Source organism: Epinephelus fuscoguttatus, linkage group LG8 (genome assembly GCF_011397635.1).
Source record: "Epinephelus fuscoguttatus linkage group LG8, E.fuscoguttatus.final_Chr_v1".
NCBI lineage: Eukaryota > Metazoa > Chordata > Actinopteri > Perciformes > Serranidae > Epinephelus > Epinephelus fuscoguttatus.
Window position 1 is genome coordinate 11492522 of NC_064759.1, and position 121896 is coordinate 11614417.

At 42.4% G+C, this 121896-nt stretch overlaps 2 protein-coding genes across 2 annotated transcripts; one reads left to right on the forward strand and one right to left on the reverse strand.

Moving 5' to 3' along the window:
• Positions 1–23727: 23727 nt before the first annotated feature.
• ino80c (INO80 complex subunit C) lies at positions 23728–28164 on the reverse strand. The gene is made up of 5 exons (XM_049584324.1): positions 27871–28164; positions 25890–26006; positions 25686–25797; positions 25128–25195; positions 23728–25034 (listed from the first exon to the last, which is right to left on the reverse strand). Exons 1-5 carry the CDS (start codon positions 28048–28050, stop codon positions 24903–24905), a joined length of 609 nt encoding a protein of 202 aa, XP_049440281.1. The 5' UTR covers positions 28051–28164; the 3' UTR covers positions 23728–24902.
• A 17059-nt stretch (positions 28165–45223) lies between these two features.
• galnt1 (UDP-N-acetyl-alpha-D-galactosamine:polypeptide N-acetylgalactosaminyltransferase 1) lies at positions 45224–121239 on the forward strand. The gene is made up of 14 exons (XM_049584315.1): positions 45224–45679; positions 71428–71540; positions 85884–86023; positions 86117–86285; positions 103392–103558; positions 104187–104314; positions 104427–104506; positions 106228–106398; positions 111396–111513; positions 111818–111998; positions 115003–115142; positions 115415–115513; positions 118092–118226; positions 120322–121239. Exons 3-14 carry the CDS (start codon positions 85885–85887, stop codon positions 120466–120468), a joined length of 1674 nt encoding a protein of 557 aa, XP_049440272.1. The 5' UTR covers positions 45224–45679; positions 71428–71540; position 85884; the 3' UTR covers positions 120469–121239.
• Positions 121240–121896: the final 657 nt, after the last annotated feature.

The window sequence follows — 121896 nt, forward strand, 5'->3', positions numbered from 1 at the left end:
GGGGGTTTAAGGACAACTTCGGTATTTTTCAACCTGGGCTCTATTTCCCCGTGTGTATGTGTGCATATGATTCATGGGTACCACTCGTTCTAAAATTGGTTCAGTATTGAGCCACGAAACAAGCTAAAATGGTAATGGGGCCAAATGCGTCCCGTATAAAAGTGCTTTTTTTCGCCACTGACCGGTTCAGATCGCCAGTGCTATCTCTGTAAATAGCATATTGTAGCGGCCCTGGGGCAGTGGTGAGTGTGAATGAGTGGAGTCAGCTGTCAGTCAGTGTTGGAGCAGAGAGGGGGATGGCGTCCCTGCTCGATACTGTAAGTGAGTATGTGTGTGTGAAGTGTGTGTTTTTTCGCCACTGACCAGTTCAGATCACCAGTGCTATCTCTGTAAATAGCATGCTAACTTAGCCTTTCCCTTACCTCTGGGCTGTGTGATGTCACGAGCTTTGCTCCACTGTGTCTGTAGCTCTCTCTACTCGTGGGACAGCCGTTTTCTTGAGGAAGAGGTGTTTCGGGATTGGATGTCTTCTCTTCTTCGGCTGGCAGTAGTCATCTTGGGAGAAGTGAGCACTGCAGACCCGATGGCCTGCAAGGCGCAGTGTTTGGACAGGAGTGTTAGCATCCATTTGTAGCACAACTAGCCACAACTTCAGCATCTCGCCATCCGACAAAGGCAGCCTGTGAAAGCTGTACGGAGTGTTGCGCGACATGCTCTTCTTGCGTTTGGGAAAAAGGCCCATTTATATGAGCACTCCAAAAACTCCGGTAACACTCCAGGGGGTAGCACGTAAAAGACTCCGTCCTCTGACTCTTCTAGCGTAACACACACATCATACACACATACTCATTTACATTGCCAAGCGGGGCCGCCTTTCGCCTCTCTGCTCCAACACTGACTGACAGCTGACTCCACTCATTCACACTCACCACTGCCCCAGGGCCGCTGCAATATGCTATCTACAGAGATAGCACTGGAGATCTGAACCGGTCAGTGGCGAAAAAAAGCACTTTTATACGGGACGCATTTGCCCCCATTACCGTTTTAGCTCGTTTTGCGGCTCAATACTGAACCAATTTTAGAACAAGTGGTACCCATGAATCATATGCACACATACACATGGGGAAATAGAGCCCAGGTTGAAAAATACCGAAGTTGTCCTTTAAATTCCGAGTCCATGACAAAATGGAAGACTATTTTGAAAACAGACAATGCATGTAACAGGCTGAAGTTGACACGGCGTCCCAAAATGTCACCGTCATACCTCGATGTACAACGTCCATGACCAAACGGAGATATGTGACGAGGTTGGAGAATGTGTTGATGTATACATCGCCATGACCACATGGCCTGTCCAAACAAATTAAGGTAGACTGATTAAACAGAGAACTGATGAATGTCAGGCTCAGGCTTAGATAAAATAACATTGTGGACATCACTGTCCATGCAGGCGATTATATGTCAACTAGGAACGCTACCATGGCTTTCACCCTGCAGGCTGACGCTGATGTTTGTTTTGTCAGCTGACAATTACGTGGCTGCTGCTGCTGGCTGGCAGCTTATACTCCATTTGAACAGTTCTCCCAGCCCTGACCGTTACATGTTAAGCAGAGGATCAGCGCACTGAAATGAAAACCGACCCAATCTTGGAAAACCTGTTAAGTATAAGACAGTTGTTTTGTCAGTGAACCTTGTGAGTTGCAATGGGAGCCGAATTTTTTAAATGTTAGCTTTGTTAAATGTTGCTGTTGTGCCTGGTTTCATATAAACAAAGGAAAAGTCCACTGCTGCCATGTAACAGTCAGGGCCGGGAGATCTAAAACAAACTACGATGTCTGGCGGTATTGGGAGGACGTCAGTAGCAGCGTCTGTCTTGTTATTATGACTCTTGATTGGTTCTGGCACGCCGCTTGACAGCAGCATTAGTCCTGCCCATGGCGCTGATTGGCTAATTGAGTCTCAGCACGTTGCTCGTTGGTTGTTTTTTATTTTAACCGAGAAAGCACTGTTTCATGTCACGATCCAGACGAATCAACTCGGACTTTGTGGCGTTTGAGGATTCAGAGGTCTAGACCCAGACAATACAGACGGCAGGACATCGTGCAGATGCCTGATAAATGATTATGTTTTGTAGTGAGTGATTTGTTCGCATCATCGTTCTACAGTAAATATTGTTGATCTGTATTCCCTGCAGATACGTGTGTGCGCGTGTTTGGGTGTGTGTGTGGGAGTGTGTATTTGCTGGTGGAAGGTGGTTGTCTTTATTTGGACACCTGTGTGACCAACACCAGTCACTGCCCCTGGAGATGGAAATGGATAGAGTGTGTGTGTGTGTGTGTGTGTGTGTGTGTTTAGGTGTGTGTGTTGGGGTCGGGTATGTGTGGTGGTTTTGTATGTGTCCATGTGTGTTAATGTGGTAGTTTGTGTTTCTATTGGTCCATTAAAGTGAACAACACAGGATGTCTGTCAGTTTGAAACATCGCAGGGGACAGAGTGTGTTATCCTGAGGCCCCAAAGGTATTTCCGTGTGTGTGTGTTTGTGGTGTGTGTGTGTGTGTGTGTATGTGTGTGAGTGGTGCACAGAGGCGTGACTGAGCCAGAGGCAAAGGAAGGTCACCTCACGTGCACGGCTCAGTGGAACAGCGCCTGGTGACTGTGCACGAGGAGCCAAGCACCAGCAGTCTCCCAAGGACAACAAAGTGCTTATCCAGGAGAAAAAAAAGAAGAAGGCTGTAGAGCTCTCTGATCACACACACACACACACACACACACACACACACACACACACACACACACACACACACACACCTCAGTACTCAGTATATGCTCATATGCATTAATATAAACAGAAAGAAGCCTCTTTACTCTTTATGTCTCACAGTATCTGTCACTGTGTCTCTGCCACTCACACATCTACAGCCACGTATCTGTCTTCATCCTGCTATTGAGACAAGTCATCTATCTGGGCTCTGTGTCCCTGCTGCAATGTCAACAACACGTTTGCTTTGCACATTTAATACAGTGAAATGATTTTAATGGAGCTTCATTACAGACTGTCGGAGGAATCTGTTGCACAGGCCCTTTTTCACAGAAGACCTTTTGACACGTCGCAGTCGTAGAAGCACAGGTGTGAATAATAAAATTAATGATGGCTGAATTCCATTTAGCGGCTTCAGTTTGAGGGTCCTGGTATTGTGCATGCTGGCTCACTGTCACTGTCATGGCTCGCTGGGACTCGAATGGGACTTGAATAGAACGGAGCCATTGTTAATGTTATTAGTAACACCTGTGCTTTTTCCTCCTATAGGTGCTGTGATGAAAGGTCTGTTGACTCGAGGCTACCAACTGTGAGCAGTGCGAGCTGAGGGGTCTTTGCTGTATCACATACGTCTTTCTTTCACTCTTTGTGTGAATAAGGGCAAAAAAAATCCCCAGTACAGGAAGCTTACCCATAATAAAGTTCAGAGCCACTAGGTCAGAAGGTTTGAAGTTATAAAGCAGGTTTTGATGACCTGAGCAGTGCTGGGATCATGAGTCCAGGTCCCCTCAAACACTCTCCCACCTCAGCCCAGTCACCAGAAGAAAATGTTGGCATTGTATATTTCTGCAGCTATAAATAAGTTAAATTTGTACATATCATATCACTGTTTTTAAAGTCATGGTGAGATGGAGGGGATTTTGGATGGTTGGACACTGGCGAGACGCCTGCCAAGATGCAGACCACTGCGGACTACTGTTCGAGACCAACAAATAACAAAACCGCTAGTCATTTAGCGATTACAGTTTTTCAGCGCCCACATGTGGGTATTTTTAGGGGCAGGTCATTGTGTTTCCTGCGGCTTTCCAGCGCCCACACACGGGTGTTTTAGGGGCCCCTCATTGTGTTCCCTACGGCCTTTTAGTGCCCACACATGGGCATTTTTTGGGGGCTCGTCACTGTGTTTCCTGCGGCTTTTGAGCAACCACACATAAATATTTTTTGGCGCCTGTCACTGTGTTTCCTACGGCTTTTCAGCAACTACACATAAATATTTTTAGGGGCCTGTCACTGTGTTTTCGATGGTTTTTCAGCAACCACACAAATATTTCTAGGTGCCCGTCACTGTGTTTCCTACAGCTTTTCAGCATCAGACATGAATATTTTTAGGGGCCCGTCACTGTGTTTCCTACGGCTTTTCAGCAACTACACATGAATATTTTTAGGGGTCTGTCACTGTGTTTCCTGCGGCTTTTGAGCAACCACACATGAATATTTTTAGGGGCCCGTCACTGTGTTTCCTACGGCTTTTCAGCAACTACACATGAATATTTTTAGGGGCCCGTCACTGTGTTTCCTACAGCTTTTCAGCAACTGCACATGAATATTTTTAGGGGTCTGTCACTGTGTTTCCGACGGTTTTTCAGCATCAGACATGAATATTTTTAGGGGCCCGTCACTGTGTTTCCTACGGCTTTTCAGCAACTACACATGAATATTTTTAGGGGCCTGTCACTGTGTTTTCGATGGTTTTTCAGCAACCACACAAATATTTCTAGGTGCCCGTCACTGTGTTTCCTACAGCTTTTCAGTGCCCACACATGGGTATTTTTTAGTGACCTGTCGCTTCCAGCGGGGATAGTTCCACAAAACGTTGTTTTTTACCAAGACCGCTGCTTTTCCAGCTAGGATTGTGCTCCCAAAGCCAGGTATTTTAAACCAAAACATGACTTTTTCTAACCATAACCAATTGGTTTTTTGTGCCTAAACTTAACCACACATTAATCACATCATTGTTGAAATGTAAAATTTTAAGATATCCGCTACATAATAATTTGCAAATGTATGCAGAATGTAGAAATGTACAATGCCAACATTTTTTTCTGGCAATTGGGTTTTGGCGTTTGTAGCATCAGCTCTCTCTTAACTTCAAATCCCGCTTCAAAACTCACCTCTTTCAAATAGCCAGTTCAGTTTGACTCCCGTCTGTCTTGCCACACACACCCAATATTTACACAGAATTTTTTCACTATAAACTTGTTTTGCTGAATATTTATAATCTACTGACGCTTGGTGACCTTGAGTGTCATGAAAGGCGCCTATAAATAAAATGTATTATTATAATCAGCCTGTAAAATATCCAACGTTGGTTAGCTTTTTCTCTTTTCCAAAGTTTGTGCAGGTACCTATAGCCAATGTTTGGATAAAATGACCTCAGTGTTGTCAGTGATAACAGGTCTTAAGACTCTAAATATATCTTGTTCATAATTGGACAGGAGGTCCAGCAAGTGCTCACAGTAAATGACAAAGATGTAACTGATTTCCCTTGTCTCACAATAATTCTATATCTTGTTAGCGTTGCCACCAGGCACCATAGTTTGTTTAAAAAAACAAAACGTATGCATTAGTAAAAGTCTCAGTCATGCCACCCATGAAACATAGACCAAGGCTTTTAGGGATGCATTAAACATCTCCACCTCCATACTCTTTTTCAGTAAGTATAGGTGTCATATAACAACTTTCTATTTCCGTGCGGAACCTTGTTTTGTACAGTAAGTGGAGCTGTCCATTGCCTGCAACCCTCTTCACTCTCCTCTCTGCCATCGGTGGTTCAGCTGTTGTTTCTCATTATAAAAACCACCTTATTGTGTTTCTTATTATCCCAAGCTGCTCCAAGCAACCAGTATACTGTGTGCATCAGTGTGTGTGTGTGTGTGTGTGTGTGTGTGTGTGTGTATGTCTGTACAGTAGCTGCCAAATGGAGTCTTTATTTGCCTCCAACCTTCTCCCTCTCTCTACTCAGGTGTTTGTCTCTTCTGTCCCCTCATTATAAAAACCACTTTACCCCCTTCTCCCCTCTCTCTTCTTCCCATCACTCTCTTTCTTCCCCCCCTTACTCCCCTTCGCCTCTTCTCTCAACCTCGTCTTCATCACTACCCTTCCCCCTCCTCCCCCTTTCTCTTTACCTTTCTCTCACTCATTATCCAACAGCTTGAAGCAACCAGTCAGCCATATGTGAGTGAAAACTGCCACCTCACACTGTTAGCTTGTATTATATCGAGGCTGCTCTGTGCCTTAAACTTTGCCCTAAACCTTTGGCTATTTCTGTTCTTTTAAACAGTAAAACTAATTAAGCGAGCAGCTCGCAGCCAGCGTTCAACCATATGTGAATCTATCTCGTAACTCTACCTAAATTCCTGTTTGCCTTGAAATCTTTTCTATTGTGTTTTTTTTTTTTTTTTAATCTCAGTGTTACTAATTAGTGAAGGAGCTCGCCATCAGCCATGTGTGAAGCTTGTTTGGTAGCCTTGTTTGTACTGAAACTGAGTTGGCCACGAGCTATCTCTGGCCTGTCCCTCATTAAGGGATACCATTTTAAGTTGGGCATTTTTACATGTGATTTTTTTTTTTACTTTTACTTTTACTACGTCTTTCAATTTGTTGTTTTGGTTTTACAGCACAAAACTTGGTTCACGCTGACCACTTTCATCACTTCTAATAAGCCCATTATACTGTATGCACTTGTATATTGCTTTTCTTGTCTTCCAACCACTCAAAGCTCTTTTACACTACAACTCACATTCATCCATTCACAAACACACACACTCATACACTGGTGGCCGAGGCTACCATACATGGTGCCACCTGCTCCTCAGTAACCATTCACACGCACTCACACTCCAATGAAACAGCCATCAGGAGCAATTTGGGGTTCAGTATCTTGCCCAAGGATACTGAAACATGCGGACTGGACTGAAGGAGCCGTGGATCAAACCGCCAATCTTATGATTAGTGGACGACCTGCTCTACCCCCTGAGCCACAGCCATTCACACATAAACACAATTAGCAACTAGCTGGTGAACAAAGGTTTAGCGATTAATGCGGCACATATGATGACAAAATATGCTTATATACAGTGTCACTTCACAAACAAATGAAATGTACAGATTTAATGTATCCATGGTTTGCCAAAATGTACAAAGCCAACATTTTCTGTTGGTGATGGATAATGGTCCTTTATGTACTTCAAAACACAATTGTGGCTGCTCTCAGTCGATCACTTAGAACGTGTAGAAGACAACAGGCTTCTATCATTGATTGATCTTTAATTCAGATTTGACAGTTTGTCCTCTGACAGAGTCACTCAAGTGAAACTGTCATTCAGTTCACTTCGACGCAGGTTAACAAGATGATTCTATTTCTTAAACAAGCAAGTCAGCAGTCTTTGTAAAAGTCCTCTCCACAACGATGACAACGCTATAATTCACTTCCTGTGTCCCAGAGGGTCAAGCGTGACTCGATCCAATCAGAAACCATGCCAATTAGACGCCTCAACTGGCACTTAATTACCACTCTGAAGAGGCTGATGGGCCATTAATTAGCAGGACATTAACGGGACTGATTGTTCATTAACAGCAGAGCATATTAGAGGAGATAAGACCCGATTGTAATGGACTCTAGTGGAGGAGAGAAAGGCTGAAGCTGTCTCCAATAGAATTAGATGACCTGGTACAGCAGTCAAGTCTGGGATAATAATGTTAACAATGGCCATTAAAGGGGAATACCACTTTTAATGTTGGAGTATGTCACTCATATGGCCGAGGTCTGTATTAGCGCGTGTTACCCCCTTGTAGTTAGGAGAGACACATCATCTCAACAAGCAGTTGCAGGGTGTTGAAGGTAGCTAATTACCTCAGCATAGCAGAGTGATGTTGCAAACACAACAGATCCATTGTCACTATACTGGAGTTAGGAGAAGGTCATCTGGGCCATTTTGCTTTGAGAAGCATAACAAGAATATTTCAACTTGTTTCTGGTGGCAAAAACACTCAAAAATCAGTGTCTTTATCCTAAAACAGGAGAGAGTAAGGTAGGTGCTGCACTGGAATAAAAAGAGCCTCTTCTTGGTGGGCATTTTGACAGGTCATGGTAAGAAACAAACAGCTGGATTTAATAACATTAAAGGTGGCTGCGTTCCATTTAGGGGAGGCCCTGACACTGTGCATGCTGGCTCACTGGAGTAGCCAGTATCATCCCACTGCAGAGCCAGAGAGTTTTTTGCAGAGCTGTTTAAGACATTTAAGTTTCAGAGCCACCGTTTTGGACGTGTATGCATGAAAATCAGAGCCACCATTTTAGACATGCAACGTTCAACTAGCTAGCTAGCTATACCAGCACTAACAGAATATAGTAACTTCAAATACTGCTCATTTTAGAAGGACTACCGCAAGAAAACGTCAGTGACAATTAACAGACAATAAATCGTTTGTTTCTGGCTGACAGCATTAGCTAGTGGAGCTAGCACGCTAGCTAAGTTAGCTGACAGATTGTCTATTTTCATTTCAAAATGTAGATTAAAAATATTCCCAACTGTTGATGTCGAGGGTTAATGTTAGAATTGATGGTCAGGAGGGTAGGGGCATGAAACCCCTGCAATTAAAAATGGCTCCACATCCAGGGTGGACAGTGTGTGGACACTGGAGGAAAGTACACAGAACTCGCCAACATCCCGCCCTTCCTCTGGTTCTTCTAGTGGCGGAGTATATCTATATATATGGATATAAATGTTATATTTCAAGTTGTGGTGTACACATGTAGAACCAAAAAGGGCGACAGTTGGGAGCATCACACTCACACCCACCAGGGGGCGGGTCGACACTGAGATTAAAGGTTTGGTTTTGGCCGTCCTGATCTATCTTGGCCCGGTCTGTGTCAGTCCGCTGTAGAGGTTCCCTGGGGAAGGAATGTTCTAACATCTCTGACTCTTCATTTCACGCTTCATTTACCATCACACTCTCCCAAAACACTAACTGTGCATCTGAGTGTGTGTGCGTGTGAGTGTGTGCTTGAGGTCGTTTTTTCTCTCCATATATATGTATATGCTTTGTCTCACTCTTCCTCTTACAAAAGCAAAAACATATATACATATGCAGACACAAAGTACACACAGACACACACGTGCTAAAAAGGTAAATGATAGTGAACGGGAGACCAGCTCATATCTGCTGGAGTCAATAGGTACTGTGCTGTTCTCCAAGGGCAAGCAGAGCGTAAGGCAGAATGGACCAGAGCTCTTATGCGCAGTGATATGGATGGATGAAAGGCTTTAACACACACACACACACACACACACACACACACACACACATTTACTGCATGTCTCCTAGCTATATTCATACATTGGATACACCGCAGAGAGAGGAAAGAGGTAATTGCATTGACTTTAGAAGTAAAACAACAGTTACAGGCTTAGTGTTGTGTGTGTGTGTGTGTGTGTGTGTGTGTGTGTGAAGGGGGAGTAGTTATTGGACACACTGTAGCTCATAAAGCCTTTGCAGTATCAATATAAACTTTCTCTACAGCTACAGAGGTAGGGGATTTTACAGCAAGTCGGCACTTTTTATTTTCATTTTGCAAAAAATAAAAAGCTTTTATTTTTGCAATATACAAAAAAGAAAAATGGTCGTGATACTCCCGTTTATGTGCCAATGTATAGATTTATGTACAATACAATGGTCTAAAAATCAGTGTTATACACTCCCAGGGGAAACAGAACATTTACAAGTTCATTCAAAGTCATCCAAGATTATTTTTCCACTCGGCGGTTGAAATTCACACAACAGCCATCAGACAGTTAATTGGATTTTGGAGCTGAGGTGGTGATAAAATTTCAAGTCTGAGTCACAGGTTCAAAGATACACACAAACACACACACACATACTCACACCCTTAAGCACAGTGAGGCATTGAGTTGCATCACCAGCAGCAGTGTGAATGGATGGGTGCAATCATTACACTCACACAAACACACCATGGGTAGGTAGGTATGAATAGATGGTCTGTCTCGTATTGGTGAGATTGGTTCCATCTGTCGTGGAGAGGGTTGCAGGGTCACATCCCTCCTATTACATCTCTCTCTGTCCAGTGACACTTCATTCACCTGAATGTAGCACTGCAATGGATGGAGCTAATCTGAGCAACAGAGAGATAGGAAGGCAAGTAAAAGTAGATAGATAGATAGATAGATAGATAGATAGATAGATAGATAGATAGATAGATAGATACACTGAACAAAAATATAAACGCAACACTTTTGTTTTTGCTCCCATTTTTCATGAGCTGATCTAAAACATTTTCTATATACACAAAAGACCATTTCTCACAAAAATTGTTCACAAATCTGTCTAAATCTGTGTTAGTGAGCACTTCTCCTTTGCCGAGATAATCCATCCCACCTCACAGGTGTGGCATATCAAGATGTTGATTAGACAGCATGATTATTGCACAGGTGTGCCTTAGGCTGGCCACAATAAAAGGGGGGGGGGTCAGAAAACCAGTCAGTATCTGGTGTGACCACCATTTGCCTCACGCAGTGCAACACATCTCCTTCGCATAGAGTTGATCAGGTTGTTGATTGTGGCCTGTGGAATGTTGGTCCACTCCTCTTCAATGGCTGTGCCAAGTTGCTGGATATTGGCAGGAACTGGAACACGCTGTCGTATACGCCGATCCAGAGCATCCCAAACATGCTCAATGGGTGACATGTCCGGTGAGTATGCTGGCCATGCAAGAACTGGGATGTTTTCAGCTTCCAGGAATTGTGTACAGATCCCTGCAACATGAGGCTGTGCATTATCATGCTGCAACATGAGGTGATGGTCGTGGATGAATGGCACAACAATGGGCCTCAGGATCTCATCACGGTATCTCTGTGCATTCAAAATGCCATCAATAAAATGCACCTGTGTTCGTTGTCCATAACATGCACCTGCCCATACCATGACCCCACCACCACCATGGGCCACTCGATCCACAACGTTGACATCAGCAAACCGCTCACCCACACGACGCCACACACGCTGTCTGCCATCTGCCCTGAACAGTGAAAACCAGGATTCATCCGTGAAGAGAACACCTCTCCAACGTGCCAGACGCCATCGAATGTGAGCATTTGCCCACTCAAGTCAGTTAAGATGATGAACTGCAATCAGGTCGAGACCCCGATGAGGACGACAAGCATGCAGATGAGCTTCCCTGAGACGGTTTCTGACAGTTTGTGCAGAAATTCTTTGGTTATGCAAACCGATTGTTGCAGCAGTTGTCTGGGTGGCTGGTCTCAGACGATCTTGGAGGTGAACATGCTGGATGTGGAGGTCCTGGGCTGGTGTGGTTACACATGGTCTGCGGTTGTGAGGCTGGTGGGATGTACTGCCAAACATTCCATGCCATGCCAATATTCAATTCACGGGCAACAGCTCTGGTGGACATTCCTGCAGTCAGCCTGCCAATTGCACGCTCCCTCAAAACTTTCATTTTGCCACATCTGTGGCATTGTGCTGTGTGATAAAACTGAACATTTTAGAGTGTCCTTTTATTGTGGCCAGCCTAAGGCACACCTGTGCAATAATCATGCTGTCCAATCAGCATCTTGACATGCCACACCTGTGAGGTGGGATGGATTATCTCAGTAAAGGAGAAGTGCTCACTAACACAGATTTAGACAGATTTGTGAACAGTATTTGAGGGAAATGGTCTTTTGTGTGTATAGAAAATGTTTTAGATCTTTGAGTTCAGCTCATGAAAAATGGGAGCAAAAACGAAAGTGTTGTGTTTATATTTTTGTTCAGTGTAGATAGATAGATAGATAGATAGATAGATAGATAGTTTATATTGTGATGATGCTGTGGTTAATGTGTGGATACGTTCAGGCACAAAAAACACTTGGTTCAGGTTAGAAAAACATGTTTTCGGCTTTGGTAGCTAAAAACACGGCCAGAAATGTCTCGACCTTTTGTTAAAAAAAACACCCGCATTTGTTGCAACATGCACAGCTGTTTTGACTTTAAAACAAAACAGGTTTGCTCAGTACAATCATGGAAACTGGAAACGTCGCGAACTGTCATTAAAAAATACCTGCTTTTGTCACTACAAACATGGCTGGAAATGTCCCAACCTCTCATCAGAAAATACCTGCTTTTGTTGCTACAAACATGGATGGAAATGTCCCGAACTCTTATCAAAAAATACCAGCTTTTGTCTTTACAAACATGCCTGGAAAGGTCCCTATCTCTCGTCAAAAAATACCCACTTTCGTCACTACAAATAAGTCTGGAAATGTCCTGACCTCTCATCAGAAAATACCAGCTTTTGTCATTACAAACATGGCTGGAAATGTCCCAACCTTTCATTAAATTATACCCATTTTGTGGCTATAATTTTTATTAGGATAAATACCCTGTCTAGTTGATATAAACATAACTGGAAATGTCCTGACTTTTCATTAAGAAATACCTGCTTTTTTTCACCAAGCCCATATACATGTTGCCTAAATCATCTTAGAAATGTTTATCTTTGCAGAAACATGAAATGCCAACATTTTATTCTGGCAGGTGAGCTGCACATACTGTACATTTCACTCTGTTATATAGGGAGAGAGTTTCAGGCCAGATCCCATTTATAAACCTGGCAGTTTAATGTTGCCTTGCTACAGTCGGTGGCAAGATTACTATTCTGAAAGATGTAGCTTATAAATTTGTAATCATTTAATACAATCAATAAAACTGTTTGTAAAAGCATTTAAACTGGCCATTTACTGTAGTCATTGTACAAATCTAAAGTGAATGTAATCTCCTGTTGCTAGACATGAGGGTATTAGCCCCAGGCTATATGTGGTTTCAGAATAACAACATTAAAGTGCCAGAAGCCCCACTTCCTGGACCTCAAACAGGCTTAGATGAAAGTCAACAGATAATGTAATAGCCATTGTGTTTTTTTCTACAGGCACAGCATGCAGCTTCTACACATACAAACAGGCCTGAAACAGTACCTCCATGTCAACTCTCTAAAGAAACAGTAGGCTCAGCAAATGGATGAGGGCGGGGGATGACACAGACATACAAGGAGAGAGACGGATAGACAGAGTAAGATGGACTGACAGAAGTGTTATCAATCAAAGACCGAAGCAGAGTGCTAATCCTACAGCCAACAGAGATAGAGCAGGAGCCAGGTGAGGAGACAGAAGACAGGATAGGTGAGGAGGGGAGATAGGAACAGGACAGGAAAATGGAGAGAGGGAGAAAGACGGAGAGGAGACGGTGAATGTGGCCCACTGAAGGACAATCATTGTCTATCAACATGAAGAATTACCTTTCTCGCTGTCCCTTATGCCCACACGTGAGTGCACATACACACACGGGGGAACAAGCTGACCTGTGAGGGAACACTGATTGAATCTTCAGTGGGATTAACAGGGATTTAGCCCAGTGTAATGATATCTGAATGAGTTGATTAGCTATCTGATGACACTTTGCTGTTTGACCTCTACAGCCCAATAACAACTGGCAACTCCTTCGCTGAGGCTGCATTCAAACGGCGAGAGACAGAAAACTCATATGGAACTCCTTGAGGCGGCGAAATGAACCATGAAACTGTGTCACTGTGTGTGCAGCCGTGGCATGATCAGTTATGGTTATAGATCAGTTTTCATGTGGTTTGTCCCTGTTAAGACAGGGACAAATCACACAAGCAGTGACAGAGTACGACCATGAAGGTGGCGAAGGGCAAAAGCTTCCCAAGAAGGCAAAAGTACAAAAACAAATATAGCTACGAGGCGTGATTTAAGACGGCCACACACATGAGGAAATTGTGATGATGTTAAAGGGGGAAACAGCTGCTTCAAAATCACTCGTGCTCCACCTCTTAATACAGTTCAGCGATTGGACTATTTCTTGACAAGGCACAGTAAAATCCAGTAGCCTCTGCTGGTTGCCTGGAAGATTCACAGTGACAGTCCAAAGTAAGCGTATTTTTCAAAATAGGAAAATATTTCCTTTAATGGAAGAAGAAAACACCGTCTTCATGATAGTAAAAAAAAACATGCTGTATTAATAATAAACCAACTGTGAGACCATAAAGATGGTGAAAATGGTAGTGTACTGCATGCAATACATTTCGAGTAGACTGTCAAGCAAAAGTTTAAAGCTGGAGTAGGAGACTTTTACAAATGCCATAGGGAAAGCTTTCTTTATTTTGCATAATACTGAAGTTGTGATGTCTGTGGCAACTTTCCCGCGCTGGCGCAATGGAAGTGATGCATTTTATGTCAACCAGCCAGAGCTTAAGAAGGCAGGAAGAGAGGAGAGACCATCAGGAAGGAGCAGCAGCGTAGAGTTTGACCACAGCTATAGTGGAAAATCCTAACTGTTTGTTCAAACCAACAGCGACCAGAGCTTCCAAAACAGTGGAAGTCATTCATTTTCAATCAGGCGACCTGGTCGTCAGCCGCGCGTCTTGGGCGACCAAAGCGACCGGAGCGGATCCGGAGGGGAGTTAAAACTCGTTTAACTTTATGAGTTCTGATGCGGTTCAGCGACAACCAATCGGAATGCTGACATGCTTTGATGAAGCGGGTCCCAGAGAACAGGCCATGTAACTTTGGTTCCTACAGCACACTTGTTCCGCCAATGGATACTGAGAAGTTTATTACTTGCGTTCGCGCCCACTCCATCCTTTATAATGTGTCGCTGTTCGGTTACAGAGACCAAAATAAAAAGAATGAGGCTTGGGACCGTGTTGCAGACGTAGTTGGTTGGCCTGGTGAGTTTTAAAGTGTGTAATGTTCGTAATAGAGGAGAGAATTGAAGGCTAATATTGCGACATAGCATGCAAGTCTTCCTTGCTTGGTTTGAATGGGATGACATACATTTTCTGTTTTCATTGACCAAACATATTTTTCTGTTGGCCAACTATGAGCTTTTTGACTCGACAACAGCAAGCAGCAACTACATTGCTTTCAAGCCAGTAGTCCGCTTTGCGACTCCTTTAAATTGACAAGCACGATTGTACGGATGATTCATGTGATGAGCGACTAGAGCAACCAGCTGCCAGAAGTATTTTTGACAGTCGTGCTTCTTGGGCGTCTGCGAGAAACTTTATCTCTTTGGAAGCTTCTGGTTTGAACGTACAGTAAGAAATGTCCTAGAAATTTTTCTGGGGTGGATGCTCCTACAGTTGGTAACTTTTATAAAAATGTCAATCAGGAGGAAACTCGTTTCGGCTGCTTGTATCCACAACCTCATTCTTTCAGTCATTCTTTCAGACTATATATAGTCTGAACAAGTTAAAACAAAGTGAATTATGAAGTGTAAGCAGTCCTTGCTGTAAGACATCCATAAAGTGAATCCAGAAATTAAAGAGATGTTCATTACCTGGTGTGTGTTTAATATCAGCTGTGATCTAAAGACATAGCGTGGCGGTGCGGGAAGAGTCCTTCTGTCGTCTCCAGGCAGAGCTGTTGTTCAGAACTTGATTTAGATTTCAGCTGCTCTCCTCCCATCTCTAACACAGGGGTTATGTGAGGATTGTGGAGAGCAGAATTTGAGAGCACTTGGAGCTTTGCCCCTTTGTTCACATCTACCTGCACATTGCCATTTGCTGCAAAAAGTGGATGTGACTGCTGTGACAGTTGGTTTCAGGAAGGAAGTTACAAAGTAGATTTTTTTTCCTTCACTTTTAAACCATCTGAACAACATTTCAGTGGAAGTATTCTTTAATTCTCACAGATGTCTGTGTCTGGAGATCAACTTCTGCTGCTTGTTTGTGCACAGTTATGTTGGAAGATGATTGTTAAATGAATGTGATCAGTCCACATGTGCCTAAAGCTGATCACAGTCTTTAGCGAGGTGCTCAGTGTCATGTTGTTGACGCTACCGAAACCACACACTGGAGCAAAATAGTTTAAATGGTGAAGCAGCATCCAACAATTTCAGTCTGTTGTGTCTTTGTTAACAGGGAGTAAAGTTCGCTGTGCGACTTCTGCTGTGCCAATAGGTCAAAAACATAAATATGAAAGTTCCCCTGCTGGCTCAGCAGGCACCAGAGTTGGTCTATCGATCAGCTCACCAGAGCTGGTGGTGCAGTCCATTTCTCTGACTTGACATTTGAGGGTAGTTCTCATGAATTTTTCTCATATATTTTGAGAGTTAAGACACGTCAGATGAGTAATGCATCACGTCGTCTATCAACTTTTACCCAACTTGTTGTAAAATCCTCGTCCTCATGTCCGTACAGTCGTGACAGCTTCTCCCTGGATGTGACGGTGCGCTGAGTCATGTTGGACAATGACGTCATGGATCTGATCTGCTCATTTAATTTCAGCTAAATCAAATGTGCTTCATATATCCTTGTCCACCAAATACCAGACGTTAGATATGTTGATGATGGTGCTTTGGTTGCTCTGTGTGTGTGTGTATAGTCAATACGTTCGATGTGAGAGGAGAAAATCAGTCCTGTAAAAACTGCATGTACTGGGAAGTGAAATAAACGGTATAATTAGTGTGTGTAGGCATTATATAGCACAGATGCCATCTCCATCATCACTAAAATGTGTCAGTGACAAAAACCCGAGGGCAGACAGGACCTAAATGAGCACCAAGATGACATTAGTTCACAGAGTGCATCTCCCCAGTGTCGGAGAAACTTGCCTGCAGAAGTTCAGCAAAGTATACATGGGAAAAGAAAATCTACGGAGGAGTAACTCGTCGCAAAGTGCGTGTGTGTGTGTGTGTGTGTGTGTGTATGCGGTCTCTGAGAACACACATCCTGTGTAATGCAGCAGGTGCCAAATCCTCCATCAAGGGAAGATGAGACATTTTATGCACACCACAATCAATTTCTTAATGATGGTTATTATAGGATTGAACTGTAGTCCTAAATTGCTTACATCCATTTCCGTTTCCGTGCTAAAATTAGTAACGATCATAATGATTCAGTCATCAGCCTGTTTAAATTAGTGTGCTCGTGTTTTTATTATCGTTTATCATGGATGCTATATATCACCTTTATGAAGGGGGGGGGGGGGGGGTCAGCTAAACTACAACAGTATGTGTATTAATTACATCATCACTTGCTGACCCAGTTCACTTGATTTATGATGTCTTTTAGAAGTTGTTAGTATTTATCAGTCACCTGCTGATGTGTGGCGGGTAGTCAGAGCTCTGACTGAATATATTTGTATTCTCCTGCATCATTACAGGTGGATAAATCCCAGACTTTGCTCAGATATTGGACACACTAATGTGACCTGGGTGACTCACTCTGGGACTGGGACATTGAAGCCACTCAGCAAGGTTGGATGGGAGAACAAGCGAGCTGTGGCGCACCCTGGTGGTGACAGAGTGTGACTGAAAAGACAGGTGCACCTGCAGGATTTTTTGTCTGCCTAATGAGTGGAAATGGCTCATATACTGCAGGTTAGTCTGTATTTATCATTTTGGAGTTGATAGACTCAGTTAAATCTACAGTGGGTATCTTTTATGAAAATAACTTACTGTCATATTTGCTGCTTCATCCACAAAGTAGAACATGAGACTGGTTTTGCATTTGAATCCACCGCAGCTGTTTGAAAACAACCGATCAGACCTGAGGCGTCTCTAACACAGCTGTTATGTCAATCACTGTTTGTGAACTGCAGTCAAACTGATCAAATATGAATCAAGATTCTGTTACTGCATTGCCTATTTCTCCCCTCAAATGTTTTCAGAAACATTTTTTAGTGTACTGTTTAGCTGTGAAATGAGTCAGTTTGCTCCGGCCAGTGGATGGTGCTGTGTTTTGGCTCGACTGTTTTCAACATGGCAGTCCGATCACAAAGTTTTCATTTTACAGAGCACTTTACATGGAGCCAAAATGAATACAGAATTACGTAAAGTGTTTGCGTCTGTTTATGAGTTGTAAGAAATCATAAATCATCTTTTAAAGCCTTGACACACCAAGCCAACGGTCGGCGTCTGCAGCCCTCGTCGGTGCAGTGTGTCCCTCGTGTTTTTTTCTGCCAGTTCATTCAGTTAAATCGGCGTCCGTTCCGTGCAGTGTGTCCTGCACCATGTCAGCTTTTTTTCTGCCAATTCACCATGTTGAATCAGTAACTGCCACTCCAAATCCCGTCACTGAATGAAATCACTCTGATTGGCAACTCAGCTCACACGAGAACAGGAGTGAGGATTGTAAACAAAGAGCTAAAGTCAAGAGGCAGTGAGACCAAAACAAACTTGTTACGTAAGATGAGACTGTTTTTCTTTAGCATTAAGATCTTTAGCAGAAACACTTTGTGATGGTTTGTGTTATTGTTCACTCGTGTACGGTAAATATGCTCTGTTCTTTCAGAATTGGATTGTGTTGTTAATGTGCTAACTGGCTAACGAGCGTCAAGATGGTCTTTCTGCGTCCCTTTTTCTTTGACAAATACAGCCTGCTGGTGTGGAGAGTTATTTCCTCTGACGCAGGTGCAGAACGTATGTGCTGGTTGGCTGTTGGCTGTAGTCTTTGCAATGTATTCATGTGCCACTTTTTTTTGGCTGAGACATGGCAACGTGAGGTGACAGAGCAGGGGCCGTCATGGCAGCTAGTTCACTGAAATCAGTGTGGAGTAGATGTTACACAGTGTAAGCTAGCTTTGCCTTTGTAAAGTAGCAAGGCCAGCCAATCGCTAACTAACACACAAAACTTAGATGGCTGTCAGAGATGTCAGAGATATGATCAAATCACTTCACTACAAGACAGCCCTCTACACATCTTTCCTAACCCTTACCACAGTGTGTCTGCAGCTACTTGCGTTATCCCATGTGTGTAACAGGTGTTCCACATGTTTTATTTCTCAATTGCTTGCTTGCTAGTAAAGAGGATTAGTGTATCATTACAGATGGAAAACGCCAATTTAGTTTCAGCGTACAAAGTCACACCCATAATTTACCCAAGTCACCATGGGGGTTAGGAATAAGGTGGATAAAAGTTAACAACTGCAGCTTTATTGTGATAAATATTCATATAGACACTCGTACAAGGCAACAAAGCACAGGTTTATATCACCACACTTTAGGGGACTTGTCATAATAACGTTCAAATCCTAACCCTCAGCCCTAAACACAAACAGACTTTGTTGGACACACAGCGAAGATGCCCCAAAACACACACACACACACACACACACATGCAGACACACTCTAGCAGGTCGTGTGCTTAGGTAGCAGAAAGCCCTGGCACCGTTCATTAATCACTGTGTTGAGGTTTTGATGCCACAGCAGGAATGGAAATGCTGGTCCAACTCTCATAGATATACTATACTGCCTTCATCAGCTTCAACAAAGTCCAGAGCTGGGAGAGGTAACACTCTGGCATGAGGCAAGACTGGTCATCTTCAGAAATACTGATATGTTTGTATTTCTGGAACATGTCACCCACTGAGACAGCGTCACTCATTTATGTGATTTTAATAGCTTTTAGGCAACACTGGTATCTTATGGCACAGCATTTTTATTGGTAACATATACATTTATCAGACTAATATTTCCTGTTTACAACTAGTTTAAAATGCTGCTGCCCTGACCCGTTAAAGGCGCTGTATGTAAGAATGTGGCCAAAATGGTTACTGCACTCAAATTCAAAATACTGCCGCAAGTCGTGTCCGCCCCCCCTCCCCTATAGTTTCGAGGTTGCTGGACAGTGGCACTCTGGAGACTGATTTGTTTGCCCATGGGCGGCTGCTGTGGCAGGGCCGCGTCGCTGCGTCTTTGATCTTCAGTTTTCCAGCGGACCGTTTGAGCAAGTCCAGCTTCTCTGCTGCTAACGCTGCTGCCGGGATACAGCTGAGGAGACTGCCAATGCTATGTACTGGGACACTGCTAATGCTGCTTGCTGTGCTGCTGTAACTCAGTCGTAACTGTAACTGATGCTGAGACTCTACTGACTGTGTGACTGGTAGACGGCGGTGGGTGGTGCAACAGGTCAAAACACAAATTCAAAACATAAACATGATTTGCGGACTGTAAAAATGTTTTTTAAATGCAAATATTCTGGCTGTACTATTGTTGTCGGTGAGATCAGTATGTTATATGAACATTATTCCTTAGTCTCTGTGACATGTTAGGAGGATTTTATGACTATTTGCTTTAGATTTCTTACATATAGCTCCTTTAACAAGGTCCAAGAAACTTCGAAATCCATATAATTGTCTATGGCCACCATCCCTGCCGCCTGCCCCACTCGGACTTTCGCCACCTTAACAGTTGTTCTTGTCACACTACGTTCCCCCTAATGCCACCGATCGCCATTAAACTACAGCGGCCCCCTGCTGTGTATCATGTCAACATTAAAGGACAGCTTTCTTTTTTTGTCACTGTCTGATGCTGTAAGTCACTGCCAAAGCACCGGATTTTGACCACTTTGTGAGACCGGGCTCAGTTTGTCCATTTTAGACTACCATAGAAACATGGCGGTGCAACATGGCAACGTCTAATGAATGAGGACCCGCTCACATGTTTTTTTTTTTTCCTAGGATGGTGAAGGCAAGACCCGACCTACTCTGCCTTACTCTGCCTCCGACTGACTTACCCTGACATTCTTACACTAACCCTAACCAAACTCATTCCTCATGCCTAAACCTAACCAATCCAGCCAAAAAAGGCAATGACTGCCAGCCAATCAGAGGGAGAGTAGGGTGAGTCATGCCTTCACCATCCTAGGAAAAAAAAATTGCGACCCGCTCCCTATGTAGATATAAACGGCTCACTCTAAGGCAGGAGTAGGCAGCCTGTGACTCCGGCGCCACATGTGCCTCTTTATCCCCTCTACAGTGGTTCCCATATCATTGTTCTGGGCCGAAAGTGATTTTACATTCTCCAATTGTAAATATTTGTAGCCTACACACTGATTAAAAAAAGTGTGGTAACATTTCATAAGACAGCCCGCATTTTAGAGTGTACCTCTCGCCCACATGTACTTCCCCGGGAGTTAGAATATAACTCGCAGTCACTTAGCATATACTTGACCGCGTTGTTATACTCTAACTCCTGGGAAAGTATGTGGTAAGTGACCGGGAGGAATTATGCTCTAACTCCCGGGAAAGTACATGTAAGTTCCCGGGAGTTATACGCTAACTCCCGGAATGGAAAACAGAGAATTTATTAGTATGCAGACAGACTTGTTTGCTCACACCGCCATCGCTGCAAAGTTCAAGTGGCAAATAATCATGGATAGCCCACTGCAGAGGAGCAACCTTGTGGTAAAAGATATTAATGGATGCTCGTTTGGAGCCACTGGTAATGTTGATAGACTAATTCAGATATCTTCATCGTAAGGCTCAAATCAGCTTTTTTTCTCCTTTTTTTGGCCAAAAATGGCTCTTCTAATAGTAAATGTTGGTGACCCCAGTTCTTCAGTTTATTACAAACTCAAGAAAACATACTTATTATATCATATTCCATTCCTGCCAATATATCCCCTAAACTCTACACACTGGACCTTTAAAGTGCTGAATAAATGAAATACACAGCTGACTGGTTTTGAACAAAGACTTGTGGCGATGTCTGTTCACAGGGTTTGTGTAAACAAAGCATCAAGGAAGGATTGCAGAAGCTGAAGAATTATCATTTCGATTGGCAAATGTACCTCCCCATCTCCGTCTCATCAGGTAAGGACTCGCAGCTCAGTGCGTAGAGCGGAGGGCTCACAGAGGTTGCAGGTTTCATTTTTATTCTGCTTTTTTTTTGTACTTTTCAAAAGACCGTGCCGCTGCCTTTATTCTTAGTTTCTGCATAATAGGGATCATTCACATGAGAAATACGCTGGGCCTTATTCATCAGGTTTGTGAAAAATAGCGTAAAATATACCATGGAAATGATCCAGGATGCCTGCCATGTGTGATTAATGAGACATCCTCACTCTACCAGTCGAAGAGCAAATCATTCATCAAATGCAGCTGTGGAATTAGAACCATGTGGAACCAATTCTACATTTACATATGGCACATGTGAAATTAGGCCTGCTTGGTGGCTCTTGGCTTATTAAGAGGCAGACTTGGCTCAGCTGTATTTGCATAGCTTACATACATGCAGACTGCTGCATATAACAGAGGGTCCAAGAAACAGCTGCAGCAGAGGTGGATGTTTCAGTGAAGGCACAGGGGAGTGTTTTCTATCAATGTCCAACAAGTGTGATTAAGGTTTTCATTAGGATTGGACAATATATCGATATTATACCGATATCATGATATGGGATTAGAAACCATCTTAAATTTGGATATCATAATATCATAAGTGTTTTCCGAAGTCGTCAAAATCCGGTGCTTGGGCAGTGACTTGCGGCATCAGAAACTAACGAAAAAAGGCGTCCTTTTACGTCGGCATAATATGAGGTGGTTTCCATTATAGTTTAACGAGTGGGGTGGACAGGAGGGATGGTGGATGTGTCCAACAAACACCAACTTTCACCCAAGCGAGCAGTGTTCATGTCCCGTAAGATTCTAAAGCCAAACCCTGTTTTTTTTTCCTAAACCCAACCACAAGTTCGTTGTCGAAAGAAAAAAAAAACATCAAATTGCAGGGATGTACTGACGTAATGCATTTATTTTGAAGGAGACTGTATGGAAATGGTTAATTTCCTGTGAAAACAGAGGTGTATTTTGAAACTTGACACAGTGTCCCAGAAGGTCAACAACCAAAGCACCCAGGGTACCTTGCACGTCAAGAGTCCATGACCAAAACGTCAATATGTGACGAGGTTAGAGTGAGAATGTGTTGGTTTTCCTGGTTTTAAATTCTGCATTACAGTGAAGTGATGTCATTTTCTGAACTTACCAGACTGTTCCCCACTTCGCAATTATATCCACATTGTGTAAATAGTTTTTAAAAGCCACAGTAGTCAATCAATATCGAGGTATTTGTTCAAAAATATTGTTATATCTCATTGTCTTCATATTGCCCAGCGCTAGTTTAGTTTATTTTATTTGATAGAGACATCACAGCGACATTAAAATTGTAGTGTTAGTAGTAATCTCCTGTAAACACCTGTCCTCAGGAGGCTTTTTAAAAGTTAAAATAGTAAAAAGAAAATACATCCACGTATACCAGTTCTCATTCAAGCACACTGGAGGCTGAAACAAATATTAGCCAGCAATTTTGTCTCTATGTTCAACTTGGAAAAGGTGCATTTTTATACAAAGAAGCTTAAAAGAAAGAGCAGATGAAAAGTGGAACGACGAAGTAACAAATCATCTGAAAATGACAAAAAAAATGTGTTCAACCTCTCCCTATGTCAATCTGACTTAATTTACACCACTGGAGACAGATGTTTTTAAATACTTTTAATACTTTACTGCTTTTTAAATACTCGAATGACCATGCTGATATGTCTGCTGCTCCTGTCATTTTTGTATTGAGCATTAGTAGGGTTGTTGTTAACAGCAAGTTTTTTTGATACATATAGATGTTTTTTTTAACATATACATATATTCTTCTTTTCTACTGCACTGCTGCGGGCTGGGATAATAGTATTTCATCTTTATTATATATGCAGAAACATAAGAAAAATGACAAACTGAATCTTGATCTTTTGCCACAAGGGGACACACAGCAGCATAGCCAGTAATGCATGTATTCAGTACTTGAGAAACAACTGTGTTCCCAGGGATTAAGGAGGAGTAATCCACACCAAACTCTCAAATGTATGCGAAGGTTTATAGCAACACTTCATGGGAAAATACTGAGGATACGGAGACACGTATTTGAACAAATGAGCAAAATTAAAATTCTACTGCTGACTTTTGAATTAACTTAAAAACTCTTTCTGTCCCCTGACAGAGTCACGTGTTTTGTCCAGAAAGGATGACATTATAATATCCAGCTATGGAAGACAAAAATATCTCACAAGTAAAAGAAGAAATCACTGATTTTATTTAATGAGGAAAAAAACACAGAAATTTCACATTTGTTGCATTTATTTTGTCGCACAGTAACAAGGCTGGGTGTCAGTAATGAATACCTTTAAAGTACAGACCAAGCAGCAACTTTAGGGACTGAAAAATGAAGCCAACACACAAGTGCCAAACAAAAACCGCAGGACAGGCAGGCTGTCTGCCAGTAGTGTCCTCGGCTCTCAGTCAGATCCACCCCTCGCTCCTCCACAGCTCCAGCCTCTCGCCCAAATATGGTCACTTCTGGCTTTGAAAAACCAAGATGGGAACAACCGAATTGCCGAACTCAAGGCTTCAAAATGGGATTCCACAAACTAATGAGTGATGTCTCATTAGCTTTGTCCATTATTTTTAGTCTCTATCTATAGTATCGAAACATATCCAGTAAAATAGCTGCACTTGATCCTCTTTGCGTCGGGAGTCTGATTCCGTACCATCCCGACTCCCCTCCAGATCAGCAAACTTTCTGTTGCTGCCGTCTCCTGAGCCGCTCTTCTTCTTCCAGTTCAACATCTGTCCAATTAGCATGACCTAGCACAGCAGCAGTGTCTAGCATCCAACAGCAAGCTGTAAAACTGTCCCAACAAACTCACACTGACACCAAGCTCGACTCTGTCATTAACTGTTAATAAGCGTGAGGTAATATTAGCTGTGTGATGCCAACAGTTAGCCCCTTCACTGTGTATGTGCATCTGGGCGGACTCTCACAACTGTCCCTGGCGTGGAGCTTACAGTCCCATGACAGCAGCTCACGTTACAACACATAGGGTCTGTGGTGTGATGAAGTTGAGCACGGTGTATTTGATGGGGTTGGCAGTTCAGCATACCGAGATGCCACCAAAACATTTGAAAGTATCGCTACACTACACGCCACTGTATTCATGTTATGGTTATCGAATTAAGTACTCTACTGGTATCTGTACCCCTTTAAGGGCACTGGTATTGGTACTAGAATCGTAATATTTTAAACAACACCCAGCCCTACACATTAACAATTATGACTCAGGTTGCCTTCTTTGAAATCAGTTGTGCGGATGTTTAGCGGTGGCCAGTCTGAGAGTTCAGCGATCTTCACTTTGTGTCCTCACTAATCGCAGCCTGTCCTCTCCAACAGCCTCCTACACTGACAGAGGTTCAGTTCTGGTTTGAACCTGTTTCAGGGTTCAAGCCTCGCTCGGCCGTCAGGGTACAATGCAAGTTGCCTTCCGGAGCGCCAGGTAGCCGGTAACAACATCAGCGGGGAGGAGACGGATGTAGGAGAACTCCTCCCTGGACGTGAAGCGTAGCTTTGTCTGAGGGTCTGTGTAGTTTGCCTGAGGAAAGACGAGAGAGGGTATTCAGTGTGTCCTTTATTCTGCCCAAGAAAGTTATTTCGTTCATTGTACAATGGAAATGTAGCAACTCACAGGGAGTCCAGAGATGTCAGAGTATTTCTTGGTTGGCTTTAGAGAAGGAGGGGTGTCAATGTTGTAGTCTGTGAACACAGGAAGGAAATTGAGCTCCTGATTAAAGCTGTACTATAATGGCCATTTGTTCTATAAGTGACAAGAACTTATCACTGCAGTCTTATATTTAATGCAATATTACACAGCTTTGAAATACAGTGTACTGCAAAGAACTTTCAAAGCCTACTTTTGCCCCAAACATTAAACCACATTAACAAAAAATAATTTTGAATGCATTTTGGTAAGATATATAGGAGATAATAGTGTTTTGACACAACATATTAGTGAGATTCAGTTTCATATTAAACTCTGGCAGAATAGGTCACTTTATAAAATAGTAATATGTACTTTTGCTTCAAACTTTAAAACATTTAAACCAAAGATTTGTTGCACACCTTAAAAATTATTCATAAAACAAAATAATTTATGTCTTGGACACTGGGGTTAGACAGAGCCGACTTGTTTTGATATAAAAAATGTAGCATGTGTACCAGGTTAAAGTAAGATACAAAAACTCACAGCTGGGATCAGTAAGCTTCCAGGGTAGAGTCCGCTCCAGGGCCAGAATCTGTTTGAGATTCTTCCAGGTCCTGTTCTTTTTACCTGCTGCTGCTCCACCAATCCCCGAGTGCTGCCCCGAGATTAAGAGGAGGAGTAGAAGAGGGAGAAGTTGAGTGAAAAGCCAAAGACGGAGATAAACTTAAAACCCACGTGGTTGCTCACCATAAACGTGGGGTCTTTGAACGGCGGAGGCTTTGCTGTGGGCTCTGCGATGGCGGCTTGACCGCAGTCAGCTGTTCCCACTGGCTTCACCTCAGCCACTGACTCCACGGCTGTTATCTGATGAGACATGAAAGACGAACAGCAATCGCATTTGATTTTAAGCTACTTGTTATACAAGTGTTTTGAATGTAAACAAAATCTACACTTGGCTGAACACAGTGTGAAGTGAACCTTTAAGATACAACTTAATCGACTGTCTCAGTAGCTGTTGTGACGCTGATACTGGTACAGCTTTGTGCACTGTGTTTCTGTGATGCAATGTTTGCTTCTGCCCTTAGATATGACACATCTACTCAGTGTTTAGATGATTGATTGATAGTTTAAAGGTTCAGTTTGTAGGATTTAGGGGGATATATTAGTAGTAATGGAATAAATAAAATTAGTGGGTCTTTTTTGTGTAAAATCACCTGAAAATAACAACCGTCATGTTTTGTTGTGTTAAAATGAGCTGCTTATCTCTACATAGGGAGCAGGTCCTCGTCCATGGAGATCACCATGTTGCACCGCCATGTTTCTCAAATAGCCCAGAGCCAAAACTGGCTCTTAATAGGACCATTCGCATCAGCCACCATAGTTAGCAGCCCCTCCAGAGCAAGACAAATGGCATCTGAAGACACTGATTTTTGACGTGGAGCTGCTTTATTCAGTGTTTTTACCACTTTAAATCATCATGTCTGTTTGTTTTGGAGAGGAAGAGAACTCTGTGGGTAATTTAGCTCCTGGTAAGAACCTTCTGAACATCTAGGGTCATACTCACGAATCTTCTTGGTACAAAAAGTTGCTCCTTGTGTAAAAATTCTACGAAAAGTCTTAGGATTATGACGTTATTTGAGAATTACCCCTTAAAGTTTAGACTAGGTCCTGGTAAATATAAAAGTTCCTGAGGTGAAAAACTGCTAGGAGCAGTGAGAAGGTCTTTCAAGATGCTTAAGAGGAGAAAATGGTGGAAACACAAAGAGGTCGGAGAAATATTCTCAAAATGCTAGATGTGAGTAAATGGAATGCTACAGATAAGGTCATGCAGGAGTAATGTTTGTGGTTGATCTCACTAGGGATACACACACATTTCCCGCCCAATGCAATAACGCTGTAATGCCACAAACAAAGACAGGTGGGTTCAACAATGAATCGCATTGCTGATTTATCGCATCACGTGATCTGGATATTGTAATGTGGACCCAGAATAGACTCCACAGATATAAAGTTTGGTGTAACCATAGCAACGCCCTTTATAAATAAAAAGCCTGTCAATACAAACAAATGCTAGCGGATAGTGGGTTAGTTTCCTACCATTCGTTTCTAACCGAGGGGGGTCATCAACACGAACTGGCTCGTTCACTCTAAAGAGCTAGTTCAAAGACTCGGCTCATTCACAAACATCACATCACTTGCTCAGAGCTGCTCTAAGAACTTTCCTAAATCACGCCTATGCTAAGACTCCTTACCTAAAGATATTAGGCTAAATTAGGAGCTCTCAGAATATTATCAGAATGTTTGTAAAATACAGCTGCTGGATCTTCAGTTACCAGAGGAAAAAAAGCATCACAGAAACTGCTCCTGGTTAAAACTTATAAAACAATGAACACTGACGAAATTCTAACCAGGAGAAGTTTCAGCTGGTTGTAATCCTCACAGCTAGATGGCACTTTTTCCCACAAACTGCTCCTTTAATTCAGTTTTCAGGCAACAATGCCCAACATTCTCTGGGTTCAAGCGTCTCAAATGTGAAGATTTGCTGCTTCTCTTTGTCTGTGAATAATCAAAAAACGTTTCTGCAGTTTAATTAATAACGAAAATAATGTTTGTAAGCTGAGACTGAGTAGCATCACATCTTGGTTGCTGTGCATTCTCCTTGCAGCTGAACAAACCTAACCCCTACACTGTTCACTCCATTACAGTCTGATGAGCTTCAACGTGTCACCTGTGTTGCTGGTGTCACTGTCAGCAGCCCTTTCTTCTTCTTGATGCTGCAGCTCCCGGTCCCGGTGACCTGCTGCGCGGCAGACACCGCCGGACTTGCGGGACGTTTCTTCCCCCGGAGAGCGGCAGAGGTGGCGGCTGCCGGCGGGGCCCTGACGGTTATGGAGATCTGAGATGCCATTTGTGGTGAGCAAAGTGGTTTTAATATACGATGTGAGGACAGCTTTAGCTCTGGATACTTATCATTAGCCGTCACTCATTCAGATTGTAAATATCGCTTCACCCGGATGTGGAAATGTTTCACTTCCGGGATCAAATTTAGAAATCGCTGTAATAAAAATGTAATTATTATTATTATTATTATTATTATTATTATTAACGAGTAATAATGTGTCAATATGACTGCATATTATTATATATATTGATATATATTATCTTAATTGAAAATGTGTAACAAAATAACAAAAATGTATAAATTCGTTTTAGTGTATGTAGCATATACAGCATCTATGGCAGCGGTGTCAAACTCATTTTAGCCCAATTTGATCGCAGGTGGGCCGGACCAGTACAACCACAGCATGATATCATATAAATAACAAACACCTTCAAATGTTTCCCTTTTTTGGTTAAAAAAAGTACATTTTAAAACCCCTAATCATTTACAAAACAGATGACAATCCACCTGTGATGTCTTCAGAAAAATAAATGCAATGTCAACAATATTCCTGCTGTGATAGACCCCTGCTTCTATTGATCTTGTGCTAAGTACCATATTTATGTGTGTGTGTGTGTGTGTGTGTGTGTGTGTGTGTGTGTGTATACCAAGCAGAATAGCTCTGTTAGCCAGGTTACTTTTAAAATAGCATGCAACAACTTCCTTGAACATTTCAACAAATAGCAATAATCAATAATACCGTAGTTTAGTTTCACAAATTGTGCCTGGTGGTCGTGCATTCACAGTGGTCAGGATGAAAGTAATAGATATGAAAATAACAGCATAAAACAGGAACAATATAGAGGAATCTGCAGCAAAAACAAGGCATATAAAACATGTCAAATTAAAAAAACTAAGCAATTGTAGAAGCTCAAGGAGACGAAGAGCACTTCAGTGCCAGCCTCGTTAACACCAAACAGCCAAATGAATGCCTTCACTCTTGATATTTGTATTCAGCAGAGCATAATACATTAAGGCCCATTGAAACACAATGAATTTAATAAAATGAAGTAGAGCAGATTTTAAGAATAAAGACATGAATGAATAAGGGGAAACAACAGACTCAGTTTTACTAAAAGCTCTACTAATGGTATTACAGTGAGGCTCAGCAGCTGACTGACTCCTGTCAGTGGAGCGCTGTTGCCACCCTGTGTTTAACTGAAGGTCCTGCATGCAGGAAGCTGAGGGCTGATCCGTGCAAACACACTCTTACTGACAACAGTGAAGTTACTTTTTAAATGAGATCATGAATAAATAATAATAATTAACCTTGTTTATATAGCACCTTTCAAAATACAGTTACAAAGTTCTTTACAATAAACTAAACACATTTAAAAGACAAAGACTATAAAATAAAGTCATAAAATGTCATCTCGTAAAAGATAAAATAAGGCAGGCCCAAACTAGAATCAAAGTAATAAATGAGAAATAAAAGACAGCTCAGATAAAGTCAGGATATGCTTTCTGATAGAAGCCAGTGACTCAGACAGCCTTATAACCTTGGGCAGGTGGGTTCAGAGCCTCAAGGCCCTGATTGCCAAAGCTCTGTCCCCTTTGGTCTTCAGTCTGGACTCTTGGACAAGCAGAAGACCTCTGCCCGAATATCTCAAACTATGTGAAGGTTCAGAAGGGATTAAGAGGTCTGAAATGTAGTCTGGAGCCATGAAGAGCCTTGAAAGTAATCAATAAGATTTTAAAGTCAATCATAAAACAAACAGGGAGCCAATGTCCACCCATCCATCCATCCATCCATCCATTTTCATCCACTTATCTGGGACCGGGTCGCGAGGGCAGCAGGCCAAGGAAAGCACCCCAGACGTCCCTCTCCCCAGTAATGCTTTCCAGCTCCTCCTGGGGGACCCCAAGGTGTTCCCAGGCCAGATGAGATATGTAATCCCTCCAGCGTGTTCTGGGTCTGCCCTGGGGCCTCCTACCAGTGGGATGTGCCCGGAACACCTCTAACAGGAGGCGCCCAGGAGGCATCCTGATCAGGTGCCCGAATCACCTCAACTGACCTCTTTCGACGCAAAGAAGCAACAGCTCTACTCCAAGCTCCCTCCTGATTTCCCAACTCCTTACACTATCTCTAGATGGACCAGCCAACACCCCCTGAGAATGTGTTTGACTTTACGCCGAGTATGTGGACACAGCTCTCACTTCGGTCATACAGGGACCAGATGACTCATTGCAGCGAGCCTGGTACCCCACACTCCCGCAGAACCCCATGCAAGACCCTTCAAGGGACACGGTCGTAAGCCTTCTCCAATCCCACAAAACACATATAGACTGGATGGGCAAACTCCGGCAACCCCTCCAGCAGCCTCATGAGAGAAAAGAGCTGGTCCACTGTTCCGTGGCCAGGACTGAATCCGCATTGCCCCTCCTGATTTTGAGGTTCGACAATCGGACGGAGTCCTTTCCAGCGCCCTGGAGCCTTTTTACATTGGAAGCCAATGTAAGGAGGCTAAAACGTGTGATGTGGTAGTACTTCCTGGTTTTGCTTAAAAGCCTTGTGGCTGAGTTCTGAACAATCTGAAGTCGTTTTTTTACTGAGACAGGAATAAAGGCTGTTACAATAATCAAGACATGAAGAAATAAAAGCATGTACAACAGTTTCTGTATCTCTAAAAGTTAAAGTAGATCTTATTTTATCAATGTTTCTGAGGTGATAAAAACATGATTGGACAAGCTTAGTGACATGATGTTAAAGATATAAATTACTATAAAACATGACACCAAGATTTCTTGCAAAAGGCTTTATGTGTTGAGACAGGTGACCAGTAGATGGCAGCATTTGTTTCGTGATATGCTGTGACCCAATTACAAGGGTTCCTATTTTATTAGAATTGAGCTGAAGGAAATTTAATGACCTTTTTTCTAACAAATGTTTTAAATTGGTTGTGGAGAGCTTTGTAAGTGATGATGAGGAGCTTGAAGTGGATTCTCTGGGAGATGGGGAGCCAGTGGAGGTTATGAAGGACGGGGTGATGTGGTCACAGGTGCGGGAGTGTGTGAGAAGACGAGCTGCTGATGAACTGTAGTTGTTCTGTAGTTTCTTGAGAGTTTTATATGATGAACCATAAAGGAGACTGTTGCAGTGGTCTAGTCTGGAAGTGATGAATGCACGGATGAGAGTCTGTGCAGCTGAAGAGCAGAGGGATTGACGGAGGCGGGTGATGTTCCTGAGATGGAAGAAGGCTGTTTTGGTGATGTGTTTGATGTGTTGGTCAAAGGAGAGGGTTTGATCAAAGATGACACCAAGGTTACAGACATGCGGGGAGGAGAGCACAGTGCAACCGTTGATGGAGAGGGAGAAGTTGTGGGTGGATTTGGTCAGAGATTTGGGGCTGATGATGATGACTTCTGATTTGTCACAGTTAAGTTTGAGGAATCACTGTTTCGGTGATGCAGCTGGTGAGGGGTAGAGTGAGAGGCAGGAGTGATGGCTTTGGTGGAGATGTGGAGCTGAATGTCGTCGGCGAAGCAGTGAAACTGAAGTCCATGATGGTTAACTTTGTTTATAGTGTCCATCAGACACCTGCTTTCAGAAACTAGAGTCCAGGTAGGGAAACTGCACCAAGCAGGATTACTTGGCTTGCCAGCTGACTTCTAAAATAGCATGATAGCAGTCAAATAACAAGCAACTTCTCTGAAGTAAGGTAAATTTAATGTCCCAGAGATACAGACAGTAGTTGTGAGTACCACAAAACAGTCAATACAATACAAACACACAGAGTCCAGTATCACACACTGTCTGGGGTAAATCATGGACATTATCGGTCTCTGCTGGTTAAGATAAGTGATGGCAGACGGGACGAAGGATGATCTGTAACGCTTAGCGCTACATTTAAGGAGGCAAACCTCTACCCTGATGGAAGCACCTGAAACATGGAGGGGGTGCTAAGAGTCTGAGACAATAGACGGAGCTTTAGAGGTGACCTGCTCCTCATACAGATTGGTTATTTAAAGTAACACAGTGATCTTACAGCACAACTTGACCGCTTTTTCCAACTTGTTCACTAGTTTAATGACTTGTGGTTCATGACTCCCCAACACTGACAGCGTATTTGTGATACGTATTTAGTGACCTAACCATGAGTGACCAGTTGGCATGAAACAATGTGTCCCAACCTTTTTTTGTTGATAACCCCTAAAATGCGAGGACATACTTCTCATTACCCCTCTTCACATGTCTGTGAGTTGTGAGCAGTTTTAATTAAAGCGATCTTCCCCTCCTCTTTTATTGTTTCATCTGAATCTGAAATTATATCACTTATTTTGTTGCAATTCTATGCTCTTAAATTAATAATAGAGTATTTTTAACTAATTTTTTATATTGTCAAGAGTATCATTATCGCAAAAATACCCTGAACTATCATGACATATCTCCCAACCCTGATTTACGGGTTTAGTTTAAATGCAGGACAACCTGTTAAAAATAAGTGATAGACTTCCCTCCAGTTGTGCACACAGCCCTGCAGTAGATGAGTATGCCTTTATGTTTTTTGGGTTTTTTTAACGGTGTGTAGAGCTGGATATTGTTTAATACAAGTACCCTTAAAGTGAACCCAATAGAGTACTTCATTTTATGCATGTATTTTCATCAGATCACACAGGCATGTATTATAGCCATTCTTTCTAATGTTTTGGTGGCATTTCGGCACACTGAACTGCAAACTCAAACATATACACGGTGCTCATCTTCACCACGCCGCAGACTCAGTGGGTTGTATCTGCTGTGGTAGTGGGCCAATCATGTGTCGCATTGAATTGAGGAATGCTCACAGTGATTGGCTGCAAGCTAGATATGGATAGAAAAAAAGATTAAATGCGTGTATCATTTGACTGGAGACGTTCCAATACCACTTGGTACTGGGTTATTTCAATCAATGCCTTAAAGGTATTGAGTTCTGATACCCAGCCCTACTGGTGTGTCACATTCAAAGTCATTGATGGGCCAGAAAAAAATGGTTAGTAAACAGTTGAAAGCAATTTGGAGTCCAGTGGGAAGATTACAGTGGCTACTTCAGCCCCCTTTTCCACTGAGCAGTACAGTTCAGCTCAGTTTGGTTCCCTTTTTTTCCGTTTCCACTGTGAAAAGTTGTGGATGGCACCAATGCATCTGTTCAGTACCATCCCCATTTATGGTCCCCCATCTACTCAGGTACCTAGCACACAGATCTGGTCCTAAGAAGCCTGAGGTGTCAAACTATCGCTTTACAAGAAAAAGAAAAAAAGAGAAATGTCAGAAAAAAGGATCTAAAATTGAGTAGCTTTTTTTTTTGTTTGTTTGTACATTAATCCTTTTGCAACTCCTCACATTCGTCTTGCAACACCTTGCAGGGTTGGAGTCTCCTGGGGTCTCATTTGTAAAACAGTGCATAGGGTCCATACTAAAACTGTACGTACAGACAAAAGCCAAAAAATGGCGTGCACCATAAAATATTCAACACTTCCTACAATCAGGCTTCCACCTCACCATCTGCGTCGTCAGTTTCCTGTTTCCAAAATGTTCGGAAGCATGGGTCAAAGTTTCTCACATCAAGTCTGTTTTTATTGATCACAGCTTTTCCGTGAGAAGTGGCGTACGCCTCGTTCAGGCCTCGTTTTGTGGACGCAATGTTTATAAATCAGACCCCTGGTTTAGAAGCACTGCAGTAGAATACTGTGTTGTCTATATACGGACGACCAAATAGTTATGAAAGTCTTTTTTGAATATAGCTTTAAAAGCAACCACAGACACTGTTAAAGAGAGGAAGTGAGAAAAACTTTTCCTCTCATGGATCTATAAAGTACTGTAGTTAAGGTAAAATTAAACAAGCTTAGCTGTCAGCATTACTCAGCAGGCTGAGGTGGCCTCCGGTAATCTGCTGGTTGATTAGAGCAGGATGCTACACCTTGGGAGGTACATGGTTATTCTCTTGTCGTTCAGTCACAGTGTTTCGCACAAACACCTTTGAGGGGAAACTGCCTCCAGCATATCCATCAGTCTGTGCTGGCCCACCAGGGAAGGACCTGTCAGCATCCAGACATCTTCACACGCACACAAAATAAAAAGATCTACCACATCGAGATTCAACACAGTGCCCTCTGAGCTGCTGCGGAGACCTTGATGAACTGAGGGATGCTGGTGTAATGCTGCGTGTGTGGATGTGTATTTGACACACACACACAGAAACCTTAACGGCTTCTTTTCCGTCCTTGTCCCATCTTATAGCGCGCACAGGACCACACTCCCAGGGGAAATGCTGATTCAGAGGAAGGTCTCTCCAAATGTCTCATTCATTTTTCAGCGCTGGCACACTGCTGCTGCCAGCCACATGAATAAAGTATATCTAGAGACTCTGCTCAAGCTCAATTGCAAACAGATATGAATGTTTTATGGGTGAAGTTAAACTATGAGCTGTAACTGAGGGGCATTGGACCCACACACACACACACACACACACACACACACACACACACACACACACACACACACACACACACTTTCTTTATGAACACATCACTTACTGTATCAGGCAGACAGCAGGCTGAAACCAGCGACATCAAAGTCAAAGATTTTGCACCAGCTGCACTCTAGTTTAAAGTCTAAACACACCTGGGCACCACGCAGAGCTCTTCTGTCAAACAAGGGAAGCTGTTTAGTATTGCTCACAGCTGTCTGTGATGCTCTCCATACCGTTCTGTTGCCACAAATAGCCATAAAAAAGCATTTTCACGCTGAAGTTGATTTTTTTTTTTGACACGCACACATATGCACACATGCTGCTGGGGATGTGATTTAAAACGAGATTATGTAAGCGGGTTGGTGGAGCTTTCTGCTCTAGTGACTCTGGGTGGTATGCAAGCCAAACATGTAAACCACAGCCTGAAGCACATCTTATTGATCTGTGTCAGCAGGCCATTGACTGGTGCTGGATATGTGTCAGTGTTTGTAATGGGGAGGGATAGCTCTCACGTGCATGCAGTCGTGCTTGTGTGTGTGGGCAGACCCTGCATGGTTTGAGGACATTTGTATGCATGGATAGAAAAGGTGAATATGGAGCTTGTGTGGTGAATAAGAGGACATTTAGATGAGGAAGAAGTGCGCTTTGAACTTCTCTTGAATTGTTGTGTGTTTGTGAGCATTGAATGGACAGCTGAAAACTGTCTGCAAACTTCACAACAGATACGGTTAGCATGTGTTCACGGTTGCAACGGTGTCAGATTTTTACGGTACAAGAAAATATCGTGGTTTCACGGTATCATGGCCTCCGTCACTCGGGCTTTAGTGGCTTGCAGGTCGCCTGTAGCTTCTTTAGTTTCTGGTTGATTTCTGCCCCAAACTCATTCAGCTCATTCTTCGTGTCTTCACAAAAAGAAAGTCGGAGATCACTCCTGTCGCTTTTAAAATCTGATCTTAGTGCCCGAATCTCATTATAGATGGCCTGCATGCTTGAGTTAGCCAAAACTTCATTAGCTTTTCCCGTCTCGCCATTGTTCGCGTAACTTTCTTCGCTGCCACTGCTTTCCTTGGTTGTTTCTCCTCCGTCTGGCCCAGGACCTGCCTTAGTTCTGATTTTTCTCTGCTTTGACCCCTCCATGTTGCTCTTAAGTCTAGTTTCCATGTTGTAAAATTGCTCCTCCACGGGGGTTAAAACTGATCGGTTAGGACAGCTGCCTGCCTCAGCGCCATACCGGAAGTCGACAATATTTATTTCTAAAGACCAGGGTTCCCACGGTCATGTAATTCCTGGAAAAGTTTTGAAGTTAGAAAAACTGTTTTCCAGGACAGGAATGGTTTGGAATTAACAGTTTTTTGGAAAAGTTTTAAACATACATTTTTTTGGCTGTTGTTTAAAATATGTTCATAAAATCCCAAAACATGTCTAACATTAGGGATGCATGATACTGGATTTTTTGCTGATATCTGATATGCCGATATGTAACAACTCATTTGGCCAATAGCCGATACAGATATTGATAAATCCTCTTTTTTTCGTACTTAAATCTAGTGCTTGCTGTGCTTGTGACCATTGAAACATCACTAGTATCATGTGATAAACATAGACCAGACCAGCACCGAGTCATCACCAAGGTGTGCGCCCTTTTGGGTCACTGATCCACTTGGACAGTGGAAGTCTGAAGGGACATGATAACAGGGACAAATTACCTCAATTGATTAAGGTAGTAGTAGTAGTTTATTCGATCATACATGCATGTGTACAATCGGACACCCAAAGAACCACACACTAACAACAATTATAAGAGATGTCTATAAAACAAATGTTTGTTTAACAAGAAATAAATGCATGTCAAAATTATAATCCAAACATGTCAAATTGCATGCCATGTGGTCTGGTCTTTCGGCACGCAGCTGGTTGATGGCAAGAATGTCAAACGATCAAGTAAAGGTAGCAGCTAGCTGTTGCTTAGCCTCAGATGCCTGGGAAATGGGTGTTTCATAATGTATGGCTGTACTGCAATATAAGCCCACCCATTTTAAACTCCTCAAATCAGACAAGTCCAGCCCAGGGGCCAGCTGTGGCCCTTGGAATTATTTTAAACGGCTCGCAGCTTGTCTTTCAAAATAAAAATAATTTTAATAATAATAGTAATAATAATAATAACAGTTAACAACAATTATATTTGTGTAGCACTTATCTGAGGTTACGCTTCACAGAGTGCATGAAAATAAGACAACATAATTTAAAAAAAATGTTAAGAAAAACAGTGTGCGCAGAGTCAAAAACAGAACAGAAGGAAATAAAACACAAATTTTACAAATAAAAAAATACAAATCAGGCATCAAAAGGGAAAGCTTTTCTGTAAAGATATGTTTAAAGCTACAATTTAAAAATGGGTGATGTGCTAGCCAGCCTGATCTCCTCAGGCAGAGAATTCCAGAGCTTCTTGATAGCAAAAGCCCGGTCACCTTTAGTTACCGACCTCAATCTAGAGACGACTAGTGAGGGTAGGCTTGAGGATCTTAGGTCAAGATATGAAGCACTGGTATTCAGAAGCTCGAGCTTTACACTATATATACCTGTGTGTTGAAATATGTACACATAAATGACAAATCACTGCTGGGACTGGTGGGAAGTTCTAACAGGTCGATACGGCAGAGGGCTATAACTTTCAGCTGTTTTATTGGCCACCACTTGCAAACATACCATCAATCCAATGAGACCTCCAATGCAGCTAAGAGTCTGTCATATATTGTTACATGTTGAGGATAGAAACTGGACTGAACAGGGGAGAGAAAGTGTGCAAAAGAAAATTGGCTCCTGTTTTCCACCTCAAGGAAGAGGAGAACTGTTTACGGCAAATGCTCTCAGTTACAAGGCGCTATAAATAAGATGTCAACGGTATTGCTCACTATTACCTGTTCCATCAGGGGAGTGTTTAAATGTCTTGACTGCAGGCATAACCTTTTTTTCGTCACAATTTATTACCAGAACAAGAGAAGCACTTGGGAGTGCTCAGACTGTTGCTGGTGCCAGGCAGTGCTATAGCTGCCTGACTCAGTGAGTTCATTTTCTACAGCTGATACCAATTTATTGACCGTTCATTCACAGGGATTGTCAATTCTTTTCTTTTTTTCTGATTGGCAATACGTTCTCGGGTGTAATTCTGCGAAAGATTCAGGGTGGCTGACATATGATGTGCAAGACTCAGTGTCAATCTGCTTTTTTAAGAGTTACATATGCAAATTGGTTTGTGTCAGCATGACTGCCAAACTCCTGTTGCACATAATGAAGTCAGAGAGGAGCCGTGTCTCATTTTTATGACTCAGCGTTCAACCTGCACAGGCAGGAAACACTCTGCCTCAACTCGATGAGATGCGAATAACAATACGGCTGCACTTCTGGGTCAGGTCATGCAGAATGTATTCGGGAAGCGAGATTCAGCGCAGTCAGTGATTAAATATGTGATACACACAACCTATTTGCATTCTCCTCTGACAAGCTCGCCATCTTGTATTAGTCATTATACATCTGCAAAAGCCTCTCACAGCCTTGGGTTTTTTCTTGTCTGTGATTATATCTTTCTTTTGGATGAGAAAACCTACTGTCAGCTACTTTTGGGATAAAACCAATCCACTTTAAAGGTGTGAGTGCTTTAATTTGATAATCCAGTTTGATTTCTGTTATTCTTTCAGGGTTCCCACATATTTTTACCAAAGAATTTTCAAAACTTTCTATATTATTTCAACCCATTTCCATGACTTTATTTAAGTCAGGGGTGTCTGAACTTTTTTGAATGTGGGCCAGATAGAATAATGTGAAAATTACTGGGGGCCAGCTGCTTCTTGCATCATATAAAATCACATACAATTAAAGCTGCAAGCAGCAGTGAACAGGCCCTCGCACTTCTGTGCAACTTGGGGGTGCTGGCAGGACGCCGACTGACGTGGCTGTCCTTTTCACATAACACATGTAAAGTTTGGGGCAGATTGGACCATGTATTCTGGAGTTACAAACCACTTCCTGTTTGGCATTTGACACCTCACCATGGTCACACGGCGTTTGTCGAAAACCTAAGCCTTAAACAACTTTTGATGTCCAAGGTCTTAAGATGGTATGGACAAAATTTGAAGTCAGTCGGAACAAATCTGTAGGACCACTTTGTTAAAGTATGGCCCCTGGAAATGGCCAAAAAAATGCACAAAAGTAACAGACGAAATTCAAAATGGCTGACTTCCTGTTGGGTTTAGCACATGGCTCCAAGACGGTTTTTTGTACGTCTTGGGATGTTACGTATGCCTACCAATTTTTATACCTATAAGTGAAACATAGAGCGGGGGCTCCTTCATAAAAATCGTATCAGATAACAATTTTTAGGACTCCTGATGTGTGCCAAGTTTTGTGAGTTTTCAAGCATCTCTTGCCCCTTAAAAACAAGTTCCTGTTTTATGGCGAAGGAACCATCTGCTGTTAGGGAACTGTTCATTTGCTTGGTTACCATCAGCTTATAAAAATATATTAGTTCCACCTGCATAGTTCCTGTGGTGCATGTCGAAAAACTGTCTGATAGTCCTGCCATTGTGAGGTCAACAGAAAAAAAAATGCAAAGTGATATTCTGCAGCTAAACTCAGACAAGACGGATGTAATAACCTTTGACCCTGATCACCAAGCAAGGAAATTACAACCATTTATTGGTCCTCTGGCAACTAATACAAAATCTACAGCAGGAATTTTAGACACCACTTTTGATTCTCAATTGAATTTTGAACCATTTTTCTGGTAATTTTTGAACCACTACTTCCACCTCCGAAATTGTATCAAAATTAAATCAGCTGTCTTATAAAAGCCTGTTCATGCTGTTGTATTCTTGCATCTTGACTACTGTAATGCACTGCTTACATGCTTCAGTAAATCTCCAGTAGCTCGGCTTCAACTAGTGCAAAACGCTGCAGCTCGCATTTTAACTGGGACCATCCCTAGGTCACATGTCACCCCATTTCTCGTATCCTTCCATTGGCTGCCAGTTAACTTCTGAATTGATTTTAAGATTCCTTATCATCTCATTTGAGGACATTTGGACTTTATTGTCGTCTTGTTTGAAGACATTTGGACTTTATTATCGTCTTGTTTAAGGACACTGGGACTTTATTATCATCTCGTTTGAGGACATCGGGACTTTACTGTCGTCTTGTTTGAGGACATTGAGATTTTATTATCGTCTCGTTTTAGGACATTGGGACTTTATTATCATGTCTTCGAGGACATTGGGACTTTATTAACATCTCATTTTAGGACATTGGGGCTTTATTGTCGTCTTGTTTGAGGACATTGGGACTTTAATATCGTGCCTTCGAGGACATTGGGACTTCATTATCGTCTCATTTGAGGACATTAGGACTTTATTATCGTCTTGTTTGAGGACACTGAGATATTATCATCGTCTTGGTTGAGGACATTGGGACTTCATTGTCATCTTGTTCGAGGACATTGGGACTTTATCGGAGAACACAGGGTCTCAGGGGGATAAACTGAAACAAAATGGCTTCCAGGAACATGTATGTGCCTTCCTGATGGACAGATAATGTAACAGTGAAATTTCTTTTTTAATCAGTGTTGAAGTTTCCCAGTTAATTCAGATATGACACTTCCTGTACTATCACGATCGGAACATCCAATGACCTGATAAGACTTTGGGAACGTGAAGCAGCTTTGACTAACAAAGACTGATAAGATCAGCAGATAAATAGATGGATCACCAAAAATAGAAGAACATTGGCAAGGACATTAAATACAGGAGCTTCTTTTCATATCCTGTGTTTTAACAGGCAGTGGAATATTTCAGAATTCTAAAAAGGAGAGGTAGCAGCTGCAGTTGAGTTTCCTGTTTGTTTTACTCAGAGTGTTGCTTGTTTTGAATTTGTTTTTTCTGTCAATGAGGTGTTGCACCGCCCTAATTTGCATGGCTTGTTCAAAAGTAAATAATATATAAAATGTTTAACACATACAGGAGAAGACTGAGGTGCTTGTATTTCACACAGGCTGGTGTGCCAGCACTTGATAAAGGCTACAACAAGATCATAGATATTATTCTAATCATGTTTAGTCTCAGTATTTTGTCTTTTTTTACTTGCAAATAAAGAGATGACATGGACCTTTAATTTTACTTGGATGATTTATTAAAGAATTTGTCTTAAATTATTTCATTGCTCTGTTTCCCACGTGGTTTATTTTACTCTGTAACATGGGCAGATTAAGAGATAATGGGCCCCTGGGTACAGATATGCAAACGGCCCCATAACCTCTCCTACACAGGAGCACGACACAGACTTTGTGGTGGTTTGTGTCTCTTAGTGGTCATTTTGTGTCTCCTTGTGGTTGTTTTATGTGTTTTTGTAGTTTTTTGGGTCTTTTTAAGAAATTGTTGTGTCTTTTTGAGGTAATTCTGTCTGTTTTTGGATGTTTTGTGTCCCTGTGTGGTTGTTTTGTGTCTTTATTGATTGTTTCATGTTGCGGTTTTTGTTTTTTGTTTTTTTTGGTTGATTTGCCCATTTTTGTGGTAATTTTGTGTCTTTCTGCAGTTCATTTGAGTCTCTCTGCAGCCATTTTGTCCCTTTGTTATTGTTTTCTGTGTTTTTATAGCTGTTTGGTCTCTTTAAGGTAATTTTGTGTCTGTTTTGGCTGTCTCATGTCTTTTCGTAGTCCTTTGGGATCTCTTTAAGGTAGTTTTGTGTCCCCTTGTGATGGTTTGTGTCTTTTTGTAGTCATTTGGGTCTCTTTGTGGTTGTTTTGTGTCTTTTGAGGTCCTATAGGTCTCTTTAAGGTAATTTTTGTCGCTCTGCAGTTCCTTTGACTCTTGTTTTTGTCATTTTGTGTCTCCTTGTGGTATTTTTGTAGTTGTTTGGGTCTATTAAAGGTAATGTTATGTCTTATTGAGGTAATTTTGTCTCTGTTTTGTTTGTTTCATGTCACGCCGTGGTCCTTTTGGGTCTCTTCAAGGTAATTTTGTGTCTTTTTTGGTTGTTTTGTGTGTGTTTATAGTTGTTTGGGTCTCTTTAAGGTAATTTTGTGTCTTTCGCAGGATTGAAATGATAGTCTAGCCCCAGGACTACTACAGAGAGCATCCCAGAGAGAGAAAGCTTTTGATTCACTCTCTGACCACACTAAAATGCAACATCTGCTTGGAGAAAATAGATGCAGCAAGACATGTCAATGCATGTCACAGCCTAAGAGACGACCTACACAACAACATATAGTTAATCTCATCACAGATCACTCTCTGCCTTTTTATTTACTCCTTCACTTAAGTTTTTTTTCTCGTTTAAAATTGATGTCTATGCATTTGTAATAATACATTGTTGTTAGTTGTTTTTTTTAAATTTTCACTGTCTTAAATTGTAATTGTGTTTTGGCAACACGTAAGAAATGCCATGCCAATAACGCTTATTGAACTGAATTGAATTGAATTGAATTTAGAGCGTTATTATGACCAGTCACACCTGTGTAGAAATGTTGTTTTTTAATCAGCATCTTGATATGCCACAGCTGTCAGGTGGATGGATTATTTTGGTAAATTAGAAGTGCTCACTAACATGGATTTTAAGACGTTAGTGACCAAAATTTGACAGAATCTTTAACTTAAACTGTGAAAAATGGGAGTTAAAACAATTGTGGTGTGTTTAAATGTCTGTTCAGTGTACTGTCTGACAGTTTGCTGTTTGACTTTTAAATTCTGACTTGGTCATTGGTGTAATTTATGTTAAATTATTATTATTCCCTCTGATAGGCTGCTTGTGCAGGTCAGCTTTCTCTTAAACCGAACTCAGGCCACATCATTCTCATTTTTCTGTCAAATGTTCTGTCAAGTCTTTAAACAAGTGGCTTTTTAATATACTACAAATGTTACACTTAAAAAACAACAACAGAAAACAAGTAAGGTACGAAACAGAACATTTACAGTAAGGCATCATCTTAATAACAAGTGCTACGGCAGGCAATCCAGTGACTAATTTTCCAAGGTTCAAAATAAATAATCAGAAATGCTTCCTAAACAAATATTGACAGTCTAAAGGAAGGAAAGAGGAAAAAATGCACACAACTATGTTGCCTTCAAGAGATTAAGACAGGTAGACTTCTGTAGCCTCCTCCTCTTCTAGAAATGTCATAAAACGTCCCCTTATCTTATCAAAAGTAGAATATTTACCCTTAATTGTAAAGGTAAGTCTTTCTAGGGCAACAGAGTGTGACAGTCCAGTAAGCCAGGTTGTAAACTTGGTGTCATAGTGGATATCCAGAATCTGGCTATGGTGTGTTTTCCTTGTAGTAAGCAATAGAGTCATATTCTTATCTGCCTCACTTAGTTTACAGTTTACAGGAAAATCCAAATCCTTTATCCAGAATACCTGGATATTTGGGCAGTCCCATAAGCAATAAAAAATAGCATGCCCTTTATTCCACATTTATTACATATTTCAGGAGGTATAGCCTCCTGAGACCCTGTGTCCTCATATGAGGACATCATATTTTGGGTCTACTTGACCTCATACTTCATTCTGCATAACTCAGGCCTGTTGTCCTCATTCGTGGACACTTTTTTGTGCCATCTAGTTGTAGCAAGAGCACAGTTTGAGTTGTAACACATCTGGGGAAAACTGCATTTTTGTACTATGCACCTTGGACATTAAACAATCTCCAAAAAGATATAAATTTAGAAACACTTATATCCATCAGTGACTTTAAGGGCATCACAAAGAATGTGGTGACAGATACATGTGCTTGTTTTTCTTGAGAGACCACTATGTTTGAATAGTTGTTTAATTGTGGATTTTTGTATTACATGTTGTATTTGTTGCATTTTAAAGGGGTTTTGATTGGCTGCTACCTCGGCCAGGACTCGCTTGTAAAAGAGATTTTCAATCTCAATGGGACTTCCTGGTTAAATAAAGATTGAATAAAAATAAATACTACACTAATCCATGTAAAAACAAGATGCCAGCCATCTCTGCCAAGTAAGTCTGCAGACTGACACAAAATTGGACAAGGTCCAAAATCTGACCACACTTTATGGTTGGAAGTTGTTTATTTATGATTAGTAATGTTTGTGGTTTGATACGCTAAGAGATTTGGCACTGTGAGAATCACATTCTTTGATTTCTCCAGTGCATTTAACCCTATCCAGCTGCTGCTACTGAGGGAGAAGTTGCAGGCGATGAGGGTCGACTCTGGGTCATGCCACCTGCAGAAGTTCTCTGACGACTCTGCAGTGGTTGGGTGTGTAATTGATGGATGGGAGGAGGAGTACAGAGCACTGGTGGAGGATTTTGTGGAGTGGAAGAAATCACCCGTTGCTGAACATGGCCAAGACCACGGAGATGGTGATCGACTTCAGAAGGAAGAGGACGGCTTCTCCACCCCTGTGCATACGGGGAGAGGACATCAGCATAGTTGAGGACCACAAGTACCTCGGCATTCGCACAGACAACAGGCTGAACTGGACAGCCAACACCAATGATGTGTACAAGAAGGGGATGAGCAGACTGTATTTCCTGAGGAAGCTGAGATCTGTCAGTGTGTGCAGCAAGATGTTGGAGATCTTCTGTGAGTCTGATGTGGTCAGTGAATTACTTTGCTGTAGTCTGTTACATTCCAACCAATTTGTCACAACTAACTGCACACTTGTTAGTTATTTTGCACATTTTTCAACCTCTATCTCAATTCTTACTGTGTTGTGTATATAACTGATAATTAATTATTTAATTTAATTTTCTTTTCACTCCTGCAATTTATATATTTTTATTTCATCTATCTATCTATCTATCTATCTATCTATCTGAGGCGAGCCAGTAAACCATAAAATATCTCAGAATTGAGCTTCAGGTCATTTTTGATCAAAAGAGCAAAAGACTGAACACAAATGAGGATTTCCCCATATCAGAAGTACAAACATTGGCCCAAACGACTACAAAATCACACAGGACAACCACAAGGAGACAATTTTACTTCAATAAGACAATATTTTCTTAAAAAGACCCCAAATTAGTACAAAGAGACACAAAACAACGACAAGGAGATCCAAAATTAGTACAAAGAGACAACTAAAAAGACACAAAATTACCTTAAAGAGACCTAAAATTAGTACAAAGAGACACAAAACAAACAAAAAAGACACAAAATTACCTTTAAGAGACCCAAACAACAACAAAAACACAAAAACAATCACAAGGAGACCCAAAAGGACTACAAAGTGACAACCAAAAAAGAGATCATTTTTAGCAACAGTAACAAGCTAAGACACTGTTAATTAGGAAGTATTTGTTTGAGGGCACTGGGACTCAATTATCAATGACAGTATTTCATATTTTTTATACTTACCAGGTCCTACTGATCCTAAATAGCCAGGAGAAATTAAAAATACACACCAAACAAAAGCTGATGTCTCAGGAGGATAGGGATTGAATTTATTTAACATGGTTGGAGTTACATATATTCTTATTATCCCCTAATTATGTCAGTTTTAATGAATGTTGTTGAATCTACATTTGAGTGGCCATGTATGGCTGACAGAGACTAACATCCACCTTGATGGATGGTTCAGTATTTGGATGTAATATTTTGGGGGATGTGTTTTTTTACATGTTAAAGAGGATGGGATCAGATGTAGTATTTCTTCCGGGTTGAGGTAGTGAAGGGAGGGATGAGCAGTGATGCTGCCTCTGTTTGCTCCGCACATCAGCAGCGGAGCTCCTCTCCCCCTCTCAGTCAGACGGACTCAGGCTAGGCAGCGGCAGCGCGTCCGCCCGGAGACACCGAGACCACACACCGCATAGCGTTACTCCCGGCTCAGCCCGAAACACAATCACGGTCCTTCCTAATGGATGTCTCCTCTTATACCGTCTTTTGACACTGGACGGTGCTCTCGTAGCCGCGTTCAACGTGATCAACACCTCACCCCCGGCTTGGTTTTCTGAGGTTTGTCTCGACGACACACGGAGAGGACCACACTCCCCCCATCGTTAGCTCGCTAAGCTAGCTGCTAGCCCGCTAACTTAGCTGTGACACTTTGAACCGTATCGGCGTCAGTTTTCCTCCTCGTAGCTAGCCTGCGGTGTCTTGCGCCACAGCGGTGGATTGAGGTGCCCTGTCACTCAAGGTAAGCAAACAATATACGTGAAAAACACTGCATTATGTTTGTTTTTTCAGTCACACAGTCAAACGCAGGCTTGTTTCTGGGCAGTGAACCTCTAACGTTATCTGGTAGCAGCAGCCTGGCGCTATGGCAGAGTGCTTCTTGTTGACAGAAGCAGCCAAGCAACGGGGATGTGATGCGACTCACCGTTAAACACACATTTTCACTTTACTTCGCAGCTAAATTAGTCGCCAGTGACTGCTCCTCAACCAGCCTCGAGTATGCTAAATGAACACATGTGTGGTTTGGTGATAATATTGACGCCCGTTAATACTTTGGCATTTACTCTTGACTGTCGATTTGTCGTGAATGGGCCACCGTCAGGTTAACATTATCTCACACTTGCCGCATTTGACTGCAGCGAGTTTTCCTAACGGTGTATTCAAATGACTGTTGAGACAGTTATCACACAGCCTGCCGTAAGGACCAAAGTGAGACCCATACAAAGCAGAGAGAAAAAGCAGTCCACGTTTAAAATTGAGGAAATGGTCTCTATATGGACTAAATGTGTCCCCTTCCTGCTGGACGTCAAAGAAACTGTAAAAGGTTTCCTTGGTGGACGTTTCCTCATTTCTCTCGAAACATTTCTGAGCCTTAGTGTTGCATCACAACCTGGAAAGATGAGCTGTGCACCCGGAATTTAACCCCTGCCTGGTGCTTGTTGTGTCTCCTGTGTCCTTATAGAGGTCAGATGATTTAGCTTAGCCTGATGCATATAGGAGGAGAATAACCAGTGGCCACACTGAACTGCTTTCCTTCCTTGATGGGCTGCAGATTCTGAGGGCCCTCCCCCTCTGGTGAACAGAGGTTAATCACATTTCTTGTAATTCAATCACTCAGAGACCTTTTATAGGGGTTTGGTTGAAGCACGTGTGAAAGAGCGACTCATTGAGTGAATGAAAGAGGACAGAATGAGTGCGTTGACAGTGCTGTAATTGTCTCATGAGATTTAAAAAAGAATGGAATGACTATCAATCCTATGAGAGTCTGCAGTTGCGGAGCAGATGAAGATGTAGAATTGACAGTGAACCAATTGAATTAATCTGTCATGTTCCTCAAAGGAAGGGAAATGAGGGACATGTATTATTTATACACCGTGTTTGTGAAGCGTTGCCTGTACCTGTGCAGTAGGACATTATGCTGTGTAGCTGGAGGGAAGCTGCTGTAGCTTTGTGCTACCTGTGGCAGTGCTCCCACGGTCCCAGAACATGAGGTGGTTGCTTTGATCGCGAGTGAGGTTCAGCACTGACTTGACCATGTAGGTCGACATCACAAAATAAAGCTGTTGTTGCCTTGAAATGTATACACTACCTGTGACTTGCAAGTTCTCAGCTCAGGCATTTCTCCTGATTTTAGCCGTATTTATATGTGTCATGTTCAGGGACCTTACCTCGGAGCTGTATATCTGAACTGTGTTAAGGCATGACTGTCCAGCATTGAAAGGAAATGAATCATGTTCCTCATTTCAAGGCCGTGGAGTCGGCATGATGCGTTTCCTGCCCTGTGTGTGTTGACTGTGTATTCAGGCCTCAGCAGATGTGCCTGCTTTTGTATGTGTCCCACTCTCCCATACTTGGAAAGGCTGATTTAAGTGTTTTGCAAATTGGGAACATTCTGCCAGTCATCAGGACCAAAATTTACTGGAGGCATGTATTTCGATTACAATAAAATTAGCTGTCTAAGACATTAATGACATCAATGAGAGCCCTTGACATGTTTAAGCGTAAAAATGCGTGGGTACGTCATTGTGGTTTTAGCTCTCATAGAGGGCATGTGTAAGTATCAGGCTGTGTGTGTTTCCATTGTGTAATGGTAATACAGGTGGTAATAATCATCATAATGGTATCCTTTGGAATGCAATTAGTTTAATCCGTACAAAACTAAATTATAAAGCATGTGCACAAATGCAACCAAGATGTTTTACCTTTTTTCTGCCTTTAATGAGGCTACGATCAGAACTTTCTAGACTTTTGTTTCCTTTTCGTTGGTTTTGCTCTTCATTGTATTAAATTGAAAGTGAAAGATGTGAAGGTGAAAATCTCTGATGTCCACTCTGTTTGTGTGTGTTGGTATTTGTGAGTGTATGTGCATGTCATAGAGGGTGGCTCTGGTGCATTTATTGCTCCGAGCTGGTCTGGAACAATAGCTCTATTCTGGCCCATGTCTCCGGAGGGAGGCAGCAGCATTCGGCGTTCCCGGCACTCTGTGTGCCAGCAAGGCTTGGTTTGGGATTGGGTTTCCACAGCCACCTGGAGCTCAGAGCACAGGAATGCCATTGTTCCTCCTTCCAGACTATGGCCGGATCAGACACACATGCAAACACACGCATACACATAAACAGACTCACGCATGTACACGCACTCGATACACAGTAGGCGAGAGGAGCTCACACCAGCCTGCATGTCCCCCAAAACTTAGGTCACCCTGCTTTGTTATGTTGTCACTGCTTACATAAATAGACAGTGAAACATCAAGCCTCTGTCTGCGCAGCCACAGAGACCTGCCATTAGCAGCAGAGCAGTATGCTTGTCTGGATGGTTAGTATTTTTAGCTGCAAAGAACAAAAAATGTCACTGAGCTGGATTTATTGTAGTTCTGCTTTTTGTTCTGTTGATAATCTGCAACCTAGGTGAAGCTGTAGTTGGTGACTTAAACCTTTTTGTCATATTTGCTGAAACTGTCACTATCAACACAGCAGTGCGTGAGTCAGATATGTGAAAAAATCATGTTCCTCTGCCTCCTCGTAGGGCTTCTAATATGGCATTACTGCATGTGAATGAAAACAGCCAATTACAGCCGAGAAGTCTTTAACGCAGCTGTCAGTTAAGTCCATCACTGCTCGTAAACTGTGGTTAAACTATCAAATTAGGCAGCGCTGATTAAATATGAATCAAGATTTTGTTATTGCATTGCCTATTAAGGTTGGGCCAGTGTAACAATGTTCAAACCAGATTAAAATCAAGCCAAACAGCATACCAAATTTTACCAGGTGTGGCACTTGACTCAGCATCCGCTCCCGTATGGAACATAATGACACCATGTCCCAACAGCAAATGAGGGCCAGATATCGCTTTGCATCCCGTAAGATCCGAGCTCTCTGTCCACACTGAATCCATTCAATATGCACTTCAGTTTGGCCTCCTTCATGTTTTTTTAAAAAGAAAAAAATATGTTTTACATTCTGATATTTATTGAAAATGATAGACAATGTAGCCAACACTAAGTAGCCTAGCTTGTTATTAGCAAGAGTCATATAGCTCACCTGAAATTTTCAGCTCCCTGGTGATATTTCTGCACCCAGCTACCACCTTATTTAGGTTTTTGTTGTGAAATAAGAATGTATCATGTAGATAATTCCATATTTCAACTTCAACTTTCAACACAATGGTTTGAGTTGAAGGTGTGAGAAAGAATAGTATCAGTAACATTGTTAACACTGTGCTACATTACAGAGAAATACAAAACCTTACTAATGAACCTTCATTAATATAGGCCTATATTTTATCTACAAGTGCACGTCACACACTGAGTGAGCCGCCTGTTAATGACGCTGTGGGCTAATGGGCATGTAGCTACTTCCATGTTTCAGATGATACGTCATGTTAGTAGTCGACCAATGAAGATGAGTTTACATATCACCTTGGGTTCGTCCTTCACCCTCTCAAAATGATCCCGCACTTTGGATTTCCTGCCTGATACGTTATTAACTAGCCTGTGGAATAACCGCAGGTACCAGCCCTGGAAATTAGAGACTGCACACATGCTGCTTCACATGTTGCATCTGAGGTTGCTAAGCAACCTTAACAAGCACATATTATAACCTATTTCAATGTTTCCCACAGGACAGGAATCTATTCGTGGTGGTGTGGTCCTGGTTGGGGCGGGGGGGGGGGTGTTAAAAATATTTTTCAATACTCATCTGTGTGAAGAAGTGAACATCCAACGTCAGAGTTAATTACTAACGAGCAGAACCACACGGCCAGGCTCCACCGGCTGCAAACCTACGTCACGTCAGTGTAGCGTATTCATTTGGGCTCCACTGACTGCGTACGGAAGCGACACGTAGAGACGCCAGCGGGGTTGTTTACTGTTTGCCAAGCCGAGAGGCTGCATGTAGGCTGCATGAAATGTTAAGGCATTTTCCACCTAAGTTATTACATATATTTGAGTTATCTACAAGTTTACTGTACTGTTTGTCATCTACTCGCTTTCAAATGTCCGCCACGGACATTTACTCAATGTCACGGATAAACATGGGTAAATGCATGGAAAAAATGATCACATATCACCTCTGATAATGGTTTATTCATTTAAAAACACATTGTGCTCGTTTAGCACACTATTTCATATAGTTTTTATCTGCTGGAGGGTCGCGTAGGCGTAGCGCGACAAAAAATAGAAGAGCCGCGTAAAATAGAGAGTTGTCGCGCGACAGACGGGGTTGTCATGCCGCTCCTGTTGCCAGTGGAGCGCTGTAATTGATTAACAGGGTGGCGAGCTGCTACGGGACTCGCGCTGCAGTTAACACTACTAACAGCGTGAGTTAATGTCTCTGCACATGTTGAGCTTCCACCTATGTTAATACAGACACAGGCTAATAAAACAGCTAATATAACATGATGAGTTAGAGTTGTTCGGACCACTTTTGGACTTGTTTGCCCACGTATTTGTACCGAGAGGTCTTTGGGTCCGTTCTGCTACTATGTCTGCTTCTTCTTCTTCTGGTGGACCAGGTGCGTTAAGTGCGTCTTTACGATGCATACCGCCACCTATTGCACCGGAATTGTAACGACAAGCTACATTCACAGACACTGAGTCCCATTATAATGTGTTTATGAGCGAGGTCGAACAGGTAGCGCCAAAAGCAGAAAAATCTATATGTGGCGGAGATAATTTATTCGTGGCGCACCGCCACAGATAAATGAATGTATGGGAAACACTGCTATTTACCTGAAATGCTGAGTGCAGAGCTGATCCTCTTCCAGATGCTGTTTATAAGTGTGTAGGCCTGCGACTAAGCGACCAATGAAATCTTGCCAACTAATGACCTTTCTGGTCAACTAATGTTTGGGCGACTATCAGAGGGCAGCTCCTAATCGTTCAGCTGTAAAAGGAGAATGTTTGTGATCCAGAAACAGTCACAGGTTTTTTTTGGTTATTCAGTGTGCAGTGTACTTCTGGGCATGTTTTGGTTGCAACATTTAGCTGCAGATTGAGCACTTCCTTGGAGGGTAACTTGTCTTGTTTACTATAATAAGTGGATGTCAATGTCACCATGAACGCCCTGCTGAACCCCGCTCAAACTCTTAAACTTTATATGGAAAAAAAGGAGCAGCAGTAGAATATTTCAACTGAACCACCACATCCGATTCAACTGTCATAATTCTGGGTGCAGCCCCACGTGATTAATAGCTGTGTCAGAGACTCCTCAGCTCTGATTGGTTTTCCCTCAGCAGAAGTAGATTCTAGCAAAAGCCATAAGAGCAATACGAGGAGGCAGGATTTTTTTTAACATGTGGATTCAGCCACAGTTAAAGCAAACATGACAAAAAGTTATTTTTCTAAAAAGTTACCAACTGTAGCTTTAAGACTTTAGACTGGCACATAAAGCGAATGAGAAGTGGTTGGAAATGCAGGTAGTCCTGAAACAGTTGCTCAATTAATCAATGAGTTGACTGATAAAAGAGAAGCAGTTAATTGCCAAGTCATTTATCAAGCAGTAATGGTACACTCAGGTACCAGTTTGTCCAGCATGAGAGCCAGTTTTCAGCCGTTCTGTCTCTCTTTTTGTTTATTATTTCAAATTAAATACTAATGACTATTTGTGTTGTCAGTGTGAAGACATGACCTTGTGTTTGGGGGGAAATTGAGCAATTTTCACTATTGTCAGTCATTTTCCAGACCAAACAATTAATCGATTTATCAAATGATTGACAGATTAATTTGCAGACAAAAATTAAACCAGACTTGAAAAGCCATGACCTTGAAATTAAATTTAAGTTCATTAATATGGATACACACAGAGAGAGACAAGAGCAAGCGACACCTCTTCTGGTGTCTATTCCAGCTGGCGAAATGTCAGTTTACTTCAAAGCTGTCTTTTTAATCAAATCCTCCTTTCACAAGAAAACGTTGCACAAACATCAGCTGTCAGGAAGACATTTGATTGCGGAGTTTTGTTTACTGGGTTTTGTTTTTAATAATGTTGTCTGATCACAGCATGCGTCAGACTTCAAACTTATCTCTGCACTCTGCCTCGGTTGGTTTTGTGTGGCAGTGTGGTAAAAATCTGATTTGCTTCTTCCATATATCACCTACTTTATGTGTACCTTGTCATAATTCTAGGTATTTGTGGGTGTTTTTGAGCCTTTATTAGAGAGGAGAGAGTTGAAAGTGAGAGGAAGTGTATGGATAGACATAGGAGGTGACATGCAAGAAAGGTGCTATGATTTCCTGTATTTAAAGGCCACATTTATATATTTTTTAAATTGAAAAAGCAAGCTTGAATGTGCTGTTTAATCTGCTCCTAGCATGATTAGATTGACTCTTCTACTTGAAACTTGCAGCCTAGATTAAGTGTGGACCTTCCAGAAACTCACTCCGGATGTTGATAGCTAGTTTAGCTGGATCTGATAGCTGAGCCCTAAATGGTTGATCTTCAGACAAAGTGAGAGAAACAGAAAACGGAGAGGGATGAGAAGGAAAGAGAGATAGCCATCAGCAGCATTTAGTAGTTCCGTCTCTCTGTCCTCTAGGGTTTGTAGGCAGGCAGTTTCAGTTGTGTGTGTGTGTGTGTGTGTGTGTGTGCTTGTGTTTGCCGATGCATGTGTGTCCTCTGGCTTTCCAGCGGGTCACATTAGGGATAGAGTTGCACAGAAGTGGGTCAGCCAGTGCCACCAGGGAGTCTTGCCAGCTCCCTGCTCCCTCTCAGCCTGGAACCAACCAAGGGCCAACACAAACACATGAACCTCAGCCGTGTGCATGTGTGTTCAGTGTAGGTGTATGCATTGTTTGTTGGTGTGTGTGTGTGTGTGTGTGTGTTTAGGTACAGACACAGAGTGTGATCTTTGCTGGTCTGTCATTCACTGAGATGACAGGCCCCCGCCTTGCTCACTGTACTTTGACTCCTTGTTAACTGCTTTGCTGGAAACTGAAATGCTGTATAGCCGCGAAGGCGAAAAGAGCAGCAAGCCTAAGCTATGGCGCAGTATGTTTAGACTGCATATAGGGTCTCTACAGATGATTCAGAGCCTGTCACACTCAGTGTGTCTCAGCTGGATGGACACACTGTTTCTGCTGGCTTAATGATAAGGAAATAGGATTTGGCCCAGTATTCAGTCGAGGTTTATTTCATCTCCTAGCTGCAGTCTCTTGGTCTCGGCATCGGTTCTCCTCTGACAAGGAATTAATGATCTATTTCTGTTTTTTACATCCCTGCATTGTTGAATTGAGATGACATCATGAGGTAATAAGTAGACAGAAATATAGGCGCAACACAAGACTGAATTATTGCACAATATGGCAGAGATCACACTTCACTTCCATCCAGTACAAATAAATGCTGCTGCTCCAAATGAAGTCATTCTCGGACGTTTGGGTGACGTCAAAAGGCACTTTTCTTCTGGGCATAGTCTGTACCCACTTTCTGCTGCCGCTGGCCACATGTGCTTAGGTGTGAAAATGGGCAGGGTTTCTAGTGGTCAGCAGCAAATACTGCTCTGTTTATTATTTACACGGCCTCTTCCTCCACAGTGTTGACTGTGCGGCCATTCACAAGAAATAGCTTTCTGGGAAGAACTCAAATCTGTGAGACACGATTGTGGATTTGAATACATAAATATTTTGAGGAAGCGAGTCTCAACTTGCAAGTGATCCACATTCCAGTTAATTAATAAGCAGTTCCTCACCAGTAACATGTTTCTTGTTGTCTTTGAGAGCAGGGTAGAAACATTACAGGCATTTAGAGTGATTAACACACATCAGGCAAAGTTGTGTCATTTGCAGGGTATTTTATGTTGGAGCTTTTTGCAGGGTTGGAAATTAAGTTTGTTGTCTACCTACCACTGTGGCTTGTGGATTCCAAAATCTACCACCCAGGCAATAGATTACTGTTGTGTCTTTTGGCTGGTGAGTGAATCAAATCTAGCAGCCACTTGCATATTTTGCCAGCATTTGGCTGGTGGCTGTTGCTATTTTCCAGCCTTGGCTTTTTGTGTCAGTGTTCAAAGGTGAATGTAAGGTGAAATGGTTTGCTCTCAGTGATGAACCCACAGAGGATTATCAGCTCTTCACTTCCCTTTGGCTGATGTGATCTGATCTTGTTTTAATTGAGTGTAAATGCTTTTAACTATACATCTACACCACAACATGTTTATCATCCTGTGTTTCTACTTTTAGCAATTATTTATTGCTTTTGTTGTCTGTGGTTTTGTATGATTTCTGTTTTTAATTGACATGCATGATGGTTCTTTGTTTGCTTATTGATTGTTTTTAATGTCTTTGTTAATGCCTGGTATCATTGAAAATGAGGGTTTCCCTCAATTGATATCCCCAGTCTTAAATAAAGGTTTGAATGAATGAATGAATGAAAAGCTCTACAGATCTTTATCACTTCCCTTTTATGGGATGCAACTGTTTTTATGACTCCACGGCGGCTACAGTCGTGACCGCAGGCGTTATGTTTTTGGGTTGTCCGTCCACCTGTCTGTATGTGCCCATTCTCTAACATGTGATATCGTAAGACTGCCTTATGAGAATGTCTTTGGCACAAACGTCCACTTGGAGTCAGCAATAAACTGATTACATTTTGGTGGGCATAGTTCAAAGGTCAAGGTCATCCTGACCTCATCTGTCTAGTTCTTGTGAACATCTCAAGAACACCATGAGGGATTTTTTTTTTTCAAATTTGGCACTAAAGTCCACTGAGACTCAAGGATGAACTGGTTAGATTTTGGTGGTCAAAGGTCAAGGTCAGTGTGACCTTGCATCTGTCCCATTCTTGTGAACGCAGCATCTGAGGAACACTTTGAGGGAATTCTTTCAAATTTGCCACTAATGTCCACTTATATTCAAGGATGAAGTGGTTAGAATGTGGTGCTCAAAAGTCAAAGATAAAGGTCACTGTGACCTCAAAAACACATTTCTGGCCATAACACAAGAATTCATGTGCAAATTATGACAAAAATTCACACAAATGTCTAATTGGATGAAATGATGACAGTATATATCCAAAAGGTCAAAGGTCACCTTCACTGTGACATCACAATGTTCTGAAAAATGCTTTCCTGGCCATTACTCAGCGTCATAAGTCGGGAACGGAAGGGGAGGCATTTGGTCAGATACTGAATGACTCTAATCTTGAAACTATGCTAATTGTAGATCTGCTGTACTTCCAAGGGAAGATGTGTGTGATGCATCCATGTTTTCACAGACATGGATGTAAGCTGATACTGCAACTTGACTGGTTCGCATAGGCATACAACAGCTAGGCAGTAGTTCTAGTTTGGGTCATTCATCATTCTCAAAACAGCTCTAAAATCTGACTTTACACAACCTGCCCAGCACTAAACAACAGAAAAATTAGCAGCTGACTGGAAGGAATATGAATATTGGACTTACCCTGCATTTAGTGGTGATGGAATAGCAGGAATTTTAATGACCCATTGGGAATGTTCAAATGGCCCCTCAAGCCATAACAACTCAGCAAATAGTTAGGTACATGACTTGCTGAGTTGATGTCGTATTGTGCAGAAAGGTGGCAGATGAAAGTTGTTGTCCACGTGGAATGACCTAGATAAGTTAGAAAAGTTATTTATTAGCATTAACCCTGACAACAAAGGTGAAGCAATATTTTAGTGGTTTTAGGCCATGCACTGGTTGCGCAACAAGTCTGGAACAAAATTCCTTTGTCATATAAAGCTTCAGACTGTTTCACCATACTTGGATAACAACATGAATTTTCACTGGGATGTTAAATGCTCTTAGCAATAAAATACCACCGATACATTACGACTTAAAAACTCACGAACACACTGAAGTTGGAAAAACGACTTCCCAACCTGGGAAAGGGGAGAGAAACACGTGAATGTAGCATTATATTCACCAGGTGGCCAGAAACTTCTAATGAATGCTAATGTTTACTCGATATCTACTGGATGTGTAAATTGGAAACTGTTTGCCCCCCCCTAAGTGGCGAACAAGTTTTAAGAACAAAACTCAATCAGTGATCATCAAGGAACTGCTGATCCCAGTGGCCTGCATCAATTATAAGTACACAAATCAAAAGGATGAGAGGCAGCTGGAATATTCTGGCTGGGAACCATGTTAGATGAGAGTCAGTTTTTGGCACATGAATATTATGAGAGAGGGTAGAATGCAGGAAAATCTTTTGTTAGGAAAGGCAAAACAGATTTCAGTGTGTACACAGGATATGCATGTCGCTGTTGAACCCTGCTTTCATTTGTGTCGTCAGGATAATTGTCCAAACGTTTTCCCATGTTCCTTTTCCACCTGGACATGTCAATGCAAATGTCTTAGCTTGAGCGAAATCCAACTGGATCTGCAATTGCAATTGACTTGTTGTTGCAAGTGCAGTTGGCTTTGACTTTATAAACAGATCCTGTGCTCGGATGGAGTGAAGCTTTAAGAGGCACCTTGAACGCCTGAACAGAGTGAAATAATAAGAACTGCAACAGCTCAGCCTTGTAGCATGGAGTAACCCTATACACTGCGTTCAGCTTACCTCCAACAATTCCCTTCTTTGTAAGAGTGTGCTGTTCATGCGTCCGTATGTTGCTCACAGCATCTGTTTCACTCTGAGATATGACCCGACAGGAAAAGACATAGTTTCCATGGCGACAAGCCTGCTCCTTGCCCATCCCCCCCCTCAAGCCCGCCATAGGAGGAAGTGGAATATGTCCAATTTCTGCTGAGTCATGGAGAAACAGTTGTGTGTCACACACTTAAGCACAAATGTCTCTCCTCACTCCGGCCTGGAATCATTGTTTATGTGCCTTTTTAATGTGTTTGACACTGTTTGTTTCTGAGTGTGTGTTGGCTGCTCCATCCAGCACGTAGGCCTGTTTGTTTTCTAAGACTCGATTGTCGGGGGAATTTAAGGCTCTGTCTACACACACATACAGATATTTTTGAAAACATTTTTTTCCTCCTCTGTTTTGAAAAATTGTTCTGTCCACACAACCTTTGTTTTATAAACTCTCTATCTCTGTCCACACTAGAACACTAAAATGACTGCATATGTGCGGTGTTCACACAGACAGTGGTGCTGCTGCAGAGCTGCCTGCTGCTACAAGAACTGTATTTCCACAATTAAAAGCTGATACTGTGCAAGCCACTGCATTGTCAACACAGTGACCCCTGCAGAATTTCACAGTAAAAACCTTTTTAATAACAGATGAAGGGATTCTGAAGGGCTTTTATTTTGAAATGGAAACACAACGTGTTGGGTTCAAAATTCATATATAAACTTTGAAGCTGTAGTGAAAGGTGGAACGATGTCAGTATGATTATTGAAAGACCATTTTCACTGCCTATTTTTGTTGAAAACCACACACATCATGCAGGCAGGCAGCAGCCAAATCACACCTGAGCAGCACTGCTTGAGTGGGCAGTGTGGCCTGAGCCTTAGCTGTCAAAGGTAGTTGTAGTGCGGGCTGACATTATATTTTTCAAAACATCTACTAGAGATCTCATCACCGCTGATTCCAGTTCAATTTTAGGATGAAGGAGCTCACGAGTGATGCAGTGCACATGTGAAAGTTTTCCTTCCATTCGTCATCAACAACATTCCCACTCTGGAAGGTGTCCCACCATCTGCTGGTCTGATCAGGCCTGATCCAAAACTGTCGTTTTTGGCAGACTTTAAGGGTGCTTTCAGACCTAGAGTTGTCTTGCTTCGGTCTGAATCAGGAACTAATTTTGTTGCAAAGTTGGTAATTAATAATTGCCCAGATTTGGTTCCTGTTCTCACGGCAGCATTTACAAGCGGACCAGATTAAATGCTTGCCGCAGAAAGCTGCTCTCAATTGGTCAGAATTTCCGTGCGGAAAAATCCAGGAAGTAAACAAAACGTTGAAGAAGAGTACACTTGCAAGATAAATGTGACACTTTCTAATGTCACAATGGAGGGACAACTACGCAGGTTGATTTTAGCACTGCTCATCGTGGACTATATTGCTGTCATTGTTCATTTTAGGCAAACCATGTAACATGCTCATGTTTAACCCAACCAATGTGTCGTGACTGCAGTTGGTTCGGATCAAGGTCAGAACAGGTTCTCACCACAAACAAACTCCACCAGAGTTCGTTTCAGACCCAGACCACCTCTTCAAGAAGATCTTGGTCCGGTTGTTTTGGTGCAAACCCCAGCTGTGTTCACACCTGCCCAAACAAACTGCACTTAGGGGGCAAACAAAATTGAGTTCGATTGAACTGAACAAACAGGGCAGGTGTGAAAGCACCCTAAACCGCAGACGCTGAGGTGGAGCAAAAACACTGGGTGCAGCAGGCCTCCGTTTATAAAGTGGTGCAGCAGTACAAAGGTTAACTGTAAAGTAGTCGATAGACCAAGCAGTGCTTACAAAACTTTAGCAAGACTCAAGGCAACAATGCACATACGTGATTTGAGAAGGTCACGTCATCGTTTTCCAAACAATCCCTTTTACACGTCCACACAGGTAAACTACAACCAGAGTTTTATATAATGTGCACTCCAGAAGGTGTTTCACAGGATCTCCATTTTAGTGACCTAAAGTTCTGTTTGTGTTTGGACGAGAAGCCAAAATGTAGAGGAAAATATGAGTTTACAAAAATATCCATGTACATGTAGACATGACCTAAATCGGAAAAAGAATTGTACTTTATGCTGGAAGGGTATTTTGTGTGTGTCTAATGGCCTGGCTAACTTTCACTTTATTGATCTCTGTTGGGGATATTAGCATTTGAACCAGCCTTACTATTGAGAAGCAGCAGGCAGTGCACAGGGGATAAACTCCACGTCTGAAGCCAGTGCCTTGATCAAGGACAGTGGCAGGAGGACTACCTACTGCAGCATGCCTGTCACAACCAGTCAACCCTAGTTGTGAAGTAGTAGTAGGGTTCAAACCCAGGACCTTATTGATGTTAGGCAACACTGCCAAACAGAGTCACTGAGCCGCCGTATCTACAGAGCTGCTAAACCAAAAAAGCCCAGAAAGGATTTATAGAGATTTACCACTTCTTTCTCACTGCTTTCATCCTAAAGAAGAGAACCCTGTTTGTACCTGGATGACAGTCCCTAATTGGTCTTTGTTCGTAGTGCTTTCACATGGAAACCTTTACTCCTTAAAGTAATACACAGTTAAAGAAGTCAGTTGTTATATAGCTAGTCCCTGACTGACTGATCCACTGATGGATAAAACATACCCGGTATGGAAAGAGGTGAAAGGACGTTGAGAGTTACACAACACAACGCCTACGGATGACAGATGACAGGTGGATGACCATCAAGTGCACACAGTATGTACCATGAGGTGATAAAAATGTGTCTGCCATCAGAGATGTTGCCATTCCGTTAATATTCTGGTATCCATCCCTTTTAATATAACTGGGTGTTTAAGGCCATTGTGTGCAGCGTTGCATATCACTGAGCACGACTGGTTTATGGCATAATTGGATTTTTTTTTTTTTTTTTTTTTTTGATTTATGAGTCAGTACGATGAAGTACTTTCATTTATCAGGTACTGTATTAGCTGGATTAGCCAAAAAGAGACCTAGAACTGTGGATATTTTGTCTCCCAGCTGATCTTCCAACAAATTTACTGTCATGACTTTATATTGATATTACAGTATAACACTACATGTAGCGTCATGGAGGATAGATGACATTATTGAATGTTAAAAATATATATATATAATATGAATAGAAACGTGAGTGTTTTGTTGTAGCAATGCTACTTTTAGCACAAAAAACTGCACCAAAGTAATTATCGGTTTGATTTATTCATTTCTGATGGCAAAAATTAGAGTATGTCCTACTTGCTTTTGGCTGTGGCAGGGGAACAAACATGCTTAAACATGACATGTAGGGATGCAGGGATTTATCAGCTGAACATCTATATAGCTCTATTTGTCTCATTGACTGTCATCCGCCTATCAGCAAATAAGATGACATTCATTGATGGTAGTGGCCGATGTTTTTCTGTTGTGTTACATCATTTTTTCACAGCCTGAGAAGCAGAGCTCCTGACTAACTGTGTCCCATCTTCCCATTGTCCTGGTGGCAATAGAAACCATGTTTGGGACAAACAGTGATCTTCCATAGGATGAAAGGATGCAGTAATCTATCGATGCATTAGGGGATGCATCTTATCTTTTCCTGATAATGCAAAATTGTGAACAACAAATCCAGCTTACAGCTAACAGGGTTTGTATTGAATTACATGATAGGTTCAAGCTCTATTCAGTAAAAATGAGTATTGGGTGAAGGTACATTTTAACGCTGAAAGAAGTTTAAAAGTTGTCATATATTTGTGTGGTTGAATTATGGTCTGTTAAAGGAAATGGCCACTTTAGAATGAAAATACAGACAGTACTTACTCACCCTCATGCCGACAAGAAGTCCAGTGTAGTTTTTTAATCCACAAAACTCGTTTGGGGTATCGGAGGGATAACAGCCAGCCAGAATAACAGCTACGCTTGAAGTGCATGGAACCCACATTTTGAAAATGTAATAAAACTCCGTGAATGCATTTCAGAAACGTCAGAGTGGCTCGTCCGTCGTAGTCCAAATGCCCTGAAGCCACGGCATGCAAAATTGACTTGGCTAGTGGTGGTGCTAGTCCTTGAGTCTCGTGCGAGTTGCCATGTAAACACAGCACACCTGCAGTGCAGGCTAACTGACCACGGTGAGAAATGATGCTTCAAGTGTAGCTGTTATTCCGGCTAGCTGTTGTCCTCCGATATCTCGAACGAGTTTTGTGGATTAAAAAACTACACTGGACTTCTTGTCGGCATGATGGTCACTAAGTACTGTCTGTATTTTCATTCTAAAGTGGCCATTTCCTTAAAGTGAATTAAATGTATTTATAATAGTTTGTTTCCCTTGTTTCCCTGGGGTAACAAATAACAACAAAAACAAGATAAACAATAATAAAAAAGTATGGTATTGGCCCAGAGTTTCACTGTGTCCATTTTGGAAATTTATTGTTGTCACTTCACTCAAAACCCAGTCAAGAACTTTTTGTGCTGCCAAGGATAAAGAAGTTCAGACGTCCAACCGGCACTGTAATTATTAATTATGTATTTTTTTTTAAATAAAGACATTTCATGGTGTAAAGCAATGGATTTGAAATGATTGAACTGATGAATTAATTTTGCCTTTTAACAAGAGAAAACCTGAGGGTGACATGAAACCTATTAACAATTGAAGGTGTGTCATATAACAGTGATAAGGACCAAAACAAAGTCATTAGTATTTTAGCTCACGTCACTGCCTCATAAGTCAGTTAAGATTGGATCTCACTTTACTACAGCTCCTGTTCGATAGACTCGCAGTGCGTGAGTTCATGCAGATTTTGTTTTATCCAGGAATGTCTTCAGTTATGCGCTGTGAACCCAAACAAATCCAGTGGTGTGAATTGTTTCCACAGAAAGAAGAAATCAAAGTGTGGCTACATTGTCAAAGGTGTGACTGTACTGTCAAGATTGTTTGGATCAGTCAGTATTGCAGTAGTTTGTGTATCCCAAATAGAGAACAGTCTGCAAGTTTTGGATGTAGAGGACAGAGGAGGGCAGAAAGGACAGAGCCGTGCTGTGGCAGCTCTGTGCTCTGTCTAAGTTGTGTGACAGAGTGAGCTATCTGCCCCGGGTTGACCCTGACCAAGGTGCATCACTCCCCTCTGGGCCTGCATACACACAACCATCCATCTCTAGCTCTTATCTCCTACCAGGCAGCTACTCTTGAGTGTCTGTTTGCATGTGTGTGGGTGTGTGTGTTTGTGTGTCTGAGGGCTCTTTGAGTGGAGTTGTTCTGGCCTGGTCACACTGATAGCCATATCAACAGTTACTCCTGATGGACTGTGGAACAACAGACCCTTTGTTTTTTCTGAGTGTGTGCACGTGGGCGTGTATGCTAAGCCATCAGAAATTGCATTTCTACGAGCCACAAATGTCAGAGCACTGTGCTCATGTATCTTGGGAATGTGTGTGTGTTTGTGTGTGTCGTATGTGCTGCAGTGTAATCTGCCAGAGGCTGGGATGTGGGTCAGTGTGGCTGCAGCTCTGCGGGGAGAGACAGCAGCAGGATACTGCCTCTGTACTTACTGTAGGGGGACTAGCCTGGGTACAAACATTTTTCACAAAAATAACACAGTAAATCAGAGCACTTGGGATTTGACCATCTTTAAATTTATGCCTTTTCATATACCCTGAAACAAAGCTTTTTAAAAAATAAAATCTAGCCTTTTTTCTGTGTGCTTGGATCAGTGGTTCTCAAACTGAAAAATAATTCATGCTCCCCCAACTAACATTTTTTTGATCAATCATTAACAATATTTGGGAAAGCAAATAATACAAAAATATCTATGTTGAGTATCAGTTCAGTAAAAGTCAGCATGATAGAATCAGCAAACTCTTGCTTGCTTTGTTTCCTGCGGATCAGAGATCCGAAGAGAGATCTGAAAATAAAACCCAAATTGGTATTAAAATGTCTTAAACCAAACTTTCAAAAGTCTTAAAAATGCTATGACATGGGATGTAGAATTTTATTTATCATTTCAGTCAAGAACACAACTTTATTTCCATTTGCAGTATTATATTTGGTGGTATGGCTCTGTTCTGGGGCCTCTCTGCTTTTCCTAGGCCTACACAGAAAGCCTCTTCCATGCGCCTATGTGGAAAGCCCAAGGTGAAGACACACCTCTCTGCCCTTCCACGTGCAAACGGAGAAAGCCTGAGGCAAAGAGAGCAAACCTCCCTGCCCTTCTATGCAGCAACATGGAAAGCCTAAGGCAGGAAGAGCAGCAGCAAAGACCCCCGAGAACAGAACAGAGCAGCATCAGTGACAAACAGAAATGACACTGATAAGTCAGACACAGCATTAAAAAGAGGGGTGGAGGCGGGTTGCAAAGTGACTTGCAATGGAAGCAGCAACAGTAGGCAGGCCAGAGCAGTTTAAATAGGGCGCCCTGAATGAGATTCGTCAACTGGTTGCGTAGAAAGAAATCATGTGATCACACAGCTGCTCCATCAGTTGATTGGGCTGTTTGTGATCAGCTGATGTAGCTGAGATGTGAGCTGAGCTTGACATCATGCCCTGCCCGAACTAACGCTATGCTCAGTTTTTCTCTGATGTTGTGTCGGAAAATCTCAAAATAATTGGCAACATCAATTTTTTTTAAGATCAATTTAACAAATACCTATTGCATCAATGTCGTGTGAGGATAGCAGAACCAACAACACTCTTATTTTGTTTCCAGCAGGCGGCATCTGCTTTCAGCTAGCAAATGGTCACTGTAGTAAGATATGGGGAAGTGCAAATTCAATGAAAGTTTTACGGCTTGGTGCCTGGACAGCGTGACGTGTGTGGTTGTGCTGCTGCCGTGGTCCTGCCAGATGCCTCCTGCTGCTGCTGCTGCCATCATTAGTCATTAGTCATACTTCTACTGTTATTATACACGACTATTGTCACACATGTATACTGCCAGGTATTAATACATACTTTCAACATATTGTATCACAGTAGCCAGAACTATAACTATAATATTATTACTTTCAATAATGTTGTTGTAAGCTACTGTCATTACCTGCATCTCTCTCTCTCTCTCTCTCTCTCTCTCTCTCTCTCTCTCTCTCTCTCTCTCTCTCTCTCTCTCTCTGTCTGTCTCATTGTGTCATATGGATTACTGTTAATTTGTTATGCTGATCTGTTCTGTACGACATCTATTGCACGTCTGTCCGTCCTGGAAGAGGGATCCCTTCTCAGTTGCTCTTCCTGAGGTTTCTACCATTTTTTTCCCCGTTAAAGGTTTTTTTTGGGGAGTTTTTCCTTATCCGCTGCGAGGGTCATAAGGACAGAGGGATGTCGTATGCTGTAAAGCCCTGTGAGGCAAATTGTGATTTGTGATATTGGGCTGTATAAATAAAATTGATTGAATTGATTGATTGATGGCTGAAGCCGGAGAGAGGCAACGTATTTTGTGCAAAAGGTTTTTCAAACTTAGGATGGGAATTGAGGTAGTGGTGTCCCACATGCAGAGTAGGAAACGCCATGTGACGAAGAAGTCATGTTTTATGTAACAACCCTAACCCGGCATGATTAATGTCAGTTCATTTTTTTGTCCTTTCTGTTTTGGATATTGTAAAACTGGCCTTAAATTTGATTCCAAGTGGCATTAAAAGTCTTAAAGAGTCTTCCTTGCCTTAAGCTGTAGGAACTTTGATACACATTAAACTTGTTTCACTCCATACATTCCTCCCTGGTCGTCACGCACCACTTGCAGGGGCTCTGTGCATCCCCAGGGGGCCCGCCCCACAGTTTGAGAACCACTGACTCAGATAGATGTGTTCACATATTCAAATATATCGGAGAGAGTGTGTGTGTGTGTGTGTGTGTGTGTGTGTGTGTGTGTGTGTGTGTGTGTGTAGCTAGCCTTATTAAAACAGGGTCCACAGGGATGTGGTGGTAGCAATAGAGATTCAGATCTGTGTGACTTCTTAATAAAGCTAGATTGGAAAGAGGACGGCCAGATTAGTCATGCCTGGGGCTCATAGTGGATTTCACCTGCAGTCATTAAGCCAAAGTTATTGCTGAACATTTGGAACTCACAATGAAAGCTTATTGGAGGTTATGTAGTGTGACTGACTGTGAGTGTCTGTGTGTCTGTGTGTGTGTGTGTGTGTGTGTGTGTGTGTGTGAAGGGGCTGTTGACCTCATGACAGAGCTGCTTAAATGAAATATTGATAGCACTAGCTTGGTTAGATTTTGTGGCTGTGTATGTGTGTCTGTGTCTGTGTCTGTGTGTGTTTGTCTGGAGTTGTATGTGTATATTTAGAACTTTGCCCAGTGATTGATTGTGCGTTTTGCTGCAGCCAATAGGCTATTAAGTGTCCATTTTTTTGACATACGGTCTCATAGATCAAACCACTCGGAGTGGCCCAGTAGTGTTAAATAGCAGGATTAATGAGGACGCAGCGTGCAAGCAGACAGGTAGGTTACATGATGCTGCTGACTGCCAGTGACGGACAGCTCTGTTCGAACAGTTGGATGAAAAATGTAATTCTGTCCCGTGGAAGAACAACAGATTTGCTTTTGCTGAAGGCTGATGCTGTAGATATTATATATACACTTGCAGTGACTCAGCACACTCAGCTCGCCAGTTTTATTTTATGGGGTCTGCTGCACATGTATCATGTCATTCTATCTCTGGGCTCACTGGATTTGTGCGACATTAAAAGCGCTTACACTGCGTTTTGTTAAGTGCTAATGCAGTCGCAGTGTGTGCAGCTAAAACCCGGCTCCTGTTGTACTGAGAATGTGTTAATCCCACACTTTGCCACGACACAAGAAGAGGAGGAGATTGCATGCTGTGTAGAATCGCAAGGAAGTCAGTCCTGGATTGGGAATGTTGCCTGGAGCGTTTGAGCACGCAGCTGGGGGCATGCACGCACTTAAGCCTGATCCTGTTAACACGGCTGCTGGCCAGAGCTGGGACTGCAGGGAGATATGGACCCAAGAACAAATCACAAGCCTCCAGATGTTACCGAGGCATAAAGAGATAGATGGGAAAGTTTGGGGCTAAATCTGCTCTGTGTAATCACTCAGGATACAGAGAAGGGAAGGTAGTGTGTGTGTGTGTGTGTGTGTGTGTGTGTGTGTGTGATTACTGTCATGCCTGTTAACAGTGGTCTCGCGGCCTGCTGTGCTCTTTCTTGTGCTCTCTACTCCTCGTAAACAGGAAGCAGATCCCTCTCCTCGCTGTGACTCTCCTTTCATCTGTCCTTTTCTGTCCCTCTTTCGTCCCCTTCCTACACTGTGTCCCTCTGTGAGTACATACAGTATATCTAGAAAATGCCAGGCCCCCAGCTCCCACAGCACGGCCTTATTATGGAAAGCAAAACAGGCTGTTGTGTGAGCTGTTTCTTCCAGGATAAGTGTGACATAGTGGCATGTCCTGGGAGGTTGAACCAGCTGCTTCTTACCTATTTTCTCCTCGCTCTATTCCTGGCATTCCTGTTTTTCCTCCCTGGGCTTCCCCTGGAAAGCTGTCAGAAGTTGAGCTACGGCTACAGTTGCCTGCGAAACTGTTGTTGTCATCTTTTGTTGCCTTTCCTCTTGTCCCTGTTTAGCATGGATTTGGTGTTTGTGCGTGCACGAGGTGCTGCAGGCCCCGCAGGGCCTTCCTTTCCCACACCACTGGAGACATGAGGTGTTTGACAGAGCAGGAGGTTGAAGGGAGGGTTGGGAGAAGGTACAGTTGGCACAGGATTACCATAGCACTGTTTGTTGTTGCTAAGACCAAAGATGTCATCTTTGGACTCCCTCTGTTAGAACATACGCTACAAACGGAGTCACATAACACATGTAGAAACTCTGGCTGGGAACCAAACACAAACACAAACACACACACACACACACACACACACACAATTTATGCTCATGGCAAGCTATCACACCGCCTTAAGAAATCTTTCTTCCTGTCTTCCGCAGTCTCTCCTCTCTCCTCTGTGTCTTTCTTCAACGGTCTTTAAAGAGACAGCGAAACGGTTAAGTTTAATGCTTCACCATGGCTGGTTGGTCACACTGTGTTCACGCTGAGCTTGGGGAATTGTGAAGGACTGATTTGACTGCCTGTTAGTTTTAGCTCAGCCCACACTACCCTCTAAATTGTCCAGAACAAAGGTCGTTTTAGAGCTCCTCAACCTTGTTTGGCTCCAGTCCAGCTTTGAAGCCTCAGAGGCCTCGAGCTTTAGCATGCCAGCTTTAGCTTGCAGGGTGTTATGTGGGTGCAGACGTGCACAAACCACATGATGTGTGTGTTGAGTAATTTCTTTGCCCGCTGAATGAGAACTTGTGCTTGCTAGCAGAGATGTTATCATCAGTCTACCCATGAGCTCCTCCTCACCTCTGCTAAGTCTGCCTCAGTCACTGGTGTTTTGGATTTACGACAGGAATTACATTGACCCAGAGTGAATGGAAAGAAGCCTGCGTGGGAGAAAAGGCAGACTTTGTGGATTAATAACAGGGAGTGTTTGGTAGGACAGAGATAGAGGCAAGAGAAGGGGTGGGATGATGAGGCTCCAGCTTTTTGGCTGCCATGCTGCATTCCCTGCATTGGTTCTAAGCTGGTCACAGCTGGAACAAAAAGAAAGTCAGGGGGGGAAAGGAGGCAATTTGGGTGTACTGATTTTTCCTCCAACACTGATTCTGAGATCTGCCAAAACAGAGTACAGTCAAGTGGTCTCTTTTCCAAATGTAAATGTTAATTAAAAAAAAGTTGTGTTGAACTGTAAGTGTAGACATTCATACACTATTATTCTTTTTTGTGCATATTTTAATTAAATGCCGCTAGACAGTTTATGAGGTTTGGGAACCATCGTGTATCAACATCAACATTTTACTGTATCCTGACTTCAGGGCTTAACACAAAAATTAGCTCACTGCAGCAAATGAATGTGGATTGCTCTCGTCTAGTCAATACTTGATCTACTTAATAAGGTCAGTATTGGCACTGAGTCAGACAGATTGTATCGTTGTATTCCTACAGAGGGTGGGTGTTTCGGGACTAAAGAGACAGCCGTGATAGTAAAAATGATGATCACATCTTAGGACAGATTCTGATGTTTTTATAATAGGAGTTGGAGAGATACTGGGCCTCACAACAGCACCTGTCCTCTTTAACCTGCGTCCAAGTGGACAGGCAGCGTATATTTCTATCTGCTCTCTGGACGCTTATGTCAGTGCAGTGTTGGCCTAAATAATGTCATGTTCCACTGGCACAGCTCGCTGTTTGGACAGGTCCATCTCTGCTTACTTGCTCTGCATTACACATCTGACTAAGTGTCCATCTGTTAGCCGAACCACTGAGGCGTGACATCTTGATGCACGAGGTGTACTAGGTGTGTGCGACTTTGTGTTGGAAGCCAGCATGTCAGTATGTGTGTGTGTTTGTGTGTCTGTGTTTGAAACATAGAAATAAATGTCATATTATTTCTGTGGTTTGAAATCAGGTTATGGCAGCAGAATCCATTACAATTACTGTTCTTAAATTAGAGATGTACCAATGGTGACATTGTGTGTGGATTGATACTGATGTTTTTATGTTGTTGTATGTTTTGTTTTCGTTGTAGTTTATTTCCCCTTTTGAGCCAGGGAAACAAATCATCAGTATAAAATAACCAAATTTTCACTCAGCCCTTCATTACACTGTCTTTTAATGAGCACAAATTCAATCATACAAATTTGTGAAACAACTTTAAATATAACCACCTCTCACATGAAAAGCATAAAAAGCTGCTTCAAAAGCTTTTTGTATTGTATATAATATTTAATAATTTCCTCTCTAAGTTTCTTGTCAAAGCTAAAATTTTTACAAGATTACGTTTGAACACATCACGAGAATGTTATGATTAACCTTTGCCTACTACTCCTTTTTACCAAGTAGAGTTTGAATGCATCATAGTGTAACTTAGTGTCACTTAGCTGTTAACGCTGACGTTAACTAGTTCTTTTTGTACCGCTGTCATCATGGATTTGTTGCTCACATAATATTGCATTATCAGCGTAAAAGTAGGGCTGTGATAGCGAAGTTTACGGCGTCCTCAAAGGTGTTCTGGGCTCCTTAGTCTCGAGCCCTGCCTTTTAACCTATGCAAAATTGATGTGCGACCAGAGATAAACATCAGCCACTTCTATCAGTGAATGTCATCCTAAGGCTCAGACACACCAAACTAACATTTAAGAACTATGATGAAGGCTGTTGCCTCATGTGGCCTTTGTCTCATCCAGAAAGTTGCATCTGAACACACCACAAAGACTACAGCCAACGGAAAACTAGCATATACATTCTGCGCCTGCGTGAGAGAAAATACCTCACAAACACCTCTTCATCTATTCGTCATTAATAAAGGGAAACTGGAAGACGGACACGACGGATTCAAGACGCTAGTTAGCCAGTTAGCACATTAACCCTTTGAAACCTAAGTAAATTGGCTTGATTTCGGAAAAAGGCAATGAACAACGAAAGAAGAAATAACCCCCAAAATTGGCAAGAAATTAGTAAAAAGGGAAAATTAAAAACAAGAAAATTAGTAAAAAAAAATTCTATTAATTTTGTAACATAATTTTAAAATGCAATAATAAAGATAATGATTATAAAGATTTTTTCCCTATTTTTCAACATATTTTATTTATTTGCAGTTTGTGGGACATTTCCTACCAAGTGGCTCATTGCCTTTTCCCCCCTCATGTTTTGAAAGAAATCACACCTTTTTACCCAGGGTTCAAAGGTTTAAATACTGAAAGATGTCTGAAAGCAGCACGAGAAAAGTGATGTCGCTCCAGGTTTCAGAGGGTTAACAACACAACTTGATATTTGAAACAACAAAGGATGTTTACTGTGCAAACAACACAAACAGGAAAAAAAAATCTTACAAATTTTAACATTTTTTGACTTTAGCCGTTTGCTTACTTTCCTCACTATTGTTTCTCCTCTTGTGCACGGAGTTGAACTGCCAATCAAAGTGAGTTCTTTCACCAATGGGCTCTGATGTCTCATCATTGATTCAACATGCTGAATCTGCCAAAAAAAAAAAGTCAACAAGGACCAACTGGCACCAACAGTGCAGGACACACTGTGAAAACTAGGGCGACAGATGCTCCTCAATGGCCCGACATTGACCAAGGGCTGACCATCGGCTTGGTGTGTCAGGGCCCTTATTTGATGATTGTCTGATGGCAGTAGACAAGGTGAATATCGGCCAGTACAGATGTTTGGCCGATAACTCAGTGCATCCCTATTTTAAAGGACTGAGGTCAGGTTTTACATTTAATAAGGGATCAGTTATTACAGTAAATGTTGGAAGACCTCCCAGCCTTACTGCACTGCTGGAGATCAGCCTGATAAATCACACAGATGTCTCTCTCATTCGGATTTTCTAATTAAAATTTGTTTTGTTCACATGACAGTAATTGAGTACAGTATTGCCAAATCATGTTGTGCAAGGTTTACGTCCTCATTGTCTGTGTCAGTGTATTTCCATGTCTGTCTCTCTCGCTCTCTGTGATTGCTCTCTTGGTCGTCTGCGTCCTCAACGAATGCAACGACTACAGTACGAGACGGGTAGAAAGCAGCGTGAGGAGAGAAAGAGGTTTGCTCTGCAGACAGCGACAGAGATGGGTTGCTATTTGTGCTACAGTGTTGTGTGTGGTTCTGTAGGTTTATTTTGTGATTGTCAGGGGAATCTGATGAGTATTTATAGAAGCTCTTGCTTGTCCTGCTTCCAATTTGCAGATGGATTACATTCCACTCAAACTTTGTGGAGGTGTGTGTGAGATGAAGGCAGACGAAAAGAGGGATGGGAAGAGAAAGTTTGTGACTTGTGATGGAGGGAGAGAAAGAGGGGGAGAAAAAGTAGGGAGGAGAGGAGGAATGATGACTCACCCAGGAGGAGACAGACAGACACCTTAGGTGGCCAGGACCCCTCACATACTGAAGCATACCTGCACTGCAGTACAGCCTCCTCACACTCACTAACGCAGGAGCGTGTGGGCTGGCAGGAAGAGATTTATGGTATGGCTGTTGTTGTAATACAAACTCTTAATACACACACGTATACACAGGATGGCAATATGAAGTCCCAGTAGACCAGAATGATGACTTGGCTTTAAAGTAGGCCAAGGACCAGATTGAAGGACACACACATACACACACACACACACACATACACGCACGCCCACACTGAGTCATATTCACTTTCATCTTCGTTCTCTGCGGATTTTATAAAAATAGCAGATTAATCCAGTGAAATGAGCAGTTCTGAGAATCCATCAGTTGTCCATCCTAACGTCCCTCTACCCCCTCATCCCTCTGTCTTCGCCTTCCTCTCATTTTTATCCTGCTCCATGGCTGGCAGAGTCTCTGGATATGTATGTCTGACCTTTGGGCGGGTGTGGAAGGAAGAATGATGAATATATAACACAGTACAAAGAGATACAGAGCCAGGCGGACAATTTGTAAATGATTGACAACTTTCCAGAGCCCGCTATTCAGGCGGGTTTGACTGCGAGATGATGCATTTCCACTCACAGTGGGAAGTGTTGGTGTAACTGGAAACATGCCTTGTGACACTGTGACTCTGATCGTGTGATGATATGAGAGAGATGGGTGTTATTATTGTGTGTGGACAGCCAGGAAGTATGTTTGAGGCCGTTGAGTGACAGCCAATGTTGGGTCTTCCTGTGGTTGCTCTGTGGTTCTGGTGCAGTGGGAACACTCTCGCTCTGTTTTCCAAGCCGTTTGACCGCAGTCCCAGATCCACGTACTGTAACTGGAATGTTATGGAGATAAATGAAAAGGAAGACAAAGGACTGACTTAGACTCTCAGTTTCAATATCACACAAGCCTTTCAAATCTTTGCTCAACTACTAAGCATGAACGCTGCTCTATGTATGTGCTGCGAAACAAAGTGTTTATTCTGTCTGTTTCTCTCTTGTTCAAGGAGCATGTTTGAGTGACGAGTGAAGGAGGAAGTGGGATCTCTGACGCTCCGCCCCCTCTGCTGGTGGAGCACCCTGCACATCTGACCAGAGACCCCTGTAGTCACTTGAACAGGTATGAGTATATGATTGATGAAACGTAGCATTAGATCATTTCAGCCAAACTTCACAATGCAGTTTTTGCACGCACCAAGGACTAAGATACCAAAATAAATACATAAAGGGAAGACAATAAAGTGAAAAGACAACAGGTATTTTAGAGGTTTATTATTCAAGAGTCAAATATATTCTGTTGAGATACCGATGTCAGCAACACTTGCTGCTGCGGCTCCTTGCACCACCCCAATCTACTTCTTATGTGTTGAAGCTTTTGTTTCTCTATCACTGTCTCTGAATCCTATAGACTATGTGCATTAATATACCGGGGATTACTTTTTTGAGCAGAATCCTCGCTGCTGTTCCTATCAGCTCCCTTTACGAGCAGCATATCTGTCAAATCTAAATGGTCAGTGGTGACACTAAGTGTTTCGTACCTATTTTGTTTGGCCATGTCATTGAGCCAGTTTGCGGTCTCTGTAAAGTGTCTGTCCCTTAGTCACTTACTCTACAACAGGAGTGGCACTTCAAAATGAAAGCTCTGTGCAGAAAATTTACTGTACTTCAAAAATAAGTGTGTTTTTTACAAAGTTGACAAGTTTGCGTGGGTCCATTCAGAATGGACCCACGACCTACCGGGTGGGAACCACTGATGAAAGAAATTAATTAGTACACTAACTAGATTTACTATAAATTAATATTAATTATGTCCCCAGAAGAAAAGTTTGTCTTTGCAGTCCGTTCATTTCACTTCAGTCATTTTTATTGCAGCAAAATGTATTTAATGGATTGAAAAAGTAGTTGTTTTTATTATTCTAGAAGGTAACCAAAACATTTATTTATATTTGCAGAATTAATAACTCACAATATTGCCATGCAAAATATTGCGATACTTTGCTGTATTCATTTTTCCTCCACCCCTGCTGTCTGCCCATCCTGGCTCCCTCAAAAATATGTGAATGTAAATGCTCTTAAAATGTCGTTTCATCTGGACTTTCAGCATTCAGAAAGAGCAGTTATTTATAAAAATGACATTATTTGTGATTCCCAGATTCTGCATTGAGATTGAGGAACATTCAACTTGCTCATGCTGCTGTAAAAAGATTTGAACAGCCACAAAACACTGCACACTGCATTGAACAAATTCCTGTCTAGAGAATAAGAGCACAGCATAATGTCTTCCACATTTTTCACATTTTCATGTTCAGAAAATCCAGGTAGACTGTTGAAGTGGTTAGTAGGTACGGAAGCCCTGCTGTGAGCCTTGTAAATCCTGTCTGCTTGGCATGAGTAGTGGTACGAGAAGCAGCACTGCGAGCAGCTGACACACAGCAGAGGCCAGACTTACAGGTCTGCCAGGTCAGACAGCTCAGACTGTAAGCATTGGTGATTTGATCAGGGTGCGTGAGTGTGTTAACACCAATTAACAGCACCGTCTGTGATGCCGTGTTAATTGTCTAAGTTGAATTGTGCTTCTTTTTTTTTTTTTTTTTTTCTTCCACTGTGTCACCAAAGCCCCCACTCTGTATGATATGCATCGTGAAGAGAGTAATTACAGCACACTGGCGTCACACAGACCACGAGGCGTTGATGCTGTGGTTCGTGAGTCCTTATGTTTGTAGTAATTTATTTATTTTTATACATGTGCTGTGCGCCTGAGTGTGTGTCTGTGGTTTGCTGGTACTGTATAGCCAGGCAGCTGCACTCTCTCCAACTGTCAAGGGAACACCCGCTGTGACAATAATGTATATTGATTTTGGCCGAAAATACCCGAGTGATTGGAGATTGAAGTGTTTAATTCCACTTTGCGCCTGTGCCAAGCTTTGCATTGGTAATCTATTTCAGCTGGGACTTTTACGCTGCCATGGGCAGTTCTGTCTGCTTTACTCTTTGCCTTGTTTACACAGAGTTTTTAAACTTTGCTTTCTGACTCTCTCTCTCTCTCTCTCTCTCTCTCAGAGGCCAACCAGTACTTGTTTTTTAAGGCCATAATACCAGTATCAGTTGTTAAATGTTACAAAATATGGTATTTCAACCAATACTCACCTTTTTTTACATAAACACACGTAATTTTTAATGAGGATCCCTTAAAGGAGCAGTAGGAGTGTGCTATATCATCTCGTTCTGGTAATACCGGTATAATTTTTGATATCATGTGAAAGATTCATATCGTAATACTCTCAATATTTCGACTTGTTGACATTGACGTCATACTGTTACCCACAGCAACAACAAGCATGGCTGTAAGCGAAATTATAACCGACTCTGTGGTGGTTACAGAAACAGGAGCAGCTTCAGTATTGTGGAATAAACTGTGGCGTCCTGAATTTGTAATGAACAGCCCCAGACTCTTTAAGCGAGTTACTGCGCGCTACCCTCCCTGCAGTGGGAACTCATTCAGCGGCTCCTCTGGCAGCAGCACATCGTCTCTTCCTCTCCTCTCTTGCCGTGCGCACACGGGAGTCGGTGTCGTCAAGTGATTAACGACACTATATGCTGCTCACGGCTCAACAAAAACACTCCATATATGTGAATGTGTGATAGTTTTGGTATCAGCAGAGCATAAAGGTCCAGGTGGAAAAAACACAACTCAGTCATTTAGGATTTTGCTAAAAGAAGGAAATCACCTGTTGATATATATATATATGTAGATCCCAGGGGACATTTTTTGTATTTGGGAGCTGTTTAAATGTGTAATTTGTGGTAGATTTTATTTTGTTGTACTATCAATATTGTATACAGAATCTGAATTAGGGATACACTGATCCACTATCTGGATCGAATATCGGCCCCCATATCATAAAAATAGATGAATCGGGTGTCGTAAAATGCAACCTTTACCTGAGGCGATCCTTACCCTTTAAATCTATTGCGACACAAGCTATGTCATTTGTCATGGAGCGAAGGAGAAAATCTGCTGTGTGGAGGTATTTCATACTATTTCAACTGCCATTGCACAATTGTTTATTTTTGTTAAAAATGAATAGTTCATCATTGCATTAATCTGTTTCATCTTGTTACATTTTATCTTAGGAAATAACTGCGTAGTCATCAATGCCTGATGCCTCTAGTCTTTTCTGTTCTACATGTAAAGATATATAGCTTCTTAGGTCAACCATGGTATTGGATCGGTATCGGGTATCGGCTGATACTCCTTCAGTGTTCGTTGTTCAGGAGGTTTTTACTGGGAGCCGAATTGTCTGTGGAGGTCTCTTTCACTCTACATATAACGGACCAGGTGACTGAAACTGGTAAAAACACTGAATAAAGCAGTTTCATGTTACAAATCAGTGTTTCTCGTACACTGTTTCGCTCTTCACTGCTTGTTATTGAGTGGCTGCTAACTATGGTGGCTGAAACAAAAATGCAAAAACGTGAATGACCCCATCTAGAGCCAGTGTTTGGGCGACTGTAGAAACATGGTGGACTATGTAGATATAAATTGCTCACCTTAAGGTAACAAAAACATGGTGATTCTTATTTTCATGTACCATTTCCACTAGTAGGTCCCACAAAATTTTACACACTAAACCTTTAAATTTTAAAATATATGTAAGTCAGTTATTTAAAATTCTAGACAATAAAGCTAAGTTTGTTCTTGACCTCGGAAATAGTACTTTGAAAAAACAATCATCTCAAGATCCTTGTGTAAACCTCACTTACAATAAAGAGGAATATATTATTCAGGACCTCTGTTCAGTTACAGTACAGTTCAGTGCATCTGCACAGAGGTCGAACCACACTGAACTCTTGTAACAGCCCACATGAGCCTTTGTTCATCATCTGTGATGTGAAAACATCATATTTTCCTCACAGTTACAGAAATAAAAAGTGCGCCTCAGTTTAAAAGATGCCAGCGCACTGAGGAGCGTCTTGCTCACACAGTAGCTGACAGGTTGACAGCCGCATTGTCAATCATACCAGACGGCAGTAGAGGAGGTTGTGCCAGCACTTAAAGTAGTCTAGCTGATTTCGTTAGCATTCAGCTTTGTTGCAGAGTTTCGTAGAGAAAAACTGAATTAAGCTGCACTGCGTTGCGTCACACGGCTTCAGTTTGTGTCATCTGTTTCTGTTTCCATTTCCTCTCTATTCCGTCAGTTTTGTAGTGTAGTCATTCTGAGAAAAAAACTGGGTTTGTTGAAGTTCCCCTGAGTCATCAGAAATTAGGGGGTAACCCAAATATTCAATGTCAGTAATGAGTCAAATGAAAAATATACCACGCAGGGCACAAAAATGTCAAGTCCTGGTGATGACCCACACACTTCTGGGCCAGTTTTGTTTTGTTATCACTTTAGGTTTCGATTACAATCCGCACATTAGCCACATCCATGAATCATGTTTTATCACCTCAGAAACATTGCTAAAATAAGATCTATTTGAACTTTTAGAGATACAGAAACTGTTGTACATGCTTTTATCTCTTTGCGTCTTGAACTGCCCTTATTCCTTCGATTGATCAGAATTCAGCCACAAGGCTTTTAACCAAAGCCAGTAAGTATGACTACATCACACCAGTTTTAGCCTCTTTACAGTGGCTCCTTGTTTGCTGGGAATTTGTTTGCTGTAACAAATTTTGTCCACTTACCATAAAACTTCAGTTAATAGCCCGGTATATTATTTGCTTAAAGCCTGTATTTGGGACAGGCCTTTAATTCCTTTCACACAAAACTGTTGCTCAGCAAAGATCGGAAAATACAATCAAATTATTTAAACTAGCGTGAATATTACTTGTATAAAAATTAGGCTTCCGATGATGTTATCAATTATGAATCATTCATTTGGTCTAGCTACAACACGGCATCGCTTTATCCTGTTAAATCTAGGGCTGGATAATATCAAGGTATCATATCGTTATCGAGATATGAGACTATATATATTGCATTGTAAAGGCTGCATTACTGTAAAGTGATGTAAATTTATCAGTGTACCAGCCTTTTCTATTTGCTTTAACACTTGCTTTAACCCACTTAGTTGTTATATCCACATTATGGATGATTATTGATCAAAAGTCTTCTCGTGTTGATAATAATATTAGTGTTACGACAATAGTCATCCCTACAACTTTGTTGCATCAGAGTAGTATTTGGTCAGACATATTGTTGTGTTTAATTTTGTCTCCCAGTCCTAGCATTAACGAAATGCTTTTGAGGAGATTCAAAAATATTGAGAAATAATCGTGTATTGAGATACAGGGTTTTCCCTGGGTTTTTTCGAGACCAAGGTGGCAAAGGCCTGTGGCGAGGGGCATCTTGGCAGCTGTCCTTTTAGATACGGTCCCCTCCCTTCTATTAAATATGAAAGGAGGCCCCCACATGCTTGAGCTTTACACTGCTGACTTGTATAATCAGAATAGACATGTCCTGTGATTTTCAGCCTTCTATGATTATATTTAGCCTTTACAGCAGGCACATCCTGACAGCTGAGAATATTACTGTCAGGTATTGTCCCCCCTCTATTAAATATGAAAGGAGGCTGAAAATCACAGGACATGTCTGTTGTGATGATACAAGTCAGCAGTCCTGAAATGTGTGTTTCTCTTCTATAATACACATTCTACATCTCGGAGGTGACGTCTTTCCACGTACGGGCTTCCTTCGCCTCTCAAACGGGGCAGAGCTCCGTGGAAAACAGCAGGAGAGACACAGCCCGACGGGGAACCGGGATCTGATACAACACTGGAGGGAGAAGCAGGTCCGTGGAGCTGTGCGCAGGAAGAAAAAACAAGCGCCTCGCACTGAATGCATGCCGCTACAATGTCGCTTTGGGTTGTGAGCGCACATGATGCGTGTCTACATTGAAAGTAATGGGTTTGTGTGTGCAAACGACACTACATCTGAACGCCCCCCATGCACACACACAGGCTTTAACCAAGGCGGCGGCCAAGATCACCCAGGCGGCCCGCCTTTAGCTTAGATAGGCAGGGAAAACCCTGACATATCGCCTAGCCCGAGTTAAAACACTACTCACAATTTGGATTGAGGAAATATTAATAACCTACAGGGTAATCGAGGAAAGAACACATAATTTGAGGTAGCAAACAACCCAGTTTTATACATCCGAAAAACTATAAATAAAATGAACTGTTTGGCAACCAGACCAGGCGTCTAATTGAGACAGGCGTTTATTAGTCAAAATGTGTAGCCACACCGGGCTAGTAAAAGGGGACTGGGCGTTTAATTGGGACGAGGCTTTTAATGGTAGTTTTACGGTGTTTTCCTTTTAGAAGTTAACAGTCGATTGTGTGTGTGTTTGAGTGTCGTCATAGACACATCATAGATTTGGTCTTTATAGAAAGTGTGACCACTTTATCCACAGGCAGATGCACTGTGTACACTCTCTCTTTTCTGCCCCAGTCCTTGTCTCGCTGTCCTTCCTATATCGAACCGGTCTGTGTTCTGCAGTCAAGGTTATGACCTAGAAATGAAGTGACCCCAGCCTGTTTGCCAGGAGCGGCTGTATACCTCGGCTACTCCATAGAGAGCAGTGGAGACGGGGCTTCAGGCCGCCTTGTTCTGTCTCACTTCCCTAATATTAGCCTGTTCCTCGTTCTGCTCCAGTTGAGAGAGGCATTACGACTGTACTGAGATCGCCGCTCCCATCAGCGTTGTCTTGGAAACTGTTGAGCTTATCGAGCCCATATGACCCAAGGACATCTCACGCACTCGGATAGCAGCATCTCTGTGTTTTTTGTTTTGTCATTTAATATGCTTCAAACAGCAACATGCAGTTTCACACACTTGTTTATGAAAGACGGAGAAAGTGGCGTGATTAAAAGGTATCTGGTTTCATAAAGTACAAACTAGGCCGTACAGAGAGCAAGCAAATAAACTGTTTGCAGTTTATTATATGAATTAGCAGCACAAACTGTGTGTTGATTGGGATCACGTAAATCCTCCCCTCTCATTGGCACTCCCTCATATAAATACTATCTCGCCTCCCTCTTCATTTTCTTTTACACATATAAACATGAAATCCCAGAAGGGAGGCTTCCCGCTCCCAGTCATAAATTGAGAAGCGAGTCAAGTCCTCTTGCTCCAGAGTTTTTCCAAGTGGTTGTGAGAAACTCTGGTTGTGCAATCTCTAAAGAGGGATTAAGCCTGTGGAGAAGAGGAGAGGAGGGGATATGAAGAGAGACAACGAGAAGGATGTGAAGGGGGAAATTGTGTTCTTGTAGGGAAGTAGTGATGGCAACCGCTCTTGAAAGGAGACGACATCACTAAGAGACGAACAGGGCAGTGGGGGTGGGGTGGGGGGGTGGCTGAGAGAGAAAGAGCGAGATGCCCAGGATGGAGGTATAAAAGAAAGATGGAGGGAACGTGATATGTTAATGGATTAAGGAGAGAGCGCGGAGATGGAGGGATGGAGATTTGTGTGTCTGTTTAATGTCATAGGGAGCCAGGCTGTTTAAAAGAGACTTCAAAGAGACTAGCGCCCAACATAAACTAAACTGACACACACTCACACACATGCAGCACACACAGAGAAGCAGTGCCCGGGGCTGCAGTGAGCACAGAGGAGACCTGAGGTGTCCTCTGCCATGCCTGATTAGAAATACAGTGAGTGGCTGAGAGATGGCGATGGGAAAGTGTGTCTGTGTTAACTCAATGTACATGCATATAAATCTCCTCTGCTGCTGCTCGGAGCGCTGCTGTCTACTTCTTTTACATCCGCTGTGATCAAATAGCATTCACGGAAACCAGTTGACATCTCTGACAGCATTTTGACACGACTTTGTGAGCAAGAATATATGTGTGTATTTCTGTGGCAGAGTGCCTCCATGTCGGCGTCTGTCTCTGCCAGAGCGCGCTGTTATGTGTTTGGCATATGTGCCGAGCTCTGCCTGTGCTCCGGGAAAGGCGAAAAGGATCCAAGTTTCTGCTGTGATATCAGGTTGTGTTGTGTTACTGCGTGGAGGTCAAGTGAGGTTGGTAAAATCCAGCAGCGGTCAGAGAAACAGAGAGAGACTGCAGAGCAGGGACTGATTTTCGGGCTTCCCACTGGTCCTGGAATTTCAGGAATTTTGAGAGGAGTGATCCAAACAGTGAGGCAAGCAATTTGAAGAATTCTTTTAGGATATCCAAGAGGATCTGAAAAATTTTCCAGACAGAAAGAAGTATGCCAGACTCGGTTTTATAACTTCTGCTAGGGTTGTGACGGTATAGATTTTTTCTTTTTCTTGTGGTGACAAGGCAACATATCCCCAAGATTTGGGTGTTAACTGCCAACATCTACCAACCCCCACCTCTATAATCTTTATTGAAGACTTTACCCTGCCCGCTGGCAATTTGTGTCCTACTCACAGTGTTATGCGAGTGTACATCATGAATGTTACTGTATAATTCTCTGGTTTATCAGTGAAGTATATGAACTACACTACAGACTGGATTCTCTACTCACAGTGACAAACAGCGCAGGTTGAATGCACATCAGCAGGTCTGCGTTTTATACGCCTGGTATATGAAATGTCTATGTCATCATTGCATTTTTATAAACTGTGATAAACATCTTTTGTCCGCCTCTAGGCCTCTTCTCACCCCTCTTCCTCTCCTTGCAGGTCTAATCATAGACCTGAAGTTACATTCAGTAATAACTGTAAATAACATCAGAATGTTACACAAACACTGGTGTGGTTTTGCAACTTGAGTGTAAGAGACTGTGATGTTTAATACAGCTGAAGTAATACACACTGTCTTTCGTTCAACACTAAGCTCCTGACTGGAGGAGCTCCAGTCTCTGTCTTTGTTGTTTGTGCCAAGGCTGGGGATGGGTATTGAAACTTGGTATTAATTGAGCCCTGGGGCTAAATTTTCAAAGACCAAAGTATTTATAAGATCCGATGTTATCAGTTCCTTTATTGGTATTTTTACACATTTTGGTTTAACTAGTCCATACCCATTGAGTGCACAGTTGCCCACATGCAGTTTCACATGGTGTGTGTTTGGGATACAGGTCATAGGAAATTGCAGATTAAATAGTCAACTGAACCCATTAAGAAGAGCAATGTATTCAGACAGAGTTTTTGTGAATTTGATAGTACGATTGCTTTAATGAAAGTACAGTAGTACCATTGCCAGTAGTGGGATAGTTAGTTAGCTACAAGTGTACATTAGTAGTTAAGGTAGCACGTTGAAAGGCAGATAGTTAAAGTCATTGCCTTATAGAAGCTCAGTTTTAGTAAGTTTTCCAACTTTTGCCAAGAGGGAACTTTAGATATTGGTCCCTAGATTATGTTCACCCAGTTTCATGCAGATCGCTCAAACTTCCTAGGAAGAGATCAATTTTAAGTGTTTTTCAAAAAAATCAAAATGGTGGAAAATCTATATAACCAGAAGTTATGGGTTCTTAAGGCAAATGTGTTCCTCACAAGGAGAGGCATGTCTGTGCTAAGTTTAATGTCTCTACGACATACGGGGCATGAGATATGCCCATTCAAAGTTTGACATTTCAATCGGTTGCTATAGCGCCCCCCTTTGGCCAAGTGATGTAATATTGCTTCATTCGCATCCTCCCATGACCCTCTACCACTGTGTCAAATTTCACATGGATTGACCAAGTCAGTGAGGAGAAAAACGTGGAACAGACACACACACACACACACACACACACACACACACACACACACACACAGAGTTTTCGTCATTATATAGTAAGATCTGTGTTGGGGCTGAACTTCTCCACACATACATTACCCACACCACAGAGTCAAGTCAGTGAACAGCAGAGAGCCTGTGATGGAAACAGTTAACAGTGAAGATATCTCAAAAATGACTCGAGTTGGTGGCAGCTACGCTCGTTACTGGAACTGCAATTGAACCTTAGCGAGTAAAAAGCCACTTAACCCTCATGCACTGTGCATGTGTTCAGTAAGCATGAACATGTAAACAGTGCTATTTCATTTTGCTCTGTCCACAGTCTCTCATCCACTGCAGCTAACGTTATGTTTTAAACAAGGACTGCACACTAGTTCGGCTGATGGGGAACTGTTACAAATAGGCTAAAATGGCAGCTGTCTGTATGTAGACTAACTGTTTAGCTTAGTTTGACACCTACCTTAAAATTCTTTGATACTAAGACACACAGCCCCTCCTCTCTCTACCAGCGCTAATGTTACCTACATGCTGATTAGAGGGAGCAGGACAGAGGACAGGAGGACAGGAGGAATGACTTACAGTGACTGATAAAAACGAAACTTTTGCAGCTCTAGAAGCAATATTTCGTTATATTTAAAATATTCAACAATCCTGTTCTGAATTTATTCTTTTTAAATTAATATATTTTCTTAAAAGCAATTATTTAGAAATTAAAAAGAACTGATAAGAGGACCAATAAAATACCGAATCAATAAGGAGTATCGATAAAAGGAGTGAAATTGATAAAATCTGAACGATACCCATCCCTAGCCATGGCACAAATGTCCACTTGGACTCAACAATAAACTGATGAGATTATAATGTTCAAAGGTCAAGGTCACTGTGACCTCACGAAGTACATTTGTTGGCCATAACTCAAGAATTCATCTGCAAATTGTGCCGAAATTTGACACAAATGTCTAATAGGATAAAACGATGAAGTGATGACTCTTTAGGTCAAAGGTCAACTCCACTGTGACATCATTTTCTGGTCATTATTCAGCATCATAACTCAGGATCAGATACTGAATTAGTGACACTAATCTTCAGTATCCACCTTGAAACTGTGCTGATTGTACAGATCTTCTGTGTTGCCAGGTCGAGGTTGTGTGTTAAGCACACACTCTATAGCTTCTTTGCAGCAGCATCCATATTTGACGCAGTGTAAAACCAAACTATCTCAGACTCTTAAGTGTATCGGGGATGTGGTGGGAACCCTGCAGAACTGAAAAGCTAGGTTCTTAACTATGGCTTGCGGAGAAACACAGAGGTTATATATAAAACAACGTAGATGTATTAAACAGCCAGGGTGAAAGCTAAGATAAAATACAGTAGTACACCACAGAGCATGGCAATGTTTTATAGCACTGAGTGAGTCATCACACACGTGCTCTCTCTACACCTACTGCACTGAGAGTAACACCTGTGTGTGTGTGTGTTAACATAACTGCAGTCTGTAGTGTGAATATAGCACTAACACACACACACACACACACACACACACACACACACTCAGACACACACAGTGTCATATGCAGAATCATCATCTACTGTATATGACATTCTTGTGAAACTAAGAAGAACTGACTGCAGCTAATCTGTAGACTTTTTATCTATTAATTTATTAAAGAACTATTTTATAAGGAAAAATCCCTTTGAGTATGTAACATTTTTATATTTGTATTCATTTTCTTAATTTTCAGTTATTATGCTGCTTTTTTTCTCGATTTAATCCATTAATTTTTTGGTTTATGAAATGTTTAAACATTGTAAAAGCTGTTCACCACAATTTCTTAAAGCCCAAGATGAGGTCCAGAAATTTCTTGATTTGTCTGACTAACAGTCCAAAACCCCAAAATAGTCAGTTTACGATCATGAGACAAAGACGAGCAGCAAATCCTCACAGTTTAGAATCTGGAACCATTTTCTATCAGTCAAACTGGTCAATCAAATTTATTACAAATCAAATTTATTACATTTATTTAATCACATTTATTTGTGTCTGCACCAGTGACTGTATATAAACATGAACAATGCGTCTCCACTTCCCCCCACTGTTCAAAAATGAAGCCGGATACAGCTGCTGCCATCTTGCGCTAGCTAGAGTCCGCGCAGTAGCGATTAGAAAGTGAAGTCACGAGACACCCATTGGTGACCCAGACCCAGTGGTGAGCAACACCATTGATTGCGAGCACACCGATTGACACACACAGCTATCAATCATCACGTCATAGGAAATGGACCTACACTTGTATAGCTCCTTTCTAGGCATCTGGCCACTCAAAGCGCTTTTGACACTACAAGTCACATTCACCCATTCACACTCAAAGGTGGCCGAGGCTGCTATACAAGGTGCCACCTACTACTCAGTTTTTACCACACTCACACAGCGATGGAAGCATCATCGGGAGCAACTTGGGGTTCAGTATGTTGCGCAAGAATACTTCGACTTGCAGACTGGAGGAGCCAGGGATCGAATCGCTGATCATCTGATTGGTGGGTGACCTGCTCTACCTCTAAGCGCAGCCACCCCATATTTTATAGTATCAGATAACTACTTGAACATTTGAACATACATCAGTGATAAGAACTACCTAAACTAACAGAAATCATCTTTGGGATAAACTTGACATGTACTTTTAGTTTTGAGTTTTGCCCACGTCCTCTCTGCTAACACGGAGCGGGTAGGGTTTATGACCTATACTGCAGCCAGCCACCAGGGGGCAGTCAAGATGTTTTGGCTTCACTTTTGGGGAGCTGTTGTGCTGTCGATCCACTGTAGTCAGTGCCAGCAAACACAAAAAGCTAATTTGGAAAGCTTCATGTATCAAACAGTGTGTTACGAATCATGAGAACTTCAAATCATATTAAAAAGGTGTCATTTTTATATTACTATACTCATATTTTAGTGTTTCTCTGACTGAGAGGGAGCTCCAGAGGTGAGGCATCAGGAAAGCTAGTATGCTGATAAAGTTAAAAAGGCTGCTGTCAAACGATCTGACAGGAGTGGTTCTTGGTGTAGATGCCAGGCCACAAAAAGACTTGGGTCAAATTTTAAATTTGATTCAATCTGCAGCTGACTGAGTGCCAGTTTGAGCTGATGCACTTTCATTAACCTCATCAAAATCCCTTGTTGCTGTAGTTACTTGATTTCGTAATTGTCTTCTCTGCAACCGAGCGATCAGAGCGTTGCATTTATCTACTGGTGGTTTGTCTGCACTAGTTTCTCTTTGTCAACCGAGAGATAAGATCTTGCAAGGTTACAAAACTCCTGTGAATCGCGTGATAAGCTCGACAAGAGCTATGAAGTCTCGGGGTCAGTTCGGCATCTGAGAGCCGTAATTTGGTTTTCAATGAAACTGCAGCAGTTGATGTGAACTTGTCACATAGTAGTGCTCCTTGTTATGGACTATTCAATGCAGCCTTCACATCTTACTGCAAGTAGTTATTACAGTTAGCGTGATTAGTGGCTGTTTGTTGTAGGGTCCCATTTAGAAATATATTTTTCTAACTCACCTGGTTATATATCTACATAAATATATGTATAGAATACATAGCTTTATCCTGTCAGAATTAGTCAAAGCAGTACTTTAGCAGGACATTGAAAGTATTTGGCTCCATGTGTATAAAAAGTTTGAGAAACTACAAACTCATAGAGAAGGGACAAATCTTAACACTTTTGTTTTCTGCTGCGGACGGCACTTTGTGCCACCAGAATCCTATCAGGCGGAATTTAGAAATGCTACTCTGCAGTTCTCCATCCTCCGCGGCTGCTAAGCAAAGCTAAACTAAGCTAAGCTAAGCTAGCTATGCACAAACACCCCCCCCCCCTCTTCCCAGGGGCATGAGAGAAATCACCGTGGCCAAATTAATTTTCTCCCTTGTGCTTGTGCTGCTGCAACCTGAGGGATCACTGAGGCAGAGAATCAGCCAAAGAGAGGAGAGATGGTGCTGGAGGAGGGAAGGAAAGGGGAGCAGAGGAATTTTAATGTGGTTGTGTCTGTCTCTCGCTGCCTGCCAAAGAAAAGCAATTACTATCACAGCTCCTCTCTCTCTCTCTGCTGTGTTTGTATGTGTGTTTGTGCTCACCTGCGAGTGTGTGTATGTGCCCGACTACACTTTAGCGCTCAGGGATTTGGTATGTTACATGTATAAAGGGTAGATTGGCTTGTACACTGCAGGGTGTTTGTGAACTCTGACACAGAAGATGTGTGTTTCTGCGGTGTTACTTTGCTCGAAACTTGAAAGCAGCCAAAGCTTTGCTCAGATACCGTGAAACATCGTCTCCAAAACACAAATGTCACTGTTTGTTGTGCTTCTAATGATGCCTGAAACTAACCAAAGTGATGAACTTTTACATACTACCCACATAGATTTGCTGTTTTTCTTCTGGAGTGATGTAAGACAGAAATCCAGCAGTGCACAGTGGCTCTCTCTGAGTGTGAAGGTGACCATTTGGAGAAGCGCTGATAAACAGCCGACAGATAAGAGCCGAAAGTCAGACGGACAGACAGGCAGGCGGAAGGACAAATGGAGGCACTGGGAAGATACTTAGGAGTAGAGCTGCGGGAGGGGTGGAGGTTGAAGGGAGATATGAGGAGAAATAAAGCATCACCGCCTCTGCAGAGCTTTGGAAAAGCTTGTGATTGTGTGTGTAGCTCAGGACTCACCATCACTCCTCGCCTCAGCCAGAGATTTAACATTTCTCCTCCTGTCTCTCGTTACTTTACTAGGATGCGGAGGTTCGCCTACTGTAAGGTGGTTTTGGCCACCTCCCTGGTGTGGGTGATGCTGGACATGTTCATTCTGCTCTACTTCAGCGAGTGCAACAAGTGTGACGAGAAGAAGGAGAGAGGACTGCCCGGGAGAGAAGGTGAGTGTATATTCCCTCACACTTACATGCGATCACAGAGACACACTCTCACATCCTCAAGCATCCATTCATGTGTGTGCGTATCTGCTGCAGATTCCCTGGCTAGGCCACGGGACGGGCCCGGTGAAGGCGGGAAGCCTGTGGTTATCCCCAAGGAGAACCAGGAGAAGATGAAGGAGATGTTTAAGATCAACCAGTTCAACCTCATGGCCTCTGAGATGATTGCTCTCAATCGAACACTGCCTGACGTCCGCCTGGAAGGGTGAGCAGCCTCCCTGCAGCTAATCAGTTGTCCTGTCACTTACTCTCACTCCACTCATTAAGTTCCCCTCAGAACGGCTCTCACTGGCATCCACTGTTGGGATAGTCCACACTTGTGATCAGTTATAATCCACAAGCCAGATGTCACACAGTGAATCACTGTTGTTCTGCAGAGGTTAGTTATGATTTATGACAGAGTGAGGCAGATGTATGGATGCATGAGTCAGCGTAGAGAGAACAACAGTTATGATTGTGCTGTTTACATCAAAGCTCCCTGCACTCTCTCCGTTTGTGAGTCCACAAATGAGACAAGAATTAGCTCGCCATTCCCGTCCCTCCGCCTCTCTCACCGTTACTTTAGTCAGGTCAAGTCAATTTTGTTTATATAGCACATTTCATACGACAAGCATAAACGCAGTGCTTCTAAGATACATCATACATGACAAATATAAAGTTTTACATATATAAAAACAAGCGGGACATGATAAAATAAACAAAATAAGAGGTACTATTATTAGCATTTTTCTTAAAAAGGGGGAGTCACTAACAATAATAACACTAACTCCTAAAACAAATAAAAATATACTTATAAACCGAACTATAAGCTTGCGAAAAAATATGTTTTTAGTTTGCTTTTTTTAAATAATGCTTTTATTGAAGGATAATTGTAAATCATACAAAATTACAATTGAAACATTTTTCCTTCCATTTTGTCTTTTCTGAACAAACATCCCTCCCATCCCCTCCCGCCCCCTACCTTAAAAGTCCATGGAGGTACAGGTTCAACACACAATGGCACTGATTCCACGTAAAAAATGACGTACAGTAGAAACAAAAGGAGGATAAGCAAATAAAAAAGGAAAGGAGTAAAGAGGAGAAGGTCTTTCAAACAACAATGCGTGAGAGTAAATAGCCATAATGTACAACTGCATAATATTTCTCTCCTAATCAGGAGGAAGTGTTCTGAGGTTAGTAAAATAAACCATCAGGCATTGTCATTTGGGTCTTCAGAGCCTCTAAGAGTGAATTTTAGCTCCTCAAGTTTAAGATAAAATATCAGGTCTTTAAGCCAGACAGAGGATGATGGGCAGTTAGGGGACTTCCATTCTGGCAAAATTCTGCAATGAGCTAATAGAGACGCATACGCCACTGTATAGTTTGCTTTTAAAAGAGAACACTGTTGTAGCAGACCGTAGTTCATACTGTAGACTGCTGGAGAGCAGGTAGAACTCAGGAGACCTTAACTCCAGTCAGTGGCTGTAGCAGCTTTAATTCGGCCAGCGCAATCCCCCCAGCGTCAGGTGTCACAGCAGGCTGGTGGCCACTGGCAGCGCTCTGCTGTCTTAAGTATTGGCAGCAACAGAAAGTTTGCTGTTTGAGAGTGTCCAGTCCCCTCAGGCTGGGGTTTACACTGGCTGAGTTCGAATTGCTGCAGCTGCAGACTGGGGGTCTGTCTCCAGAGCTGCTGCCCACTCTTCTTCCCGGCGAGGTGGTCTTTAGAGGCGGTGAGTGAGGTGGGGGAAACACTGTGATTCACAGCTTTAGCTTATTTTAGCTACATGAACGTAGAGTTGAAGCTGCAGTCGTGAGCCTTTACCTCCGGTTAGCAGAAGGCTAAACTATTAGCAACATTTTATTGTCAGATTCTGTCCTAGACTCTATTTTTGATTAGTCCATCTTCCTTTTTCTGGGTCACTTTGCAGTGTAGGCAGTTGTTGCCAATGCAGGAACAGCAACGTTCTCAGCAGGATTCTCCGCTGTTGCATCAGGATTTCACTGACAGGATGTGCACAGGCATTTTTTAAACCTCTATTTTAGGATTTTCAGCATAAAACAAACGCTCAGTACACCATTGTAACATCTCAACCACAAATCTTTACAGGTAGAAAATCAAAAACAAGTCCCAGGACTTCAACATTGCTATTAAATAAAATACATACACTCTATACTGCTACACAGTTAGACCGTCACAACTCACTACCCTTGAGATACTCAAGTACAGGGCTCCAAATTCGGACAAGTATCATATTCTTATTAGAAAACCTTAACCTTTCTAAGTACAATACATTCATCAGCTCTCTTTTCCACATATGCAGTCTGTCTTCCGCATAAGTAGAGTAAGTTTCCTTGCCAGGACCAAACAAAATGAAATGGCCTGAGTTTTATACTTGCTGCCAAAGGTAACACGCTTGTAGCACCTAGGACAGCAACTAGTGGGCCAGGTTCCCTTCTCAAAGGCGTTAAAGAAACATTCAAATGTGTTCTTCCAATAAGATAACAATTTCCAGCATGTCCAAAGAGAATGAGTTACTGTCCCGTCTGCCTCTTTACACCTACTACAGAGGAGGGAAACATCAGGGAAAATCTTATGCAATCTGTCTTTGGAGTAGTTTAGCCGATGCACTGTTTTAAATCGTGTCAGACTGTCTAGAGTTAATTGATAGTTTAGATTTGCGACAGCCTGAAAACAGAGCCAAGAGAAGGTGCAAAAGTCCAGTTCTCTCTCAGACCACTTGAATTACAGTTTACTCAAAGTTTATTATGGTGTTTTGGTCCAATGAAGCCAAAATTAAACTGCCTACTTCAGCTTTAATCTGTAAATGTTTTACTGAAGGACATAATGTGTGTAGAATATGTAGAAATAGAATTGCGAAGCACTGTAACCGAAACATAACAGTATGCTTCAGGAAGTGATTAAACCAGTAATACTATGAATTAGACAGGGTGTGGTGGCCACGGGCACTTGAACCTCCTGGAAAACAGTCAGAGTGTCCCAATAGCATAACTGATTGTTCACAGTACTAAAAACAGTCTTTGTTTCCTGCCCTGCAGTTAGTATACAGACTCAATCATTGATGTATCTTAATGCTCTGTACGAACAGAAAATCATACTATACATGTATGAAATAACACTGCTGATTACACCTAACACACTGACGGTCAAATGGTTTGTTTGTTGTCTGAATGCAAATGGGACAAAGGCTAAACTGGTGTTAAACCATCAACTGATTGTGACTGAACAGGAAGCATCCTCATAAATAGCTATCAGTGTGTCAGTGCCAGGATTTTCCCTGATCATGGTAGTCAAATGCAGTTAAAACCGTTGTGCTGTGCATGTGCTCCTCTGTGTGCTGCAGTACAGCTCGTTACTTCCATTAAAAAGTGAGTGTCATTAGCAATTCCACAGCGATCCCCCCTTTCGTTAATATTCCTGTACCAGATGTCTCTTTTTTTTTTTTTTTGTCCCGTCTCTACCGGTTTGTTGATAACATGCTGCAGACTTGCAGTCTATTAACACTGAGAGGGCTCATCATCAGTTATTTCTTTGCCACACCAGAGGACATAAATGAAGACATAAGAAGCATTAAAGTTCAGCTGTCAGTCAGTGGATTTTAATTTCCCAACGTGGCTTCGTGTTACAGTGATGACACAGGATGACAGGGGCCAAAACTGTCACATAAATGAGTTTCCTGTCAGTCTGTATGACTTGCTTAAGGCTCTTGGCTCCTTTTTAAAAAGCCAGTGTGAACTCAAAGCAGACCAGAACTTAAATGCTATTATGTATAATTTCTTACCCATGGTACAGACTATATGAACCAAACTATAGGTGTGAAAGTACCCTCATTATGCACTATGACAGTTTTAGTATCTGCTTTTCTGCCTTTCTTGACTAATAGCCCATTGGTTCACCACAGGAGGGTGGGCACGTGTCAAATATATATTCAGTATATTTGATTATCATTTTTTGTGCAATTTAGCAGAGGACCACATCGTCACATCGAGATATTCCTCATGGATTTTGATGATTTATTAATGTAGTAAATGCAGGACTCTCCCTCTGACAGACAAACTCAGACACCCTAAACTGATCAACAACAGCCACCAGATTAACAACATTTCTCACCCCTTTTCCACTTCCTGTTCAGGGCAGGAATATTGCACTGCTATGCTGCCTTGCTGTTCTGTATATTAGGTACGATCACAGAATGGGGACAGCATGGTCTCACCTTTAAGCTGCCGCAGGAGGCGGTAACAGCGCTGAAACTGTGTCTGTATAAACAGGGACAGCTGGCAGGGATCATGGGCAGGACGGGTGTGACGTTTTGATGATGTGTTATGTGTGCGACCACAGGAGATTTAAAAAGCAGCTAGTAGCATTTAGTGGCTAACTCAAAGAAGAAGAACGGCTGAAAATGTCCGCAAATTGGGAAAACAATAGCCCTTTTTAAATAGGAATTGTACAAATTTGCAGGAAAGCCCAATCAGTCTTCGTTCAGCATTGGCAGTATAAAAACAAAATCGGGGAGTGCAGCAAAATGCCGCCTGCTTCTTTTGTTCATACAGAATGTGCCTTTTTCGGGGCAATGGGGGCCGTGAGCAAGTAACAAAATGTGTTGCTCAGCGTTGGACGTAAACGGTGACGTGGGAGGGAAGCCGTGCCTGGTCAGTCCTTCGGCGATTCTCTAATATGTCGGCCCGTTCTTCACCGTCCCCGTCACTTGACGGTTAATGGCCTCTTCGTTTGTGAGGGCAAGGAGGGCGCTCAATTCCTTGTCTCCCCAGTTGCTCATCTTTACAGTGTCTTTCAGGTTTGCGTTTCCCTCTTGCAACTAGCTGCTCATTCCTGCAATCAGCTGTTTCCTGTTAGTCCACCATCAGTGGGTCGCACGTGCGGCGTCATCAACAGCTCCTCCCACAAGTCATCAACAGCCCCTCCCGTGGTGGAACAGCGCCTTGTTCTTTTTAAACCAAAAAGGATCCGCTAATATGTTTACCCCTACGCAGCAGAAATTTGGGCACCTCAGATCAACTCGCCAATCCGGCTCTGTGCGTCTAAACGCTCGCAGCTTGCCTGCAAAACGGCCCAACATTCGCCGAAAATCTAGCAGTGTAAAAGGGACTAATGAGATACAGGAGCTCCTTACCCTCCAAGCAGAGGACGAGATCAGCCGCCATATACCAGGGACAGTTGTTATGGCCATGTTATGCCATTGTTGTTGTTAAGGAAGTGCTGCTGACAATTATGTTTTGTGTCACACTAGAGGCCGACGCTGTTGAGTTAAAAGTCACGCCCATCAGGCCTCTTTTGATTTCATGATGCCAGGATGCAGTCTGTAATTACATGCTGGAGTGGAACGATGCCATAGTCATTTGGTTCTGTGTAAAAATACAAAGGAGGCATAAAGAAAGAGCTTTGTAGCAGCCTAATAATGCAGTCTCTGTTATAAAGGGATCTTGAGTTCAAGGGCCTAGGAACAGCACCAGGCTTTAGAGCCAATTTGACATAGTGGCCAAACCGTGAAATTACATCTTACGTGTTCGTCACTTGATGCCATCGGGCCCAAAAAGACTTTTTCCCATGGACTTACATTGTGAAAGAGTTGCCTGTAAATCAGTGGATTATGTTTTTGAGCATTACAACACCTGCGAAATAACTGGTTCCGCTACCAGAATTGGATTCATTAATAACATTTTGACACTCTACAAGAGCAACACGATTAAATCATTTTATCCCCACTGAAGTTAGAAGAGGGCTGACCTGGAACGAGCTGCGCGGCCAGGGAAAGTCTTTACTGCACCTATCAGTGCGGAAGATCCAGGTAATTTTACACCCAGGAAGCTGAACCTTTTTTGGCTTCATGCATAACTGAACACCTTTCATAGGAATGAACAGGCCATCGCTCTTTATACTTCTATAATTGAGTTCAGATCAGTACAAAATGGAGGAAGATCCCGGAGCGGGTTGGTTATCTGAAGGAGGTTTAGGCTGAATCCAAATGTCCACCCTCTGGACTTGTGGACTGAGCCCTCGTGGACTTCAGTCATAAGTACTGTGAAGAGTTCATGGTCATCATGTAAAGTAAAGAGACTGCAAGCTGCTCATAGACAGCCCTCGAGACTGTTTTTACTCGTTGCCATGGAAACGCTCAGGCGACGATTACAATCACTGTAACTGCTGTCATATTCTGTCTGCTCATCTGTCCCTGCAGATAATAAGATATAAATCATGTAAAGGGTTGTTTTGTGAGTGAACAAAATAAATTTCTGTACAACATACAGACTGCAGACATTCACATACAGAGATGTTTGTGAATACAGCCCGAGCCTATAGGCCTATTAGTTATATCAGAAGATCTTTAGTTGTTTTTTGGCCACTTTTCTAGCTTTTATATTTGGCATTACACTGCGCAATCTGTAGGGTAGGCTGCAATAAAACGCCGCATTTTGATTCCCCTTTACAGTCTGTATTTCCACATATTTCTGTATCAGGATGTTGAATATTATTTCTGACCTACAAGATTCAAGTACTGTTTCAATAGGCTACAGTAACTGTTTGCACACACATAAGTTTTGGTTTTTTTAGTCAGCTATTGAAAAAAACAAACTACCACGTCACATCCGTATTGCAATGAAGTGTGGGCAATTAAATCAGCGAAGTCTGCTGAAGTCTGCGCACCCAAGCGCACTCTCTGGACTCTCTGGAAGTCTGCAGAAAGTCCGCTTAAGGCCCCTTGTGGACTGGAGGAATTGTGGATTTGGACAGTCCTCAGCACTCCTGGACTTGCTGTGAGCGCGCCCGCAACGTCCGCGAGTCTGCAAGTGCAGTCCGGACATGTGGTTTCAGCCTTAGTTTCAGAGGGGCAGATGTGAAACAGACAACTACCCTCTGCAACGTATGCCCCAAAACGATTGCTGCGTAAGGTGGCAGCACCCCGAATCTGCTCCATCACTTACGTCATCACCTCTCTCTCTGAACTGCCTTTCCTTTCTCTCTTTCGCCAGTATAAGCAGCAATGCCCAAGCCAAAAAAAAAAACTTAGAAATAAGTAAATGGATGAAAGCAACGTTCCAGAAAACATGATGGAAAATTTCACATTCATTCAATAAGTCAGTTTGTCAATCATGAATAAAAACTCCCCCCTGCAAACTGCATTTCAGAGCAAATGTAATTTCAGTCGTGTGAATAATTAGACTTAATAATAAAGAATACATTTATTAAAACTTGTCTGATTCCACAATGGCAGAACACTACGTCAGCGTTTCTTCAACAAACATCCTGTTTTCAATATCAATTCAAAATGATAGCAGACCAACTCAAAGCGATACTCAGTATCAGGGCATTCTGATGTGAGGGGAACCACTCTTAAATGTCATCTGAGTTGTTTCCTCCAAACTCAGATTAGTTTACTGTTTTATCACACTGATATGATCGTATGCATCAAAAGGCTAAAACAAACCAACAGCCTGATACAGAGAAAGTAAGATATGTATCATATGTTGCAGTGTAGCTTGAAGGTCATATTGCCTGACCCTCACTGTCCTGTTTCAGAAGGAAATACATCACATTGAGGAGGAGGTAATGATAACGTGTCACGCTGCCTCTTTTTTATAATGCTTCAGTAATGCTACGTTATATGAGCAGCTCACAAGTCCCTCTCCTCTATAATTAGGAGTTTAGTGTTACCTAAGTGTCTGTCAGTGCCAGTGGGTGAAGCAGGTTGTTCAGTCATCAGACAGGCAGAGGGAGGCACTCAGGTGTGCATCCGAACAGCAGCTTGGAAGATATGTCAAGGTTAGTTCAAGCAGGTGGAAACCAGCTCTCCTCCCATCCCCCCTCTCTGCCCCTTTATGCGCCTCAGCAGAGGAACATGCATGGGTCGGTAATGAAGGCTTTCGGAGCGAAAGACAGAAAGACTGACTGACAGACACAAGACTGACAGGCAGGGGCACATGCACACTAGACAGGCGGGAAAGAAAGAGGACATTGATCCGTGAAATGGGTTTTAGTCTTTGAGCGAGAGTTGATTACTAGGTGTGTTTTCACTCAGCCTTCTCTCCGTCTATCTGCTTTTCCAATTAGGAGATAAGACCGAGTCAATATCGAGCAAGGCAATGTGTCCGTGTGTGTAAGCACCCGTACGTTTGTGTTTATTTGTGTGTGTGTGTGTGTGGATCGGCAGGTTCAGGGGAAACGGTGTGAATGAATTCAAGCAGGTTGCTATTAGCTGAAACTTTGAAGTGGAAACTCAGTGATGGTTTATTTTCATTATTGTCAGCAGTGCAGTCATTTAGTGTAAAAAACTTAACAGGAGGGGACAGGACATTACAGTCGAGCCTGTGTGTGTGTGTTTGTGTGTGTGTGCATGTGGTTGGGTGGATCTACAGTTTATGAAAACACTTTCCATGACCACATCTTTAGACAACTTGGCGTTTTCTCCCTTTTTAAATCCTGACTGCAACATTTTTATGAGTTCATATAGAGATATATGTTCATGTGTATGTTGTAAGAGTGATTTAATCCGAACCAGTCTGCCCGCCCTTTCTGACTATCCCCACAGCCCACTGGCTGGAGAAACAGCCTGAAACTCATTACCCTGCTTTGCTGTTGCCAAATGTTGCTGTAGTAACTGCCTGGATACACAAGACTCACAGCCACTCCTCAGTTTTTAAAATCCACATCACGAGACACGATGCCATCGTGTGTCAACACATGTTGTTTTGGTCGACACACAGAGGTCTTTTCCCCCCCATCAGCTGCACAGCGAGTATGGTGTCTGAAAAGTGGAAAGTCTGGGTTGTTCTGTTTGTGTTTGTGAGCGCAGAGAGAAGAAATAATGAACTGACGTGTATAAAAGTTGAAAGAAGGGTGTGTGTTTTTACAGTGAATCATCTCGTACGATCATCAGCCTCCCTTCCTTGAAGAGTGCGACCACGCGTACGTGCACACACCACACTGAGAATAACTGTGTGTTATTTAACGTGCTCCAGAGGCAGCTGCAGGATGGAGTATATTCTTGACCTCCTCTCCTCTGCCGCTGCTGTTACATTCCTTCTGTCAGTATCAGCTGCAGCAGACAGAGAGAGAGAGAGAGAGAGAGAGAGAGAGAGAGAAGGAGGAAGCATTTCAGTGCTCTGATGATCACAATGAGGGAGGGAGTTGTGATGAGGAATCATATTCCATTTAGCTATTGTGAGAGTTGAATCTGTCAGAGGAAGGAAATCACAAGCTGGTTTCTGTTTTGTAATGAATAGATGGCAATATCTTTGAGCGTCTTTTGATGAAAACACTTTGACTGTGAGGCAGTTTGATGTCAGAGAGCTTGTATGCAGGTATCATGGCGAGCTGCAGGGTGTCTTCAACTACAGAGGTGTGCCTCTGTCTCCTGTGACTTTAAAGGCCCAGTGACATTAAAAAACTAAAAACAATCTAGTTATAATCTTGTGTCCTTGTGTTATCTGATCCTATTATTATCCCAGTATTTTTTACATCTTTTCTCCTGCAAAATCAGGTAACAGTTTCAAAGGTTTGATGACTCATCCTGCACTCAGTTTAAGTTTAAGTTTATTTACTTCATTAATCCCCCTGAGGGGAAATTCATTTCAATTCAAGGGGAGTTTACAAAAGTTCATCCAATCAAATGAGACTTTGGGTGACTACCTAGACCAGGCGTCAGCAACCTTTGCTATCAAAAGATTTTTTTTTTTTGGCCCAATAATTTAAAAAAAAAAAAAAAAAAAATCTGTCTGGAGTCGCAATACATATTTGTGTCAGCAACACAGCCTGTTTGATCTAAATTAGCCTATAAGCATTTTTTATGGGTCTAAATGAGCATTCGTTAATTTGTTTCATTCATTTTCCTTAGCCACTTATCCTATTGGGGGTCGTGGGGAGCTGGAGCCTATCCCAGCTGACATTGGGCGAGAGGCGAGGTTCACCCTGGATTTTAGACCAATTTAGAGTCACCAATTAACCTGCATGTCTTTGGACTGTGGACATAATTTTTTTTTATGACTATTTGTTACTTAATCTCTGCAGCGTTAAAGTTCATTCTCACCGTGGGACGGATTTGCGGAATATTCGCGCAGCGCTTTTCCACGTTCAAACCATATACACAGGCGCGGTACGGACGCGGTGCGGAATTTCGTGTAGTTGTGTTCCAATTCCGCGCAGTGTGAACGGGTGTGGGTGAACATGGACGAGTAGCAGCAGCAGCGAGCTAGCAAGCTAACGTTTAACAAATGTCAACATCAACTTTCTTTAGCACTTACCACTCTCACCGCAGCCACCAAGCTGGACAATGGCCTGCCAGACGTCCTTTAATTCATTGTTCATAAAATCATCCCATCTGTTATCAAAAAGGACGGGGTGCTGTGAAACGAGGTTTATCAACCTTTTTCCCATACTGTCCTGCCTGGCTGGATTTCGGACTCTCCCGGGTCTGTGCGACCATAAACAAACAGTTTCATTGGCCCAGCTGTGTAGTTCTGCCGGCGAATTCCGCGGGGGGGTCAAAGTCTGGGTGGAAACTTTTTTCACCGCACGAAAGTTCTGCCCCGGTGTGCAAACTTCCATAAGAACCCATGAAATCAACTTTTGTATTTTTCCGCGAGAATAATCCGCACTGATATTCACCCTCAGTGATAGTGGACTTTTAATGATGAAAGCAAACAAATCTGTCCACTCACTATGAAATTCTCTATTTTCCTCTGAGACATTTTCTTCTTTGGATCTGAATCAATTAGCTAGCTTCACTAAGGAGACTCAAGAATAGCCATCGCTATTTAGATTCGCCAGATTTTAGGAAAAGGTGCCAGGCCGTAGACGAATAACGCACATAGTTGATGAGATGTTAAAACTTTTTTTTTTTTATTCAGTGTATAGGCTACATGTTTTTACAGTTAGAAAATGTAAGAATCACTTCAGGGCTACAACAATTATAAATGAAAATTAAAATGTTAAAAAATAACTTATTAATTTCCATATAATTTTTTGTCAAAGCCACAGGGAGCCACTGGAGACGAGCTAATGTGAGCATGTGGCTCCTGAGCTGCAGGTTGCCTGCCCCTGGTGTAGCCAGGTTGGTCTTATAAAACCACAATTCAGTTTATGGGTTGTAGTAGCTAACAGAGTAGCGTGGAGACATAAAGCATGCAGGGATCCTGTGGATCCTAAAAAGTAAAAGGCACTGGATTAATTCGTTTAAAATTAAGGCCGTAATTGATGTTTAAATGTCTTAAATTAATCTTTAAAAAGTCTTAAAATTGCTAAGATATGGGACGTAGGATTTTCTGATTTTTTTTTCCCCAACATTACATTGTAAAATCGCAAAATAATTTGCAAGAATAATAATTTGCCTAATGCTTCTAATGAGATCAGGATAGTAAAACAAACAGCAGTCATGTTTTGTTTTCGGTCAGGGTGCTCAGAGCAGAGGATCCACTGTCTGCTAGCGAACTCTCACTGTTCCCTGTACGACATGGGGAAGTGCAGTTTCAATGAAAATTGGCTGTTTAACCAAGATTTCACAACACGGCTGAAACCAGTACCAGACAGTGTGTGTGTGAGGCTCTGTGTATTTACTGCAAAAAGTTTTTCCAAACTCAGCGCGATAGGAATAAAGACGGTGGAATCCCACATGCAGAATGAGAAACAAAATTGCTAAGAAAACTTGCCAACAAACACCAGGTATTTCTCAGTTTTGTTCTTCCTTCGTTTCGTTGATCTAAATCCCTCCTGTAATTGTAGGCCGCAGAAATATTGTGTAACACTGGAAAATGCATCATGGTACAGAAGCTAAAGACGTTCTGACTTCTGTTTCACTGGACTCTAAAGGTTCACTCTGCAGGATTATCAGCTACTGTTTTTAGACATGCTTGTGAAAGTGAACGTAAAAGCCAACCCCAGGTTCAGTCTCATTTCACCTTTAGCCTGCAGAAAGATCAAGGGCCACACACTCTGTTAGTGATGATTGAAAGGGAATATGTCTGTATGAGTCTATATATTGTTTTCAGGGAAAATCCTGCAGAGTATATCTTTAAGTTGTTTTCCAGCAAACTGACTGAATGTTTTATATATTTAGTTGGAGAGTAATATTTAACATTAATTTGGAACTGGATGAGTCCGTATTTTCTGCCATCTGTTGTGTACATCAATCCATCTGTAATATGTGTATAAGTCTCAGTAAATAGAGTGCGCTTTTGAAGCTGTTTCCCAGGAAATTAATTGTTAAATGGGGTCGGTGAGATGATTATGAAAGACTTTTATGCTTAAAATGAGAATATGATATGACAAACTTCTGTAAAGCTATGGCATAACGGCACTATGACAAGTTAGACATTGCAGTAGTGTGTGTGTGTGAGTGTGTGGTATTCTATGCAGCATCTACTGCAGTCTGCATAACACCGAAATAAAACTGCCTAAGGTGTCATCAGTCACTCTCGTAGGATCCCGCAAATTGAAAGATTGTCTTTCTTGCAATCCCAAAACTGATTTTGTTGGCTAAAGTAATAAAAGGGTTTATAAGCTGGAATATGGATACAGTCTTCTCTTACTGTATACGATGTGTCATAAAAGTGTTAAATATCATCCAGTACAGCAGTAGATTTTCTGGAAATTCACTCGAGAATCCTTTTTATAGATAAGATAGCCAGATGGGAATGTGTGCTGCATTACCACAAAACAGTGATAGAATTTATTACAAAATAAAGGCAACTGCTGTAAAGATTCACTTCACTGGACCTGCTATGTCAAGCAAGCTTCAAATCTCTGTAAGCAGATTTTTGTACTATACATTAAAACAAATCTGAATCAATGGCTGCCTGGGAGATCTCTTAGGTCCATGACTTTTGAAAGTGATCAGGTGTAATTAACACAATGCAAACACACCAGTATGATCAGTTAAGTATTTCTGAGGGCAGTTGTTCTCAACCATTTTTCTCAACCTCAGTTAAAGCTGCAGTAGGTAGAAAGCGTGAAAACGGTTGATTTTTGAGTCTCATCTGAGTTAGGTTTCGTTCGTCTCCGCCCTGAGCCCCTCCTACCAGACGAGCATGCAAGTATTTTATCCTGCTTGGTTCTATTTCTCCTTCTCTGGGAGCCTCAGCTCTCCCTCACCGCGCAGAAGTCCTCCCCATCCCTCCCTCGCGGCCCCGCACATACTCCCGAGCCTTGGCTCTCCCTCACCGCGCAGCAGCCCTCCCCATCATTCCCTCGCGGCCCCGCACATTCTCCCGAGGCTCAGCTCTCCCTCTCCACGGAGAGCCCTTGGCTCCGCTCCCTCAGCCGACCCTCGCGCCCTCCGGCCAGGCTCAGCCCCACCTCACCCTTCCCCTCCCTCCGGGGCTCCGGGGAACCAAGTTCTGTCTTCCTTTTTTTGGGGGGTTTAGCCGTGTAGGCAGTTGTAGCCAATGCTGGAATAGCTATTTTACCTGGTGCACTGTTCGCCATTGCCGCTTGCTCTCCCCTGCTGCCGGCGGCACGGGAACGCGCATATGCAGTAGAACAGCCAATAGGAACGCAGTGGTCTGAGCTGACCTTTGATTGGTTGATGCACATCGGCACGATACTGATTCTTTAGAGGCTGAACACAGAGCCATGGTGAGGTGCAGAAACCTATTGTTTGTCTCAGACCACTTGATTGACATTATGCTTAGAAGATATTATAACATTTTTATTTTATAATTATACCAAAACAATGTTGCCTACTGGAGCTTTAATACACATTAGGTCACGAACCCCTACTTTATGAAATGTTTCTACCGGGACCTCCATCTGGAAAGATTTTGGCCGTTAGACACGATTAACACCAGAAGTCTATAGTCATCAGCAGCTGAAGAGATAACCGTGAAAGAAGTGACACCTTTGATCACACAAGTCACTTTGAATGTAACCACCAAAGGTCATTATACGTCACAGTGACAGACCTCCAGTTTATTTTTGTAAACTGAAACCAGTTCTCTCAGTGGAAACAAAGCTTTTATTTACTTTTATTTCACAAATAAGAACCGATAAATTGTGAAGACAAAGAAGCCCTCACACTAAAGCATTGTGTGCAGTTTATGCTGGTGTCACATGAGAATAGAAACGTCTGCTAGCTGCTAATTTATGCAGTGGGATACTGTAAGTGTGGGGCTTATGCTAATAATGTTAGCATGTTGTATATGTGGATAAAAATGTCCAGTATAAGACAGTTGTGTTTTTGGTGAACCTTTTGTGTAGGGGTGTGCTATGTCATCTTGTTCACGATAATAATTTTGATATGATATGAAAAATATATATGAAAATACAACAAACATGGCTGGAAATGAAATTCTTACCGACTCCGCAGTGGTTCCAGAAAGAGGAGCAGCTTCAGTAGTGTGGAATAAACTATGGCGTCCTGAATGTCTTATGAACAGCCCGGACTTCTCAGACTCTTTTAGCGACTTACCGCTCAGAGGGAACTCAGTCAGCGGCTCCTCTGGCAGCAGCACAGCATCTCTCCCTCTCCTCTCTCCCTCTGTGCACACAGGAGTCAGTGCCGTCATGTGATTTTGTCATAAACCGTTGGTAATGTAAACCTACATGACACTTGCAGCTCAACAAAAAACTCAATATATGTGACTGTGTGATAGTTGTGGTATCATAACAGCCTGTCACAGGTTACAGCGTGATGATTAGAGGAGAAATGGCAGAGCATAAAGGTCCAGGTGAAAAAAACACAACTCAGTCATTTAGGATTTTGCTAAAAGAAGGAAATCACCTGTTTATTTCTATATATAGATCCCAGGGTACAGTTTATTGTATTTGGGAGCTGTTTAAATGTGTAATTTGTGGTAGATTTTATTTTGTTGAACTATTGATATTGTAAGTGAATCAGAATCTCACTCTGAGTTACTGTTGTTTACAAACTAAAGAAATGAGAAATCATTTATCTTTAGTTTTTACTGAATATTTGACAGCAAGCTGTAAAACTGTGTCACTTATTTTGTTGCAATTTGATGTTCCTGAATGCATAAATACAGAGGTTTTTTTTTTACTACTTTGTCATATCATCGAAAATATCAAAATATTAATTTGTTATCGCAAAAACGCCCTGAAATATTGTGATATTATTTTAGGGCCATATTACCCACCCCTACTTTTGAGTGATAATTGAACCAAGTTTTGAAACGGTACCTTTGTTAAATGTTGCCGTCGTTCCCAACTTCATATCAGTAGAGGAAAACTCCGCTAGGCTAATTCATTCACCATAAAATGTCATAGGCATATACTAATAATGTTAGCATGCAGTATTTGTTTTGAAGACGTGTCTAGCAAAAGTCTCTGACCCTTGTCAGTTATAATGGGTGGCAAATTTTGTACTTTTGTTTATTATTTGTGTTATTGCCATGTTTTAGGTGTGTTTTGAGTCAGTCAAACTTTACAGCACCTCACAGAAACCCTACTGCCAACTAGTGTTGTGGAGGTGTAATTGCAGAGCGACACAAACCCACTACAAAACAGGTAGAAATGCTCAGATGACGCACAAGTATAAAACAGCATTGTCTCACATCTGGCTCATGTCTGCAGTGAATTAAATAGCAAAGATAAACTATTCCCCTTTTTTGTGGACACTCTGAAACTCCCTGAAGGACCCCTGGGGGTTCCTGGACCCCTGGTTGAGAACCACCGTCTCAGGAAATAGTGTGAAGGACTATTTAAATAAGTCTGTGACACTATCATCCATCTTGTCTTGTCTCCACTCATGCCTGCTCTGCTCTGTTAGACATTTACATCCCTCTGTGTCTCTCAATAAGAGAGTTTGATGTGTGTGTGCTCCTCGCTGCTATGATAATGACTCACACTCTAATTAGCATCACTAATCAACTGTCATCATGCTGACCCACTATTTCTGTGTGTCTGTCTTTCTCCATCTAAATTTGGGGATACACGCTCGGCTGCTCGCTCATTATTCACCCTCGGTTTTCAGTGTTTGAAGTCGATTAAAAATACGATTTTTTTCACGAGGCCATAAACGATGATCTGATTAACGCAGTGATTCCATGACTGACTAATGCGGTTTAGCGGATGTTTAATAAGTCCCAGCTATTTCCCTCTTGTTCAGCTCCGTCTCTTGCAGACTCCCCTCAGCTGCAGCTCTCTTTAGCAGTCTCTTACAATCAGACAGAAGCTGGATTATGATGTCTCTACTAGAGTGTTTTTCTCTTCTCTCGCTCTGTCTCTGTCAGTTCAGTTTTGTCTGTGTTCAAAGCCTACATCTTCACTCATTGCACATGTGGTTGTCTTTCCGTCACCACGTCCATGTTGGTTTTTCGATGCTTGTCTCATACCTTCCTCTTGTACCGTGTGTGCTGTCTGTTCAGTGCTGGAGTGATATGACATTTGCTCTGTCTCCATATTTGTAGGGGCATTAAAGCTGTAGGTGGTAACTTCTATAAAATATAACTTTTTGTCGTATATGCGGAAACTGTCACTCTACTCACTCAGCACTAAGTAAGCACCCCAATCACCTCATAGCACTTCTAATGGCTTTACAGCACGTGAACAAAACAACCAGTCAGAATCCTGCACGGGTCCATTTTTGAAAACCCACATCCACCCATACCCATAAAGCTCAGTACCACAACCAACCCGTTAGCTGGTGTTATGTCTGAGTCAAAGCCACACCTGTTAATAAAAGTCACGCAACCTGACCTGCACCTGTGATTAAACACACACAGGCCACAGTCACTCACATTAGGCTGGTATTTAATCTACAAGCTTACACCCCAAATTACTGCGTATATTATAAGAGCCATTTGAAATAGTTAATCACATTTTTCAGTAACCAAATTGTGTTTTAAATGCTGCAGAAATGTATGACTTTGTACCGTGCGTTATGAAATTACACATCATCCTACAAACCATGACAATTCGCTAATTAAAAGTTAGTTAACAATGTTTACCAAGAACAATATTCTGTGGGAAAATAAATCTTGAGGAAACTTGCCTGATTATTACAACGGCATTTTTATAGCAGTTTATCCTACAGTTAAAAAGAAAAATTCGCCATCAGAATATGTATTAATATGTCATTTAAATGTGTTCATTAACAGTTTAACAATAATTTTAATAATATGTTTAACCTGCTAGTATTTAGGGTGCTGACTAGTGAAGGTAGCAACATTCCATCGACTAGTCAACTAATTGTGCACATTTCTAACGAATATGGAGACAGTTTCAGCAAATGACAAATTATTTTCATAGAAATTACCAACCACACTCAAGTATCTTTATTTTATTCCATGAAAGCAGTTTTTTGCCATTTAAAGATCTTATTCTGATTGTTTCATTGTCTCTTCGCAGGTGCAAGAACAAGTTATACCCTGATAATCTTCCTCGTACCAGCGTGGTGATTGTATTTCACAATGAGGCATGGAGCACACTGCTGCGAACCGTCCACTCCGTCATCGACCGCTCTCCGCACACACTGCTGGAGGAGATTGTCCTGGTGGACGATGCAAGCGAGAGAGGTATACACACACACACACACACACACACACACACACACACCCTGCAGATAATTCCTTCAGTGCTTGTGTCTCTTGTTTGAGGCTTAGCCTATTTTTTTAGAGCTACTGTATGATTTTGCTGGGTTTATGTGTGTGTTGCTATGTTTGTGCATGTGTGTGTGTTGGTGCCCAAGTTGCAGTCAGCATATATGGCCTGTGTGTGCCACTCCACCCTGTGCAATGCTGCTAATCCCTGTTTGGGGGAGATTAGGTCTTTAATTCACCAGCCGCAGGGATTACACTCTGTTATTACCCTCAATCCCCCCCATCCGCCACCACACAGCACCATTTCACCCTATGGGACCTCAGGTTGCATGGTGCAAATCAGAGGGTGTGAGTGTGTGTGTGTGTTGGGTGACTGCAGGTAGGGGAGCTCTCTGCAGGTAGAAGGGATGTCGACAGGCATGCTAAGGCGCATTCACACAAGCAGAAACATGAGCACACACCTACCTTTGATCTCTGTTGTTACAAAAGTCTGGAGGAGTGGCTCGTAATCCATCTTATGTTGTGTGTGTTTTTCTGTCTTGTGTGCTTCTGTGTGTTTATTGGATTCTTTTATTACATATTTGTGTTTATTTGTGTGTTAAAGATTTCCTAAAGCGGCCGCTGGAGCAGTACGTCAGAAGGCTGGAAGTCCCTGTCAGAGTGGTGAGGATGGAGCAGCGGTCTGGGCTTATTCGTGCTCGCCTCAAGGGAGCGTCCATCTCCACTGGGCAGGTGTGTGTGCGTGCCTGTGTGCACATACATGACACCCACTACCTGGTGACCTGTTCACCGTATGCTGTGTGCACTCCGGGGTCTGTCTAATGTTTTCTCTCCATGTTTCTAGGTCATCACCTTTCTGGATGCTCATTGTGAATGCACAACAGGGTGGCTGGAGCCTCTGCTGGCCCGCATCAAGCAAGACAAGTGAGACACACACACACATACACACAAAAAACATACACACCTATAGCAACCATAAAAAAATCAATAAACTATTGTTGAGCCTGCAGGGGGCTGGCCCCTGTGTTTATTTGATGCTTAATTACTTATTCTTTGTTTACTGCTTCCCGCAAGCAGATACTCAAATACACACACATACATGCATACACACACACACACACACACACACACAGGGGGTAGGAGGGTGTGATGAGTGACGGCTGATTGGAAGTCACAGCATGGTTCATTGTTTAAATGCATCCTAATGCAAAGCATTAAGGCTCATTTATGCTCCATTTACATACGAGAATAGGCGAGTGTATTTCAAATAGGGCTGGGGTAATATAATCCATTCATCTGATTCAAATCGATCTTCATTTGAACGACCCAATATCGATTTATAAAATCAGAGATCGATCTTTTAATATACGCTTTTCTCCCACAGATATGTGAAGCTTTAACCCTGTTAATCTCGCCGGTAGTAAACGGGCTGCAGTGCTAACTTATTAACGACTGTAGTCTTGAGAAGCTCCGACGTTACCGGCTCTTTTATCTGTAATTGTTAGCTTACCGTTTTTATGTTTTGATGTAGTTTATTATCACGCCACAGCAGCCACTCCTCCTACTGTCTGTGCGAGGTCAGAGAGGTTAAGGTAACTTGAGCTGACTACAACCGTGCTTGTTACTGTGAGTGCAGTAAAACCTCCGGGAGGAAAAGTCAGTATGGAAACATGTAGAAGAGCAATATTTCAATCTGCTCTGTCCACAGTCTTTCATCCACCGCTGCTAATATTATGTTTTAAACAAGCACAGGGCGATTTCCAGCTGATAGCAAATTGCTACCAACAAGCTCAAAGAACAACTATTTATGTCCAGTGGCGTAGCTCAGCTCACCGCATATCTTGAAACTTACCAGCGGTCATGTGACTTGCAGGCAGTGACTGCTCAGCAGCAGAGGGAGGAGCAGAGAGGACAGGACTCACTCGGTACTGTGATGTCAGGAATATCATTTATTTTATTGACATATTTGATTTGTTTGGTGACATATTAAGTTTATATTCTGACTGCTGTTTTAATATTACTGCTGCTGCTCTAGAAACAAAATTTAGTCTTAAAATATTCTGTTTTAGTCCTGTTCTGAATTTATTCTTTTCTAAAATAATTCCTTGTGAAATTTGCAGTATTAGTTCTCTGAGAATGTCTTTCAAATTCTAGAAAAAAATGGTATTGTAGCCGAAATATCAACTATTGAATCTGAAATTGAATCAAATTGGGATAGCAGTGGCGATACCCAGCCCTAATTTCAAGTGTGATGGCCGTCACTACCCACATTCCTCAATGCGTCCTTTACGTTAATTAGTTTAACAGAGGCAGCCTTGTAGACAGCAGAGGTGCGTGTCCATTAAATACATCACAACATGTGCACAGAGAATTCCTTTCATGATATAACTGATTCATTCTGTGCCACCATTTTTAAAATCTTGCTTGAACAATGCTACACTGCCCCCATGATTTCCAGTTGTACTGCTATGTTTTGTTTGTATCCATAAGCTTTCAGAAAACGTGCACAAATAAGGATGAAATAAACACACGGTACGGACAGAAGGCTCAGTCTGTGTCCGTCTACATATCTAACATTGAGTATAAATAAGCCACCCAGGGTTATGAACAGAAGGCTGATGAACGTGTGTGTGTGTTTGTTTCAGGAGAACAGTGGTGTGCCCCATCATCGACGTGATCAGCGATGATACGTTCGAGTACATGGCAGGATCCGACATGACGTACGGGGGCTTCAACTGGAAGCTCAACTTCCGCTGGTACCCTGTACCCCAGAGAGAGATGGACCGCCGTAAAGGAGACCGCACTCTGCCTGTCAGGTGGGTGAAACAGCGGGACGATCCCAGTTTGACATTTTGAAGCTTCTTTCAGCCAGTTATCTAATCTTGACCGGCTCCGGGGCTGCTGCTGTCCCGCTGACCCTTACCCCTTTTTGCTCGGTCAAGTGAAAAAAAGAATTTGCCTGCAGGGACAAATTTGAATCATCAGTAAAATATCACATGATCATCTGCACTAACTCTGTCAGTCAGCTGTTTAAAGCAACTTAGAGCCTGGGAGCGTTGCTGATAGGCATTCACAATTGATGTGGGCAGGGTAATCATACGTCACCATTTAATTTCACACAGTTAATAATCATAAAATGTTCTAATGGCAGAAACACAGGAAGAATAGAGTGAACTTCCCTTAAGCTGAGGTGTTTATGTAAGATTCAGTGTAGTTTCACTGTATCATTTCTCATGGCTCAGGCCTTGGAACTAAAATCCAGAGCTTATTTCTGCCTGTCTATCATCTCTTCTTCCTGCTCTTGTTTCTGAGCATGCTTGACGCCATTATTCAAGGTCACGCACATAATATATCTTATGTAACACTCCATGCCCCTGTTTTCAGTTGTTTTTCACAGTTGTGCCTGACAAATTTTTCCTGAGGGTGTCTTGTAACTGGCCTAAAAAACAAAAATGGGTTGTAGGGTCAGCGTAGGAAATTAATAAGTACTTTAGACTAATGACATGATTTACATAAACCTCGTTCTGTCATGAAGTAGTTCTGTATCACTCAGAAGATCTGAAAGCTATTGCACACAAACAAGTTCTCAGAATGAAGCTTGTGTATTCAGTCAAGCACCAGGGTAGTTCACACAGTGTAGAATTTGCTAATGAGAAACAGGTAGATAAAGCAGAGTCAGTAAGTGAGGAGTAACACTGATGTGATTTCAACATCTCACATGTGCATTTGGTGTTAAATTGCCGTTAATATTACTGCCTTGACGCTGTGTTCACACTAACAGCGACAAAGCAACAGGCTACAAGTCTTTTTCAGTGGGAGCCGGTGACATGAAGATAAAAACTGACACCCGGCACATGTTGCTGCGTGATAAGTGTGAAGCATTACCATAGCATTTATAAAATAATGGATGTAGCTACTGTGATGTTACCCATTGGTTTGTGGACTCCTGGTTTGGAGCCTCGAGTTTGGCATGTTGTTGTTGCCATCTTTGTTATTTGGAGCCACAAGTGAGCATGTTTGGACGAGAAGGTGGATCTAACTGATAGACTGTGGTGACACCTTGGAGACAGCCTGTCGGTCAAGCAGCCTGCCCTTAAATATGCGCATTTTTAAGCTTTAATTAAACGGGTAAAAGTAGTTTTTGTACCAGGCTGTAAACATGTTTATTTCTGCTGTAAAGTTGGGCATTTTAATATGGGGATTAACTTGCTTCTGGAGCCAGCCTCAAGTGGCCATTAGAGGAACTGCAGTTTATGGCACTTTGCTCAAACACTGATCAAAAGCACTGACATATTTTTGGCCAAATAAAAACTTTAGATGATGATCAGCTGAGGTGCTTTGTTGCAAGTAGCAGACACATATAAGCCCATGACAACATAACTCCGTCAGCAAGCAACACTTCAGCAATGACAATAATGTTACCGGCCACACTGTTGCTTTGTCATCAGCAGTGTGAACACAGCATGAGAGTTCTACACGCTACAGGCCGGCTGAGGAGCCTCAGAGAGTGACGCTACAGGAGGAAACTCCAGCAGCTAAACTGGTTGTTATGGGCTCATCTAACTTGTAATTTACAGAGCTGTGCAAAAGTCTGAGGTCACTGGGAAAGTTTCTTTTTACAGCTGCTGGACAGAGAAAAGAACACAACAAGTATCCAAGGTCAGAAAAAGACCTGTGTCAATTAGATGTTGTAATACTTTAAGACTGCAAGCTGAGAAAATTTACCACAGATTGACCTGGGAAAAAAACATTTCACATTTTCACTACAAATTGACCAGTATGTTTTTACTGTGGCACTTTATATCAATTTTACAGTGTGGTTTAAACAGAAAACAGTTTTTTTGTGTGTGCTACTCTTTGTAAGTGATAAACAGTGCAAACTCAAAGAAAGATTCTTCTGCTTTTGTGGCCGCTGAACATGCAGGAATAAGACAAAAAGTAACAGTGAACTTCTCAAAATACCAGCATAAAGAAAAATGCACCCCTAACTGCATCCATCCATCCATCCATCCATCCATCTATTTTCAACTGCTTATCCATAGCCGGGTCGCGAAGGCAGCAGGCTGGGCAAAGTATTCCAGACGTCCTTCTCCCCAGCAACACTTTCCAGCTCATCCTGGGGGACCCCGAGGTGTTCCCAGGCCAGATGAGATATGTAATTCCTGCAGCGTGTTCTGGGTCTACACCTTTAACGGGAGGCCCCTCCAAGAATCGCCACCTTAACATGGGGGAGGGGTTTGCGTGACCTGTGATCCTGGTGGCTGTGTTGTCCGGGGCTAATAACCTGTGGTGGGGTCTCCCAAGACAAAGTGGACCCAGGGGAGGGGCCAGAATAAAGCCTAGTTCACATTGCACGATTTTCACCCTGATTTTGCGTCGTGGAGACTATCGTAATCTTTTGAGTGTTCATACCTGGCGACGGTGTGTTTCTGTCAGCAGGAGTCTTGCCAACTGCGTTACGACCTGTGTGTGCACACCGCAAGATTTCTCCACCGAGCCCTCGCTCACAGAGCCCCAAATAACGCAGTGACGTCACCACACTATGTTTTTTAACTTGGAGACGACACATTGTAAAGGCATGGATATTCTTCCCAGTGTTGAATCAGATCTGCCTCCAGGGCCTGGGTCCAACGCACTCCTCGCAATCCTGTGGACGCTGCCATTGTTGTTGTTGCTTGCCAGTTTGTCAGTGTTGCCAGATAACTTATTAGACGGATATATATATATATATAATATACACAGAGAGAGAGAGAGAGAGAGAGAGAGAGAAAGGTGACGTTTAGAGAGCAAGCCCAAATAAGCAACTCCACTTTAGAAACAAGCCCAAAGTCATGGCCAATAAGCGGACTTGGCAAGTGGCAACCCTGCTGCTTGTCCTCCTCATATTTCTTCCGTCCTCCTGCGTGCTGACGTGGTACGTGTCCTGCCTCTCATTGGCTGCTGCTCTATCAGTCGTGTCAGACTTCTCCAGTTTTCTGGCATGCCAGTTATCCAGTCCCAGTCACAGAGGAGGGGGCGACTTACTCATAGGCTTGTTCACACATGAGGACTCGCCGTCGACTCACCTCCGACCCAAGGTGGCTCTCAAGATCCTCTGTGACGTCAAAATCACGGTGAAAATCGTGTAATGTGAACTAGGCTTGAGAGTGGTTAAAGAAAACCATGATGACATGGCACATTCGGGGAACCTCGCCCTGTATGGCGACATTGGGGTCCCCCTCTGGAGCCAGACCTGGGGGTGGGAGCTCGCCGGTATGCATCTGGTGGCTGGGCCTTGAGCCTGAATGAAATAACATGGACACCACATATCACCCACTCACAATGCAGTGTTGGGATCCCTCCACAGACGACTTACACCCATTCTCACCTGGACCCATCCAACCCAAACGACGCACAAGATGGCCAGGTGGGTCAACGACTCACATGTGACCTCAACGACTCTGTAAGGGTTCACACCCACACAGAGTTTAAAGCCTGTGACTCCGCACCAGTCTGTTAGAACTGAAGAAGCTTCTTGGATGAGAGGGGAAACATGTTCAAGAAACACAAGCAGGTCCAGTTGCCTACGATATAGCACCTATGATAAACCTTAGGATATTTTGATGTACAAACATTTATCAATAGATGTACGAATTTGTCAGAAATGATCAAAGTTGGGAAGGAAAAACAAGAATGTGCTCAGCATCAGCCCCTCCACCCCTGTATGGTTCTCCATTTTCTGTCATTTAATATGACTGTGTAACAAAATCAGCGTGGGAGTTTAACTAAAGGTTGGTCCGGGATGAGTCACATCCCTGTGGCTGGTTAAATCCAATGAAGGCAGAATGTTAATACAGAGACCCCAAATTTTGCAGTAAGAGGCAGGTTCATTAATCCAGTGTCTTGGGGAGCACAGTCTCTGCTGCACTGTGTTCTTAGTGCAAATGCAACATCGTCACTTTGCCAAATGGATAACAGCATTCAGATGCAAAACTTTATGGGTGTGTTTGCTCTGTAATATCATTAGTGTAATATCTTTGGTAATTCAGACCTTAAGACGAGGCAGACAGTCACTGCAAGTGATGCAACCCGCAATCCATTCTTTGTGAATTCATCCATCATTGTTTAGATGAATGTCTTTGATTAGACATTGTTTGGTACATCTCAAGGATTCCCACCAATTAGCTCTGTTTGTTTTACTGTGATGTGTTTGAGTCTTGTAAAAACAGGGATTTAAATGTTGACTGAAGAGTTTAAAAAGCTTTTATGTGCTTACAATGAAAAGACAAGCCGACATATCTATTATTAATATTATTAGTGCCATGATTCACTGCTTTGTTTTATGGTTATTGTCTGTGATTGTCAAACAACATCTGTGCGTTGTTGTGCGAGCTTGTGTTTGTGCTGCTTGTTATTTCCCACTCACTGCCAAAGGTTTTAGCCTTTAGCCTCTCAGGATATGTTTCATCTGCGTTTGTCCGTTTATATGCAAGGTATTGTGTGTTGGTAAGTGAACTTGGATGTAAAATGAAAGCAAAAACAGGCAGTAAGGAAAATAACCCTGATCTACAAAGGAGGAAACCATTATGTGAGAGAAATAGGGGGAGATCCCTGAGCCCATTAAACACTGACACACGACAGAGAAGTGAGCAGAAAAACAGGGAATGACAAAACAGGAAAACAGCGAAGAACAGGGGGTGAGAGCAGCGAAACTTAAAACTCAGATGGGATCTGTAGATACTGTGTGACCTTTTTAGAAAGCAGGCCTTCAGTGAATTAAGTGCCACTAACCCACCTCACTCTTAATTTGCCCTGCTGTCCCGTCCCTCTCCAGGACTCCCACCATGGCAGGCGGCTTGTTCTCCATAGACAGAGATTATTTCCAGGAGATTGGCACGTATGACGCAGGCATGGACATCTGGGGTGGAGAGAACCTGGAAATCTCTTTCAGAGTGAGTGAACACACCCGCAGCCAGTTGACATGACTGTATTCTGGCAGTCATTCAGGAGTGTCTGCTCGGGTTCAGAAACACACACATGAACATTACACTTGTCAGTTTGACTTCTCTGACTAAATCGTCGACTTGACTAATACTTTGTCAGGCACTGGCATTTAATCAAACTTATTCAGACTGTCACAACACAGACAGGACCAAACTGCGTCATCCATCTCCCAGCAGAGGCCCGACAGTATGTCTGTTTTACACAGTGTACTGTATATACGTGTGTCAATGCCAGATCTGTTGTGTTCCGCAGATTTGGCAGTGCGGTGGGACTCTAGAGATCGTCACATGCTCTCATGTGGGCCACGTGTTCAGAAAGGCAACACCCTACACATTTCCAGGAGGAACGGGACAGATCATCAACAAAAACAACCGACGCCTGGCAGAAGTCTGGATGGATGAATTTAAAAACTTCTTCTACATCATCTCTCCTGGTGAGTGTGTGTGTATGTGTGTGTGTGTGTCTGTGCTCATGCATGTATGTGCTCATGTGTGGAGTTTAATCTCTGTGGCAACCAGGTGTGATCTATCCATTAACCCGGTGACAGCGTGATCTTGCAGTGTTGAGCCAACAGTGCAGGATGGGGGGCGGCGAGTAATTTCACGCTATGAAGCACCTATTGACTCGCACATACACACGCACTCACACAAGCTGGCAAAGGAGAGACAACCGAAGGTAAAGCAAAAGTCCCTAAAGAGAATATTTTTAGATGCGAAGCGCCTCTCAGAACGGGCTTGGAGCCGGCTCAAAAACTCAGTTACCCACTTTTGTTTTGCAGGCTGCAGATTCTCGACGAGAGGGAGTAGTTCTGTTGTTGGCTAGCCAAATCTGCACAACTCACAGTGTGTAGTTGATAGCTAGAATGAACCACCATTTTGTTTTGCCGTCATTGTTCTGTGTGACATTGTGTTCTTGTAACCGTGTTCAGTTTTGAACAGGCATTATTTTGCAATGAGTGGTCAGCAGTAACTGATGTGTCCGTCAGGTCAAAGTCAATTTCATTCACAGCATAAGCCATTACTAGTAGCGGTCCCTCGAAGCACTTAACTAGCATTGTTGATCAAGGGAACTGGCTTATTTGTGTCGTGTTAGTTGACTCACAACAACCTGCAGCCTATAGACACTTTTTGTGTAAACAGCGATTACGTATTTAGTGGAATGGAGCCAAACTGGTCGCTGAAAGTGACAGTAGTGGTGTAAAAAGCACTAGTTGATATTTCTCAACCGATTGCAATGAGTCATTTTTATATCAATTGGTTTATGATCTATGTGTAGTAGGAAAAAAAGTTTTGTCTCCAGTTAATTTGAATCTCAATATTTAGGCTAATCACTGCTGCTCAATATTCACTAGAGGAGTGTGTGTTAGACTTACATGAACTGAATTATTGACGTGGTTAAAGATAAATCATCATAAGGAATTGTCAAGCATGGATTTGGTTTATTGTCCTAGTTGTGGACATGTCCACATATAATATGAAGTGGAAGTGTGCTAGCTAGCTAATGTTGTCTGCCTGTTGACACACCGAACAAAAATTGAAGCTTTATAAGACATAAACAAGTCAAACATTTATATACTGACAGCAAACTGCCCTCCTTGGTTCAGTTAGTATTAACTTCATTTTATTGTTTAATGCATTGTAGAACTATGTAAAGTTTAGCTTCAAATGGCATCCTTGGTGACGGTTTTCTATAAAAATAAAGGTTATCTTTTTTTGTAATCCTGTTCTGACATCATCTCAACCATTTATCTCCAGTGTCTGTTGTTTTAATGCCACTGCAATGCAAGACCAACTGCTGTGACGTAACGGTAACTGTGTCACAAGGAGATGTCTTCCTCTTTCTTAAAGGAATGCTTCACTTCCCAAATAGCCATTTGTATATCAGTTACTCACCCCATGTTACATTTAAGTCATGAGGAAAACTTTATTTTTTTCCACATGCTTCCATGACGAACAAAGAATCCAAAAACTGAGAATTTTTTGACGATTCAAGGTCATAGGGGACACGTTTTACAACAGGAATCAAAACATGTGTTTACAAAATTCGCTCAACTCGTGCAGTATGATCCAAGTCTCATTTATCCAGTCGTATGCTCAGCACGTCCCAAACACACAGCTCTTTCCAACAGGAAACTTAACTAAAAGTAAAACTTATCTATGCTTTTTTTCAAAGCCAGACTCCATTGACAAAAACAGTAATTTTACGTCGCTGAACACAAGAGCTGCTGGTCTACCGCTGCCTCAATCAGTCAGTTTGTTTGTGCTATCGTGTGACTTTGGTGAATCTGAACTAACCCACTGAAAACATCCAAGTCACAAAATGACAAAAACAAACTTACTGATTGAGGCAGTGGTAGACCAGCAGCTCTCATGTTCAGCAAGGTAAAATTAATGTTTTGTCAAAGGAGTCTGGCTTTGAAGAGAGCATAGTTTCACTTTCAGTTAATTCCCTGTCTGAAAAGGCCGACTGTTTGAGAAGTACCGGGATAAATGACACTTGAATTATACTGCACAAGTTGTGTGAGAGTTTGTAAACAGATGTTTTTATGTAGTTTTGCTTCTCTGTTTTTGGATTCTTCGTTCACCAGAGGCATGTGAGAAAAATAAAGTTTAATCACAAATTCAACACAACACAGGGTGAGTACTTGATATACAAATGATCATTTGGGGATTGGAGTATTATTTCAATGCTGCCCACAAAGCTCTTATTAGTTCTGCTGGTTTTCCACCGTGGGAAATGCAACATTAGATGGCTTTGAATCATTAAAGAAATACGAAATGGGGGCTGTATTTCAGAAGTCTGGATCCGGTTATACAACACTTTAGAGTGCTCTATTATAACTCACTCAATGGCTAATCTGACCCCGCACATCCTGTAACAATATGGCGCATGGGATTCCTCAGTGGTTCTGACCAGTGGAAGAGTAAAAGGTGGGTACATCAACTTGGTCAAACCAACACACACTTTGTGCTGAGTGTTTAGAACATATTTAGCAAACGCATACATAATTACTGACAATGAAGAAGTGGATTATCCCGTAAAACTGGTTTGAAATGTTTGTATGGACTCTCTTTTTCTTTGGAAACTAGGTCTTTTTTTTTTAGAATCTTTTGTAATAGTTGTGAATCTGAGCCGACTACAGCTGCTGCCCTCTGCATAAGAGCAAACTCCACCTAGTCTGTGGAGGCTTGATATTTATGTGTCACTTCAACATTGGGCGTTTTCAGCTTCTTGACCATCAGAGCTCTGCAATCCAGTGATATTAAGTGCGAGTGCTGTAAATCAATGTGTGGCCTCATTCCAGTGACACACTTTAAATAATGCATACATGGAAAAATGGATTTAACAGGCACTCAGCAAACAGTGGTCTGTATTAATGTAGTTTGGTGACATAGTTAGTGACCTTCATGTTAATGTGTCTGTGTGTCTGTGTCCAGGTGTGACCAAAGTGGACTATGGTGACATCACGTCTCGCACGGCTCTGAGACAAAAGCTTCAATGTAAACCCTTCAGCTGGTACTTGGAGAACGTCTACCCTGATTCTCAGATCCCCAGACACTATTACTCCCTGGGAGAGGTGTGCTTATTCACACACACACACACACACACACACACACACACACACACACACACACACACACACACACAAACACAGTCTAACTCACAAAACTTTAGATACTGTCATTTGCTGATGGACAGACAGACAGACAGACAGACACAGATGCATCTATGATTCACTGCCTTTGGGCTGAAGTCCAAGCAGACACAATTAATCTGAGTCTGTTTGAGTTAAAGGGTGTGTTTTTCTGTTGAAGTAACGATGTCGCTTTCTGTGTGTATTCTGCCCAGATCCGTAATGTGGAGACCAACCAGTGCCTGGACAACATGGCCCGCAAGGAGAATGAGAAAGTTGGCATCTTCAACTGCCACGGCATGGGAGGCAACCAGGTATGTGAGGAAGAGAAAAAAAACAACATAAAGACACACATATTTACACAAAATAATTAAAGTGTAAACAGTAAACACTTTCTAAAATTGTTTTGTGTCAGTATTTGTTGTTATAAAGTGCATTTTGGGTGAACCACTCACAGGGATAAACATTGTGCTCAGGTGCATTTCCAGCTGGGCAACAGGCCAAGGTAAGGACCTCGATGTGTTGACCCTTGACATCGCAGGCTGGTTCTAGTCTGGTGGATTGCCACCTCCATGGCAGGGAGGGAAGTTAGTGCAGAAGGTGACGCTGTAACAACTAGATGTAGCTGGGCTCACCCCTTTGCATAGCACTCGGTCTGGACTCTGCTTTTTCAGGTTGCCCAGGGTGAGAGGTGTCAGGCGTGTATTGGGATACACAAGATGGCTGCGGCTGTGTTGGAGTTCTCCCTGTAGAACGAGAGAGTTTATGTGACAATGAGTTGCTGAGAGAAAGGCTTTGACTTCTTGGGCCTAGACACTGAATGGCGGTAAGAGTATCTGGCCTTCTTGGTGTCTCTGGGTGATGTCCTGGAAAGGCTACCATCTAGGGACTAATAGTTCTGCCGGGAAACTTCAATGCTCTTATGGGCAACAATGGAGAAATCTGGAGGAAAAGCCTCCCTGATCTAAACGTGAGTGGTGCTTTGTTCTGTTCGAGTCATGGATTGGCCATAACAAACTATGTTTGAGCATAGGGTGATTGATAAGTGTACTTTGTACCTGAACACTCTAGGCCTAAGATCAATGATCAACTTGGTAGTTGTATCAGATCTGTGGGCGTATATCTTGCACACTTGGGTGGAGAGATGAGCAAAACTGTCCACTGATCACCACCTTTGTGATATGTGAGTGGTGAATTGTTTTAGATGACAGGGGAAGTGGCCGGACAGACCTTGTTGAGGGTGAACTCGGAACGTCTGGCTGAGGGCCCTGTCCATGAGGTCTTTAACTCCTACCTCCGGAAGAATTTCTTATGGATTCTAAGATAGGTTGGAGACAAGGAATCCAAGTGGACCATTTTCAAAGACTCTAGGCAGCTGTTAGGAGGTGTGGTCAGTGCCTGTCACTGCATTGCTGGTAGACGGTGGACAGTTAAGGAGCACACCAGGCTGAAGAAAGAAGCCTTTTGGCTCCGTTGGCCCAACGGTCTCCTGAAGTAGAAAACAGGTATTAAAAGGCCAGAGTGGCTGCGGCTTTGGTGGTCTCTAAAGCAAAAATCCAGGTGTGAGAGGAGTTTGGGAAAGCTATAGAGAAAGACTTTTCGTTGACCTCAAGAAAGTTCTGGCAAAGCGTTAGATGCCTCAGGAAGGGAAAGCAGGGCTTGGCTCAGGCTGTGTTCAGCAGGGGAGGAGAACTGCTGACCTGGACTGAGGATAGTGTTGAGGGGTGGAAAAAGCACTTGAACCGTACAATCCTTTGTGGGGGGGACAGAGTTTAAAGACTCAGGAATGCCTCACTCATAGTCCTGGCAGAGGTCTCTGAGGTAGTTAAGAAGCTTCCGAGCTGCAATGCACCAGGCGTTGATGAGATACACCCTTAAATGCTGAGATGTCTTGGCTAACGCCTCTTTAATGTCTTGTGGAGGTTGTGGAAAATGCCTAATGAACGGCAGACTGATGTGGTGGAGGGGTTGCTCGAATTATATTCCGTGGGGCTGGAAGGCTGTGACCGATTATTGAACCCCGGATTCAGGATGAGCATTACATCCTGGTCATTGAACAGCGGCCCAGCCATTTACCCTCTTACTGTTTTGAAGGGAATTGCAGAAGGCTTACCACTATACCCCCCAAGGATTTTGGGGGGTATTGCCAGATTATGGGATACCAGGGTCGTTGCTATGAGTCATCCGGTCCATGTATAACTGGAGTGAGAGCCGTGTCCGTATCCTTGGCAGAAGCTCAAACATGTTTTCAGTGGGTGTTGGACTCAACCAGGGTTGTCCTCGTCTCTGATTCTGTTTGTGATATTAATGGACAGGCCTTCAAGGCCCAGTTGAGGGGAGGTGGGAGTGTCCAGTCATAGGAACCTCAGAATTGCTTTGCTGCTCTTTGCAGATGATGTCTTTCTGATGGCTTCATAAGACAGTGGCCTCCAGCACGCACTGGGGCAAGCTGCAGTCAAGTATGAAGCAGTGGGGATGAAAGTCAGCATGGTTCTCTCCTGGAAAACAGTGGATTTTTCCCTCTTGGTTTGCTGCCTCAAGAGGAGGAGTTCAAGTATCTTGGGGTCTTGTTCACAAGTGAGGTTAAAAAAGAGAGTTAGATTGTCATGGTAAAGAGTGAGCTGAGCCCATCTACCCTACAGCCCTCTCCTATGATCATGAGTTTTGGGTAGTGACGTAAGGAATGAGATTGTGGATAACAGATAATGAGTTTCCTCCGCAGGTTGGCAGGGCTCAACCTTTAGAGACCGGGTAAGAAGCTCAGACATCCAGAGGGAGCTCAGAGTAGAGCTGCTGTTCCTAACAGTAAATGCTGTGATATTACTGACAGTAATCACAAAAGAGAGAAGAAAGATGTGTTTTAAATTGGGAATCTGTCTGTGTGATGTGCAGGTTTTCTCGTACACGGCCAATAAGGAGATCAGGACAGACGACTTGTGTCTAGACGTGTCCAAGCTGAACGGACCTGTCATGATGCTCAAGTGCCATCACCTAAAAGGCAACCAGCTCTGGGAGTACGACCCTGTGGTGAGTGGAAGGCATGAAGAAAATGTACATGTTAGAGTGCACGTGAGAACATAATGAACGCAGATTTATCGGTACAGTGAACACAGAGGGCTTGAAAAGTACAGAAAATTAAGTTAACCAGAAAAGCCTAGAAGGAGATGTATTCCAGATGCTCCTTGTTTTATTTTTTTTCCATTTGAAATTAGTGTAAAACCCCCACAGTAACACCAGTGAAATGAAAACAATAAAGCAGGCAAAATGCAAACTGATTTCACCTCAGTTTTACAGCCCCATGTATCCAAAACTTTGAGTGTTTCCTGTTGCTAAAATACACTGATTACTGCCTCAGCACAAAGTGGAGAGAACAATTGGAAAAAACACAAATGAGGTGCTGATTATGCACCAGACTTTGTTTATCTAAGTAAAGAAACCACATTTAGATGTGTAAACTGCAGTGTTTGCATTGCAAATGTGATTTTTTTAAACAATGTTTATTTTAATAGATTGACAGCCCTAATTTTTACACAAGCTTACCTCATTATTTGAAACTAAGGCCAAGTTTCATATAAACATTTTTACTGTAGCACTATATTTCAGACACAAAATATGGGTAAGCATAATAGGTCCCCTTTAAGTTTTGTATCCACCTTATTCCTGAGGGCACTACTGTAGAAATGATTATGGGTGCAACTTCCAGTGAAACAGCAGAAATAGCAGTAAGCTAGTTAGTCCCATAGACTGTCTGTGGTTAGTCCCAGTGGACTACATTTTTGTCTTCAGCAACTGTGTGTTGAACATGTGACCAGAATAAAAAGGGATTGTTCCTGTTGCCATGGTTACCATTGATATGAGAAATAAAACCACAAGAGTTTCACCAGACATAGCGAAAAAGTATTAAATCAGAATTTGCAGAAGAGAATGACACGTAGACTGACAGGTCCGTCACTCAACGTCAGTACATGATATCCCTGTCTTTCCCCGTCTGACTTCATTCTCAACCTACATTAGAAAATAAACTCAGCAACACATCTTGAAATATGTATTTAGTCATTAGGGCTGAAAATGTGTCAGTGATTTACCACACTTCCTTTATATCATATAAAAAAATGAATGCCAAAAGTTATTTCTTTAACTACTTCTTTATATTACTATTACGAAGTCTGCTGCTAAATTCAGCTCCATGCTTTGCTCAGAAGAGTTTTTAATAAATCAGAAGTTAAAAAACGTGTAAACTGCGTCGTTAGCGCAGACGAGTGGAGGATTAGCTGGGAAACATCACATTTATTCACTTTACATGGAGCTACAGTTAATACTGAATTATGCTAAATGTTTGCTGAATGTGTTAGCATCTCTTAATAAGTCATCAGAAATCAGAAATCATCTTCAGAAGGAGCAGATGTTCACCTTAAGCTAGCTCGGGCCATGTTAAAGTTAACAATATTATAACGGAGCAAGGCAAGCTGGTTGCTAGCGTGCTCGATTGAAAAGGAAAAAAAAATTAACAATGCTTTGAGATGGCTGTCAGAGATGGCAGAGGTGTGATCACATAATCCTGTTTGAGCTGTAACAGGTGGTGTGTTCCACGTTTTATTTCCCAGTTGCTCTTGGAAAGAAGAATAGAGTACTGTATACAAACTGTAAACAAATTGTTATCATTGGAAATCGCTGGTTTCGGTTCAGCGCCTGAAGTTGCTCCCATAATTCACGCAAGGTATCACAGGGGACTAGGAATAAGGTGGATAATTTATTTTAAACAGTTTATTTATTTACAGTTTTCAATTGTTTCTTAATAAATAAACATGACCAAATCTTTTTAAAAACCTCAAATGTGTATTCCCAATATATATATACAGTATGACAACACATATTTAAAACCAGCTGTCGTTTCAGTTAGTGGGATATTTACTGTCAGCCTGAGTGTAATATATTTCCAAGTTGACACATTACCCAACTCAACCACAGCATGCCTTACACCGAGAGTGAAGCCAAAACTAAATTCAACCTCAAAATGAAAGTCTGAGAAATGTTGAAATTGAACAAACGAGGAACCCTGTATCCAGACACATGAATATGCATTTACTCACACACACTCTCTCTGTGTTTCCCTCCCGTGCAGAAGTTGACCCTGGTCCACGTCAACAGTAACCAGTGTCTGGACAAGGCCAGCGAGGAGGACAGCCAGGTGCCCAGCGTCAAAGACTGCACACACACACGCTCCCAACAGTGGCTACTCCGCAACGTCACACTACCAGAAGCCTTCTGACCACACTCTGCACACTCACAAACGCACACACTCACACACACCGCGGCCCAGAGCAAGCAATCAGGGGAACAGACGTGTTTATTAAAATTGGGCACAAGGAGAGGAAAGACTTCCCACGAGGGGATTCGGGAAGAGAGGAGGACGGACTGGACGGTACTACCTCTGCCAGAGATCAGAGGGAGGAGTGTGTTTGACCCTCCTCGGAGTGAGAGAAGAGGAAAGAGTCCCTCTAGGAGACGACGGCTGTTGTTTTACGTTTGTTTTTTGTTTTTTTTATAAGAGATTTTAACCGCAGTGAGGGACTCACTCGCTGGGCGCGACTGTAAAACTGACCAGTGGAGTGGAGGTTTGCACTCACAGCTTCCCTGGACAAAGCAGTCCACCCCTCAACTCATCACTTAACGTTTACTGACTGCCTCTTATGAGAGAGTGTGTGCACTTACATGTTTGTGTGTGTGGCTGTGAATGGGTGTGTGTACTCCGAGATGAATGTATGCTTTGAGAAGGGGGCTGAATTCCTTGTTGATTTCTTTCTTTCTTTTTTAATTTAATTTTGTCATGGATTTTGAAAATGAACTCTTATGAAGAAGGGTGCATATGTAAGTGTGTGTGTGTGTGTGTGTGTGTGTGTGTCAGAGCCCCTCCTACAGTCTTGCGGCAGTGTATGTCTCCCTCTGGTGTTTCTCCTCGGCATCTCATCCGACAGACTGAAGCCTCCTTGCTGAGGAATTTCCAAGGGACCGCACATTGAAACAAAAAAAAAAAAAAGGATGACCGAACACGAGGACCTGACGTCTGCCATCTGCAGAGATCTAGAGATAGAGAAATATGATGTTTGTGATATCTTGAGATTTCTATGTCAAGTTTTTACATGGCTTTGTCTGTTTCTACAGTCCTGTGAGCGTGCCACAGAGCAGTAATCCTAGTCTGTCTGTCCGTCTCTGTTGTCTTTAAAGATGTTTAACATAGAGCTTACACACACGCACACATACACACAGGACTCTGCATATGTAACTGATGTTCACTGCCTCATGTAGTGTTAAACTATAGGGAGCTCTCCCATAAGGCACTACATCGTCACACACACACACATCCTGTATACATATAGGAAAATGGCAGCACTAGCCTGATACTTCAGTCCATTCTGTCATATCTTCTTCTCAATGACCTCTTAAAAAAAACACTCCAAGGGCTTCTTTCCTCCGGTGGAGTGTGTGGATGGATGGTGTGTGTGTGTGAGCGTGTGTCTCCAGTACTAATCCCCAGTCTGTCAGCTCCCTGTTTACTAGGACAAAACAGCTCTCTGATTCCTCACTGTTGGACAAACAGAGCCCGTAGCGTAGACTGACGTCAGATCAGCACACCCCTGCGTTTGTTGTACAAAAGAGCAAAAAGCTGCTTTTATTTTCTAAACAGAGCCGAGTCTCC

What these genes read in the sequence shown, in the direction of transcription:
- galnt1 (XM_049584315.1), top strand. Translation starts at nt 85,885, where the DNA reads ATGCGGAGGTTCGCCTACTGTAAGGTGGTTTTGGCCACCTCCCTGGTG. An exon ending in CTTCTACATCATCTCTCCTG is followed by an intron (nt 111,999 to 115,002) that starts GTGAGTGTGTGT and finishes GTCTGTGTCCAG; the next exon opens with GTGTGACCAAAGTGGACTAT. An exon ending in ACTATTACTCCCTGGGAGAG is followed by an intron (nt 115,143 to 115,414) that starts GTGTGCTTATTC and finishes TATTCTGCCCAG; the next exon opens with ATCCGTAATGTGGAGACCAA.
- ino80c (XM_049584324.1), bottom strand. Translation starts at nt 28,050, where the DNA reads ATGGCATCTCAGATCTCCATAACCGTCAGGGCCCCGCCGGCAGCCGCC. An exon ending in GAAGCTTACTGATCCCAGCT is followed by an intron (nt 25,196 to 25,685) that starts GTGAGTTTTTGT and finishes CTGTGTTCACAG; the next exon opens with ACTACAACATTGACACCCCT. An exon ending in CTGACATCTCTGGACTCCCT is followed by an intron (nt 25,035 to 25,127) that starts GTGAGTTGCTAC and finishes GTCTTTCCTCAG; the next exon opens with GCAAACTACACAGACCCTCA.